Source organism: Camarhynchus parvulus, chromosome 27, assembly GCF_901933205.1.
Source record: "Camarhynchus parvulus chromosome 27, STF_HiC, whole genome shotgun sequence".
NCBI classification, from domain to species: domain Eukaryota; kingdom Metazoa; phylum Chordata; class Aves; order Passeriformes; family Thraupidae; genus Camarhynchus; species Camarhynchus parvulus.
In genome coordinates, this window is record NC_044597.1 from 5,247,813 (window position 1) to 5,348,929 (window position 101,117).

A 101,117-nucleotide genomic window follows, 5' to 3' on the forward strand; every position below is an offset into this window, starting at 1 on the left:
GACCGTGTGGCTGTCGGCGTTTTTAAACACAGAATCCAACATCGGATCGGGGTGGGCCAGGAGCAGCAGCGGCATCCCGCAAAACCGAGCTCTTTCCCCTCAAAAATGGCGCTTTTCGACCGAAAATGGCACTTTTGGACCAAAAACGGCCTCTTTCCCCTCAAAAATGGCACTTTTCGACCAAAAACAGCCTCTTTCCCCTCAAAAATGGCAGTTTTCCACCAAAAATGGCACTTTCCCCTCAAAAATGGCACTTTTTGACCAAAAATGGCACTTTCCCCCCAAAGATGAGAACTTCTTGACCAAAAATGGCACTTTCCCCTCAAAAATGACCTCTTTCCCCTCAAAGATGGGCACTTTCCCCTCAAAAATGGGCACTTTCCCCTCAAAAATGGCACTTTCCCCTCAAAAATGGCACTTTCCCCTCAAAGATGGGCACTTTTCCCTCAAAAATGGCACTTTCCCCTCCAAAATGGTACTTTCCCCTCAAAAATGGGCTCTTTCCCCTCAAAAATGGCACTTTTTGACCAAAAATGGCACTTTTCGACCAAAAATGGCCTCTTTCCCCTCAAAAATGGCCTCTTTCCCCTCAAAAATGGCACTGTCCCCTCAAAGATGGGCACTTTTCCCTCAAAAATGGCACTTTTGGACCAAAAACGGCCTCTTTCCCCTCCAAAATGGCACTTTCCCCTCAAAAATGGCACTTTTCGACCAAAAATGGCCTCTTTCCCCTCAAAGATGGGCACTTTCCCCTCAAAGATGGGCACTTTCCCCTCAAAGATGGGCACTTTTTGACCAAAAATGGCACTTTTGGACCAAAAACGGCCTCTTTCCCCTCAAAAATGACACTTTCCCCTCAAAGATGGCACTTTTCGACCAAAAATGGCACTTTTGGACAAAAAATGGCCTCTTTCCCCTCAAAAATGGCACTTTCCCCTCAAAGATGGGCACTTTTCCCTCAAAAATGGCACTTTTCGACCAAAAATGGCACTTTTCGACCAAAAATGGCACTTTTTGACCAAAACCAGCCTCTTTTCCCTCCAAGATGGGCACTTTCCCCTCAAAGATGGTACTTTCCCCTCAAAAATGGCCTCTTTCCCCTCAAAAATGGCACTTTCTCCTCCAAGATGGGCACTTTTCCCTCAAAAATGGCACTTTTTGACCAAAAATGGCCTCTTTCCCCTCAAAGATGGGCACTTTCCCCTCAAAACTGGACTATTTTCCCCTCAAAACCAGGCGCCTTTCCCCTAAAAATGGGATTTTCCCCACAAAAAAATTGGCTCTTCCCCCCTCAAAACCAGGCCCTTTTCTCCTAAAAATGGGGTTTTCCCCCCAAACCCGGACTATTTTCTCCTCAAAAATGGGCCCTTTTCCCCCTAAAATTTGCTCTTTTCCCACTAAAATCTGGCCTATTTTCCTCTCAAAAACAAGCCCTTTTCTCCCAAAAATGGGGTTTTTCCCCACAAAAATGGGCATTTTTTCCCTCAAAAATGGGCTTTTCCCCCCTCAAAACCAGGCCCTTTTCCCCTCTCAAAACCAGGCCCTTTTCTCCCAAAAATGGGGTTTTTCCCCACAAAAATGGGCATTTTTCCCCCGCCCCGAGCCCCCCGTGCTGACAGCGCAGGAATTACATTTTTTGCCTCTCCTTATTCCCCAAAAATTCCTTATCCCTGACCCCGGACCCACCCAGCCCTGCTGTGGCAGATATTGCATTAATTACATTTTTTTCCCCCTCTGAGATTAAAGCTCCCCCGAACTTCCTCTTCTTTTGTTCTTGGCAGCCTTTTTTTTTTTTTTTTTTTTTTTTTTTTACCCCCCTGTCCCTTATATTTATTCATGAGGAAATTCTTATTCCTTTTTATTATTTTTTTTTATTTCCCCCCCCACCCTTTTCCTTATATTTATTCATGAGGAAATTCTTATTCCTTTTATTATTATTTTTTCTTAATTCCCCCCCCCCCGCCCTTTTCCTTATATTTATTCATGAGGAATTTTTTTTATTCCTTTTATTATTTTTTTTAATTTTATTTTTTTTTTTGCTTCCGAGCAGCTGCCGCGATGGAATCCTGCCAGGCTCCAGGGATGGATTTTCATCCGCACCAGGAGCAGGCAGCTGCTTCCCCGGCCCGGGGAATGCGTCCCCAAAAACCCGGGAATTTTGGATTTTTATGGAATTCTGAGGGAATCCTCATCCCCTCACCAACCAGGATCCCGCTTTTCCACAAGCCAGGCCTGGACTCTGCGGGAATCCCCAACACCCCAAACCCCCCAGATTTGCGCTTCCCTCTCTTACCCCAAAACTCACGGTTTTTGGAGTCGCTTCCGTGCGTGTGAGCCGAATTCTGACGAGCCGGGCCCAGAAAGTGGAACCAGGCTTCGGCTTGAGCAAACTCCTCACGGAATCGCGGAATGTTCCCAGCTGGGCGGGATCGTCCAAATCCCGCTTCTGGCCCCAAAAATCCACGCGGGGAAAAACTCCTCGTGGCAGGAATTCGTGCTGTCGGAAGGAACGGAGCGGGAGTTTTGGGGTGATAAAGGTTTCGCTGGAATTTCACAAAAATTCCCTGGATTGGCCTCGGGGTTGAGGGCTTTCCCAGCTTTCCAAGATTTTCCAGATTTTTCTAGATTTCACAGGTTTTCTAAATTCCTAGCTCTCCCAGCTTTTCTAGACTTTCCAGATTTCCAGATTTCCTAGACTGCACGGGTTTTCTAGATTCCCAGCTTTTCCAGCTTTCCCAGCTATCCCATATTTTCCATATTTCCCAGCTTTCCCAGCTTTTCCAGTTTTATTATCTACATTTTCCATATTTTTCAGCTTTCCCAGTTTTCCCAGCTTTTCCAGTTTTATTATCTACATTTTCCATATTTTTCAGCTTTCCCAGCTTTTCCAGCTTTCCCAGCTATTCCATATTGTCCATATTGTCCATATTTCCCATATTTCCCATATTTCCCATATTTCCCATATTTCCCATATTTCCCATACTTTCCAGCTTTCCCAGCTATTCCATATTTTCCATATTTCCCATATTTTCCAGCTTTCCCAGCTTCATTTTCCATATTTTCCATATTTCCTGTATTTCCCATCTTTCTCATATTTCCCATATTTCCCAGCTATTCCATATTTTCCATATTTCCCAGCTTTCCCAGCTTTTCCAGCTTTACTATCTACATTTTCCATATTTCCCAGCTTTCCCAGCTTTATTTTCCGTATTTTCCGTATTTCCCGTATTTCCCCGCTTTCTCATATTTCCCATACTTTCCGGCTTTCCCAGCCATTCCATATTGTCCATATTTCCCATATTTCCCATCTTTTCCATATTTCCCATACTTCCCAGCTTTCCCATATTGTCCATCTTTCCAATATTTTCCATCTTTCCAATATTTTCCATATTTCCCAGCTTTTCCAGCTTTCCCAGCCTTTCCCCCCTGGCAGGCAGAGGGGTCGATGTCTCACGGTGGGAATGGGGAGAGGAAAAGAGGGAAAATCGGGAATTCTAGACGGTGGGAATGGGGAAAGGCAGGAAAAGAGGGAAAATCGGGAATTCCGGATGGTGGGAGTCGGGAAGGGCAGGAAAAGAGGGAAAATCGGGAATTCCGGATGGTGGGAATGGGGAAAGGCAGGAAAAGAGGGAAAATCGGGAATTCCGGATGGTGGGAGTGGGGAAAGGCAGGAAAAGAGGGAAAATCGGGAATTCCGGATGGTGGGAATGGGAAGAGGCAGGAAAAGAGGGAAAATCGGGAATTCCGGACGGTGGGAATGGGGAAAGGCAGGAAAAGAGGGAAAATCGGGAATTCCGGACAGTGGGAGTGGGAAGAGGCAGGAAAAGAGGGAAAATCGGGAATTCCGGACGGTGGGAATGGGGAGGGGCAGGAAAAGAGGGAAAATCGGGAATTCCGGACGGTGGGAATGGGGAGGGGCAGGAAAAGAGGGAAAATCGGGAATTCTGGACGGTGGACGTGGGGAAAGGCAGGAAAAGAGGGAAAATCGGGAATTCCGGATGGTGGGAGTGGGAAGGGGCAGGAAAAGAGGGAAAATCGGGAATTCCGCAGCTCCAGCGCCAGTAAATCACCGCCGGCGCCACGCGCCGCCATCCATCAGCCCCTAATTAGGCGCGAAGCTTTAACATCCTCATCAAAGTGATTAATTAATTCCTCCAGAGGCTCGGGACAGATGTGGGGGCGCTGGGATAAAGGGAGAGAGGGGATGGAAGTTTCCCTTCATCCCAAACTCTGAGATCCCTGGGATTGTGGCTGGGGTAAGGGGAAAAGGGGTTGGAGGAGAGAGGATGGATCTGGAAGTTTCTCGTCCCTTCATCCCAAAGCTCTCTTGGGAATAAAATAAAATAAAATAAAATAATTTTAAAAATAAAATAAAATAAAATAAAATAATTTTAAAAATAAAATTAAAAAATGAGAATAGAATGGAATAGAATAGAATAGAATAGAATAGAATAGAATAGAATAGAATAGAATAGAATAGAATAGAATAGAATAAAATTAAATTAAATTAAATTAAATAAAAAAATAAATAAATTAAAGTAAAAAAAATAAAATAAAATAAAATAAAATAAAATAAAATAAAATAAAATAAAATAAAATAAAATAAAATAAAATAAAATAAAATAAAATAAAATAAAATAATAAATTAACACTTCCCCCTTCCCAAATCCTGTGGATTTTAAACCCCAATAAATCACCAGGAGCGGCTCCCCCACCCCGCACTCTCCACCCTTCACCTTCCCAATTTCCCTGCCAACATCTGGATCCTGTTCCCGCCGGAGCGATGACAATTCCCAATAAACGCCGCGGGAATTCCCTCCCGATCCCCGCTGCGGGGCCGTCATTCCAGCTGGGGCTGAGCCTGCCCCTGCCCCGGGGCCTTTCCAGCCCGGGAATGGCCCGGGAATGGCCCCGGGAATGTGCCGGGAATGGCCCGGAATGGCCCAGAATGGCCCGGGAATGGCCCCGGGAATGGCCCAGGAATGGCCCCGGGAATGTGCGGGAATGGCCCCGGGAATGGCCCAGGAATGGCCCCGGGAATGTGCCGGGAATGTCCCGGGAATGGCCCCGGGAATGTCCCAGGAATGGCCCGGGAATGGGGAATGGCCCAGGAATGGCCCGGGAATGGCCCAGGAATGGCCCCGGGAATGTCCCGGGAATGGCCCCGGGAAATGTCCCGGGAATGGCCCCGGGAATGTCCCAGGAATGGTCCCGGGAATGGCCCCGGGAATGGCCCGGGAATGTCCCAGGAATGTCCCAGGAATGGCCCCGGGAATGTGCCGGGCCTGGCCCTGCCCGACCCCGGGGCCAGGAACTGGGAATTGCAGAGCAGGGAGTGTAGATTCAGGATTTTGGGATTTCAGGATTTTGGGATTTCAGGATTTCAGGATTTTTGAATTTGGAATTTGGGGATTTTTGGGATTTAGGGATTTAGGGATTTAGGGATTTAGGGATTTTTGGTATTTCAGGATTTGGGGATTTCAGTACTTTGGGATTTGGGGATTTGCGGATTTGGGGATTTCAGAATTTCAGGGTTTCAGCACAGACTGGGGACAGGAATCGCCGTCCTTGGAGCTGCCATGGGAAGATTCCTGGGATCCTGGGAAGCTTCCAGACAGGGAATGGGGCTGAACCGGGCAGGTTTGGGACCGACCGGGGACAGGAATTTCTGTCCCTTGGAGGCAGCCCCGATTAGGGACAATCCCCCCTCAATCCCTGTCCCGGATCCCTCGGGCAATCCCTGCCCTGCCAATTCCAGGCGCAGCAAACCCTGGGACGGGCAGGAGGGGGCTCGGGGCTGGATAAACCCGGGCTGAGCCGGCCTGGAACCGAGCCGGGCTTTGGGAGCGGCGACAAATGGGAGGTGACAGCTCGTTCTGTCCTTGTCACTCTGTCCGTCTCGCTCGCTGCCTCCGCGGCTCCGGCTCCGTGTCCCGCTCAGCAGAGCCCGGCCCGGCCCGGCCCGGCCCCGTCCGTCCCTTCCCGCCTCGGGAAGGGTTTGGAGACCCAGGCGCGGCTAGCCGCGCTCCTCCCGTCCCCCCACCGCCGCTTTTTGGGGGTGAATTTGTCCCAGATGGGAATTCCCGCCCCCAGGCGCGCCCAGAACTTTCCACAGCTCCTCCACCCACAACACCTCCCTGCCCAATCCAGGGATTTCAGGGGCCCTGGTATTCCCCCAGTATTCCCAATATTCCCAACAGGAACAGGGCTCTGCCTCTCCCATTTTTCCCCCTGATATTCCCAAAAGGAACAGGGCTCTGCCTGTCCGATTATTCCCCCAATATTCACAACATTCCCAATAGGAAAAGGGCTCGGCCTGTCCCATTTTTCCCCCAGTATTCCCAACAGGAACAGGGCTCTCCCTGTCCCATTATTCCCCCAATATTCCCAATATTCCCAATAGGAACAGGGCTCTGCCTCTCCTGTTTTCCTCCTGATATTCCCAATAGGAAAAGAGTTGTGCCTCTCCCATTTTCCCCCCAATATTCCCGACAGGAACAGGGGTCTGCCTTTCCCATTTTTCCCCCTGATATTCCCAATAGGAACAGGGCTCTGCCTGTCCCATTATTCCCCAATATTCCCAATATTCCCAACAGGAACAGGGCTCTGCCTCTCCCATTATTCCCCCAATATTCCCAATATTCCCAATAGGAAAAGGGTTCTGCCTCTCCCATTTTCCCCCAATATTCCCGACAGGAACAGGGCTCTGTCTGTCCCATTTTCCCCCCCGATATTCCCGATATTCCAGACTGGAGCCGGGCTCTGCCTCTCCCGTTTTCCCCCAGCTCCGTTTCCATGGTTACGGCCGACCCCGCACTCCGTTTCCCGGGAAATTGGATTTCCCAGGGATGCCGACCTGGGAGGATCGGGCTGGGAGGTTCTCAATCCAGAATCCCCGAAATTTGGGGGCGCTGCGGGATGAGGACGGCGCCAGGCTCCCCCTTCTCCTTCCCAGCTGACCCCAAATCCAAATTTGTGACCAAAAACCCAAAAATCGAAGTGCTGAGAAAAAAAAGGGAAGGGAGAGCAAAAAAACAAAAGTAACTTCTCTGGAAATTGGGGAAATGCCTTTTCCTGAGACCCCACCTGTGATATTTTATTTTATTTTATTTTATTTTATTTTATTTTATTTCCCGGCTTTAATTCCCTAAATCCCAGCTCAGGAGGCCCTACCTGGCCAGGAGATTAGAGGAGCAGGTTTTGACAGGGAAAATTCCACATTTTTCCCCCAAAAAAGGCTCAGAATTCCCCAAATCCTGGTTCAGGAAACCCTACCTGGGTGGCAGATGTAAAGGGAGGCACTGACGGGGAAAAATCCAAAGTTTTCTCTGCAAAAAGGCTCAGAATTCCCTACATCCCAGTCCTACCTGGCCAGGAGATTTGAGGAGCAGGTTTTGACAGGGAAAATCCCACATTTCGCCCCAAAAAAAGGCTCGAGGCCCCAAAAATATCGAGGGGCAGCTCCTGTGACATTTTGATTTTCCATCTCCTGCCCGGGGCCCCCGAGTTGCGTTTCCTGTGCTTTGAGGCCTCAGCATCCGCTGCAAAATCTCCATTTTTGGGGCCGTTTCGGTCCCAAAGCCGAGCTCCTGCTGCGGCTGAGCCGAGCCTAACGCGGCGAAGGGGGAAGGGCAAAACCCGAGCTTAAAATCCGAGCCAGAAACGGCTCAGAAGGGGCGGGAAACGCTGGATGTGGAAGCCCCCGCTTCGGAAATGACGCGGCAGCGACAGCTCCGAGGTTTCGGGTCCCAGATCTGGAGAATCCCCTTGGTGCTCCCCCTGTCCCCGAAGAAAAACCCCAAAATCCCAAAATCCAGCCGGGAATTTTCCGGGAAATTTGCACTTTCTGGTTCCCTTCTCCATAAAATCCCCTTCCTTGAAAAATGGGATTTGTGAGGGGCTGGGCCTGCAAATCCCAACCCAAAACGGCCCCGAAAGGACCCTGGAGCTGCTTTGGGGTTTCTCCTTTGGCTCCATGACCCCAAATCCCGACCCCAAAGAGCTGGAACCCACCTGGCACCTGCTCCTTGCCTGGTTTGGGATGAGAAATGAATAAAAATTGGAATTTTTTCCTTTATTTCTCAGAAAAGGGGGGCCCAAAACACCTGGGAGCAGCAGGGGGGGCAGCTCTGGGTTTCCAGGAGTATTTCCAAATTTCCTCATTTGCAGGAATATTTTCTGTATTTCCACATGGAGATTTCCTCATTTACAGGAATATTTTCCACATTTCCACATGGAGATTTCCTCATTTCCAGGAATATTTTCCACATTTCCACATGGAGATTTCCACATTTGCAGGAATATTTCCCACATTTCCACGTGGAAATTTCTGCATTTCCAGGAATATTTCCCACATTTCCATGTGGAAATTTCTGCGTTTCCAGGAGTTTTCCCATCCTTTCCCCCTCCCAGGTGATGATTTTCCCAACCCAACCTCTTTTCCAAGCAGAAAATGGGAAAAGGGGAAATTTCATCCCAGAACATCCCCGGTTTTCCCCCCATGGGAATTTTTTTTGGGGGGGAAAAAAACCCCAAAAAATCCCAATTTTGGGGGCAGGAACAGCCCTGGGAGGCTCCAGGTGAGCTCGGGGAGGAAACTCCAGCTGGGAATTCCAGGTGGAGCTCCTTGGCCGGAGCTCAGCTTTTCCCACCCAGAATTTTTTTGGGATCGCCCAGGACAGCCGGGAACAATCGCAGGGATCTGCCGGGGTTTCAGAGGAGGAGGAGCCCAAACCCCAAAGGTTCCTCCTCCTCCTCCTCTTCCTCTTCCTCGTTTTTGGGGTGTCCCCACCCTCCTGGCTTCCTCCTCGTCACCCCAATTGCAGCCGTCGCGGCGCCGTGGGAAGGGATCCCGGAGATCCCGTGGATCCATGGATCCCACGGATGCCCCGATCCTGCAGGAGATCCAGAGGTTCCTGGAAGGTACCGGGTGCCTCCTCGCCCCCCCTCCTGCCCCACAAGGGAATTCCTGCTGTGGGGTGGTGCTGGGAAGGGTTTGGGGTGGCTTTTCCGGGGTAGTTTGGGGTCTTCGGGTGTTGTGGGGTTTCCCCGGCCCTGACCCCGAGGAGAATTTGGAACCTCCCCGACCCAAAGGAGAATTTGGGACCTCCTTGTCCCCAAGGAGAATTTGGGGCCTCCCTGTCCCCGAGGAGAATTTGGGACCTCCCCGACCCCGAGGAGAATTTGGGACCTCCCCAATCCCGAGGAGAATTTGGGACCTCCCTGACCCAAAGGAGAATTTGGGACCTCCCTGACCCCAAGGAGAATTTGGGGCCTCCCTGACCCCGAGGAGAATTTGGGGCCTCCCCAACCCAAAGGAGAATTTGGGACCTCCCCAATCCCGAGGAGAATTTGGGACCTCCCCAATCCCGAGGAGAATCTGGGACCTCCACATCCCCAACCCCAAAATTTGGGGGCTCTGAGGCCTCCCTGACCCCAAAGAGAATTTGGGGGGTGGTGGGACCTCCCCGTCCCCGACCCCAACCTTGTGGGGGCTGTGGACCCCACGCTTGGAGGGCGCTGAGGAAGCAGCTGGGACCCTTTTGGTGGTTTTGGGGTTTCAGCTCTCATTTCCCGCTGCAGCAGCGCCGAGCTCATCCCTCTGCCGCCAAAACAGCCTGGAACCGCATCCCTCCTCCCCAAAACACCCCAAAACATTATCCATCCCCCCCAAAACACCCCAAAACTTCATCCCTGCCCGCCAAAACACCCCAAAACCTCATCCTTCCTCCCCAAAACACCCCGATACTTCATCCCTCCTCCCCAAAACACCCCGAAACTTCATCCCTCCCCAAAACACCCCCCCCCTCTCCCAAAAACCTTCATCCCTTCTCCCCAAAACACCCCAAAACTTCATCCCTCCCCCCCAAAACACCCCGAAACGTCATCCCTCCCCAAAACACCCCAAAACCTCATCCTTCCTCCCCAAATCACCCCGGAACCGCATCCTTCTTCCCCAAAACACCCCAAAACATTATCCCTGCCCTCCAAAACACCCTGAAACCTCATCTCTCCTCTCCAAAACACCCATTCCCACATTTCCTGAACCCTTTCCCATTCCCAATTTTGCCAATTTTCCCATTCCCATATTTCCTGATTTACCCATTCCCATTCCCACATTTCCTGATTTACCCATTCCCATTTTTCCCGACTTTCCCATTCCCAAATTTCCCAATTTTCCCTTTCCTATTCCCAGATTTCCGATGTTCCCTTTCCCAGATTTCCTGATTTTCCCATTCCCAGATTTCCCGATTTTCCCATTCCCACATTTCCCGAACCCATTCCCATTCCTTTCCCATTTTCTTTTCCCATTCTTCCCAACCCTTTCCCATTCCCATTTTTCCCAATTTTCCCTTTCCCATTCCCACATTTCCCGATTTTCCCATTCCCATTCCCAATTTCCCAAACCCTTTCCTATTCCCAGATTTCCCAAACCCTTTCCCATTCCCACATTTCCCGAACCCTTTCCCATTCCCATTTTTCCCGATTTTCCCATTCCCGTTTTCCAGAGGCCGAGGATTACCTAGGCCGGGCTTTGCGGGAGGAGCCGCTCAGCGCCCGGGCGCGGGACCAGGGCGCCGCCATCCTGCGCTTCCTGCGGCGCCTGCGGGACAGGTGCGTTCCCCCGCATCCCCGGAATTCCGGAACATTCCGGCCATCCCTCCCGCTGCAGGAATTTTGTGGGCATTCCAGGCTCGGGATAATGGGAGAACTCTGGGGAATTGGTTGGATTTTCTCTGGTTTAGGATGGGGGTTTTTATAGGGAAGGAATTCTGGGATATTCCTGATTTATTCTACAATTTCAGGATTTTTGCCTCTTTTTATTTTTATAAGGAAGGAATTTTTGGATATTCCTGATTTATTCCCTATTTTCAGGATGGGGATTTTCCCCTCTTTTTATAAGGAAGGAATTCTGGGATATTCCTGATTTATTCTGCAATTTCAAGATTTTTCCTCTTTGTATTTTTATAAGGAAGGAATTCTGGGATATTCCTGATTTATTCTGCAATTTCAGGATTTTTGCCTCTTTGTATTTTTATAAGGAAGGGGTTCTGGGATATTCCTGGTTTATTCCCTATTTTCAGTATTTTTGCCTCTTTTTATTATTATAAGCAAGGAGTTCTGGGCTATTCCTGATTTATTCTACAATTTCAGGATATTTGCCTCTTTCTATTTTTATAAGGAAGGAATTCTGGGATATTCCTGATCTGTTCCCTAATTTCAGGAATTTCCCCCACTTCTTTTAAAGAAGGAATTTTTGGATATTCCTGATTTATTCCCTGATTTCAGGATGGGATTTTCCCCCCTCTTTTAAGGAAGGAATTCTCGGATATTCCTGACTTATTCCAAATGGTGATTTTCCCCCCTCTTTTTCTTTTAAGGAAGGAATTTCTCATATTAACCCAAAATTAAATTAATCCCATTTTCACCTCCTTTTATCCCCGAGCTCGCTCCCACCACTAATTCCGTTTGGAGCCTTCTGGGTTGTCCCTTTCCGGAATTTTCCAGCCTTTCCCAGCCCGGCTGATGGAATTATCCCAATTTTCCCATCCATTTCCTCCTGGATCCATCATTAACCTGAAACCTGAGAGCCTCGGCTGAGCTGAAAAATGAATTTCAATCCGTTCCTCCCCTAACGGGAAATTCCCAATCCCATTTTCCTGGCTCCCATTTTTTTTTTTCCCTCCCCTCTTGGAAATCTTGCCCGTCATTGATTTTTTAAAAAATATTTATTTTCCCAGACATTCAAATCCTGGCTCCAAAGGTTCCATTCCGCCCCATCCCTCGGGAACATTTAATTAATTAATGAGGAAAAACCGGGAATTTGATTGGAAGCTACCTGGATTTTATGGATCCTGCTCAGAGGGTTTGGATTTCGGGATTTTTCCAGCTGCTCAAATCCCGTTGAACCCGAATTTGCCCAAATTTTTGCTTTTTTTTTTGGGTGTTGCAGGCCCAAAAATCCAAGAATACATCGGAAAAAATGGGATTTGGGATGAAGTTTTCTGCAGGAAGCGGGGGAGAAACACCAAATTTAGGGAAAATATTGGCAAAATATTGGCAAAACTTGCTGAAAACCCAAAGGCTCCCAAAATGCAGCGTTTATGGATTTATCCAAGATTTCTGTTGGCAGAGGCAGAAATGAACTCGTGACTCTTGCACATCCCCAAAAACCTCTCCTCCCCCATCCCTAATTCCGTTTCATCCCGAATTTTCCTCCCCAGAGCAAAAATGATCCAACCATGGAATTAAACCCAAATCCTTGAGCTGAAATCAGATTTTTTCGCAGTTTTTTGATCCTAAAAATGAGAAAAAAGCAGGAAAATCCAGGCTTTTTTTCTTGTTTTTTTTTTGGCCTTTTCCATCTGCCTCCCCGGAGCTGCTCCGGGAAGGAACGGAACTCAATTTTCCCATTTTTTTTTTAGGCCATTTCCCGGGATTAAAAATGACAGAGGTCGGGAACAAAGCCCCGGCGCTTTCGCGGAGCGGGAATTGCGAGTGACAGAAAATCATTCAGGAAATGTTGGCGCTAAAACGTGGCCGGGAAAAGTTCCTGAGGCAAAAATTCCCGGAAAAAAAAAAAAAAGGGATTTTTCTGCTCTTCTTTGTCCAGGAGGCAGAAATATCCCGAATTTTGGGAATGCAGGAATTTTTGGGATGGGGGGAGTGCAGGGGTCTCTTAGAGATGATGTTTTCCTGCTTAAAGGTTGGAGAATTGGGATTTTCCATGGAAATGTTGGGATTTAAGGATAAAAAAATATGGGGATAAAAAGCTGGAGCTGCTTTCCCAGCTGCCCTCGTGTTGGGCTGGGTTTTTGGGATTTTGGGGTAAAATGGAGCAGCCACGGGATGGAGAAGAAATTCCTTGTGGAATTCGGGAACCAGGCCCAAAGGCATCCTGAAAAATTCCCAATTTTTCCTCCAAAAAACTCTTCCCAACCCAATATCCTGGGAAATTTTCTCCCTGTCCAAGAGCTCATCTTGGAACGGGCGCTTTGTGCTTTATTCCCGACCTTCAATGGGATTCCCAAATTTCCTGGTGCTGTTTCTGGATTTAAATGATTCCCAAGATTTTCCTGAAGCGGGGGAGAGGAAAGAATCCCGATTTTTTTTAATATTAAATCCTTTTTTTATTTTTATTTTTGGGAATGGGCAGAGCGTGGATCACCCTCCACCTGCTGGGAACGAGCTCAGTGAAAATCCTGGAATATTTTCGGATTGGAAGTGACTTTCAAAGGATTTGAGGGGGGAAAAGGTGGCAGGAATTTTTGTGTTTGGAGAAGGATGTGTTCCAAAGGATGGAAATCCCTGGAATTAGGGTTGGGAAGGGCCTTAAATGCCATCCCAATTCCTCCTGGAATTCCCTGTTTTTTTCCCCTTCCCTGCGTTCCCAGATCCTCCCATCCATCCCCATTCATTCAGGCTGGAATAATCCTTGAGGAAATTCTGGGATTTGATGGCTCTTTTTTCCGTTTGGTTTTTCAGGTACCACCTGGAATTCCCACCCCGAGGTGAGTCCAGCTGGGAAGGGTCGGACCGGGGGGACGTTCCGTGCGCCAAATTCCCCAGGAAAAAGAATTTTTATGGATGTGGGGGGGCGGTTCTTGGGGTGGGAGAATTCCGCAGCAGGGATCTCATCCCAGAGAGCAAATCCCGCGATCTCTGTGGCATCGATTCCCGGGCTGGGAAGTTTTCCAGAAACTCCAGGAGTTTGGGAATGGTTGGGATCCATGGGGATCTCCTGGAGTTCCAGCGAGGTGGGAGCTACTGGAAGAAAATCCCTTCCTGGCATTCCAACCCATCCAATCCTTTCTTTCTTCTGGGAATTAAACCCATTCCCAGTATTCCAACTCTTCCAATCCTTTATCCCAGGAATGAAACCCATTCCCAGCATTCCAGCTCCTCCAATCCTTTATTCCAGGAACAAATCCCTTCCTGGCATTCCAGTCTATCCAATCTTTTCCTTCAGGAATTAAACCCATTCCCACCATTCCAACTCCTCCAACCCATTATTCCAGGAACAAATTCCCTTCCTGGCAATCCGACTCCTCCAATCCTTCCTTTCCTCTGGGAATTAAACCCATTCCCAGCATTCCAACCCATCCAACCCTTTACTCCAGGAATAAATCCCTTCCTGGTGCTCCATTCCATCCAATCCTTTACTCTGGGAATTAAACCCATTCCCATCATTCCAACTCTTCCAATCCTTTATTCCAGGAATAAATCTCTTCCCAGCATTCCAACTCCTCCAATCCTTTATTCCAGGAACAAATCCCTTCCTGGCATTCCAGTCTATCCAATCTTTTCCTTCAGGAATCAAACCCATTCCCACCATTCCAGCTCCTCCGATCCCTTATTCAGAAATAAATCCCTTCCTGGCATTCCAACCCATCCAATCCTTTATTCCAGGAACAAATTCCCTTCCTGGCAATCCGACTCCTCCAATCCTTCCTTTCCTCTGGGAATTAAACCCATTCCCAGCATTCCAGCTCCTCCAACCCATTATTCCAGGAATTAAACCCATTCCCAGCATTCCAACCCATCCAACCCTTTACTCCAGGAATAAATCCCTTCCTGGCGCTCCAGTCCATCCAATCCTTTACTCTGGGAATTAAACCCATTCCCAGCATTCCAACTCCTCCAATCCTTTATTCCAGGAAAAAATCCCTTCCTGGCAATCCGACTCCTCCAATCCTTCCTTTCCTCCTGGAATAAATCTCCTTCCCAGCATTCCAGCTCCTCCAACCCATTATTCCAGGAATTAAACCCATTCCCAGCGTTCCAACTCCTCTGATCCTTTACTCCAGGAATAAAATCCCTTTTCACCATTCCAGTCTATCCAATCCTTTATTCCAGGAACAAATTCCCTTCCTGGCATTCCAACCCCTCCAATCTTTCCTTTCCTCTGGGAATTAAATCCATTCCCATCATTCCAACTCTTCCAATCCTTTATTCCAGGAACAAATCTCTTCCCAGCATTCCAACTCCTCCAATCCTTTATCCAGGAATAAATCCCTTCCTGGCATTCCAGTCTATCCAACCTTTTCCTTCAGGAATCAAACCCATTCCCAGCATCCCGGCTCCTGCGATCCCTCCTTCCCCCAGAACAAATTCCAGTGCTTCCCTCCTGGCTCCGGGCTCTTTTCCAGCCCCTCCTGGCGAGGCCGGGGACGCGGCAGCCTCGCAATTCCCGCCGGGAGCGGCGTTATCCCGTTCCAATCAGAGCCTCGGAGCTTTAATTGCTTCCCAAGCATTGTTTCGCCCGTGAATCCAGCAGCTGGCACCCTTTGGAAAAGTCCAGCCGACAGCTGGGCCGAAAATTAACAAAAAAATGGGAGGGAGGGAAGATCCCAGCGCATCAAAGGCTCCAAATGAGGTTTTTAAACGGGGAAAGTTCATGGAATTTCGAGGGCGGAGGAGGAGGGAGGCTTTTGTTCCTTGGAATATTCTTTTGATGGAGTCGGAAGCTGAAGGAAAAGCAGGAAAATCGGGATGTGGGAGCGGGCGGGGATTTGGAAAGGGGTGCCCAGCTCTCTTCCAATTCCTGCTGTGTCCGCTGGGAATTTTAGTGGGAATGAGACCTTGGAGCGCTCAGGGAGTGCCCGGCCAGGCATCCCACGGGAAATTGGGAAAACGGGAAATTCCGGGGCCACATTTCCATCTCGGAGGGTCTGCAGGGAGAGGTCACTCCTGAGCATCAAAAAATCCGGGAATCGCGGAATGGTTTGGGTTGGAAAGAGCTTTTGGAAAGCGATTACTTTCCCCTTTATTTTGTAAAAAAAAAAAACCCAAGTAGATGAACGAACCCAGATTGATTTGCACAGAGCCGATGACGACGCTTTTATTTTTCCGTCCAAAATTCATCCCATATGGTTTTCCCTGAACTGCTGAACAGCAGAATTCCTTAAAATATTCAGAAGTAGTCAAAACATCCAGGAGAGAGAGGATGGCTCTTCCATTTTAATGAAATTTGGGAAAATTGAGGCTCAAAAATGCGCGTTGGCAGGGGTTGGACCCAGAACTCCTGCTTGTCCCAGCTCCGTGCCTTAACCCCAGAAAATTCCCACCTCCTGGAGTCAGGAATAATCAATAGAAATGGGATTAACTATGGTTTAAAAACTGGGAGCTTTGTTAATTAAAAGGATTCATTAATGAAGAGAAAATCGGAGTAGGCCTCAGTAGGCCTCAGTAGGCCTCAGTAGGCCTCACCTCGTAGTAGGCCCGGTTTAGGTGATATTTTTATCACTTTTTTGACTCATTTTTTGGTGTAACTTTTTCGGGATCATTTTGTGGGATCATTTAATCTCCCTTTTACCCATTTTCTGATCCCTTTTTTTCGCTCTGCCTTGGAACACAACTCCATCCTGCTGGAGTCATGGCCGAGCGGCCGCCATGTCCATCCCTGTCCTTTCCCTTCAGGAAAATCCAAAAAAATCCCCCAAAAAGCCCCAAACCCAGATCTTTGAAACCTTTTTTCCCTCTAAAACCCCAAATCCACACAGCTGCAGCTGCCTGGGAGCCGGAACCTCACGTTTCCCCAACCCTCTCCCCACCGACGCCTTTTTGTTCCGTGTGGTTATGACAAGGCCAAGTAGCAAATCATTAAAACAACAACAAAAAAAAAAAAAGCAACCAAAAATTCCCTTTTTTGCTGCAAAGATTCCCTTTGAAGCCGAGCCGGAGTGTCCGGGAATTAATGGAGTGCTGGGTGACTTTAGGAAGTTTTATTTATAAAAAGCCCTTTTTGGCTCATGCCGGGAGGCTCCGGCTTTGCTGAGCTGCGCTCAGGCTCCCAAACCCGGCTCAGATTTATGAAGTGTTTGGGGAAAAGCAGGAAAAAACCTTCGGGATTGACGAGATTTGGAAGGCGTTGTTCAAATCTCCGGCCCTGGACATTCCCCCGTTTATAAACACCGAAACCCCGGCCCGGGAGACGTCAAAACACAGGGGGGGACAGAGAGAAATCAAAATTATTTTTAGAATTATATATATTAGATATATTAGATATATTCTATATTCTATATTCTATAGATATATATTTAAATTAGATGTAAACTATAATCTATAGTTTACATATAATTTATAGTCTATAGTTTACATTATAATCTATTTAAATATATATCTATATGTGTAGATATATATTTAAATTATATGTAATTATATGTATAATATATCTTATGTTATATATAATATAATATATATAATAAAAATATATTATATATAATATAATATATATTTTACAAATATATTATATATATAATATAGAGTATATATATTTTGTATATTATATAGCTATCTATATATATATTTATATATAGCCTTATTTATTCCGTGTAGAATTATTTATTAATTATTGCCCCCTCTGTAGAATTATTAATTAATTATCAGCCTGGAATTCGGCCGAATTACTAATCGGTCATTTCCCAGCTCCGCTTGGAGTTTTATAGGATTATTAATTAGTTATTGCCCAGTTTTGCCTGCAATTCTGCCTAATTATTAATTAGTTATCGCTTCACTCGGAGTTTTATAGAATTATTAATTAATTATTACCCGCTCTGTACGATTATTTTGGTAGGAGGGCTTGTGAAGGCCCCAAATTTGGGAGAAGCAGGAGTTAATTAATTAATTATTTGATCAATCAATTAATCTCACCTGAGATTGTTCCTGATGGGAACAGCCCCTCCTGCTTCCCAAAAAACAGGAAAAATGATTAATAATTTCCAGGTTAATTCCCTGGTTTTTTTGTATCCAGGAACAATTTAACCCCTGAGCTGCTGGATTTCCTTCGGGATTGTTGTCCCCATCCCAAACTTCAGCTTTTCCCGCTCATTCCACCCTAAACTCTGACCCACTATGGAATTGCCAATATTGGAATATTCGAAATTATTCCCCATCTCCACGAGCCCAAAATCCCAAAATCCGCTGGTTTTTCCCTCCCCATCTTTTCCTGGGATTATTCCTCACAGGTTTTGGATATTCCCAAGAAATTCCATTTTTTTTTTTCCCCTCCTGGGATTCCTCGCTGGCTTTGGATATTTCCAAGAAATTCCGTGGGGTTTTTTTTTTCCCTCCCCATCGTTTCCTGGGATTATTCCTCGCAGGTTTTGGATATTCCCAAGAAATTCCTGATTTTTTTTTACCTCCCCATCCTTTCCTGGTATTATTCCTTTCTGGTTTCGGATATTCCCAAGAAATTCCTGATTTTTTTCCCTCCTCGGATTCCTCGCTGGCTTTGGATATATTCCCAAGAAATTCCCGGTTTGTTTTTCTTTTTCCCTCCCCATCCTTTCCTGGGATTATTCCTTGCTGGCTTTGGATATTCCCAAGAAATTCCATTTTTTTTTCCCCTCCTGGGATTCCTTGCTGGCTTTGGACATTCCCAAGGAATTCCATGGGGTTTTCGCTTTTTTTTCTCCCCATCATTTCCTGCGGTTGGCTTTGGATATATTCCCAAGAAATTCCTGATTTCTTTTTTCCCTCCCCATCCTTTCCTGGGATTATTCCTCGCAGGTTTCGGATATTCCCAAGAAATTCCATGATTTTTTTTCCCCGTGCCTGGGGGATGGGGATGGCAGCGAAATTCCAGCGGCGCATTCCCGGCTGCCGCTGCCTTGCAGCCCGACCTGCTGGGCGCCGGCAATCACTGCAAGCTGCATCCCGAAAAAACATCCCCAAAAAAGCCTCAGCCCCAAAGATTTTTCCTTTTTCTCGGATTTTTAGATGCCGTGGATTTTGCTTTATTACATATAATTAACAAAAAAAAAACCAAACCAATAATGGGAATGAGGGGAGAAAATGAGGCTCGGAGTGGATTCCGTGTTCCGGCAGCTCGGGGTGGGGATTTGGGAATTTTTGGGAAATTTGGGAATTTTGGGGAAATTTGGGGAATCGGCCCCTTACAGATATGGGGAGGAATTTCTGGGATTTCTGGGTGGGATCGCTTCCCGAAAATAAACGATTTGGGTTTATACGGGATTTTTTTGGGGGGATGATTGTGGTGGGGTAAGCTGGGGATGGAAGGATGGAATGGAAAAATGGGGTTTGAAGGCAAAAAATCAGGATTTTAACGTAAAAAATTAGAATTTTAAGGTAAAAAATTAGAATTTTAAGGTAAAAAATCAGGGATTTCACTTCCGCTCCTCATAAAATCCCACCCGCAGCTCTCCTGGCATTGATTTTTCCCGGGATTTAAGAGATGTTTAATGAAGCTCTGGGCACCTGATCAAGCCAAGGAAATTTAATTGCAATTCCCATAAAAAGCCGGGGGAAATGAAGGGTTTTTCCTGTCATCCATGGAAATTGTTTGTTTTTTCCTGGGATTCATTAATTCCCTTTTTTTGTTTTTTTTTAAATCCCTCCACGGGAAGCAGCAAATCAGGATTTTTTTAATGGAAAAAAGCGGGAGAAATCCTCGGGATGCCAATCCAAATGGAAAAACGACGGGATTGGGTTTTTACGGAGCAAGAGCTGTGGGGCTTTGGGTTGCTCCTGAAGGAATATTCCGGAATATTCCGGAATATTCCCGGTGTTAAGGAAAACGAAGCATCTCCATTTGCACGGATTTAAGCGACATTTGGAACCACCTCTAAAATGGGAATTATTGGTGTTGAATCTTTTTATGATCCCGCTTATTTTTTTTTAATTATTCCCATTTTTATTTCCCCTAAAAATGGGAATTATTGATGTTGGATCTTTTTATGATCCCGCTTATTTTTTTTTTTAATTATTCCCATTTTTATTTCCCCTAAAAATGGGAATTATTGATGTTGGATCTTTTTATGATCCCGCTTTTTTTTTAATTATTCCCTTATTTTTCCCTAAAAATGGGAATTATTGATGCTGGATCTTTTATGATCCCGCTTATTTTTTAATTATTCTTTTCCATTTTTTTCCCAAAACGGGAATTATTGATGTTGGATCTTTTTATGATCCCGCTTTTTTTTTTTTTTAATTATTCCCTTATTTTTCCCTAAAAATGGGAATTATTGATGCTGGATCTTTTTATGATCCCGCTTTTTTTTAATTATTCCCATTTTTTCCCCCTAAAAATGGGAATTATTGATGTTGGATCTTTTTATGATCCCGCTTTTTTTTTTTTTAATTATTCCCTTATTTTTCCCTAAAAATTATTGATGCTGGGTCACTTTAGAGCCCAGCCTGGTTTGGAGGAGCAGCTGGAAATTCCTTTTTGGGGCTGTTTGGAGGGCGCTGAGTGAGGAGCAGCTGCCCCCGCTCCCTTATCGGCCCCGCTCTGTCCTGAACAAACACCGAATTAAAAACCCTCGAATGTCAAATTAAAAACCCTCTAATGTCGAATTAAAAATCTTTTATCGCCGCTGGGTTTTTGTCAAGAGGGATCTCAGCACCTGGCACTCCAGAAAATCCGAGAGCAGCGGGGAAAATTCCCTGGAAAATTCAATATCAAGTTAATTTCAGGAGTGGAAAGATCCTTTCCACACCCTGGATTGGGTAATTTGTTTGAGGAAATCCAGGTTTTTATCCTTTTCACTGTAAATTCATATGGAAAATCCATGGGTTTATCCTTTTTTTCCTGTAAATTTAAGTAGGAAATTCAGGTTTTTGCCCTTTCTCTGGTAGATTTTGATAGGAAATCCATGTTTTTGTCCTCTCTCCTGAAGGATTTCCAAGCTCTTCTTCCCCAAAATCCCGGGAAATTCCCCGTTTTAGTGTAAATTTTTATTTTCCACGTGGATTTATGGCAAGGTCACGTCCTGAGGACAGGGACAAGGATTTGGGGTTTGCCTCCGGAATTTTGGCATTCCCAAGCTTTTCCAGCAGCAATTCCCCGCCTCGACCCTAAAACCCCACAAAAACCTGGATTTCGGGGGGAGCTGGAAGCAAACTGGGATATTTGGGGTCAGGAATTCCTAAATTCCCCAAGTTTTTCCCCAAAATTCAGCCTCTCCCGGTCGCTCCCGTGCAGGAGGGGACGAGCACGACGGACGCGACGGCTCCGAGGAGAATCCCGGCTGGAATTTCGGCCCTTCCCAGGTCCCTGCGGCCTCGTTCCCCACGGAATTCCCGGACGAGGGTGAGTCGCCGGCTTTTTTTGGGGAATTCTCTTCTAGAAAATTCCTCAGGAATGTCCCCGGAGTCCCTTGGAATTCCTGGGATTTTATCTTCTGGAGAAGATCAGAGATAAACCCGGAATCCTTTGGGTTTTCCATCCATCCATCCCGTAATTCGGGAGGCGATTTTGGGTTTTTTTGAGTGCTCCATCATTCCCACTGAAATCCTGGATTCCCATGGAAATCCTGGATAACGTTCATGGAATTCCAGCTGTCCCTTGCTTACCTTGCCGCTGGTTTCTTTGGGGTTGATTGAGGGGCTTTTTCCCCAAATTCCCAACTTTCTGAAATCCTGATTTTCACTGGAGAAAATTGGATCTGGGACGGCGTCACCCAAAAAAAATCCCCGGGAATTTATTGGGGGCAGGCGGGATTTGGGATGTTACCCCATAAAACCTGGGAATTTCACAGGAACAGGTTGGATTTGGGATGTTTTACCCCAAAAAACCCGGGAATTTCACGGGAACAGGTTGGATTTGGGATGGTGTCTCCCAAAAAACCCGGGAATTTCACGGGAACAGGTTGGATTTGGGATGTTTTACCCCCAAAAACCCAGGAATTTCACGGGAACGGGTTGGATTTGGGATGTTTTACCCCAAAAACCCAGGAATTTCACGGGAACAGGTTGGATCTTGGATAGATGTGTCCTTGGACAGAAAACCTGGGTTGCCTCCTGGGAATCGATCCCTTGGGATATTGATTGATCCCTTAGGATATCGATTGATCCATTTGGATATCGATTGATCCCTCGGGATACCTATTTATCCTGTTTATATTGATCAAGGCCTTTGGATGTTGGTTTATCCTATTGGTTATTGATTGATCCCTTTGGATATCCTTGTTCCCTTTGGATATTGATTGATCCTGTCGGATATGGGTTTATCCCTTTGGTTATTGATCAGTCCCTTTGGGGATTGATTTTTCCCTTGGGATACTGATTGATCCCTTTGGTTATTGATCAGTCCCTTTGGATACTGATCAGTCCCTTTGGGTATTGATTGGTTCCTTTGGATATTGATTTATCCTATTGGATATTTATTTATCCCTTTGGTTATTGATCAGTCCTGTTGGATATTGATCGATCCCTTTGGTTATTGATCAGTCCCTTTGGGGATTGATTGGTTGCTTTGGATATTGATTTATCCTATTGGATATTCATTTATCCCTTTGGATATTGGTTTATCCATTGGGACATTGAATTGATCCCTTTGGTTATTGATCAGTCCCTCGGGATATTGATCAGTCCCTTTGGGGATTGATTGGTTGCTTTGGATATTGATTTATCCTATTGGATATTCATTGATCCCTTTGGATATTGGTTTATCCCTTGGGATATTGATCGATCCCTTTGGTTATTGATCAGTCCCTTTGGATATTGATTGGTTGCTTTGGATATTGATCGATCCCTTTGGTTATTGATCAGTCCCGTTGGGTATTGATTGATCCCTTTGGTTATTGATCAGTCCCTTTGGGTATTGATTGGTTGCTTTGGATATTGATTTATCCTATTGGATATTCATTTATCCTTTTGGATATTGGTTTATCCATTGGCACATTGAATTGATCCCTTTGGTTATTGATCAGTCCTGTTGGATATTGATCGATCCCTTTGGTTATTGATCAATCCCATTGGATATTGATTGATCCCTTGGGATATTTCTTCATTCCCGTCGCTCAGCGCATATTTGGGCGTGTCCATGTTCATTGGGGGAATTTTGGGGTTGCCAGTAAATATTGGGGTGCCTTGGGGGATTTTTGGGGCCGTCCATGGATATTTGGGGGTGCCCAGAGGTGTCACCGGATCTCGGGGGGTGTCTGTGTGTCTTGGGGGGTCATTTGGGGGTGCCAATGGGTTTTGGGGCTGTCAGGGAATATTTGGGGTGTCCCTGTGTCTGTCAGGGGCTCTTTGGGATGATTTGCATGATTTGGGGTTATTTGAATGATTTGGGGTTGTTTGCCCGATTTGGGGTGCCTCAGCGGCTGTCAGGGTCTGTTCGGGTGGATTTGGGGTTTTTGGGATCCACTGGGGTCTATCTGGTGGTTTTAGGGTCTATTTTGGGTTATTTTGATGTATTTAGGGTTTATTTGGGGTTAATTAGTGGTTTTAGGGTCTAATTTGGGTTATTTCCGTGCATTTAGGGTTTATTTAGTGGTTTTGGGGTCTGTTTGGGGTTATTTGGTGTTTTTAGGGTTTATTTGTGGTTATTTGATGTTTTTAGGGTCTGTTTGGGATTATTTGGTGTTTTGGGGATCTGTTTGGGGTTATTTGGTGTTTTTAGGGTTTATTTGTGGTTATTTGGTGTTTTTAGGGTCTGTTTGGGGTTATTTGGTGTTTTGGGGGTCTGTTTGGGATTATTTGGTGTATTTAGGGTCTGTTTGGGGTTATTTTGTGTTTTGGGGGTCTGTTTGTGGCTATTTTGTGTTTTTAGGGTTTATTTAGTGTTATTTTGAGTTTTCGGGGTCTGTTTGGGGTTATTTGGTGTTCTGGGGGTCTGTTTGGGGTTATTTTGTGTATTTAGGGTCTGTTTGGCGTTATTTGGTGTATTTAGGGTCTGTTTGAGGTTATTTTGTGGTTTTGGGGTCTGTTTGTGGCTATTTTGTGTTTTTAGGATCTATTTGGGGTTATTTTGTGTTTTGGGGGTCTGTTTGGGGTTATTTGGTGTATTTAGGGTCCATTCGGAGGTCCCGCGGTCTCTCCGGGCGCGGCGGTGGCTCCGGAATTCTGCAGCGCCCCCGTGTGGGGCCGGCCGGGAACGCGAGGGGTCGGGAGCGCGCATCGGGAACGGGAACGGGCGCGGGCTTTGGGAACGGGCACGCGCATCGGGAACGGTCCTTGGGATCGGGCTTTGGGAACGGGAACACACATAGGGATCGGGCTTTGGGAACGGGAACGCGCATCGGGAACGGTCCTTGGGATCGGGCTTTGGGAACGGGAACACACATAGGGATCGGGCTTTGGGAACGGGCACGCGCATCGGGAACGGTCCTTGTGATCGGGCTTCGGGAACGCGCCCGGCCAGGATCACGCGCAGGCGCCGCTTCAGCCTCTCATTGTATCCTCAAACCCCAAACCCGAACCCAGCCCCCCAAATCCTCCCCAAAACCCCAAATCCTCCCACAAACACACCCCAAACAAATCCCATCCCGCAGACACATCCCAAATAAACCAATCCCACCCCACAGACACGTCCCATCCATCGGGACCGATTTGGGGTCGGGATTGGTGACTTGGGCTCGGGATTGATGATTTGGGCTCAGGATTTATTTGGGCTCGGGATTGATTTGGGGTCAGGATTGATGATTTGGGTTTGGGATTGATGATTTGGGGTCGGGATTTATTTGGGCTCGGGATTGATTTGGGGTCAGGATTGATGATTTGGGTTTGGGATTGATGATTTGGGCTCGGGATTGATGATTTGGGGTCGGGATTGATGATTTGGGGTCGGGATTGATTATTTGGGGTCGGGATTGATGATTTGGGCTTGGGATTGATTTGGGGTCGGGACTGATGATTTGGGTTTGGGATTGATTTGGGCTCAGGATTGATTTGGGGTCGGGACTGATGATTTGGGCTCAGGATTGATTTGGGGTCGGGATTGATTTGGGGTCGGGATTGATTTGGGCTCGGGATTGATTTGGGGTCAGGTTTCTCCCCTCACTCTGGCACCTTCCCAACCAGGAACCCGCTTGGCTTTGGGCAGATTTTTTGGGATTTTCCCTCCTTTTCCTGCCCCGGGTAATCCCAAAACCCTTTGGCAGCCCCAAGAGGTGCAGGAGGGAAGGACTGAGCTGGATTTAGGGAATTTTATCCTTTGGCTCCCATTTATCCCTTGGATGCTGCTGTGGGGTCCGGGTGGTTTGACTCAGAAACCCCAGGACGGTTTAGAGATGGAAAAAACCCTAAAATTCCCCCAATTCCAGCCCCTTGCTGTGGACACGGAAATCTCCCACCGGAGACAACCATCCCAAACCCCCCAAACACCTCCTGATTAATTAATTACTCATTAATCCATTCATTCATTAATCACTCGAAGGGAGCTGCTCCGCAGCAGAGGATCAAAGCCATAAAGACCCCCCCCCAAAAAAAAAAAAAAAAATCCCCTGGAATTTGGGGGAGAAACGGGAAGTTTATTTTAACTGGGAACCGATGGCTTTTGGGATTTTTCCAGCGCTGATTTTTCGGGCCGGGAGGCGCCGGAAGCCAGGGAGGAGCAGATTTAGGGCAGGGGAAGCCCCCGGTGCTCTCTGAACTCCCTCCAAAAGCGGGGAAGGGCTGCGGAATTCCCGATAAACACCTGACGTGATGCATGGGGTGCCACGGGGCCGGTGGCAGCCCTGAAAACCCTGAAAACCCTTCCAAACCCCCAAAAATATCCTTGGAAACGGTTCAGAACTCTCTAAAACCCTTTAAAAACCTTCAAAACTCTTTAAAAACCTTCAAAACCCTTTAAAAACCTTCAAAATAGTTCTGAACTCTTTAAAACCCTTTAAACCCTTCCAAACCCTCAAAATATCCTTGGAAATGGTTCAGAACTCTCTAAAATCCTTCAAAACCTTCTAAAACCCTTTAAAAACCTTCAAAATAGTTCTGAACTCTCTAAAAACCCTTTAAACCCTTCCAAACCCCCCAAAATATCCTTGGAAATGGTTCAGAACTCTCTAAAACTCCTTAAAAACCTTCAAAATCCTTTAAAATCCTTTAAAATAGTTCAAAACTCTCTAAAACCCTTCAAAAACCTTTAAAACACTTTAAAATCCTTTAAAGTAGTTCAAAACTCTCTAAAACCCTTTAAAATCCTTTAAAATAGTTCAAAACTCTCTAAAACCCTTTAAACACTTCCAAACCCCCAAAAATGTCCTTGCAAATGGTTCAAAACTCTCTAAAATCCTTCAAAACCTTCTAAAACCTATTAAACTCCTTCAAATGCCTTTAAAATAGCTCAAAACTCTCCAAAACCCTTCAGAAACCTTCAAAACCCTTTAAAAATCTTTAAAAATTCTTCAAAATCCTCTAAAATCCTCCAAAACCCTTAAAAACCCTTCAAAATCTTTGAAAATCCTCCGAAATCCTGTAAAACATTTGAAAACAAATCCCATTTCCCCCCCCCCGTCCCAATGAAACAAATCCGATTTTTCCCCTCTGCCCCACATAAAACAAATCCCAATTTAATTTTCCGTCCCCTACGAAGGAAATCCCGTTTCTGTTTTCCGTCCCCCATAAAGCAAATCCCATTTTTTCCCCTTTTTCCTTTCCCCTCCGCTGTCCCCTGCCCTTATCCCCCACCCCGATATTTGCATTCCCACCTCATTTAGCCTCGGGATTAATGAGCTGTTTACCCGGCTCAGATAAAACCGGGCCTAAACCCCGGCCTAACCCCAAAGCCCCATTTATCACCCTGGCCTTTGTCTGGGGCCGCTTTGGGGGAATTCCTCGGGAATTTTCGTCCCTCCCCAGGAAATCCCAGGATTTTCCCGAGCCTGGGGTGGATTTGTTCATTTTTAATTCATTTTTGAATTTTTTTAAAGCTCGGTTTTGTTCTTTTATTTGAGGGGTTTTTTGCCTCAAGGTTTCACCCCTCCCTGAGTTTCTGCTCCAGGGAAATCGAGGTCAAATTTGGGAATTTCTTGATGGCAATTCCCGAAAAATTCTGTTTGGTTTGAGGGGGAAAATTTCCCACCTGGGAAAATCTTGGGGGAAAAAAACCCCCGCGGAAAATGGAAGATTTTTATTTGGTTTTTTTGGATTAGATTTGGGATAAACGGATCAAAACCCTGATCCCAATCCCTGACCCCGAGCCTGGGAACAGCAGCCAAGGCCAGAAAAAAAAATCCCAGGGATGGGATCAGGGCTGGGTCAAGTTTAGGATCCGGCTTTTCCTTCCCATCCCCCTTTTCCTGCTTTTCCCCTCCATCATCCCTCAAAAAACAGCCACAAAAATCCCATTTTCCAAGGAATTTTGGGCATCTTTTTTAAAAAAACATTTTTTTATGTAATATCCCAAATTTCCTGCTTTTCCCTTCCATAATCCATTCTTCCGAGGAATTTTTGTTCCCATTTTTTTTCTTTAATGTTGATTAAATAATATCCCAGTTTTTCTGCTTTTCCCTTCCATCATCCCTTAAACACAGACACAAAAATCCCCCTTTCCAGGGAATTTTGGGCATCTTTTTAAAAAAAATATATTTAATATCATATCCCAGATTTTCTGCTTTTCCCTTTAATTATCCCTTCTTCTAAGAAATTTTAGATCCCCTTTTTTAAAAAATACTTTTATATCCCTCCACCATCCCTTTAAAACACAGCCACAAAAATCCCCTTTTCCGGGGAATTTTTAGGCATTTAAAAAACCCCAAAAAATTATATATAATAACCCAAATCTCCTGCTTTTCCCTTCCACCATCCCTTTAAAAAACAGCCACAAAAATCCCATTTTCAGGGGAATTTTTAGGCATTTAAAAAACCCCAAAAAATTATATATAATACCCCAAATTTCCTGCTTTTCCCTTCCACAAAAAAAAAAAAAAAAAGAGGAATTTTTTGGCCGTAAACCCCGGATTTGCTGGGTTGCCTCACCCCACCCCCCGCGCCGCGATTCCCGTTATCCCTTCGGAATATTCCGGACTTTCTTCAAGGGCTCCAGGAGCCACCTCGTGGCCACCTCGTGGCAGCTCCTGCCGAGGTGGGAGCTCCAGGAGATCTTGAGAAGGGCGGAAATTCCAGCCTGGGCTGGGAACCCGGGGAAATCAACGCTGGAAATTCTCATTATCCTCCCTAATTCACCCTGGATCAGGAAAAACACCGAGGGGAAAAAAAAAAAAAACAAACATAAAAAATTCCGGGGGGAGGGCGAGGAATTAAAAGCGAAGGTTTGTAAAGCCGGGTGAAACACCAGGAGGGATTTTCGGGCGGGATTAATCAGATTATTAATAAATATTAATTGAGCCCCCGCCCCCGCTCCTTGCGGACATCTGTTTGCATCCATTGGGCGGCGGCTCCCGGCGGGGCTCAATGGGATTTATCTGGATTTTCTATGCATGGCTTGCTGGGAATGGAAATAAATCGGGAAGCGGCCGCGCCGGGGCCGTATTGGTTTTTCCTGGGATGCCTGAACTTTTCACCCCGGGGGTCGGAGCGGTCGCGCGCTGACCCCGCTGCCCCCGGCTGGTGCGGCCGCGGCTCCGAGGGGGTCACCTCGCAGCCATGGCAACGGCGGCCATGGAACGGCCGTGGATTGGCCATGGAACGGCCATGGATCGGTCATGGATCGGCCATGGAACGGCCATGGAACAGCCATGGATCGGCCATGGAACGGCCATGGAACGGCCATGGAACGGTCATGGATCGGCCATGGATCGGTCATGGAACGGCCATGGAACGGCCATGGATCAGCCATGGAACGGCCATGGATCAGCCATGGATTGGTCATGGATCAGCCATGGAACGGTCATGGATCGGCCATGGAACGGTCATGGATTGGCCATGGATCATCCTTGGATCGGCCATGGAACAGCCATGGATCGGCCATGGAATGGCCATGGATCATCCTTGGATCATCTTTGGATCAGCCATGGATCATCCTTGGATCATCCTTGGATCATCTTTGGATTGGTCATGGATCATCCTTGGATCATCCTTGGAACGGCCATGGATCGGCCATGAATCATCCTTGTATCATCCTTGGATCATCCTTGGATCATCCTTGGATCATCTTTGGATCGGCCAAGGATGGGCCCGGCCGCGCTCGGCGCGGGGTCTGGGCAGACGGGGAGTCGGGGTTGGAAGAACTTCCAACCGGGAAGGGGTTTTGGGGGGCTGGGGGTCGTTCCTGGGGAGGTTTTGGTGGTTTTGGGGTGGTGGTGCTGAGGGTGGGGAGGGGAAAGAGGAATGGGGAAAAGAGGGATGGGGGAAAGGAAAAGAGGGATTGGGGAAAGAGGGATGGGAAAAGGAAGAAAGGGATTGGGAAAGAGGGATGGGGAAAGAGGGATGGGGAAGGAAAAGGGGCATGAGAAAAGAAGGATTCAGAAAAGAGGGATGGGGGAAGGAAAAGAAGGAATGGGGAAAGAGGGATGGGGAAAAGAGGGAATGGGAAAAGGAAAAGAGGGATTGGGGAAAGAGGGAATGGGAAGGAAAGGAGGAATGGGGATGGAAAAGAGGGAATGGGAAAAGAAGGATTCGGAAAAGAGGGAAGGGGAAGAAAAAGAGGGATGGGGAAGGAAAAGAGGGGTGGGAAAAGAGGGAAGGGGAAGGAAAAGAGGGATGGGGAAGGAAAAGAGGGGTGGGGAAGGCAAAGCACTCCCAGTTCTGGACTCGTATCCTTGCTCTCCATTGTGCCTCAGTTTCCCCATCATCCCCCCTCCTTTGGAGCCAATTCCTCGGGGTTTAGCTGGGAACATTCCTGGTTTCCTGGCTGAGATTTTGGATATAAAGCTCTGGGGGCCGTTCCTGCTCTCCCTGCCCCTAGGGAAGGCAAAGTTCCTGAAACTTGGAGCTGGAATCCAGCTCTGAGCCAACCCTGATGGGCCGGAGGGCTCTGAAGGGGGAGATTTGGTGGTTGGGAATTCCGGATCCTGGGGGATTTTGGATCCTGGCGTCCAGCTGCCGGTCGTTGTGCCTGGGAAGGGATTCCTTCCCATCCCAAGACTCCACAGGGGAAGTTGGAGGTTTGGGATGAACTTGGGTGAGGGATTTCTGCCTTAGAGCATCAGGGGAGGTCTGGGAAAGGTCACTTCCCCCTTTCCCTTTCCCCTTTTCCCTTTCCCTTTTCCCTTTCTCATTTCCCTTTCCTTCCTTTTCCCCTTTTTCCCTTTTCACCCCTTTTCCCCTTTTCCCCCCTTTTTCCCTTTCCTTTTTCATTCTTTCCTCTTCCCTTTTCCCCTTTTCCCCTTTTCCCCTTTTCCCTTTTCCCCTTTCCTTTTCCCCTTTTCCCCTTTCCCCTTTTTCCCTTTTCCCCTTTTCCTCTTTCCCTTTCTCTTTCCCCCTTTCCTTTTCCCCTTTCCCCTTTTCCCTTTTCCTTTTCCCCTTTCCCCTTTCCTCTTTCCCTTTTCCTTTTTCCCCTTTCCCCTTTCCCCTTTCCCCTTGGGGTGACCCCAGCTCCCCCGTACCCCAGAACCGGCCTCATTCCCCGTTTTTGACCTTGTGGGATTCCCAGGGGAGTTGCTGGGTTATTTTGGGGCCGGGGCCGTGCCCTGTCCGCGGGAGCACAAAGGGATTTCCCTCGCTCCCACACCTGCTCCATTGTTTCCCCCGGCTTTGGTGTCCAAAGGGCCTGGGTGGAAATTCCAGAGGCCCGGGAGCAGCTGCGGAAGCGCTCAGCCCGCTCCGAACAATGGGAACGCAAATCCGGCCAAAGGCCTCGGGGTGGGCTCCGCATCCCGCCCCGCATCCCAGTCTGGGGCTCGAACTGGGACCTCTGGGGCCTTCGGGGATGGGAGGAGGAGGAGGAAGAGCAGGAGGAGGCTGAGGATCAGGATCAGGGTGAGAATGAGGAGGAGGAGGAGGAGGAGGAGCAGGAAGAGGAGGAGGAGGAGGAGGAGGAGGAAGAGAGGCAGGTGAGGATCAGGATCAGGGTGAGGATCAGGATGAGGTCGAGGATCAAGTTGAGGATGAAGATCAGGATCAAGGTCAGGATGAGGATGAAGATCAGGATCAGGGTGAGGATGAGGAGGAGGAGAAGGAGGTTGAGGATCAGGATCAGGACGAAGATCAGGATGAGGATGAGGAAGAGGATGTTGAGGGTCAGGATCAGGATGAAGATCAGGATCAGGGTGAGGATGAAGATCAGGATGCAGAGGAGGAAGAGGAGGAAGAGGAGGCAGCTGAGGATGAGGATGAGGATGAGGATGAGGATGAGGATGAGGATGAGGATGAGGAGGAGCCAGAGCTGGGCTCCATCTCCACCATCCCCGACCCTGCAGGGATCCAGATCCCTCCCCTGTTCCCGCACATTTCTCCCAACCCTTTCCCTATTTTCCACCAGCTCCTGCCTCACCCCAACGTGAAAATCCCAAATTTCCCCCAAACCCCTCCCAGCTCCGCAGCACCAGGAGCGCGCGGGTGAAACGAGCGTGGGTGAAACGAGCGTGGGTGAAATGAGCACGGGTGAAACGAGAGTGGGTGAAACCAGCACGGGTGAAACGAGAGTGGGTGAAACGAGCACGGGTGAAACCAGCACAGGTGAAACGAGAGCGGGTGAAACCAACACGGGTGAAATGAGCACGGGTGAAATGAGTGTGGGTGAAACCAGCGCGGGTGAAACCAGCGTGGGTGAAACGAGTGCGGGTGAAATGAGCACGGGTGAAACAAGCGTGGGTGAAATGAGCACGGGTGAAACCAGCACGGGTGAAACCAGCACAGGTGAAACCAACACGGGTGAAATGAGCACAGGTGAAACGAGTGTGGGTGAAATGAGCACGGGTGAAACCAGCACGGGTGAAAGCAGCACGGGTGAAAGCAGCACGGGTGAAACCAGCGTGGGTGAAACCAGCACGGGTGAAATGAGCACGGGTGAAACCAGCGTGGGTGAAACCAGCACGGGTGAAAGCAGCACGGGTGAAAGCAGCACGGGTGAAACAACGAGTGCGGCTCCGCCATCCCGGCCGCGTTCGCCGGGCGGGAAGGGGGAGAGGCAGCGGGAGCCCAGCCGCGCTCCCCGAGCTGTTTGCAGAGCCCTCGGAAAAAGGGAAAACAATGCGATTAATTTTCTGCAGCGCAATCATGCAGAGATTTAATAAGCAGCCAAAGGTAGGATCCATCTGTAAGGAACGCGCCGCCTGCTCCATTACTCCTCTCCTGCCATTTTTTTTTTCCTTCCCAAACCTTAATTAATTGAGGGGAAAAAAAAAAAAAAAGAGAGAGAGAGAAAAAAAGAGGGAATTGTTTATTAAAGTGGGAACAGGCTCTCGGCTCTGTCTCTGCGCAGCTCTGGTTCAAAAGTTCACCCAATTCCCCCAAGGCTCGTCCGTGTGTGTGTTTGGAATCGGGGCCGTGCGTGCGCCTCTCCCTCATTCCCAGATTTCCTCGCTTCCCTGCTCCCGCACGCGTTCCCCAAAAAGGTGCCGAGCTTTAAAAAAAAAAAATTTAAAAATTAATTTTGGGATTGTTTTATTCCGTCTGGAACGTTGTGCGGGAGAGATTTTTCTTCTTTCTCTCCCCTGCTCGTCCTTTATCCTGGGTTGGATCGGGAAGGGAAAGGCAATTCTGGAGCAGGGCTGGAACGGGATAAACGGGAAGGGATTGGGGTGGGTTCCGTACAGGTGGGTCCGGGTGGGAAGCACCGACCACAGAGGGGCCGGGAATGTGGGACACCCGTGGGGAATGCGGGAATTTGGGACACCCGTGGGGAATGTGGGAATTTGGGACACCCGTGGGGAATGCGGGAATTTGGGACACCCGTGGTCAGTGTGGGGCCAAGAGAGGATTTCTAGGGAAAGCAGAGGGTTGGGAATGTGGGATACCTGTGGGATACCAGCTCCAGAATTCCCTCTGGGAATTCTCCTGGCTCAGTGTTGCCCTGTCCTTGAATCCCTGGCCCGCTCCGTCCTCCCTCCCTGGATGCTCTTGGAATTCTGCTGTCTCTGCCCAAAATAAATGGGAGTTTTTTGGGCTGTGGCCATGGGGAAATCAGTGTTAACGTGCCAAAATTCCCTGTTTTCACTGCTGGGAAAGTTCCAGGCTGGGATCCGCTGGCTCGGCCCCTCCCAGCCTGGCCGTGTCCATTTGTCCTGGCCAGGTCGCTCTGTCCTGGTCGCTCTGTCCTGGTCGCTCTGTCCTGGTCACTCTGTCCTGGCTGCCCCGCTGCCCTCCCGCTCCTCTTCCCCTCAATTCCATGTTTTTCCTGCTTTTTTTCCCCTCCGATCCCCTGAAGTCAGGCAGGATCACAGCCCGGGAAACCTGGAGCTGGAAAGAGAGGTTTGGTGTGGGTCCGGTGAACATTGCAGAACCCTGGAATGGTTTGGGATGGAAAGGACATCAAACCCCCTCTGGTCCCATCCCGGGGACAATTCCCGTTATCCCAGGCTGCTCCAACCCGGCCTGGGACAATTCCAGGGGTGGGGCAGCCCCGGATCCCCTGGGAATTCCATCCCTGCGGGGAGCGCCACCACGAGGAGCAGCTCGTCCAAGGACACGGATCCGGGAGCGGGAGAAGGAGCTGGGCTTTTCCATGGAATCCCCGATCCCGTTTTTCCCAGGACAGGGAGGATCCGTCCCTCTCCACCCACCGCAGGAAAGCTTGGAAAACTCAGGGCTGGGCGAGGGAAAAACCTTGGAGAACAGGAAGGAGGGGAGGGAAAAAGCCAAAAAATGACACAGGGATGTCCTGAGGGGGATCTGGATCTTCTGTGTCCCCTCGGTGCCACATCTGTGTGGCTGGTGTGGGGACAAACTGGGACCCGTCACCGTGGCCCCACCAGGGCCATTAAATGGATTTAATCAGGATTTCCCAGGTTTGATTTCCTGGATTTCTGTGGGATCGGGGGCTCCTTTAAATGGGAATCGAGGCAGGGCTTGGGGTTGCAGCCAAGGCCTCGCCACAGCTGGCGCTGCCTGGGATTATCCCAAATAAAAATTGCAGCTGGATTTTATCCTCCACCTGGATTTTGGAGCGGGGGAACGGAGGATTTCATTTTCCCAATAAATTTACAAAGGATCTGTGGAATAACTGCCGCCGCTGGAGCGGGATGGGGCCGCGCAGATGTCTGTGCTTAGCTTTATAACCCTCCTCTCCAATTCCCGGAGTTTTCCAAAGATTCCTGCCCTGCCCGCCGTGCCAGGCATTGAGGAACCCGTGAGATTTCCGCTTTTTTAACGGTCTTGCCTCGCTCGGATTCAGGTTTCCTGCTCTTTCCCACAGCCGGGAGGACGAGGAATTTGCCAGGAGCGTGAACTGAAAGCTGAGAGTCTCCTGTGGCTGTGTTGCTCCAGTTGTTGGGATTCCTGGAATATTCGGAATGCAACATCCCCGAAAAGCTCGCGGGAGCTGCCGGGAAGGTCACGCACCCAGCAGCGGCAGGAGCGCGGAGCTTTTCAGGAGAAAACCCCCCGGTTTTCCCTTGGAAACCTCCTCAAAGTCCCTGAGGGTTTCGAGGAGAATTTGAGGGTTGGAGGGGTTGGGGAAGAGAAGAAGTTTGGGATTTGTAGCTGGAGGGAGGAGTGGGGATATCCCAAAACAGACGCCCCCTGTTTCCTGCCCCTGGGGGGATTTAAGGGGTGTGCGGTGTGGCACTTGGGGACATGGCAGGGGTGGCACGGGTGGCTGCCCCTGGATCCCTGGGAGTGCCCCAGGCCAGGCTGGACACTGGGGCTTGGAGCCCCTGGGACAGCGGGAGGTGGCCCTGGGTGAGATTTAGGGTCCCTTCCCACCCAAACCCTTCCACGATTCCGCGGCAGCGCCGGGTTGAAGGTTGGACTTGATCTTGGAGGTCTTTTCCAACCTCAACCACTCTGGGATCCCGTGAGGGGACATCTGGGAGGGACGTGTCCAGTTCCAGAGCTGAGCCTGTACTGGTTCCAGACCCAAGCCCGTGCTGGTTCCAGAACCGAACCCATGGTGGTTCCAGTACTGAACCCATGATGATTTTAGACCTGACTCCTGTCCAGTCCCCAGTCCCTGCTGTGGTTCCAGGACCAAGCTCAAGGTCATTTGAGACCCGACCCTCTGTCCCAGTCCCCACCGCGACCCCGCTGTGGTTCCAGACCCAACCATGGTGATTTCACACCTGACCCTGTCCCAGCCGTGACCCTGGTGCAGTTCCAAATCCAAACCCATGATGGTTTCACACCAGACCCAACCATGGTGATTTCACACCTGTCCCTGTCCCTGTCCCAGCTGTGACCCCGGTGCAGTTCCAAACCCAAACCCAGGATGGTTTCACACCTGACCCTGCCCTTGTCCCAGCCGTGACCCCGCTGTGGTTCCAGACCCAACCATGGTGATTTCACACCTGACCCTGTCCCAGCCATGACCCTGGTGCAGTTCCAAACCCAAACCCATGATGGTTTCACACCTGACCCAACCATGGTGGTTTCACACCTGACCCTGCCCCTGTCCCAGCTGTGACCCCGGTGCCGTTCCAAATCCAAACCCAGGATGGTTTCACACCTGACCCTGTCCCAGCCATGACCCCAGTGCAGATCCAGACCCAACCATGGTGATTTCACACCTGTCCCTGCCCCTGACCCTGCCCCTGTCCCAGCCGTGACCCCAGTGCAGATCCAAACCCAAACCCAGGATGGTTTCACACCTGACCCTGCCCCTGTCCCAGCCATGACCCCAGTGCAGATCCAGACCCAACCATGGTGATTTCACACCTGACCCTGCCCCTGTCCCAGCCGTGACCCCGTGTGTCCAGCCCAGGTGCACATGCCTGCCCCTGTCCCGGGCCCGCTGTGGTTGGGGGACACAGCAGCAGCAGCAGCAGCAGCAGCAGCAGCAGCGGCAGCAGCACAAGAAGGATCTGCGGCCGGTGGCTGCAATCATCCCGCTGCTGTCTGCTCCCAGACTGATGGCAGAGCCCGCCGAGGCGGGGAGTTCAACCAGAGGTTATCTTTCCCAGGTACCATCTCGCCCAACGAGAATTTGATTTTTTTCTTTTTTTTTTTTCCCCTCTCCAGGACTTTACTCCATTAGATTAATGAAATTTCAATGAGAGCCCGGCGCCCCCTGAAGCTTTGTTAACAAAACAAATGGGGGTTCGGGAGGTGTGACAGCTCGCGAGGAGAGTTACGAGAAGGTGAATACATCCTCGCAATCCACTCAGCCCCGCCGCACATTGATCTCTATTTAAAGCCCCAATCGGATTTTTGTTAATTATAAATGATTGATCTGCAGCTCTCTCCCCACTCCCAGCGCCGCCCGCCCTTCTCGTCTTCCATGTGGCTTTTTCCACCCCCTTCTCCTCTTTCCCCAAGCCCCCAAGCCACTCGGAACTTCTTTGCATGCTGCGTGTGGAGCGTTTTTTGTTTTCGGAGACAGCCCTGGAAGGCAAATTGCAGCTGGGCCCGCGGCAGAGCCGGCGCTGTCAGCACTTCCATCGCCGGCTCCGTGTTTTTCATGGCTTATCAGCTCCACGGCCAAATGAACTCCGAGCCCGGCGCCTTTTACAGGTTTAGCACACAAAAAAAAAAAAAAACAACAAAAAACCCACCACCAACGACAAAAAGAAAGGAAATAAATGGAGAAGAAAGGGAGAGAAAGGCAAAGAAAGGGCTCGGAGACAAAGCGAGGCGCGGTGATTAAAGCAGGGAAAATTGGGTTTGGTTTCCAGGAGGGTTGGGAAGCTGGGAAATGGAGGAGCCGTCCTTAAATCATCCTTTAAATGTGGGGTTTTCCAGGGGTCAGGGTGGTCGTGTTCCTGCCCGCTCTGGGGATGGGATCCGGGGGAAGCTGAGGGTCCGGTGCCTCTGGTTCCTCCCCGGATCTTCCTTCGGCTCCGGTTTTATCCCAGATTGGAACTGGGATCGGTCGGAGCTGGGAAACGGAGCCGTCCTTAAACCCCCGTTTACGTGTGGGGTTTTAGCGGGGTCAGGGTGGCCGTGTTCACACTGGGAAGGGGATCCGGGGAAAAAACGAGGATCCAGAGCCTTTGATTCCTGCCTGGAATGGATCCCGAACTCTTGGCTCCGGTTCCATCCCGGTGAAGTCGCGGGAGGTTGGCACCGGAATCTGTCGGAGCTGGGAAGTTGAGGAGCCGAGGTTTTAAACCCGGAATTTTATCGGGGTCAGGGTGGTCGTGTTCCTGCACGCTCCGGGAGTGGGATCCAGGGGAAAAATGGGGATCCAGGAAAAATGGGAATCCAGGAAAAATGGGGATCCAGGGCCTTTGATTTCCTCCTGGGATTGATCCCGAACTCTTCCCTCAGCTCCGGTTTTATCCCGGCGAGGTTGCTCCAGATTTGGGCAGCTCCGATCTCTTTAAAATCCATTTATTGTTGCGTTTGGGGACCTCTGGGGGGCCTGGTTTGGCCAGGACTGCCCGGTCCGGTGGTCACCAGTGGCCCAAGAGTGGCCTGGTCCATCCTGGTGCCTCCATGGAGCTTCTGGAGCTCCGTAAATCCGGCAGCTCCCGGTTCCGCTTCTGAGGCAGGACAGAAATGGGACACTTCAGTCTCCAAATCTTCGGTTATTTGAATTTTTGTGGCTTTCTGGGGTTGCTTGGGTTGGGGAGGGAGGGGATGGTTGGTTCTCCTTGCTCGGGCGGTTCTTCCAAGACCTTTGGCTGATCCCGCTTGGAGTGTCCTGTGAGAAAACTGGAGAATTCCAGATAATCCAGAATTTATTCCGTGCCCGAATTCCCGAGTCATCTTTAGGGTCAGCTGGGTGAATTTTGGGGTTTTTTGGCTCATCTCAACTTCTTCAAACCCCCCACCCACCCAAAATCCCAAAACCAAACAAAAAAAAACCCCAATGAGGAAAAGAGGGCAGATGATGCAGTTTTGGCTTTTTTCCTTGAAAATCCACCCCAAATCCCATTATTTTTCCTCAAATCTTCCCAAAATTTCTCAGTATTCATCCTGTGTGGAGCTCCACCAACCCTGTTGGTTTTTAGTCCAATTTTTGGACTATTTTTTAATCAAAATTCCAGGAAATTCAGGGAAAGCCACAGAAAGTGCTGGGTGCTTTTTCTGGAATTAGGAGCTAAATTCTGCCAAATTCAGCCAAAAAAGGGAGTTCAGTACCCTCTCTCCTTCCAAAGGGGCTTTTCCAAGCGCTCCCAAAATCCAGGAAAAATCGGATATCCTACAAAAAAAAAAAGTTTTGTGATCAGCAGCGAGGTGGGGGGAAAAAAAAGGGAGGTTTTTGGTGAATTATCGAGTCTGTCGGATTCCAAGGATGATAAAAAACCCCACCAAACAGGAGTTGATTTTCCGAGATATTTTAATCCCTTTTCCCGTTGTCTTCGGGAACGGCCCTAACGGATGATTTTCATTAGCGGGGCCGGAATTTATGGGGTCCCAGCGGGTTCTCCTGGGGTTAAATAATTTAAAGGAATAAACCCCTTATCCGATGTAATCGAGCTAATGAAGGATATCGGATATTTCCACGCCGAGGGGAGAGAGGGATAAAAAAAAACACAAAAAAAAACAAAAAAAAAAAAAGGGGATTTGGGAAGCACAAATCTCGGCGTAAACATGGGGGTTTCCAAAGGCGGAATTACGGCGGGATATCGCGGGGCGGCACCGCGGCCATAAATAAAAAATCAATTCTTAATGATGAGGGCGCCTTGTTCGGGAGCATTCCCGGGGTTAAACGGGAGCAGGGAAGGAAGGGGAAAAGCGGGAAAGGCGGGGAGGGGCAGGGGGGCGTTAATTTGATTTACGGGGACGCGATTCCTCAACGGGATCTCCACGGAATAATTGTTATTATATCTCTGCTGCCAGATGGCTCCCGGTGTAAACAGCCAGCGACAACTCCGGCGTCGGCCCCTTCCCTCCCCTCACCCATGGAAAAAATTCCCTTTCTCCCCGTCAATTGATGGGGAAAATAAATAAATCTGATTTTTCCCGCTTATCTTCATCTTCCCCCTGCTTTTCAGCTCCAGCTCGCTCCCCCGTTTTTTTTTTTTTTAATGGTTTTAATTTTTTTTTTTTTAATCAAAACGATTTTTTGAATGGTAAAAATCCGAAAAGAAATCCAGGCTGGGAAGTAAAAATCAAAATGATTTTTTGAATGATAAAAAACCAAAAAGGAATCCAGGGTAATGATAAAAAAAAAACCCAAAAAGAAATCTGGGCCGGGAAATAAAAATCAAAATAAATTTTTTTAAATGATAAAAACCCCAAAACAAATCTGGGCTGGGAAATAAAAATCAAAATGATTTTTTAAATGATCAAAACCCGAAAGGAAATCGGGGCTGGGAAATAAAAACCAAGAGGATTTTTTAAATGGTAAAAAACAACAAAAATAAGAAATCCAGGCTGGGAAACACTTCTGAGGAAAAGTTTCGGAGCGGGAATTTCGGAGCAGGGAATAAAAAGGGAATAAAAGGGAATAAAAAGGGAATAAAAGGGAATAAAGAAGGAATCCGCTGCTGCTCGGGTTGGTTTTACTCTTTTACGGTGACAGATGTTCCCAAAAAGTCCTTTCAGCCCCGGAGCTGAGGAGATTTTCTCCCTTTTGTCAGAGCTGAAAAAGGTTGGAACAGAAAAAGTGGGATTGTAAAAAATCCATGGAAATGGTTGGGAAATGCAGGGTTTAAACCAGGGCTTGGGTGTGGTTGGATATTCCTGGGGTTTAAAACACCCTGGGATTTACAGAAGGCTTTGGGAAGGACTTGTTTTATTTTATTTTCACTTTATTATGTCTTATTTTATTTTATTCTATTCTATTCCATTCTATTCTATTCTATTCTATTCTATTCTATTCTATTCTATTCTATTCTATTCTATTCTATTCTATTCTATTCTAGTCTGACTTTATTTTATTTTATTTTATTTTATTTTATTTTATTTTATTTTATTTTATTGTATTTTATTTTATTTTGATTTTATTTTTACTTTATTTTATCATATTTCACTTTATTCTCTTTTGACTTTATTTTGATTTTATTTTTACTTTATTTTATCATATTTTACTTTATTCTCTTTTGATTTCATTTACTTCATTTCATTTTATTTTATTTTAATCTTTTCCCCTTCCCACCGTTCTTTCCGCGCCCCAAAACATTTCCTTGCTGCTCGGGACCAATTCCCGGCTTTTTTCCCCCATCTCGGGCATCCGGAATAATTCCCATTCCCCGTCTCCCCTTCCACATTCCTGACTCCAGGAATGAATGAATTTAAAATTCCAGTTCTGCTCCGAGGGAGGGAATTCTGGCAGAGCTGAAAAACTTCTCCTTATTCCAAGGGGACACCTGTGGCCGGGAATGATGAGTGCGGAATATTCGATTTTCATGGAATATTTTATTTTCATGGAATATTCAATTTTCATGGAATATCTGATTTCCATGGAGCACTTCATTTTTACTGAATATTTGATTTTCATGGAATATTTGATTTTTATGGAATGGGAATTTTGGGGCTTCCAGGCCAAAGGGATCCATGGAGGATCCTGATGTCCCGGCCCATTGAGAGCTCCTTGTTCCCATCGCTTTTCCCTTTTGGATTTTGTGGGTATTCCAAAGGGTTCGGGGTTGGAGAAGGGCGGGCAGAATTTTGGGAAAGCGCGTGGCGGGTCTGACCCTGAATTCCAGGGATTCCGCGATTCGGGGATTCCAGGGATTCAGGGATTCCAGGGATTCCAGGGATTCCAGGGATTCAGGGATTCTGGGGATTCAGGAATTCTGGGGATTCTGGAATTCCAGGGATTCAGGGATTCAGGGATTCAGGGATTCAGGGACTCCGGGATTCCAGGGATTCAGGGATTCCAGGGACTCAGGGATTCAGGGATTTTGGGATTCCAGGGATTCCGCGATTCAGGGATTCCAGGGATTCAGGGATTCCGGGGATTCTGGGATTCCAGGGATTCTGGGATTTTGGGATTCTGGAATTCCAGGGATTCAGGGATTCTGGGATTCTGGGATTCTGGAATTCCAGGGATTCAGGGATTCTGGAATTCCAGGGATTCAGAGATTCCAGGGATTCAGGGATTCTGGGATTCAGGGATTCTGGAATTCCAGGGATTCAGAGATTCCAGGGATTCAGGGATTCCAGGGATTCTGGGATTCTGGAATTCCAGGGATTCAGGGATTCTGGAATTCCAGGGATTCAGGGACTCAGGGATTCAGGGATTCTGGAATTCCAGGGATTCGGGATTCAGGGATTCTGGGGATTCAGGGATTCCGCGATTCTGGGATTCCAGGGATTCAGGGATTCTGGGATTCAGGGATTCTGGAATTCCAGGGATTCAGGGATTTTGGGATTTCAGGAATTCCAGGGATTCTGGAATTCCAGGGACTCAGGGATTCAGGGATTCTGGGATTCCAGGGATTCAGGGATTCCAGGTGATGGAATTTCTGGTGAGGCCTCTTCCCTCTCCCCGCACAAAACCCGTGAATTTTGTTTTTCCCATTTTCCTCCCTTCTCCCAACAAACCCCGCATTCCCAGGGACCTCCCTCAACCCCGATCCCTCCACTTTCCCGTTTCCCGCGTCCCGGCGACCTTGGAGTGGCAAATTCCGGATGGAGCCGCGGAATTCCGGCTCCTTCCCGGGGTGGCCTCCCAGACAACCCCCGGGGCAGCGGCTCCTGGGGATTTTCCGAGGTTTCCAGGGGAGGGTTTGGTTAAAGATCAACCCCGTCCCCGCATTCCTTGGGCCCTTGGGGTTGTGATGGATTTCGCCCAGGTGCGCCGCGCCCGCCCAGGTGGAACGGGAGCGCCGGGCCGTGGCGGCGTTCCTGGCCCTCTCCGGCGGTCGCTCCATCCCGATTTTCCGTGCTCCCTGCCCCGCTGGAATTTGTTTATCCCCGCGGGGATCTCTGCCTTGGATTCCTGCCCGGAATTCCGGGGTTTTGGCTTTTATCCGGATTTTCGGGGGGGGTTTCGGCGCCGTCGTCACTTTGATTTTTTTCCACCTGCGATTTGGGAGAAATTCCGTAGTTTTTGGCTTTTATCCGGATTTTCAGGGGGGTTTTGGCACCGTCGTCGCTTTGGTTTTTTGCCCTCTTGGCCGGTTTGGGGTGAATTCCATGGAATTTGTTCGCCGGGGATGAATTTCCTTGGGTTTCTGCGCAATTCCAAGAGAAAAGGGAAGGAATAAATCCCTTGGGTGGGCACGGGGATCCTGTGGGATCTCACATATCCCAGCCCTGGGAAAGCTTTGGATTGGGATCCATCCACGGATATCCAATCCCACCTTGGAATTCCAAACATTTGGGATCTGGGGATGCCCCAGCTCCAGGGAAAACCTCTTTGGATTGGATTTTTTTCCCCTTAAAAATCGTCTTTCCAGCAAAAATATCCAGGTTTTTCCGTTCCAAATTCATCCAAAGAAAGCTTTTCCCGAGGAATTGTTGGGATGACCCCAGGTTTTAACCTTTGATCCGGGCCCGTCGCAGGAATTTTGATTTATTGATGGACTTTATTCCAAACCCCACGATTTTTAATTAAAATAAAAAATTCCCAACTATTAAAAAAACTCCATCTTTTTCCGCTTTTGACAGAAAATTCACTTGTCTGTTTGGATTTTTTTTCCCCCTTAAAAATAAGAAGGGAAAATGGATTTTTGTGGCGTGGATTAATGTCGGGAATAAAAGCCGGAGAGGGAAGGGGGCGGATGTTTCATTTCCCGCCGGGTCACAGTGCAGGAGCCGGGAATTCCTTCATCTGGAATATTCCCGGATCAATGGCGAAAGTCCCTTTTTTTGGGGACCTCTGCCTTGATTAACTCCGGAATTGCTTTTCCCGACAAATCCCGGGATTTTATTGCCCATTTTCCCCCCACCTTTGGCATTCCCGGGGCATTCCCACATTTTTCTCCTTTTCCTCAGGGATTCCCGGGGGGTTCTTCCAGAGAATTCCAGAGCTGGGCCAGCTCAAATCCCATCCCTGGAGTGGATTCCTGGCAAAGCCCAGGAATAGGGTTCAGGGGGAATTTTGGGATGGGAGGAAGGATTTAGATTGGGAATTAGGGAAAAATGGGAATTTGGAAAAAAATCCATCCTGGGAATGGGGTTCAAGGGAAATTTTGTGATGGGAGGAAGGAGATTTTAGGCTGGAAAAAAAGGGATTTAGATTGGGAATTAGGGAAAAAATGGGAATTTGGGAAAAATCCCTTCCTGGCAAAGCCCAGGAATGGCCAAGGTGAAAGAGTTTGGGGAATTTGGGAAAAATCCCTTTCCTTGGAGGAAATCCCTGAATGGGGTCCAAGGGAAATTTTGGGATGGGAGAAAAGGGATTCATATTGGGAATTTGGGAAAAATCCCTTTCCTTGGAGGAAATCCCTGGAATGGGGTCCAAGGGAAAATTTTGGGGTGGGAGAAGAGGTTCCAGGCTGGAAAAGGAGGATTTCCATTGGGAATTTGGGAGGAATTCCTCCCTGGGAGGGCGGGGAGGGGCTGGGATGGATTTCCCCGGGGAATTCCAGGATTCCACATCCCTGGAATTGCCCAGGGCCAGTTGGGAGCAATCCGGGATAATGGAGGGGGTGGGAATGGGATGAGCCTCGAGCTCCCTTCATCCCAAACCATCCCAGCGTTTTCTGAGGAGCTTTGGAAGGAGAATCCTAAAACTTCCCAATCCTCGTCCCGGGAGGATGGGATCGGAGCCTTTTCCATGGGAAACTCGGGCCCAGCTCGGCGCCTTTCCCGGCTCCCAAACCCGGAATGAATTCCCTTCTTTCCCCATTCCTCGGAATTCCTTCTCTCCCCCCATTCCCGAGGAAGAGGAGGAAGCTGAGGAAGCCCTTCCCAGATTTCAGGCTTTTCCACGGAACATTCCAGGAGTTTCTGGGGAAGCGGGGCCGGGCCGGATGGGGACGCCGTTAATGGCTCCAAAGAGCTCCGGTGGCTCCGGGCGGGAAGGGAAAATCCATGGAAAAACCGCGGATGGGACCCTCACCGAGCCCGGCCACTAACGGGGATCCCCACGGAGCAATTCCCGGGAATCCGGGCGAGGGAAGGGAATGGGGGCGCGCTGTGGCCTCGGAAACGAAAATTCCCGGAGTCAGCGGGGCTGGGAACGGAACCCGTCCAGGGGGATTCTCCTGCTGATCCCCAAAATCCCGGATTTTTATGGGAATATTTAGGGATATTTAAATCGGGATATTTGGGAATATTTGGGGATATTTAGGGCTATTTAAATCGGGAGATTTGGGAATATTTGGGGACATTTAAAACGGGATATTTGGGGGATATTTAAATTGGGATATTTGGGAATATTTAGGGATAGTTAAATTGGGATATTTGGGAATATTTGGGGATAGTTAAATTGGGATATTTGGGAATATTTAGGGATATTTAGGGCTATTGAAATTGGGAGATTTGGGAATATTTGGGGACATTTAAATCAGGATATTTGAAAATATTTAGGGCTATTTAGGGCTATTTGGAAATTTGGGGATAGTAATTGGGATATTTGGGGATATTTAAAGGGAGATGGGATATTTGGGGTTATTTAAACTGGGATACTTAGGAATATTTTGGGATATTTAAATCAGGATATTTTGTATTTAAGACTTAGGATATTTCGGAATATTTAGGGATAGTTAAATTGGGATATTTGGAAATATTTAGGGCTATTTAAATTGGGATATTTGGGAATATTTGGAGACATTTAAATAGGGGATATTTGGGGATATTTAAACCGGGATACTTAGGAATATTTAAGAATATTTTTAAATGAATATTTTAGGACATTTTATTAAGGGCATTCAGGGATATTTAGGAATATTTAAAATGGGATATTTGGAGATATTTGGGGGCATTAAAATTGGGATATTTAGAGATATTTAGAAATATTTATATAGGAATATTTGGGAATATTTAAGGTCATTTAGGAATATTTGGAGATATTTTGGGATATTTAAGGACATTTATACAGGGATATTAGGGAATATTTGGGAATATTTAAATCAGGACTTTGAGCATTTGCTTGGGAAAACCCCGAATCCAGCAGTGGGAGACAGAAGCAGATCCGAGATTCCCGTCCTCCCTTTTACCCAGAGCTCCGCATCCTTTTTCCCTTTTCATTTCCAGGATTCTCCCGGAATTCTCCCAGGAATCCGGGGGCTGTGTGAAAGAGGAGCCGTCCCTTTTTTTCCCAGGATGAATTCCCGGCGCCCGGGGCAGGGTCAGGGATGCTTTGGGGATCTGCTTTCCAAGGGGAAAAAAATGGGAATGCTGTAAAAAAGGACGGATGGTGCCGGTGTCCGTCGGGCGAGGTCATCCCGCGGTCAAATCCAGGCCATTCCCGCCTGGAGTTCACGGCCTCGGCTTTTATTGGGAATTCTAGGAAGGATTGGGAAGGCTGCAGGTTTTTCCTTGGCAACTGCACGGGGCCGGAGCTCCCAGCGCGGCTTTGGGAATGTTGGGAAGGGTTTTAAGGGAAAATCCGTCAAATTTGTGGAAATAGGAAGGAAACAACAAAAAGGGTTCGGTTTGGGGCAGGGAGAGGGATTTTCCAGCCCTGATCCCACAGGAATGATTAATTCCCGTTAAAAACTAGCAAGGAATAAATCCAGTAAAAAATTGGGAAAATCCAGCTTTTCCTCCTTTTCCTTCCCAGAGGAAGTTTGGAGGGAAAGGGTTTTTATGGGAACGGTGAGCACACAGAGAAATCCCATCCTGGATTTGGGAAAGGAGGTGGATTTGGGGTGGGAAAAATCCAGGATTTTGTTTTCTGGGAAGGGCTGGGGTGGGGTTTTCCTGGAATTCTTTTGTCTTCAGGATTTGGGATTCTAAAGGTGCTGGGGTCCTTGGGAATTCTCGGACCTCTGGGATTCTGAAGTTCCCAAGACCCTCAGGAATTCCTGAACCTTCAGGATCTGGGATTTTCAAGGTCCCGGGATTCCCTGGGAGTTCTTGAACCCTTGGGATTTGGGATTCTCTCTGTAAAAATTCCGTGTATTTGTTACATCCCTGCTTCAGGATCCAGAATTCCCTGCTCATTTTCCCTCTTCCCCATCCCCGCATCCCTCAATCCCCGCGCTATCCCTGTTTTTCCAAGGTCTATCCGAGCAATTTTGATGCTGTTGGATCCCACTCAGGAGTTCTCCTGGAATTCCTGAGCTCCGGATTCTCCTCCCGGCTCATCCCTCTGGATTGGGATTGGGAATAACCAATCCTTGGTCCCGGCTGGATCCTTGGGAACGGCTTTTCCCGGCTTTTCCCTGCCTCTGGAATGGGCAGTGAAAAACCCAAATCGCGAGGATCCAAGCTCACGAGCGGCAGGGATGAATTCCCGGTTTTCCGGCTGAGGGGAGAGAAGGGTCTGGGAATTCTCCTCACGGAACCGGGCCAGGAATCCCAGGCTGGGATCCGGCACCGGGAACACCGGGAAAAGCCCCGGAGAGGGCGAGGAGGCAGCACAGATCCCAAAGGCACGGCAGGAGCAGGGAATGCCATCCCTGGGAATTCCCATTCCCGGGAATGAGGGCCCAAGGAGGGACCAGGGAGTTATTCCCAAGGTTGTTCATTTCCTTGGAATATCGGAGCGGGAATGTCTTTCCCAGCTGGATTTCCCCCCTTGGATCCTTGGATTTATGAGGTTTTCCAATGGGGCCTTTGGAAAAACAGAGGAATTCTTGGAATGGGAGGGAATTGGAGGCTCCACTTGGAATTTTCGAGGTGCAATCCCTGCTCCATCATTTTCTGGGAACGCGATGAAACCCCGGCACATCCACTTCCCATTGCCGGATTTCCTCAGGGATTGGCTCCGTCCCTGCCCCGCTGAGGGATTTTTTGGGGTCAGCGGATCCATGGAGGGGGAGAATTTTGGGGGGGGTTCATTCCCGGCCCTTCTCCTCTTCCCGCTTTGGAGATTTCCAGCTGGGAATGTTCTCCGGGAAATGGCGCCACTGCCCCCTGCCTGCGGAGCCGGGAGGGACCGGGATGCGGGATTTGGGATACGGGATGAGGGATACGGAATTTGGGATACGGGATTTGGGATACGGGATTTAGGATAAGGGATGTGGGATAAGGGATTTAGGATAAGGGATGTGGGATAAGAGATGTGGGATTCGGGATCTGGGATTTTTGGTAGATCCGAACTGGCTGGGAAGGGAATAAGGAAGTGCTCAAATTCCAAGCATGGGATGAGCCAGGAATTTTTCAGCACGTGGAATTTCTTGGATCCTCCAGGCTTTAAAAAAAAAAAAAAAAAGGAATTTCTGGGATAAAGTTTTGCTTCCCTGCTCCAAACCCTCCGGAAAAGGTGGATTTGTGATAATCTCAGGGATCAGTGGGTTATTGGGAATTCAGGGAGCTTGGAATACGATCCAAATAATCCCAAGGAGCATTTGGAGTGGGATCTGATCCTATGGAAAATCCAGGATGGATGGGACGTGGGGGAAAAAAGTGAGAAAAAGCGATTTAAAATCCGGAAAAATCCAAAGTTTCAATATTTGAAATTTTGGAATATTCAGGATGAGGCTGCAATCCCCGGGAGCGTCGGATCCCAGGAATTTGGGGGCTGAGGATGGGCTGGAGATGGAGATCCCGTTTTTCCTTGGAATAAACCGGGATATGCCGGGGAACAGCAGCTCCTGTTGCAACCCCAGGGCCGGAGAATAATTAGGGAATAATGCAAAAAACCCAGGATTTGAAGCGGGAAAACCATCCCGGAACGCTGGTTGATTGATTGATTGATTGATTGATCAATTAATTAATTCTGAGCTCTGCTCCCAGTTAACACCTCCGGAATTAATGGAGTCGCACGGGAGAGGGAATCACCGGGATAATTTTATTAGGAATAACCAGCAATCCATAACATTTGCAACTCCCTATGAACATTCCTGATTTTTTCCACCAGCACCTCCCATTCCAAACCCAAACACGGGAACAGCTCCCTGATTTTTCCGCCATTTTCCCGTAATTTTTCCCACCGTTTTTCCCCCCCATTTCTCCAGGTGGGAAAAGCCACCATTCCCGAAAATCCGGAATTGGTTTTCTGAGCGGGGAAGGATTGCCGTGGAGTGGGACTCAGGAATCCGTAACATTTCCCAATTCCCTATCAACATCCCCAATTTTTCCACCGACACCTCCCATTCCACACCCAAACACGGGAACAACTCCTGGATTTTCCCCGCCGGTTTCCCCCATTTTTTCCCCCCATTTTCCCCCCCATTTTTCCAGGTGGAAAAAACCGCCATTCCCGAAAACCCGGCGCTGTTTTTCCGGGCGGGGGAGGATTTCCACGGAGCCGGGATCGTCGGAGCTAATTAGCGGAATGGCCCCATTATTTATCCAGGGACACGGAGTCCAATAATTGCTATTGCAGCTCGGAAGCGGCTCCGGGATATTAATTCCCGATTTTTCCTGTCAGCTCCGTACAGTAAAACTTCCAAATGGGCCCCCGAAGGTGCAGAAGCTCATTTTAATCCTCCTTTTTCTTTGGAATTGGCAGAATCTCCTTCCATAAAAGCCGGAAAAAAAGTGGGAGAACGGATAATATTTTGCTCCGAAGGAAGCCGTTAGAAAATCTTATTATTTTTCCCGCTCCCTGACCTTTTCCCGGCTTTCCGCTGGAGGAAAAGTTGCCTTGGATTTGGGGGCTGTGCTGTGGTGAGGATTGTTTTGGGAGAATCCAGGGAATGGGTTGGGTCCCTCCCCTCTGGAAGCGGGGAAAGGATGGATTGGCGTCCCATGGAAAGGACTTGGGTGATTCCCATGGCACAGAACATTTTGGGATTTGCTTTTCCCGGGATTTCTCGGGGTTTGTCCCATTTCATTTCCCATCCCAGGATGTCATTCCCACGGCACGGAACATTTTGGGATTTGCTTTTCCTGGGATTTCTCGGGGATTGTCCCATTTCATTTCCCATCCCAGGATGTTATTCCCATGACACAGAAGATTTTGGGATTTGCTTTTCCCAGGGTTTCTCAGGGATTGTCCCATTTCATTTCCCAACCCTGGACCTCATTCCCAAGGCACGGAACATTTTGGGATCTGCTTTTCCTGGGATTTCTCGGGGATCGTCCCATTTCACTTCCCATCCCAGCACTCCAGGAAGATTCCCAAGGGATTCTCCGCTCTTTGGGGCTGGATTTTGGGTGGGAATTCGGGACTTTTCCCAGGGAGTTCCTGAGGGATTCCCCGCTGGCTGTGCCCAGATTTTGGGTGGGAATTCGGGGTTTTCCCCACCCAGATTCCTGAGGGATTCTCCGCTGACTGAGGCCGGATTTTGGGTGGGAACGAGCGACTTTTTCCACCCCCATTCCCAAGGAATTCTCCCCTTTGCTGCACCCAAACTTTGGATTGGAATGAGCTTTGTTTTCCCAACCAGGATTTTCCAGAGAATCCTGGCTGATCCTCGAATGAAAACCCCAGGAACGGCGCCAGGAATTCCCTTAAAATTCTCCTGATTTAAACCAACCCCAAACCCCAGAACTCCCACAGTTCTCCCTGCGATAAAAAAGCAGGAAAAAGGGGATTCCTGGCCGAGCCCCCAATCCCGAGAATTTCTCCGTGGGCAGGGCAGGCTCCGACGGAAGAAATAAAGGCGGGAAGATCCCGTTTTCTCGGGGAAACTCGTAAAGCCGGTCGGAATCCGACATAAACCACAATTTACACCCGGCATTTATCCTGGAAATTGCGGTTCCGTGCGGCTCACGCAGGCGGATAAATCAAATTTTATGGGATTCTGCGGAGTTCTTCCAGGGAAACGGAAATTTAGTGGGATTTGAAGGCTTGGGAAAACAGGGGCCGTTCATCCTGGGAAACATCGGCTCCCACATGGAGAAGGATAAAAACCCATCCCTTGGGATTGGAGCTTTTCCTTTAAAAATGGCTCGGTTAAATATTCAAGGGACGAGTCCGGAAAAATTCCCAGGTTTTTTGGCATGTTCCTGGTTCGGGGTGGGAAAAGTGGGCCTCAGTCCCCTTCAAATAAAGGTATTTAGGGATGATTCCCAAATTCCCATGTTCCTGCGAGCTGGGAAGGAGCTGGAGCATCCCAAATCCTGGGATTCAGCTCAATCCCTCCTCCAAATTCCCTGTTTTTACCCCAGATCCCTCTAAATCCCGGCTAAAACTGCTCCAGGACATCCGTTCCCTGGGCAGGACGGGAAAAACCTTTGGGAAACTCTTGGAAGCAGAGGCTGCTTGTCCTAATTAATGCCGGCCTGTCATTAATTAATTGTTATTAATTAGGGGCCTAAATTAACCCCAGAATTTTGGGGTTAATTTAGGCCCCTCCCTGAGGCAAATATTCTGGAGGTTTTCCCAAGATGGGATCCAGGGGCTGCTCCTGTTTTTTTGGGATGGGAATGGGGTTTTTAGGGGAGGGGCTGCTCCCGTTCCCAAATAAAAACAAGGATGGAGCCAAATTTGCTTCAGGGAAGGAGGAAACATTCCCATCTCCTGAATTTCCATGGGATGGGCCGGGATTTAGGGCCAGAGCCTCTGGTGGCACTTCCTTCCCCTTGGGATGGGATTCCAGGCTGCTCCCAGGGCAGGAAGGAAGGAAGGAAGGAAGGAAGGGAGGAGATCCCGGTGGGATCCGTGGGCACCAGGAATGCCCCCAGATCTGGGACGGCCGGGTCTGGAAAAGTCGGCTCCAGGGTGTTTGTGTGGGATTTTTTTCCGTCTCTTTTTTTTCCCGGTTTTATCCATGGATCAACGGTCTGAGCCCGCTCTGGTGCAAGGGGTTGGAAGGAGATCCCTGAGGATTCTCCGCTCCAGGAATTCTGGGCTTGGGGGCCTCTCCGACCCGATCCCATTCCATGATTCCGTGGGTCACGGATCTCTCCAGAGGAATCCTCCCATGGAGCCAGAGATATTCCCGCTCCCTTTTCCCCAAGGAAAAGCGCTGGATCCGGCTGGTCGAGGATCATTCCCATTTTAATTCCTGGAATACCAGGGAAAAATTCCTGCCCGTTTTCCCCCCGGCGCTCAGGATCATCGGGCCCTTCCCAGGAGAAGCTCTCCGGTGCTATCCCCGTTTTCCAGAAGGAGAAAATCCGTCACTGGAGAGGGAAAATTGGATTTTTCTGGCTTTTCCTGGGATCCAGCACCTGGCAGGGACATTCCCCATCCTTTGGGGTGGTATCCCAGATATTTTCAGCAGGAATTGGGGTGACAGGACACAGGGGGATGTTCCAAGTGGAAAAGGAGGAGTTCGGGTGGGATTTTGGGATTCCCTGGATCCCTGGAATTCTCCCAGGCTGTGTTAGAGCACCCTGGGATAACGGGAATTGTCCATGCCCATGGAATGGGACAGGAACAGGACGGGATTTAAGGCCCTTCCATCCCAAACCACTCCACCATTCCCTACTTGGGATTTTCCCTGTTTTTCCAGAAAAAAAATATCCTGGAGAAAACCACCACGGGTTTCTGGGAGCAGGTGGAGCTCTCCCCCTTTCCCCCTCCCACCCTCAGCTCCAGGACAATATTCCATAAATATTTGCTCGGGGAAATGAGGAGGCGCCGAAAGAGCCCCGGAGAGGCCGGAAAATCTCCGGGAGGAGCAATCCAAACACACCTGGAGCGGGGATGGATCCGCGCCCGTCGCCATGGCGACGATCCGGGACCCTCCGAAGTGGGAAAGGGATAAATCCTGATGGATACTGTGCAGGTCCAGGGCTGGTTTTAGGACCGGTTTTTGGGCTGGTTTTAGGGCTGGTTTTTGGGCTGGTTTTAGGATTTTGGAGACCTTAGAGTCACTGGGTGCTTTTCCAAAGTGAAAAAGGGATAAATCCTGCTGGATACTGGGCAGGTCCAGGGCTGGTTTTAGGGCTGAGGTTTTGGGCTGGTTTTGGGCTGGTTTTAGGATTTTGGAGACTTTGGAGTCACTGGGTGCTTTTCCAAAGTGAAAAAGGGATAAATCCTGCTGCATACTGGGCAGGTCCAGGTTGGCTTTAGGGCAGGTTTTTGGGCTGGTTTTAGGATTTTGGGGACCTTGGAGTCACTGGGATCTTTTCCAAACTGAAAAAGGGATAAATCCTGCTGGATACTGGGCAGGTCCAGGGCTGGTTTTAGGGCTGGTTTTTAGGCTGGTTTTAGGATTTTGGGGACCTTGGAGTCACTGGGTGCTTTTCCAAAGTGGAAAAGGGATAAATCCTGATGGATACTGGGCAGGTTCAGGCTGGTTTCAGGGCTGAGGTTTTGGGCTGGTTTTAGGGCTGATTTTGGGGTTTATGACACCTTGGGGTCACCGGGAGCTTTTCCAAAGTGGAAAAGGGATAAATCCTGATGGATGCTGAGATCCAAGATGGTTTTAGGGCTGGTTTTAAGCCTGATTTTAGGGCTGGTTTTAGGGCTGATTTTGGGGTTTATGACACCTTGGGGTCACCGGGAGCTTTTCCAAAGCAGGAAGTGGATAAATCCTGCTGGGTACTGAGCAGGTCCAGGGCAATTTTAATCCCGGCTTTAGGATCCCGAGCCCATCCCCTCCCCGCGGCCGCGTTCGCGTTCCCCGGCAGCCGCGAATCCTCGGCATAAAAAATGGGAAGCGTTTAAATGGTGAATGGGTTTCATGTTCCTGTCAGCGCCGAGGGTTTGTTCCCGTTTATAAACTCATCCGTTTGGAATGACATCGGTTTTATGGGAGCCATCAGCCCTGGGTGACGGCGTTCCCGTGTTCCACCATTACTGCCCGATTGGATTTGCAGTAAAGAACGGGAATGGGAATCGTAAATCTCCCCGCCAGGAGATTTAGGGCTCCTGGAAGGGGGAATGGAGCCGTTCCCAGCGCTCCTGGAAGGGGGAACGGAGCTGATCCCGGTGTTCCCAATGGATGGAGCTGATCCCGGGGCTCCTGGAAGGGGGAACGGAGCTGATCCCGGTGTTCCTGAGGGATGGAGCCGATCCCGGGGCTCTGGAGCTGATCCCGGTGTTCCCAATGGATGGAGCCGATCCCGGTGTTCCCGAGGGATGGAGGGGTGAGAAGGGGTGGGAGGTGGGTGGAGGGCAGGGAGAGGTTTGATCCCGCTCTGAAATTCCACAAAAAAACCAAAAACGGGGGAAATGGGGAAGAGAAGAAAATTCCAGGAGGGAAGATCATGCCCTGGCTCAGGTGGGGTTGGGATCCCAAACTTTGGATGCATCGGCAAAGGGATGACGGAGCTGGAATCCCACGGGAATGGCCCTGGAATGGCCCTGGAATGGCCAATCCCAGCTTTCCCCTCTCCACATTTCCAAAGGAATTTTAGGAATTCTCCGTGGTCAATTGGTCCTTCCTTGAGTATTCCCAGAAAACTCGGGATGGGTCTCCAGGTGCTTCCAAGCGCTGCTCTTGGCTTTGCCCCGGTTCATTCCCACCAACCCGGGAATTCCTGCTGTGTATTCCCAGAGCTTCCCACACCTCGGGAATGCTGTCCCAATCCCAGGAAATATCATGGATTCATCATCCACCCTTCCCATCCTCCCTCTCCTGTCGCTTTATTGTGGCTCCCGCCCGGATTTCCTCGTGTTTCCCCAGGATTTTTTGGTGATTTGGGGGCACTTGGCTGATTCCCCACTCCTGGAGTTCCCTCAATCCATGAAGGACACTCCCGGTGTGGAATTCTAGCCCCTCTGGAAGCAAATCCGGCATTTTTTAACCCAGGAACAGCACAAAGGCTCCCCCAGCACCGTGGATTTTTTTTCCCCCCTCTTTTTCTTTTCCTTAATTCACTGCCCGGCGAGTTCCTGATTGACTCCGGGACCAATTAAAGGAAAATTTAATGGGAGAATGGATGAACTCCCGGAGCTTTCCCGGCCATCCATCACTTTTTTATAGCAGGAGCCGGGAAGGAGCTCAGAACTTCCCGCTGGGAATGGGATAATGAGGAGGGCACGGAGAGGATTCCCGGGCATTGCCGGGATGCTGCTCCGGGCTGGGATTCACCGCCCCAATCCCGGCATTCCGGGGAGGCTGGGAAAATGTTGGGATTGTGGGATGGATCCTGGAAACCATCCCGGATCCGCCTGGTTCCGGAGCAAGGCGGAGGCGTTGGCTCCGCGTTCCCCCATTCCGTAAATCCCGGGAATCCGCGCGTCCTAAGTGTGCTCCAGGATGGGATTTCCTGCCCCAGCCCCGACCTCCCAGCAGCTGGGGTGGGAGCCGGGATCATGGCACGGATCCCAGGAAACATCCTGGTCCTGAGGTGGGGTCGAGGATTTGGCTCTCCTGGTGTTCCTGCATTCCACAAATCCCGGGGATCCAGGAGCGCCTGGCGGGGAGATGGGGACAGCGACGGTGGCGCCACCAAGGCCCCGGCAGGACATGGGGAATTCTGTCCCGGTGGGAACCTGCTCCCAGCCTGGGATTTTGTGGGAATCGTGTTGGTCTTTCCAAGGGTCAGGAGGGATGTGGGGCTCCCAAAATCCCATCCTGGAGTTTGGATCTCCCAAAATCCCGTCCTGGAACTCTGGGGGTCCCAAAATCCCATCCTGGAACTCTGGGGATTCCAAAATTCCACTCCAGAGCTTTGGGGCTCCCAAAATCCCATCCTGGAGATCTTGGATCTCCCAAAATCCCATCCCGGAACCCCGAGGCTCTCAAAATCACATCCTGGAGATCTGGGACCCCCAAAATCTCCATCTCAGACCTGTGGGAATCCCTGGGATTCCCAAAATCCCATCCTGGAACTCTGGGGCTCCCAAAATCCCATCCTGGAGTTTGGAGCTCCCAAAATCCCATCCTGGAACTCTGGGGATTCCAAAATTCCACTCCAGAGCTTTGGGGCTCCCAGAATCCCATCCTGGAGATTTGGGGCTCCCAGAATCCCATCCTGGAGTTTGGAGCTCCCAAAATCCCATCCCAGAACTCTGGGGCTCCCAAAATCCCATCCCGGAGCAGAGCCAGGCCCTTCCCATCCCCATCCAAATCCTGCTTCCCATCCCGGCAGGATTTGATCCAGAGGCAGCAGAAAAAGGAAAAAACCCCGTAAAAAAACCCGTAAAAAACGCCAAGGAAATGGAAACCACCCCAGGTCCCATTTTTCAGCTGTAACTCCATAATAAAAATAACGGGATAATGATTTTTTTTGGTTTTCTGGGATGATATTAAAGGCCGGGATATCGATCCCACATTTGCCAGGCCTCGGATGGAGCCGCGGGTTTTGACGGAGAGAGCAATAAAATCCTCACTTTCCCAATTTCCCATAAATGTCAGCTCCGCGTTACAATTTCCCGCGATGTTCCCGTCCCTCCCTTCCCAGGGAACGGGGGAAATGAGGGAACGGCCCCGAAGGGAAATTTGGGATCAGATCCGGGCTGGGAAGGGGCTGCGTTCCCATGGGATCCTGCTCAATCCCAAATCCCTGGAATTTAGGGTAAGGGCCCAATGTCCGCCTTAGATCCCAGAGCCCTGATCCCACCTGGAATTTGGTCCCTGGAACCCTGGTCCAACCAGGATTTTGGGATTGGGGCTGAATGCTCCCCCTGGATCCCAAAATCCTGATCCAGCTGGGATTTTTGGGGTCCTGGAGTTCTGATCCCACTTGGATTTAGGGATAAGGTCCCAATGTCACCCCTGGATCCCAAAACCCTGATCCAGTTGGGATTTTGGGATCCCAGAGTTCTGATCCCAGCTGGAATTTGGAGTCCTGGAGTTCTGATCCCACCTGGAATTTGGACCACCCCTGATCCACCTGGTTTTGTGGTCCTCCTCTATCCCACCTTTGGGACATCCACTTTTGGAACCTATCCCACTTTGGGGTGCCTCCCTGGGATAGGGGCTGAATATCCCCCGTGGATCCCAAGCCCTGATCCCGCCTGGAATTTGGGATCCCAGACCCCTGATCCCACCTGGATTTTGTGGTCCTGAACCTCTGATCCCACCTGGATTTTGGGATCCCAGAGCCCTGATCCCACCTGGATTTTGGGATCCCAGACCCCTGATCCCACCTGGAATTTGTGGTCCTGGACCTCTGATCCCACCTGGAATTTGGGGTCCCAGAGCCCTGATCCCACCAGGATTCCTACCCAAAGTTCCCCAAACCCCAAACCCCATGTGGAGCTTTTCTCCCGACCCGCCGCATCCCGGGATTTATGGCTTCGTGGGAACCCGAGCTGCCATAAAAAGCCGTTCCCTGTTTTTCCGGCCCCGCCATCCTTTATCCGCTGTCACTTCCCAGCGCTCCCAGAGGCGGATGCGGCCGCAGCGATCGATGTTTTGTTTTATCTCCCTTTTTTTTCCCAATAATTTTTTAATCATTTCTCCCGCGGATAAATAATCCCCGGGAAAGCCTGGCTCAGCACTTTTGGAGAGGGGGGAAAAAGTGATGAGGTCAGGGGAGGGAGAGGGAGGGAGCGGGGCTGGAGCTTCCCGCAGAGTTCCCAGCGGGAATGGGGCACGGAGGGGGCGCCCCAAAAATGGGAAAAGGGGACTGGGGGGACTGGGATGGGATCGGTGGGATGGGATGGGATGGATGGGATGGGATGGGATCAATGGGATGGGATCAATTGGATAGGATGGGATCAATGGGATGGGATGGGATGGGATGGGATGGACTGGGATCAATGGGATAGGATGGGATGGGATCAATGGGATGGGACGGGATGGGATAGGCTCAATGGGATGGGATGGGATCAATGGGATGGGATGGGATGGGAACAGTGGGATGGGATGGGATGGGATGGACTGGGATCAATGGGATAGGATGGGATGGGATCAATGGGATGGGATGGGATGGGATGGGATCAATGGGATGGGATGGGATCAATGGGATGGGATGGGATGGGATGGGATGGGATGGGATGGGATGGGATGGGATGGGATGGGATGGGATGGGATGGGATGGGATGGGATCGACGGGATAGGATGGGATGGGATGGGATGGGAAAAGGGACAGAAGAGGGGACAGGAACCTGCCAAGCCCCATCCGCTTTCTTTGGAATTCCTAACGGGAACGGGGCTTGGAGTTGGCACCCTAAAACTGGGGAAAAGAGGTTTGGAGGGACTGGGATGGGGACCGGGATAGAGATGGGAAAAGGGACAAGGACAGGGACAGGCACCTGCCAACCTCCTCTCTGCTTCTTTTAGAATTCCCAGTGGGAATGGGGACACGGAGCAATTTGGGAATTGGAATCCCAGCCGGGGTTCCCAGCCCCTTTTTGGGGATGGGAAATTTAGGATTTGGGATCCCAGCCGGGATTCCCAGCCCCTTTTTGGGGTGGGAAATTTGGGATTTGGGATCCCAGCCCCCCGCTGCCGCTCCCACCGGGGCCGCTCCCTCTCCCGGCTCCAATCCTGAGCTTCTGCTGCTTCCTTGTGGCAAAATCCTGGAATGACACGGCCTTTCCCTGAGTTCCTGGCCCGGGACGCGACCCTAAACCCTCGGGAGCAGCTCCAGGGTTGGGATCTCCCGGCCCTGGAATCTCAGGAGGGAAATCCTTCACCCGCGTCCATCCCTGCGCTGACCTTTGCCGGCTCCTGGAGAATTCCAAGTGGGAATTCTGCTGGCCAGCCCTTCCCAGAGGCCGTAAATATTCCCGGGAAGGTGATGGAGGTGCTTGATTTTCTTGGGATACGTTTTTAAAGAGCCGGGATGTGACCCCGGAGTGCCGGTGGGAATTCCCGGGATATTTATGGCAGGAAGGTTCTTTCATTCCCTTCCTTTTAGTCCTGAATTTAAGCTCGGGATTAAAGGCGGAATTCCTGCTCTGTGGCACCCTCAGCTCCCCAAAATTTGGGGTTTTCCCTGGGATTGTTGCCCCTGTTGGGAATAAGGAAAAGGGGGTGGGCGAGCAGGACAATCCCACTGGGATTTGGGATTTATTCCCAAGGCTCAGCATCCCAAATCCTGTTTATCCATAGCTGGGGGAGCTTCATCCCTCTGGGACTGACCCAGACAGAAAAAAGGGATGGGATGGATGAGGGCTGAGACTGGAGAAAAACGGGAAAGCTCTGGAAAACCAGGAACGAGCGGCTCCAGTTTGATCTCCGGGTGCCCCAGATCAGCTTTTCCATGGGGAGATTGGGAATAAATCCCTGCGGGAATGGGGCTCATCCCTCCCATTCCCTCTCTCCCTCCTCCGCTGGTTCCATTTGGGGCCGCAGGGTCCTTGGAGGGGCTCAGGACCCCTCTGGAAAACTGGGAATGGGTGGGAAGAGCGGGACCAGTTTGATCTGCAGGTGTCCCATATCAGCTTTTCCGACGGGGAATTAAGGAACAAATCCCGGCAGGAATTGAGGTCGCTCCCCCCTCCCTCCTCCTTTGGGGCTGAGAGGTCCTCGGAGGGTCTTGGGACCCTCTGGAAAACCGGGAATGCCGGGGAAAAGCAGCGCTGGGAGTTGGATCTCCAGCTGCCCCGTATCAGCTTTTCCAAGGGGAAATCAGGGAACAAATTCCAGCGGGAATGGGGGTGGGGTCTCCCACCGGAGCCGCGGGGTGAAAGCTGAAAGTTGAAGAGTCCAAAGCCGTCAATCCCGACTCTCAGGCGGCGCTGGGAAAGGGAAATATTTGGATAAGGCGCGATCCGGAGCTGCCGCTGTTTACAAATCCCGATCCCACATCAAACGCGGCTCCCTTTGGGAAGCGCTTCCCGCTCTCCCGGCTCCTTTTGGGAGCTGTCACGGGGATTATTTGATGTTTCCCTCTCTCCTTTGTTTGTTTACGTTCATTAGAGTCGGGAGAATCCATCAAATCCTTGGCCCCGGTCACCGCGGAGCGCGGCGGCGGCCGCAGGTGCGGAGCGGCCGGCGATGATGGAGGATCCATTTATCCCGCGGGGCGTGTGGAGGGAATGACACATTCCCGATAAATCCGGCCCCGTTCCCGCCCTTCTGCCTTCCCCCAGTCCTGATGGATGAGCTCCTTATCGGGAACACGGAAAAGCCGCGGTCGAGCTCCGGCCGCGCTTCCCGGCCGGATGCGGGGGCTGATCCCGGCGTTCCCGTGACGAGCCGGGATTTATGGAATCCATTCCCCAGCCCTGCCAAGTGTCATCTTGGACAGAATCCCAAAAAAATGCTGGATCCCCCCTGGATTTGCCCCGCTGCAGGGACTCATCCCAAGTTTCTTGCCTCTGGAATTCCCAAATTTGTTGCCTCCGGAATTGCAGAGTTTGTTGCCCCTGGAATTCCTGAGTTTGCCGCGTCTAAAATTCCCAAGTTTGTTGCCTCCAGAATCCCCGGGTTTTCCCAGAATTCCAGAACTTTTCCCCAGGTTTGCTGCCTGCAGAATTCCCAAGTTTGCCGCGTACAGAACGAGGCCTTCAAGGCCATTCACAGAAAACGAGGCCTCCAAGGCCATTCCCGGAAAAACGAGGCCTCTAAGGCCATTCCCGGGAAAATGGGGCCTCCAAGGCCTCACCATTCCCAGGAAAACAAGGCCTTCAAGGCCATTCCCGGAAAAACGAGGGCTCCATCCAAGGCCATTCCCGGGAAAATGAGGCCATCGGGCTAACGAGGAATGGTCGGAGCACACCTGAACGCTCCGGTGGAGCCGGAGCAAAAGTCGGGATTTACGGAGTCCCCGCGCGGACAGGAAAGGACGGGAAGTTTATCATGGATTAGGAAATTAATGGGGATGAATTCCCGCCCTCTGATGGATGGGGTGGACGCTCCATTAGGGAATGATTTAGGATTTTCCAGCTCATTGTGGATCAGGGAGGGCTCGGCTGGGGCAGGGCTGGGGTCGGAATGTTGGGATTGGGGAAGAACTGGGGAAGAGGGGAGGAATTCCAGGGATTTTCAAGTTATGGATCCATATTTTTATATTTTTATATTTTTATATTTTTATCTCCATGTTTTTCACTTTTATGTGGATTCATTAGGAGATAATTTAGGATGGAAAGGATCCTAAAGCTCGTCCAGGGTCACCTCCCACTATCCCAGGATTCCCAGGTTTTTAGGATGAGCTGGGAATGGCAGAGCCCTTCCAGGCCCCAGGATGAGAATCCATGGGCAGATCCACAGTGGGAATTGGGTATTCCATGGGAATTGGGTTTTCCATGGGAATTGGGTTTTCCACATCCATAACCCGACCAGATTCCAGGGAGAGAGGGCAGCTCCAGCCTCATCCCGCTGAATCCCGGAATTCCAAGACCCTGCTCCCTATTCCCAGTCCTGGGAATATCAGCGGGGTCGGGATAAACTGGGATTTCCACCCCCAATGCCGCTTCCCCAAAGGAAGGGGCAGGAAACCTTGGAATGTGGGAATGGGAATGGCGAATTCCAAGGTTTTCCTTTGCTCTGCTCCCTGCAGGCCTGGAGGAGATCCCACGGCCCATCCAGGATTCCGGGAATATTTTGAAGCAAGGATACCTGGAGAAGAGATCCCGAGGTAAAACCTGGCATTCCAGGAGAAGATCTGGGGCTGCCACCTGAAAATTTGGGAAAATCCCAAATTTCCGGCCCCAAAAACCCAGGAAAAAATCAGGAAATCCACGGATTTCCACCAGCAGGAGCTTCCAGGTTTTTCCGACGCCTTGCCAGGCTCATTCCCTTTTCCAGAGCATCCAAATTAAATCCTGGAATTAAATTAAGCCTGGCCCAGGCCTGGAGGGCAAAACTAATGAGGAGAAAAAGCCGGGAAAAGCTCCAGGGATTCGGGATCATCCCACATTTAATGCGGAGATAAGAGCCGGGCTCGGAATCAGCCTCGGCCTTATCTCCCTTTTCCCGTGAAAGCCACAAATTATTCCCTTCCCTAATGGGATTTTCTTGGGAATTATTGATGGGGAGAGGCAGAAACAGCTCCTGGCTTTTCCCTGAGCTCAGCTCGGAGTTAGGCCTGGCTTAACTCCCGCTAATTTCTGATTTAACAACATTTCCCAGAGATGTAACCCCAAACGCGTTCCCTGGCCGCGTCGAATCCGTGAGAAACGCATCCCAAAGGAATAAAACGGGGTCCTTTTTCCTGCTTTTCCTGGTTTTTCCTGACTTTTCCCATTTTTCCCCATTTTTTCCCCATTTTTTCCCTGTTTCCCAGAGCCCAGCTTTTTCGGCTCCGAGTGGCACAAGCGCTGGTGCGTCCTCACCCAACGGGATTTCCTCTACTACGCCAACGAGAAAAGTGAGTGGGAAGAGAATTCCCAACTTTTGGGTGGAAAAGCGGGATCTGACCACGGAAAACCACAATTCCCAGCTCCCAGAAGGGGAAATCCCAGCTGGATTTGGGGTTTTTTTTCCCATTGGAGCAAAGGGATTTTTTGGGTCATTCACCTTTCCCAGAATTTTCCATCTGGTTCCCTTTCCCGGGTTTTCCGGACATTCCCCTTTCCTGGAATTTTCCAGACACGTGCCTCGGTTTCCCTCCGTGGATAAACCCTCCTAAGCCGCATCCGGGGGTGGAAAAAAAAGCTGGAAAATCCCAATTTTCGCCCAATTCCCTTTTCCCAGGCAAGCAGCCCAAAGGCTCCTTTCCCATCGAGCACTACCAGGCCCACCTGGATCCCCAGCTCCGGAAAGATTCCCGGAAAAAATGCTGCTTCCAGCTGCTCTGTCCCGGAGAACGCTCCTACGAGGTGGGAAACGGCAGGAAAATGGGAATTTCGTGGGGGGAAAATTGGAATTTCAGGGAAAAAAATTGAAATTTTTGGGGGGCGAAACGGGAGTTTTCGGGGAGGGGAATGGGAATTTTGTGGGGGGAATGGGAATTTTGTGGGGGAATTTTGGTGGAAAAATAGGAATTTGAGACATTAAACAGGAATAGTTTAATAGTTTTCCCACGGAAAAATGGGAATGGCTTTCCATAGATTTCCATGGATTAGACTGGACAGTTTTCCTCGGATAGCCTGGCTAGGGTTTCCATTGATTTCCATGGATTTCTGGATTTCCATGGATTAGACCGGACAGTTTTCCTGGGATAGCCTGGCTAGGGTTTCCATGGATTTCCATGGATTTCCATGGATTTCCATGGATTAGAGCTGACAGCTTTCCTGGGATAGCCTGGCTAGAGTTTCCATGGATTTCCATGGATTTCCATGGATTTCCATGGATTAGACCTGACAGCTTTCCTGGGATAGCCTGGCTAGGGTTTCCATTTATTTCCATGGATTTGCATGGTTTTCCATGGTTTTCCATGGATTTCCCTGGATTTCCACGGATTAGGTTTTCCACCTTTCCCGGGATATCCTGGCCGTGCTCCGCTCCCGCTTGGAGCCGGGAGATGATAAACCCCAGGAACGGCTTTTCCCGGTGCCCCCGGGGTTGGGAACGGCGGATCCCCGTCCCCTCACCCCAAAGCCCAGAACCCAGACCCTGGCGTGACGGATTCTCCCGGCAGTTCACAGCCCCGAGCCCGGCCGAGGCCCAGGATTGGGTGGAGCAGATCCAGTTCCTCCTCAGGGGTGAGTCCGGGGCGGCTCCCGGTTTTTTTGGGATCTTTGGGAAGCGTTTTCCCACCTGGGTCGGGGCTTTCCGTCCACCCGCGCCTGGATTTGTGGGGAGTTGCTCCAGCTGGAGGCAGAGAAAATTCCAGAAACCCTCTGGAGCCCTCCGGAATTTTCCAGAACCTCTGGAACCGCCCCCAGCCGTGTCCCTTCAGGATTCATCCCTGAATTTGGGGTCATTTCCTGGGATTTCCATCTTTCCTTGGGTTTTTCCATCTTTCCTTGGTTTTTTTCAATCTTTCCTTGGTTTTTTTTCCATCTTTCCTTGGGTTTTTTCCATCTTTCCTTGGTTTTTTTTCCATCTTTCCTTGGGTTTTTTCCATCTTTCCTTGGGTTTTTTCCATCTTTCCTTGGGTTTTTTTCCATCTTTCCTTGGGTTTTTCCTTAGTTTTTTTTGCCCGTTCTCAGGTGCAGGATTTGAATCTCGATCCCATTGCTCTGGAACCGCGAGAATTCCCACTTTTCCGTCCCCTTTTTCCCTGTTTCCCGGCAGACCTCAGCTCCCTGACCATTCCCTGCGACGAGGATGAGGAGGAGGAGGAGGAGCAGGAGGAAGAGCTCTCCAAGGACCGGGACAGCTCCGATTCCATGAACAATTCCCAAAATTCCGCCCTGAATCCCGAGGAGCTGGAGCTGGAAGGCGAAGACATCTACGAGGTGATGCCAGGTGAGCTCCCAGATTCCCAAATTTTCCTCGGAAAACCGTGAGGAAACCTTGGCCCTTCCCGCACCGGCGCCATTCCCACATCTCCACTTCTAACCCACCCAAAATCCCAAGGTTTTATCCCATTTCTTTATTCTGAGCTTTTGATGGACCTCCCAAATCCAAACCTTGTTTTTCTGGGAATTTCCGATCCGGGGATTCTGCTGGAGGAGCCCTCAGAGTTTTCATGGATTTCCACGGGGTTTCATAGATTTCCATGGATTTCCATGAATTTCCGTGGGTTTTCATGGTTTTCCCATGGATTTCCATGAATTTCCATGGGTTTTCATGATTTTCCCATGGATTTCCATGAATTTCCATGGGTTTTCATGGTTTTCCATGGATTTCCATGGGTTTTCATTGTTTTCCATGGATTTCCATAGGTTTTCATGAATTTTCATGGATTCCCACGGATTAGGTTTTCCAGCTTTCCTGAGGTAGTCTGGCGAGGGTTTCCATGGATTTCCATGCATTTCCATGGATTTCCATGCATTTCCATGGACTTCCATGGGTTTCCATGGATTTCCATGGACTTCCATGGGTTTCCATGCATTTCCATGGGTTTCCATGGGTTTCCATGCATTTCCATGGACTTCCATGGGTTTCCATGGGTTTCCATGCATTTCCATGGGTTTCCATGGGTTTCCATGCATTTCCATGGGTTTCCATGCATTTCCATGGGTTTCCATGGATTTCCATGGATTTCATGGGTTTCCATGGATTTCCATGGGTTTCCATGCATTTCCATGGGTTTCCATGCATTTCCATGGGTTTCCATGGGTTTCCATGCATTTCCATGGATTTCCATGGGTTTCCATGCATTTCCATGGACTTCCATGGGTTTCCATGGATTTCCATGGACTTCCATGGGTTTCCATGCATTCCCATGGGTTTCCATGCATTTCCATGGGTTTCCATGGGTTTCCATGGATTTCCATGGACTTCCATGGGTTTCCATGGGTTTCCATGCATTTCCATGGGTTTCCATGCATTTCCATGGGTTTCCATGGATTTCCATGGATTTCATGGGTTTCCATGGATTTCCATGGACTTCCATGCATTTCCATGGGTTTCCATGGATTTCCATGCATTTCCATGCATTTCCATGGGTTTTCATGGATTTCCATGAAATCCAACTCATCTTGGGAAGTTTTGGGATCTCCCTCCATCCCAAACCCCCAAAAACCCCTGGAACAGCCCCAATCCCATCCTCCCTCCGCCCCCTTCTCCCTCCTTTACCTCCCGACCAAAAACCACCGGAAAAAAAAAAACAAAAACCCGGGAGACGGGAATTAAAAAAAAGAAAAGAAAAAAAACGGGAAAAGCCATGGAGAGATAATTTCCTCGGCGTTAATGAAGTTTTACAAAAACAGACGCGGCCGAGGCCAAATAAAATTTCACAGGTGATAAATTTTTCCAATTTCCCGGGAAGGATTCGATGGGAATGTTAAATCAGGAGTGAAGGTGTCCGTTCGGAAGCGCCGAGCGCTGCCGGGGAATTTTATCGACTGGAAAATTGAATCAAATTGCTCCATTAAAAACTCGGCTCCGCAGAGATTCCGAAGCTCCCCGGGACGCGCCGGCGGCTCCGGACCCCCGGGATGAGGATCCCAAAAGTGGGGTGGGAGGGAGAAGCGGAATTTTCCAAAGTTTTCCGGCTTTTCCCTTTGATTCCGTCCTGGAGAATCCAAGTGTTGGGTGGGATGGGGAAGGCAGAGCTTCACTTCCAGGCCTGATGCCAGGAAAACCCTTGGATCCATTGGATTTAATTCCAGGAAAAACTCCTGGATCCATCGGATTTGATTCCAGGAAAACGCCTGGATGGTGGGGAGGGGCTGCTCCTGTCCCCATGGATCCCATTCCTGGATTTCCCAGCTCCAAATCCTCCAGGAATGTGCCTGGGAACGGGACAAGGAGCAGGCAGGGGTGTCCTCGGGATGGGAAATGGGATTTCCTTGGATGGGAAATGGGATTTCCTTGGATGGGAAATGGGATTTCCGTGGATGGGGAATGGGATTTCCCTGGATGGGAAATGGGATTTCCATGGATGGGGAATGGGATTTCCCTGGATGGGAAATAGGATTTCCATGGACGGGGACGGAAATTTGGGATGCTCCACCCAGCTCCTCTCCCTTCCCATTTTTTCCAAGCCTTCCCAGCCCCTCTGGGATCCGCCTTTTCCCCGGGATCATTCCTCCCATCCCGTCCTCCTCCTCTTCCCAAATCTCCCTAATTCCCCCTTCCTCCCTCGCATTCCCACCCCGGAATTTCCCCTCTGGAATTTCCTTTTCCTCTCTTCCCACGGGGACACCCGGAATTCGTGGATTTGTTTTTCCCGGTGCCCACAGCAATTCTAAAATCTTCCCCAGTACTTCCTCTCCCCACCATCAGTCCGGGAATTTTTTTATTCCCAGGATTCTCTCGGAGCCCTGAGCCTGCCGGAGCTGCGGCATTCCCAGATTTTCCCTGATTTTTCCTCTGTTTTTCCCAGATTTTTCCACCGTTTTTCCCGGATTTTTCCACCGTTTTTCCCAGATTTTTCCACTGTTTTTTCCCTCTCCAGATGAGGAGATGGAGCCGCAATTCCCGGAGGGTGAGGAGGATCTCGGGCACGAGGAGGGTAAGATCCCAATCCAAAGGATTCCCAGGATATGGATGGGGGGAATATTTTTGGGATTTTGGCCACTTTGGAGCATCCTGGGCTGTGGGAAATGTGGAGAACGGGAGAATTCCTGGGATTTGACTCCTCGCACTGGTGGAATTCCACTTGGGAAGGTGGGATGAGGGGGCATCTCCCAAAATTCCTGGGATAAAGGAGGTGCTCCGGGTTTTTTAAAGCGGGATTTTTATCCCTGAAAAGCCAGGGAGGGATCCCGCAGGAATTTTGGGATCCAACACCCCAGGATATTCCCGGGATGCTTCCAGCACCCTCCGGTCCCTCTGGGGAGCAGGAAAGGAGCTGGGGTGAGAATTCCTGGGAAAGGAATCCCGGGAAAACTGGGACCCAAACCTGGGGAGCCCCAATCCCCGGCCAGCGATGGAATTCCATGGAATTCCCGGCTTTTCCCAGCCTCAACATTCAACATTCCCGATGGATTTGGGGCCTTTCCCCATCCCCGGAGAAGCTCCAGGAGAACTTTCGGCTCTGGAATCGCCTCCATGATCCTGCACCTGTAAATCCCTCACCAACCTGACCCCTCTTTTTTCCACCTTTTTCCCCAGAAATTTCCGACTGGGATTATGCCAATTACTACCAGGGATTGTGGGATTGCCACGCGGACCATCCCGACGAGCTCTCCTTCCGACGGGGAGACCTCATCCACATCCTCAGCAAGGTAGGAGACAGAATTTTTGGGGAATTTCTGGGATTTTTTGGGGGGGGAATTTGGCTCATTTTCCATTTTATTTCCCATTTCCAATGGGACGACTTCATCTGTCCTCAGTGAGATAGGAGCGGGAATTTTTTGGGATTCAGGTTGGTTTTCGAGGTGAAAAGGTGCTAAAATCACCCAAAATTAAGATTTAAAAGTAAATTGATGACGTCAGGAGGGGGATTTTATTGGACTTACCTGGGTTTTACTGCGTTTTTATTGGTTTTTATTGGTTTTTACTGGTTTTTACTGGAATTGGAGCCTCTTAGGGCTTTGCTTTGGGGTCGGAAGAGCGGCTCCCCCTCCCGATCCTGCACCCCGCTCTGGAAACCTGCGAATTCCCCATTTTTGGGGGATTCCCGATTTGGGGAATTTGGGGAATTGCCTGTGCTGGGGTCCCCCCAGGCCGTGCCCACCCAGGGGTGACACTGGGATCAGCTCGGGGCCGCACCCCGCGATCCCAGCGGGAATTCCGGCGGCCGACGGATCCTGGGGGCTTTTCCCCATAAATTCAGGATGTGGGAAGAGGAGAGGGAGGCAGTGATGGGAGGAGGAGGAGGAGGAGGAGGAGGAGGAGGAGGAGGAGGAGGAGGAGGAGGAGGAGGAGGAGGGGAAAAGGTTGGGAATGTTCACTCAGCTGCGCCTTAATTTCCTTTTCAATCTTGTCCCAATTAATTTCGCGGAATTAATCTCGCGGCGCCCGCTGGCTCCGGCCGCGGAGCAGCAGCTCCTATAAAATCCCATCTGGCGCCTCCCCGGCCTGGCATTCCCAGGAAAACCGGGCACCGGGAGCGGGATGGGCTCAGGGGATGGTGGAATTGGCGAGGCCGGATCTGGGCGTGATCCCCGATGCGGAAACCGACCCTGCCCCGGTGTTCCTTGGGCGCTTCCAGGGAAATCGGGCCCAGTTTGGAGCCAGGAGTCCCGGGAATGCTGATCCCGAGGGATCCTGGGTCTGGGAGGTGCAGGGTGACAACCCCAGAGGTGCCAAAGGCTCGTCCCGAAAACCCCTGCCAGGAGAAAACGCTGGGAATTCACGTGGGAAAAGGGAAGACTCATTCTGTCCCTAATTCCCATCCCAAATTAATTCCCATCCCGAATTCCCATCTCTGGAAGCGCCCAAGGCCAGGCTGGACTGGGATAGCAGGAGGGATCCCTGCCCATGGCAGGGCGGGGAATGGGATGGGGTTTGAGCTCCTTCCCTCCCACCCCATCCCGAAATTCCACAATCCCAACAAAACCCTGTTCCCATATCCCCTTCCCGGCCCTGCTCCCTTTTTCCCATCCCAGCGGTTCCTCTTCTGGGATAATTGTGGGAATGCGGGATCCGCTCATTCCCTCCATCCCTGCCCTAAAACCGGCTCCCCCCCTCCCAAAGCCGGGCTGCTCATTCCCTCCTCCCTGCCTGGGAACACTGGACGCCTCCCTCCCCCGCCCAAAACCGGGGCTCATTCCTCCATCCGCCGGGAACCCGGACGCCCCCTCCACCCTGGGAACGGGATCGCTCATTCCCTCCATCCGTTGCCCAAAACCGGGATCCGCTCATTCCCTCCATCCCTGCCCCAAACCCGGGATCCGCTCATTCCCTCCATCCCTGCCCCAAAACGGGATCCGCTCATTCCCTCCATCCCTGCCCCAAAACCGGGATCCGCTCATTCCCTCCATCCCTGCCTGGGAACACCGGGATCCGCTCATTCCCTCCATCCCTGCCCGGGAACACCGGGATCCGCTCATTCCTCCATCGTCCCCAAACGGATCGCCCCCTCCACCCCCCCAAACGACCGCCATTCCCTCCATCCCTGCCCCAAAACCGGGGCCATTTCACTCCCGGGAACACCGGGATCTGCTCATTCCCCCCATCCCTGCCCAGGAACACCGGGGTCCGCTCATTCCCTCCATCCCTGCCCGGTAAAACCGGGGCAGGGAAGCGCCGGGAGAGAATTCCCGCATCCCCCGCGGCAGCCGAAGGCGCGGGGTGACACCTAGTGGCATTTTCCATGGGTTTGGGGACGCGGACCAGCCCTGGGCTGCTCCCCGCCTCCATCCCCGCAGGCGGCGCGGGATGAGCTCGGTCCGGGCTCAGCTGCGCCCGGTGCCCGCAATGGTCCCGCTGGGAACGGCGGCAGCGCCGCCACGGCGGCAGCTGGAAGGCAGCGGTCACCCTCCGGTCACCCCGCGGTCACCCCGCGGTCACCTTCTGGTCACCCCTCGGTCACCTCCCGGTCACCCCCCAGTCACCTCTCTGTCACCCCTTGGTCACCCCCTGGTCACCCCGCTGGTTACCCCTTGATCATCCCTGGTCATCCCTCGGTCACCTCTGGTCATCCCCAGACACGCCCTGGTCACCAGTGATCCCCTGGTCACACTTGGTCATCCCTGGTCACCCCTGGTCACCCCTGGTCACCCCGTTGGTTACCCCTTGATCATCCCTGGTCACCCCTCAATCACCCCTTGGTCATTCCATGGTCATCCCTCGGTCAACTCTGGTCACCTCCGACACCCCCTGGTCACCAATGATCCCCTGGTCACACTTGGTCGTCCCTGGTCACCCCTCAATCACCCCTTGGTCACCCCCTGGTCACTCCCTGGTCACCCCCAGTCACCTTTGGTCACCTCTGGTCACTTCCAGCCACCCCCGGTGACAGGGACAGGGATGGGGACAAGGACAAGGGACAGGGACAGGGACAGGGACAGGGACAGGGACAGGGACAGGGACAGGGATGGGACAGGGACAGAGATGGGGACAGGGACAGGGACAGGAATGGGACAGGGACAGGGAGGACAAGGACAAGGACAGGGACAGGGACAGGGACAGGGAGGGACAGGGACAGGGACAGGGACAGGGACGGGGATGGGACAGGGATGGGACAGGGAAGCGGCTGATCCCAAACTGTCCCCAACCCCCAGGGCCTCACCTGCACAACCCCAAACCTGCATCCCGAATTTTCCCCATCCTCAGGAATGAACCCTGCGCGTTCCCGATCCCGAATCCCGAACTCTCCTCACTCAGGGCCTCACCTGCGCATTCCCGAACCCCGAATTTGCCCCCCGTCCACCCTCACCTGCCCATCCCAAATTTTCCCCCATCCGCAGGGATTCACCTGCACGTTCCCGGTGCCCCATCCCAAATTTCGGTACTCCATCCCAAATCCCAGATTTTCCATCCCAAATCCCAGATTCTCCATCCCAAATCCCAGATTTTCCATCCCAAATTGCGGATGCTCCATCCCAAATCCCAGATTCTCCATCCCAAATCCCGAATTCTCCATCCCAAATCCCAGATTTTCCATCCCAAATCCCGGATTCTCCATCCCAAATCCCGGATGCTCCATCCCAAATTTCCTCCCTCCGCGGGGATTCACCCGCCCATTCCCAGGATAAAATTTCCAGGAAAAGCCGGAATTCCGTCCCCGCTACCGGGAATTCCAGGATAAACTCGGGTCCGTTGCTCATCCCGAAAATCCCGGGAATGCAGAGGCCGTCAGGGCTGGAATTCCCGGGAATTCCGGGATATTCCCACATTTCCTCGGGAATTCATCGCTGGGAATCCCAAAGGATCCTGGAAAACCGGGAGGGATTTTGGGATCAGCGCCTTGGGATGAGCCCGAGGCGGCAAAATGAATTCATTTAATAAATGTCATAAATTAAATTATTAATTAATGGAACAAAAGGATTAATTGGTAAATAGGGGCATTAATAAATTCTAAATTAATTCTTAATCATTAAATTTAAAAGGTGGTTTAATGATAAATGAATAATAACTCAGGGAAAGAAATTAATTATCAATTAATAAATACACAGATGAATTAGTGTTAATCAATTAATAAATAATCAGGTAAAATAATGGTAATCAATTAATAAAAATGGAAATAAATAGATTATAAGTTAATAAATTAACAAGGAAACAAACAGGTAAGTTAATGTTAATTAATTAATAAATAGATCTTTAAATCCATTATAAATTAATAAATAAGCAGGTAAACAAACAGATAAATAAATGTTCATTAATTCATTATCAATTAGTGAATAAACAGGTAAATATACAGGTACAAGAACCCATTAATTAATCATTAATTCATTATAAATTAGCAAATAAATGTGTAAACAAAAAGGTAAATAAATGTTAATTAATTCATTATCAATTACTAAACAAACAGGTAAACAAAGAGGTAAATTCATCTTCATCAATAATAAAAAATAATTTAAGAATAATAAATAATAATAATAAAATTAAAAAGTAATACAATGACAATTAAAAGAATGATAAATAATAATTTAATTTAATAAATGGTAGGATTAATAAATAAACAGGCAAATAAAACAAATTCATGGATCCCGGCATTAAAACTGGGATTTTTCTCTGGGATTTGTTCCGGGGCTGAGGAGAAATTCGGGGTTTGGGAACGGGGGAGGCTCCGGGGGCCCGGAAATTCCCGAATTTTCCAGAATCCCGGGAATTCCATTCACTCCTGGATTCTCCATAGAACGGGAGATTTTCCATTGCTTTTCTATTTTTGATTTTATAGTTTATATTTAATACTTTGTATTTTGTACTTTATAATTCCTACTTAATATTTTAAAATTGAAATTTTCCATTTTTCAATTTTTACTTTTTTATATTTTACATTTTACTTTTTATATTTTGCATTTTAAATTTTAATTTTTATTTCTTTTTTTGCTTTTATATTTTACATTTTAATTTTCATATTTTATATTTTAAAAACATATTTATTCTTTATATTTTAAAGCTTATATTTTATTTTTAAATTTTTTTATAGTTTATACTTTGTATGTTATATTTTGTATGTTATATTTTTATATATTATATTTTACTCTTTTTTTTGCATTTTATATATATTTTTTAATATTTTACGTTTTATACTTTATATTTATATTTTAATATTTTTTTTAATTTATATATTACATTGTCATTTTTACACTTTCTGTTTTCGATTTTCTATTTTCCGTTCTGTATTCTATCTCCCTCCGCACCCACCCCTGCCGGCAGATTCGGGAATTTTTCCATGGAAAACCGCGGGAAAAACAGAGAAACTGCGGGGAAAAAACCAATCCCAAAACAAACATCCCAGAAATCCCAAAAATCCCGGAATTTACAGAAACCCCAGAGCCCCCGGGACTCCCAGGGCTCCTTTGCCCGGAGCCGACCCCAAATCCCGGCGGGAATTCCGCGCATTCCAGAGATTCCCGTTCCCCCTGGAATCCGTGGAATTCCCGGAATTCCCGAGCCCTTCCCGCGGATCCCGAACAAATCCCGAGTTTAAAACGATCCCAAAAACCCCAAAAAAACCCAAAAAACCCAAAACAAAACAAAAAAGGAGTGGTGGGAAAATCCGGGATGGGGGGAGCCTGGATTTGGGGGAAAATGGGAATTTCCCAGCTCAAAATCCCGCTGATCCCGCTGGCTCCGTCCTTTATTCCCGGCTTTTTAATTCCCTTCTCCAAGCTGTAAATGAGGGAAAATCCCGGTTTTGTGGAAGGCAGAAAAGGGAATTCGGGATCCCTAAAAAAGGCTGGAATTGCCGGGAATTGTCCCCCAAATAAATGCGGGATTTAATGAAAATCCGGGGAATTCATCCCGAGGGATTCCGGGAGGAGGGAATCCATGGATCGGGGGCAAGGATGGGATTCCCGCCCTTTTGGGGATTCCCGCCCTTTTGGGATTCCCGCCCTTTTGGGGGATTCCTGCCCTTTTGGGGGATTCCCGCCCTTTTGGAATTCCCACCCTTTTGGGATTCCCGCCTTTTGGGGATTCCCGCCCTTTTCCCGTGGCGCTCCCCGGTGGATTTGGGATTCCGGGATGGGGCCGGGAATGGGATCCTTGGGATTCCCCAGTTTGGGGCAGGGAGGAAAACCCGATCCCAGTAACTCCCAGTTTGGGATCAGAGTGAGGAGCCCAGTCCCAGTAACGCCCAGTTCCAGATCCAAGAGAAAAACCCATTCCCAGTTCTCCCAGTTCCCCCAGTCCCAGTTCCCCCAATCCCAGTTCCCCCAATCCCAGTTCTCCCAGTTCCTCCATTCCCAGTTCGTCCATTCCCAGTTCTCCCAGTTCGTCCATTCCCAGTTCCCCAATCCCAGTTCTCCCAGTTCGTCCATTCCCAGTTCTCCCAGTTCCTCCATTCCCAGTTCGTCCATTCCCAGTTCTCCCAGTTCCCCAATCCCAGTTCTCCCAGTTCTCCCAGTCCAGGCCCCTCTCCCAGCTCCGCCCCCATGGATTCCTCCCCCCCAGGGTCCCTCCCCTTTTCCCGGCATCCCAAAAATTCCCAATCCCGAGGGGAAAATCCCCAAAATTCCCAGTCCTAAAGGAAAAATCCCCAAAATTCCCAATCCCAGGGGATTTGGGATCACCAAATAAAAGGGATCCGGAATCCTGCTGGAAAAGGGATTGGGATTGGGATTGGGGTTGGGATTGGGATTGGGGTTGGGATTGGGATTGGGATTGGGATTGGGATTGGGGTTGGGGTTGGGATTGGATTGAAAACCTGGGAAGAAAAGGGGCGGTTCTGCCAATTCCCTCTAAAGCTGTGACGTGCCCGTGTCCCCTTCCCCAATCCCCAAATCCCCTTTCCCTGCCCCAAATCCCGGGAATTTTCGGGAATAATCGCCGTGACTTTTGGAGGGGGAAGCGACCCCTGGGTTTTGTCTGGAAAGCGATTTTGGATGGGATTTTAATGGGATTTTAATGGGATCTTTGATCGGATTTTTTAAAATGGGATCTTTAATCTGATTTTTAACTCGTATTTCGCATCAGTTTTTTGATCCGACTTCTTGATCCGATTTGATTTCGGATCCCTGCCAGAAGCAGCACTTGCTGCTCCCGAATCCCCACCCCGCTCCCTTCCCCCGGGATTTGGGGTTCGGGGTTCGGGATGGACGCAGAATTATCCCGAACCCTCCCGCAGCCCCGACCTCCTCCGGCCGCTCCTCTCCGTCAGGCGCGCCTTTAAACCAAAAATAATCGGCCTCAGAGCAAATTTCGGAACCACAAACCAAATAAAAATCACTCCCGCTTTTTTATTTCATTTCATTTCATTTTTTTCCCCCTTTTTTTTCTCCCCCCGCTGGGATAGGAGGGAAAGGTTCATTTTTTTCCCTCTCTCCCTCACAACTCTGCCATTAACTGGAGCCGGGAAGTTTTTCCCCGTGAAAAACGGCCAATTTTGGTGTTGTTCTCCCCGCTCGGCAGCGGCGTTATTAAAATGCTAATTTAAGAGTGAGGGGGAAAAAAATAAAACAAAAAAAAAAAAGAAAAGGAGGAAAAAAAAAAACCCACGTAGCTAAATATCTGGCGGTGCCGCAGCCTAATTGCAGCCCATAATGAGCTCTGGAAATGCGAGTGCCCCCGACACACGGAGAGCATCAACAGCCGCCGACACCTCATTAGCGCCCGCCTTCATTAATTCTGCCGACCCCGCGCTGACCCCGCCGGGGGCCGCGGGGCGCAGGTGGAGCCGCCCGAGCGGCCCCCGGGGATGCGGCGGCGGGGCCGGCTCCGGTTGCCGCGGCAACGCGCGGGATGCGCCGGAGCCCGAGCGCTGCCGCCTCGGGGCGCGCGGGATGCGCGGCGGAGCCCCGGGCGCGGCGCCGGCGCTCGCGGAGGGGCGAGAGCGGAGATCCTGGGGTGTTTCACCCCGATTTGAGTGTTTCATCCCCATTTCGGGAGTGTTTCACCCCGATCCTGGGGTGTTTCATCCCCATTTCGGGAGAGGCGAGAGCGGAGGTTGTGGGGTGTTTCACCCCGATTCGGGAGAGGCGAGAGCGGAGATCCTGGGGTGTTTCACCCCGATCCTGGGGTGTTTCACCCGAATTCGGGAGTGTTTCACCCCGATTGTGGGGTGTTTCACCCCCATTTGAGTGTTTCATCCCCATTTCGGGAGAGGCGAGAGTGGAGATTGTGGGGTGTTTCACCCCGATCCTGGGGTGTTTCACCCCGATTCTGGAGCGGCGAGACCCCCGGTTGTGGGGTGTTTCACCCCAATTTGGGAGTGTTTCACCCCGATCCTGGGGTGTTTACCCCGATCCTGGGGTGTTTCACCCCAATTTGGGAGAGGTGAGAGCCCCGGTTGTGGGGTGTTTCACCCCGATCCTGGGGTCTTTCACCCCAATTCGGGAGTGTTTCATCCCGATTCCGGCACGCTCCACCCCAATTCTGGCACGTTTCACCCCGATTCTGGAGTGCTCCACCCCGATTCTGGGGTGTTTCACCCCGATTCCGGCACGTTTCACCCCAATTCCTGCATCCCTGAACCTCCAAATCCCACGGATCCCGCACATCCCCCTGCTCTCGCTCATCCCTGCACCCCCAAACCCTCCCGTACCTCCCCCCCCCCCCCCCCACCCCCCAAACCCCGCACCCCCAAATCCTCTCTGCACTCCCGGGATCCTCCTGGACCCCAAAAATTCCTGAATCCCGAGCATCTCCCAATCCCTGCACCCCCAAATCCTCTCTGCACCCCCGGACCCCAAAAATTCCTGAATCCTGAGCATCCCCCCATCCCCGCACCCCCGAACCCCCAAATCCAACATCCCTGCACCCCCAAACCCGCCCAGCCACTCCCTGCAGATTTTTATTTCGTTTTTTTTTCCGCGCCCCCTCCCTCCCCGCGCAGTCCCAGGCGCTCGGGACCCCGAATCCCCGGGACCCCCGGCCGCACCCCGGCCCTGCCCTCCCGCTGCCCTCGCCGTGCCCCCCGTTCCGCCGTGCACTCCAGATGAACCGGCGCGGCGGCGGCAATGGCCCTTGAAGCGCGCCGGGGAGGTGATTTAGGAGCATATTAAAGGCGATGCGGAGCTGCGGCGGCGCCTCTCTCGGGGCGAGCGGCAGGAGCGCGCGGCGCAGATGGGCCCGGCAGATGAAACATTTCCGTCACATCGTCCCCCAGCCGCGCTCGTTCGCCGCCTCGGGCTGCGCCGCGCTCAGCCGCGCCATAAAGAGCAGCCCCGCAATTCCCGGGCCTTGGCCGGGGATCCGGGATGGAGCCTGGGCCTGGTGTCACCCCGGTGTCACCCCAATGTCACCCCGGTGTCACCCCGATGTCACCCCGGTGTCACCCTGGGGTCCCTCAGGCAGGGTGGGGTGGTGGCTGGGCTGTGGTTGGGTGTTTTTATGGGGAAACGTTAACTGGATAAATCCTGGGGCTGTGGTTGGGTGTTTTTATGGGGAATGGTTAACTGGATAAATCCTGGATCTTTGGGACGTGTGGATTCTGATGGGTTGGGATGGGACACGCGGATCCGGGTGGGATCGGACGTGGAGACCCCAATGGGATGGGACAGATCCTGGTGGGATGGGACACATGGACCCTGTTGGGATTGTACGTGGAGACCCCAACGAGATGGGACATGGAGACCCCACTGGGATGGGACACGTGGATCCTGTTCGGATGGGACAGAGAGACCCCGTTGGGATGGGATGGATCCTGGTGGGATGGGATTCCCAGTTTGGGGATTCCTGCGATGGGGAGGACACAGTCGGGCTGACCTCAAATCCCATTCCCAGCGACCCCAAACCCAATTCCCAGGAATTCCAGTGACCCCCAAATCCACTCCCAGCCTTGAAAGGGTGCCACATTCCCAATTTCCCGATTCCCGGGGATGGGGAGGATGCCGCTCCACTTCCCAGTTGTTCCCAGTGCCCCCCACACCACTCCCAGCATCCCTTCTCCCACCCATCCCCTCCTTTCCAACCCTTCCCGTAAAACCCCCCAAAATTCCCATAAAACCCCCCAAAATTCCCATAAAAATCCCCCCAAAATTCCCATTAAACCCCCCAAAATTCCCATAAAACTCCCCCAAAATTCCCATTAAATCCCCCCAAAATTCCCATAAAATCCCCCAAAATTCCCATAAAATCCCCCCAAAATTCCCATAAAAATCCCCCAAAATTCCCATAAAATCCCCCCAAAATTCCCATAAAAATCCCCCAAAATTCCCATAAAATCCCCCCAAAATTCCCATTAAAATCCCCCCAAAATTCCCTCCCCGCCCAGCACAGCAGAGCCCTCATTAAGCACTAATTAACTAAACCCCAACAAAACCCCATCCTCCTCCTCCTCTTCCTCCTCCTCCTCCTCCTCCTCCTGTTCCCCCCGAACGCAGGAATTCCAGCGGGCCGCGAAGCAGCGGAGCAGAGTTCAGGCGGCTCCGCCGTGCCGGGGCTCGGCGTTAATGATTTAATAAAAATTAGCATAATTAACGAACATCTGCGCGAGGCGGCGCCGGGCGATTTGGCAGCGCCAGCCGCGCGGTTTTTAATGCGCTTTTAATTCTTCCTGCGCCGCGCGGGGGGAGCGCTGCAGCTGGGCTGGTGAGGATTCGGGGGCCGCGCGCCCCGAGAATCCCGGGATTCGGGGAAATTTGGGGAAATTCGGGGAAATTCGGGTTTTAGGGAAATTCGGGGTTTAGGGAAATTCGGGGTTTAGCCCCAGATTCGGCAGAGAAGGAATTGGATTGTCTTAAAATTGGGATTGCGGAATGGCCCAGCCTGCGGGGTTTTGGGGATAAATTTGGATTGTAGGGATAAATTCGGGGTTTAGGGGATAAATTCAGGGTTTAGGGATAAATTCGGATCAATTTGGGGTTCTTTTCCATCCCCTCAGATGCTGGAAAATCCCAGGATTTAACCTGAGGTTTATCCCAAGATTCAGCAGAGAAGGAATTGGTTTAAAATTGGTTAAAATCGGTTTAAAGTTGGTTAAAATCGGTTTAAAGTTGGTTAAAATCGGTTTATAGTTGGTTAAAATTGGTTTAAAATTGGTTTAAAATTGGTTAAAGTTGGTTAAAATTGGGATTGTGGAGTGGCTGAGACACAGCTCAGCCTGCGGGGTTTTAGGGGTAAATTCGGATTTTAGGATTAAATTTGGGGTTTTTCCCCTTCCTGGCGCAAACCCCAAACTGTGACCCAGGGGATTTGGGGTAGTTTTGCAGGATTTGGGGTATTTCTGTGAAATTTGTAGTATTTTTGGTAGGATTTGGGTTTCTTGGTGGGATTTGGGGTATTTCTGTGAGATTTGCAGTATTTTTTGTAGGATTTGGGTTTTTTGGTGGGATTTGGGCTATTTGTGTGGGATTTGGGTTTTTTGGTGGGATTTGGGGTATTTTCTGTGGGATTTGGGGTATTTCTGTGGGATTTGGAGTATTTTTGGTAAGATTTGGGATTTTTGGTGGGATTTGGGGTATTTTCTGTGGGATTTGGGGTATTTCTGTGGGATTTGGAGTATTTTTTGTAAGATTTGGGGTATTTCTTTGGGGTTTGGGGTATTTTCTGTGGGATTTGGGGTATTTTTGCGGGATTTTGACCGTTTTTGGTAGGATTTGGGGTGTTTCTGTGGGGTTTGGGGTCGGACCCCAAAGGAAGGGGCTGAGCCCGGTCCCGGCCCCACAGGAGTACCCCGGGGGCGGCTGGTGGGTCGGGGAGCTCGGCCGGGACATCGGGTTCGTGCCCAGGGAATACCTGGAGCCCGCCTTCGAGCTCGAGCAGTGACCGGCACAGGTGAGGGGTCGGCTCTGGGGTGTGGGGTTTGGGTTTGGGGTGTGGGGTTTGGGTTTGGGGTCGGCTGTGGGGTTTGGGGTTTGAGATTTGGGGTGTGGGGGTTTGGGTTTGGGGTGTGGGGTTTGGGTTTGGGGTCAGGTTTGGGGTCTGGGGTCAGGTTTGGGGTTTGGGGTCAGGTTTTGGGTTTGGGTTTGGGGTCAGGTTTGGGGTTTGGGGTTTGAGATTTGGGGTGTGGGGTTTGGGGTTTGGGGTCAGGTTTGGGGTTTGGGGTCAGGTTTGGGGTTTGGGGTCAGGTTTGGGGTTTGGGTTTGGGGTCAGGTTTGGGGTTTGGGGTTTGAGATTTGGGGTGTGGGGTTTGGGTTTGGGGTCAGGTTTGGGGTTTGGGGTCAGGTTTGGGGTTTGGGGTTTGAGATTTGGGGTGTGGGGTTTGGGTTTGGGGTGTGGGGTTTGGGTTTGGGGTCGGCTGTGGGGTTTGGGTTTGGGGTCAGGTTTTGGGTTTGGGTTTGGGGTCAGGTTTGGGGTTTGGGGTCAGGTTTGGGGTGTGGGGTTTGGGGTGTGAGATATGGGGTTTGAGATATGGGGTTTGGGGTCGGGGTCAGGTTTGGGGTTTGGGGTTTGGGGTTTGGGGTGGGTTGGGGTTGGTGTTGGTTGAGTGTTGTTTGGTGGATCATTGGGGTGGGGTGTTGGGGTTTGGGTTTGGGATCAGGTTTGGGGTGTGGGGTGCGCGGTTTGGGGTTTGGGTTTGGGGTCTGGGGTCAGGTTTGGGGCACAGGGTCAGGTTTGGGGTTTGGGGTTTGGGTTTGAGGTCAAGTTTTGGGTTTGGGTTTGGGGTTAGGTTTGGGGTTTGGGGTTTGAGATTTGGGGTGTGGGGTTTGGGTTTGGGGTCAGGTTTGGGGTTTGGGGTCAGGTTTGGGGTTTGGGGTTTGAGATTTGGGGTGTGGGGTTTGGGTTTGGGGTCAGGTTTTGGGTGCGGGTTTGGGGTCAGGTTTGGGGTCAGCTGTGGGGTTTGGGGTCTGGGGTCAGGTTTGGGGTTTGGGGTGTGGGGTTTGGGTTTGGGGTGTGGGGTTTGGGTTTGGGGTCAAGTTTTGGCTTTGGGTTTGGGTTTGGGGCCAGGTTTGGGGTTTGGGGTTTGAGATTTGGGGTGTGAGGTTGGGGTCAGGTTTTGGGTGCGGCTTTGGGGTGTGGGGTTTGAGATTTGGGGTGTGGGGTTTGGGGTGTGGGGTTTTGATTTGGGGTCAGGTTTGGGGTTTGGGGTTTGGGTTTGGGGTCAGGTTTTGGGTTTGTGGCCAGGTTTGGGAGTTTGGGATGCGGGATTTGGGATGCAAGGTGTGGGTTTGGAGTTTGGGATTTGGGGTTTGGGCTGCAGGGTTTTGGGTTTGGGATTTGAGGTGTTTGTGGTGTCCTCGTCTCCATCCCCGATTTTCCCTGGCCCAGGCGGGACCGGGAACGGCAGCGCGGGGACAACGCCAGCCTGGGGCACGGCATTGCCTGGATCCCAAACCCCACAAACCCCACAAACCCCACAGACCCCACAGACCCCACGGCATTGCCTGGATCCCAAACCCCCAAACCCCACAGACCCCACAGACCCCACGGCATTGCCTGGATCCCAAACCGCACAGACCCCACAGACCCCACAGACCCCACAAACCCCACAGACCCCACAGACCCCACAAACCCCACAGACCCCACAAACCCCACAAACCCCACAGACCCCACAAACCCCACAGACCCCACAGACCCCACGGCATTGCCTGGATCCCAAACCCCACAGACCCCACAGACCCCACGGCATTGCCTGGATCCCAAACCCCCAAACCCCCACAGACCCCACAAACCCCACAAACCCCACAGACCCCACAAACCCCACAAACCCCACAGACCCCACAAACCCCACAAACCCCACAGACCCCACAAACCCCACAGACCCCACAGACCCCACAGACCCCACAAACCCCACAAACCCCACAGACCCCACAGACCCCACAAACCCCACAGACCCCACAGACCCCACAAAGCCCACGGGATTCCCGCAGCACAGCCACGCACGGAGGCCCCAGCGCTGGCACCGAGCGGATTTATCCCAAAAACCCCTCCTGGAGCCATTCCACGGGGAAACTGAGGCACGCGTCCCGCTTTTCCCAAAAACCCCAAATCCCCTGGAGATCTCCTGCTCTCGTTATCCCTGGGTCCGTCCCAAATGCCCTGGAGATCCCAAATCCAGGTGTTCCCCAATCCCAAATCCAGGGGTTCCCCAATCCCAAATGCCCTGGAGATCCCCAATCCCAAATCCAGGTGTTCCCCAATCCCCGATCCAGATGTTCCTCAATCCCCGATCCAGGTGTTCCCCAATCCCAAATCCAGGTGTTCCCCAATCCCAAATCCAGGTGTTCCCCAATCCCAAATCCAGATGTTTTCCCTCAATAAATCCCTTTTTCCTCTCCAAGTTCGGCTGCTCTGGCAATGACCGGGAATGATCTGGAATGGTCTGGAATGATCTGGAATGGTCTGGAATTATCTAGAATGATCTAGAATGATCTGGAATGGTCTGGAATGGTCTGGAATGGCCCCTTTGCTGCGAGGGTGATCCCCAAATTCCCAAACCCCGAAATTCCCGGTGCTGCTCCACCCCCGAGCACAGAAAATCTCCTCCACCTCCGTTTGAGCTTTGTTTATTTATTTTTATTTTTTTACGTTTTTACTTCCTGCCCACACCAAGTGCCGAGGGAGGGGAAGACACCAAAACCACCCGAGCCGCTCCCGCTTTCCCCAAAATCCCTGGAACAGCCCCAGAGGGAAGGGGACACAAATTCCAGCCCCGTCCCTCCCTTCTCCCGGAGGGGAGCTCGGCTCAGATTGTCCCGGGTTGGGGATTCCAGAGGGATCCGAGCCCAGTTTGGGGATTCCAGGATCCGAGCCCAGTTTGGGAATTCCAGAGGGATCTGAGCCCAGTTTGGGGATTCCAGGATCCGAGCCCAGTTTGGGGATTCCAGGATTTGAGCCCAGTTTGGGAATTCCAGAGGGATCTGAGCCCAGTTTGGGGATTCCAGAGGGATCTGAGCCCAGTTTGGGGATTCCAGAGGGATCTGAGCAGGAGCAGAGTGAGGAAAACGCTGCCGGGAATATCAGGGAATATCAGGAATGTGCTGGGGAAGAGCTCGGCCACGGCTGGGGCCGCATTCCCAGTGCTCCCAGTGCTCCCAGTGCTCCCAGTCCGGCCATCCCAGCGGCGCTGACCCCTCTCCCAGCGAGGGCTGCGGGGCCTGGGGGTGTCCAGAGGGGTCACTCAGTGTCCAGCTGGGAATCCCAGGCTCTCCAGAGGGGTCACTCAGTGTCCGGCTGGGAATTCCGGGAGTCCCAGGCTCTCCTTAGGGGTCACTCCGTGTCCAGTTGGACGCTCTGGGCTGTCCAGAGGGGTCACCGGGTGTCCGGCCGGACGCTCGGGGCTCTCCGGCCGCGCCTCATCCATGCCGAAGTCACCCCAGTAGGGGAAGCTCTCCAGGCTGGCACAGCTGGAAAGCAGAGCAGGAGAAGGGAATGACCCGGGAACGTCGGGAATTCCTGGGCACAGCTCTGGAGCAGGAGAAGGGAATGACCCGGGAACGTCGGGAATTGCTGGGCACAGCTCTGGAGCGGAAGTACCGGGGGTTGTGGGACAGCTCTGGAGCAGGAGAAAGGAATGACCCAGGGAACGTTCTGGGCACAGCTCTGGAGCAGGAGAAGGGAATGACCCAGGGAACGTTCTGGGCACAGCTCCATCCCAGCTGGAGCAGGGGGATGGATGTTCCCATGCCAGGGACGCTCCTGTCCCCCTGCCTGGGCTCCTCTGCCCTGGGGTGCACAGGGAGGAGCTGGGGGTGCCCTGGGATCCTCACCGGGGTCCCGGGGCTGTCCCAGGCTGCTCCCCCTGTCCCGTGTCCATTTCCCACCACAATCCCAGCCCGGAGCACTCCCTCCCCTGCCCTCCCCTGCGCTCACCTGGCCGCGGGCAGCCCCGCGCTGTCGCTGTCCCCGCGCCGCGCCCAGGCCAGCCCCGCGCTGTCCCCGCGCTGTCCCCAGGCCGGCCCGGCCATGGCGTAGTGCAGGATGGCCTCGGTGACCGAGTGCGGGCCCCGGCCCTGCACGCAGGCCTCGATGGCGGGCACGGGCAGCTGGCTCTGCAGGAACAGGTGCAGGCGGCTGTCGGACAGCAGCACCGCGCTCTGCACCACCCTGGGGACACAACAGGGACACCGACGCGTCACCTCTGCTGGCACCTGGCACCCTGGGCACACAGGCAGGAAGGAGAGCACCCTGGACACACAGGGAGGAAGGAGAGCACGGACAGCAGGTGGCACAGCAGGGACAGCAGGGACAGGAGTGGCACAGCAGGCACAGCAGGGACAGCAGGGCCGGTCACCAGGGTGACCCAGCCCTCCCTGCTGCCACCTGCTGGCCACCCCTGGGCACTGCACCCTCCCCAAATCCCGAGCCCCAAATCCCATCCCCTAAACCCCAAATAGCCCAAATCCCAAATAATCCCGAATCCCAAATATCTCAAACCCCAAACCCCAAACCATCCCACACATCCCAAACCCCAAATCCCCAAATATCCCAAACCCCAAATCCCCCAAACCCCAAACCATCCCAAACCCCAAATCCCCCAAACCATCCCCCCAAACCATCCCAACCATCCCAACGGCTGCTCCCACCTCTCCAGGAAGTGCTGCAGCCCCTGCCGGCGCCTCTCGATGAACTCATCCGTGCTGCCCACGAAGAACGCGGATTTCCCCGGCAGCTCCGGCACCGGCCTGGAGAAATCGGGGTGCAACTGTGGGCCGGGCCCCGCGGGGAGCGGAGCGCGCGGGTTGGGGGCGGCACCGCGGAGCCCTTACACCAGGCCGGCGTTGCGCTGCAGCTGCCGCCGCAGCCACACGAACTCCCGGTAGCGGCGCCGCACGCACGACGTCTTGGCGGTGAAGGCCTTGCTGTTGGTCTGGGAGCGGCAGGCTCAGGGACGCGACAGAACCCAGAGAAATAGGAAGGAGGATCTCAGGGAACGGGGATCATCGGGATCACAGGGATCCTCAGGGATCACTGGGAAATCACTGGGAAATCACTGGGACAGGAGGGATCCTCAGGGACCACCGGAGGGATCCTCAGGGATCCGCAGGGATCCTCGGGGATCACCAGAGGGATCCTCAGGGATCACGGAGGGATCCCCAGGGATCACCGGAGGGATCCTCAGGGATCACTGGAGGGATCCTCAAGGATCACTGGAGGGATCCCCAGGGATCACCGGAGGGATCCTCAAGGATCACTGGAGGGATCCTCAGGGATCACCGGAGGGATCCTCAGGGATCACTGGAGGGATCTGCAGGGATCCTCAAGGATCACAGGAGGGATCCCCGGGGATCACTGGGAAATCACTGGGAATCATCCCTGGGAGAGATCACTGCGAGGGATCCATGAGGGATCACTGGGAAATCACCGGGACAGGAGGGATCCTCAGGGATCACTCGGAATCATCCCTGGGAGGGATCCTCAGGGAGAGATCACTGAGAGAGATCCCTGGGAATGATCCCTGAGGGATCCCTGGGAATGGTTCCTGGGAATTGAGGGCTGAGGGATCCAGGATGGCAGCGATCCCTGGCATTGATCTCTGGGAATTGAGGGCTGGATCTGAGGATCCAGGATGGGAATCACCCACGGGAATGATCCGTGGGATCAAGGGGCTGGATCTGGCCGGGGCAGAGGATCCAGGATGGGAATCACCCACGGGATCTCAGTCCCTGCAGGATCCCCCCGCTGCCGGATCCGGGAGCCAAGCCAGGACAGGATCCCGAGGATTCCCCTGCATTCCCCTCGGGACAGCCCAGAGCCGCCCCCGGGGCTCTCCCCGATCCCAGCTCACGTGCAGGAAGATCTTGTAATCCACGTAGGAGTTCCAGGAGCCCTCGTTCTGCACGCGCGGATCCTGCACCCGCACTGTGGTCAGCTCCTCCGGGAAACCGGGATCGGGATCAGGGATCCACCCGGGCCTGCTTCCCTGGGATCAGGGATCCACCGGGGCCTGCTTCCCTGGGATGGGATCAGGGATCCACCGGGGCCTGCTTCACTGAGATGGGATCGGGATCAGGGATCCACCCGGCCCTGCTTCCCTGGGATCGGGATCAGGGATCCACCCCATGACATTTCCAGCTTCCTGGGAATGGCACAGACACCTCCAGACATTCCCATTCCCACCTTTCCAGGCATTCCCATCCCTGCTTTCCCAGACATTCCCATCCCCATTCCCATCCCTGCTTTCCCAGACATTCCCATCCCCATTCCCGTTCCCATTCCCGCTTTCCCAGACATTCCCATCCCCATTCCCATCCCCATTCCCGTTCCCATCCCCATTCCCATTCCCATCCCCACTTTCCCATTCCCATCCCCATCCCCATTCCCGTTCCCATTCCCATCCCCATTCCCCATCCCCATTCCCATCCCCATTCCCCATCCCCATTCCCCATTCCCATCCCCACTTTCCCATCCCCATTCCCATCCCCATTCCCCATCCCCCATTCCCATCCCCATTCCCATTCCCATCCCCACTTTCCCATTCCCATCCCCATCCCCATTCCCGTTCCCATTCCCATCCACATCCCCATTCCCGTTCCCATTCCCATCCCAATCCCCATTCCCGTTCCCATTCCCATTCCCACTTTCCCATCCCCATTCCCGTCCCCATTCCCATCCCCATCCCCATCCCCATCCCCATTCCCTTTCCCATTCCCATTCCATCCCCGGTCCCATTCCCTTTCCCATTCCCATCCCCATCCCCATTCCCATTCCCTTTCCCATTCCCATTCCCCATCCCCATCCCCATTCCCATTCCCATCCCCACTTTCCCATTCCCATTCCCATTCCCATTCCCGTCCCCATTCCCATTCCCGTCCCCATTCCCACTTTCCCATTCCCATTCCCACTTTCCCATCCCCGTCCCCATTCCCGCTTTCCCGTTCATCCCCATTCCCAGCCACCCCAGCACCCAGCCCCGCGCTCTCCCAGGAATTATCCACGGAATTCCCAAGAACTCCTCCCGCCCCAATTCCGGGATCTGCGGATAAACCGCGGCCGCCCCTCACTTCCTCCCGGTTCTCCAGCATCCTAGAGCCAGAGCCCAGCGGGAAACATCTGGGAAAGGAAAGAAAAGAAAGGGATTGGGAGAAATCCTTTCTGTGGGTTTTGCACGGATCCTGCGTCCCCCAGAGCTCCGGGGTCCCGCAGGTTTGGGGAAGACCGGAGTTTAGAGAAAGCCTCCATTGAAGGTGCTCCGGGATTCCCAGTTTGGGGTTGTTTTCCTCAGATTCGGGATTTTCCAAAGGCTCTGCTGCCTCTCACCTGTCCGCGATTGGGGTTCAAGGAGAGAACTCCAGGGAAATTCCTCATTTCCAGGGAAATGCCTGCCAGGGAAAGCGCTCATCGTTATCTCGGGCTCCTTATCTTCCATCCTGATCCAGCCCCGAAAACCTTTCCCAAGCCTCTGGAGCCGCAGGAATCCTCATTCCCATCCAGAGCCAGAAAAACGGGAACGGATCCCAGTTGTTCCTGACTTTCCCTGCGCTGGGTGAATTCCCGAGGACGTTCATAAACCCCGTTTATTCCCGGTTTTCCTTGGACACGCCAGAACATCGGGAGCGGGTTTTTCCAGGATTTTTTTTCAGGATCTTCTGACTTCCAGGGAAGGAGAGGATTCCTCATCCCGCCCCATACCCCCTCCGGGGATGTCCCAAAACCCCGGGAAAAGCCGGAAAAACGGGAATGAATCCCGATTATCCCCTTCCCACGCTTGTAAAACACCGCGGGGAGAATTCCCGGGGCTGTTTCGCCTTTCCAGGGAAGGAAAAGATTCCTCGGCACAGGGACCGGAGCCGGGCCCGGCCCCGAGCCGGGAGAGGCCGCGCACCGGGACCGGCCCCGAGCCCCAAAACCCCGGGAAAAGCCGGGAAACGGGAATTAACCCCATTTATTCCCTCCCCGCGCTGCCTGGGAAACGCCGCGGGGGGAATTTCCGAGGCTGTTTGGGAATTCTCGGGACGGGATCGGAGCCGAGCCCCGAGCCGGACCCGAGCCCGGGCCGGCCCCGCCGGGAGAGGCCGCGGAACGGGGGTGAGGCCCAGCCCAGCGCCGCCGCCTCCTCCCGGGGGTTTGGGGACACCGGGATCCCCGAGGGGACACCGGGATCCCCGAGGGGACACCGGGACCCCCCAAATCTGCGCCCTCCCCTCACGGCCCCCTCACCTCGCACCGCCCGCGGCCCCTTTAAGCGGCGGCGGCCGCGCGCGGGTTTATAGCGCGGGCGGTGCCGGAACTTCCGGTGCGGGGCATGCTGGGAGTTGTAGTCCGGACGCGCCTGTGGTGGCGGGCGCCGCCCCCGCCCTGGCACAAGGAGGGGCTGGAGCTGCTGAGGGAGGTGGGAATGTTTATCCTGGAGAAAAGAGGGACCAGGAGGGACCTGCTGGCTCCCCACAAGTCCCTGGCAGATGGGGCAGCCGTGGGCTCAGGCTCTGCTTCCAGGGGACGGGACAGGAGGAAGGGGACTGGCCTCAGGTTGGGCATCAGCAGGAATTTCTCCGTGCAAATGGGGATGCAGCCCTGGCACAGCTGCCCAGGGCGGCGCTGGACTCCCCATCGCCAAAGGAATGGCTGGACTTGCCGATCTCAGAGGGCTTTTCCAGCCTGAGCGATTCCAAGATTCCCTAAATAAGATTTTTTATGGAGCCCATAAACGGGACCTTCCCTGGGCGCTGGCACGGGTTGGGCACAGCACACTGGAGGTGGCACTCGGGGCTCTGACCTGAGGGACAAGGCGCTTTTGGGTCACGGCTTGAACCCAGAGACTTTCTCACCGTTAATGACAAATTATCTAATTAACAACGGGCAGAACAGAGAGGCCTGACCATCCCGGACTACACCTCCCATCAAGCCCCGCGAGAGCGGCGGACTACACCTCCCATGCCACCTCGCGCGCACGCAGCGCCGCCGCTCTCCACGGACTACACCTCCCATCACACCCCGCGCCCCACAGCGGAACGCACTGCGGCTCGGCGGCGGCGCGGACTACAGCTCCCGGCGTGCCGCGCGCGGGCTCGGCGCAGGCGCGGTGCGCGCGGCGGGCAGCGGCGCTGGCCGGGCTCTTTGTTCAGGGCGGCGGACGGAGCGCGGCCAGGCCCGGGCCCCCCCCCGACCCCCGAGCGCGCCCCCCGCGCCCCTTCCCTCGGACACCGGCGGCGGGGCTGTGCAAGGTCAGCGGGGAACCGGCACCGGCCGCGGGGGGGGCCGGGGGTGAGGGGGGCGAGGGGGGGCGGGGCGGCCGTGGGGGTGGGGGAGGGGAGGGGGGAAAGGGGGCCTGGGGGGGGAGGGGTGAGGGGAGAGGGGATGGGGACAGTGAGGGGGTTCGGGGAGGGGGTCAGTGTGGGGAGGGGTTTGGGGCTGGGGTCGGTGTAGGGATGGATTTTGGGGTGATGGAGGCAGTGCAGGGATGGATTTGGGGTGATGGAGAGGGGATTTGGGGCTGGGGTCGGTGTAGGGATGGATTTTGGGGTGATGAGGAGGGGATTTAGGGCTGGGGTCAGTCTAGGGAGAGATTTGGGGCTGGGGTCGGTGTAGGGACGGATTTTGGGGTGATGGAGGCAGTGCAGGGATGGATTTGGGGTGATGGAGAGGGGATTTGGGGCTGGGGTCGGTGTAGGGATGGATTTGGGGCTGGGGTGAGTGTAGGGATGGATTTGGGGTGATGGAGGCAGTGCAGGGATGGATTTGGGGTGATGGAGAGGGGATTTGGGGCTGGGGTCGGTGTAGGGAGAGATTTGGGGCTGGGGTCAGTGTAGGGATGGATTTTGGGGTGATGGGGTCAGTGTAGGGATGGATTTGGGATGATGGGGTCAGTGTAAGGAGGGATTTGGGGTGATGAGGAGAGGATTTGGGGCTGGGGTCGGTGTCGGGACGGATTTGGGGCTGGGGTCAGCGTAAGGAGGGATTTGGGGTGATGGAGAGGGGATTTGGGGCTGGGGTCGGTGTAGGGATGGATTTTGGGGTGATGAGGAGAGGATTTGGGGCTGGGGTCAGTGTAGGGATGGATTTTGGGGTGATGGGGTCAGTGTAAGGAGGGATTTGGGGTGATGGGGTCAGTGTAAGGAGGGATTTGGGGTGATGAGGAGAGGATTTGGGGCTGGGGTCGGTGTCGGGACGGATTTGGGGCTGGGGTCAGCGTAAGGAGGGATTTGGGGTGATGGAGAGGGGATTTGGGGCTGGGGTCGGTGTAGGGATGGATTTGGGATGATGGGGTCAGTGTAGGGATGGATTTGGGGTGATGGAGGCAGTGCAGGGATGGATTTGGGGCTGGGGTCGGTGTAGGCAGGGATTTGGGGCGCAGGGATGGTCAAGAAAAGGGATAGGAGAAGCATTAGGGGGGTTTTGGGGATCAGTGTAGGGTGGTGGGGAAGGGGTCGGCGATGGGTTTTGTTTCGTGAGGGGAAAAAACTGGGATTTGTGGAGAAAAAAGGGGATTTGTGAGGGGGGGAAAAGTGGGATTTGTGAGGGTAAAACTGGGATTTGTGGAGGAAAAAGGGGAATTGTGAGGGGAAAAGTGGGATTTGTGAGGGTAAAACTGGGATTTGTGGAGGAAAAAGGGGAATTGTGAGGGGAAAAGTGCGATTGTGAGGGGAAAAAAGGGGAATTTGTGGAGGAAAAATGGGAAGCGTGTGGGGAAAAGTGGGATTGTGAGGGGAAAAGTGGGGTTTGTGAGGGGAAAAGTGGGATTTGTGGAGAAAAAGGGGAATTGTGAGGGGAAAAGTGGGATTTGTGAGGGTAAAACTGGGATTTGTGGAGGAAAAAGGGAATTTGTGAGGGGAAAAGTGGGATTGTGAGGGGAAAGTGGGATTTGTGAGGGTAAAACTGGGATTTGTGGAGGAAAAAAGGGAATTGTGAGGGGAAAAGTGCGATTGTGAGGGGAAAAAAGTGGAATTTGTGGAGGAAAAACGGGAAGCGTGTGGGGAAAAGTGGGATTGTGAGGGGAAAAGTGGGGTTTGTGAGGGGAAAGTGGGATTTGTGAGGGTAAAACCTGGGATTTGTGGAGAAAAAGGGGAATTGTGAGGGGAAAAGTGGGATTTGTGGAGGAAAAAGGGAATTTGTGAGGGGAAAAGTGGGATTTGTGAGGGTAAAACTGGGATTTGTGGAGGAAAAAAGGGAATTGTGAGGGGAAAAGTGGGATTATGAGGGAAAAAAGTGGGATTTGTGGAGGAAAAAGGGGAATTTGTGAGGGTAAAACTGGGATTTGTGGAGGAAAAAAGGGAATTTGTGAGGGGAAAAGTGGGGTTTGTGAGGGGAAAGTGGGATTTGTGAGGGTAAAACCTGGGTTTTGTGGAGGAAAAAAGGGATTTGTGAGGGTAAAACTGGGATTTGTGGAGGAAAAAGGGGATTTGTGAGGGGAAAAGTGGGATTTGTGAGGGGAAAAGTGGGATTTGTGAGGGTAAAACTGGGATTTGTGGAGGAAAAAGGGGAAGCGTGTGGGGAAAAGTGGGATTATGAGGGGAAAAACTTGGGATTTGTGGAGGAAAAGGGAATTTGTGAGGGGAAAAGTGGGATTGTGAGGGGAAAGTGGGATTTGTGAGGGTAAAACCTGGGATTTGTGGAGGAAAAAAGGGAATTGTGAGGGTAAAGTGGGATTGTGAGGGGAAAAAAGTGGGATTTGTGAAGGAAAAAAGGGGAGTTGTGAGGGGAAAAGTGGGATTTGTGAAGGAAAAAATGGGAAGCGTGTGGGGAAAAGTGGGGTTTGTGAGGGTAAAACTGGGATTTGTGGAGGAAAAAAGGGAATTTGTAAGGGGGAAAGTGGGATTGTGAGGGGAAAGTGGGATTTGTGGAGGAAAAAGGGGAATTTGTGAGGGGCAAAGTGGGATTTGTGGAGGAAAAAAGGGAATTTGTGAGGGGCAAAGGGGGATTGTGAGGGGAAAGTGGGATTTGTGGAGGAAAAAGGGAATTTGTGGGGGGAAAAGTGGGATTTTGGGGCCCGGGGCTGTAAAAGCCCCGCGCTGTGAGGGGAAGGGGTCCGGATGGGAAAAGCGGGGCCGGGCAGGGACGAGCGGCGGCTTTTGGCGGGAAACGGGAAAAATCCCGGGAATTGGGGAATTGGGGGCGGAGCTGGGGCCGGGAGTGCGCTGGGAGCTGTTCGGGGGGAAATCCGCCGGGATCTGGGCAGCCGGGAGCCGCTTTCGGGTTCTGTGCGTTTTCCCAGGAAAAAGCGGGTTTGGAGCCGGGGTTATCCCGGGGATCTCCCCCCGTGTCCCTTTGGGGGGAAAAAAGGGGATTTTGGGGCCGGGGAAAAGGGGATTCCCCCTGGAATGGGGATGGGTTTGCGGGCAGCTCCGTGTTGGTATAAAACCAAGGGGGTCCCTGGATAAAAATTGGGATTGTGACAGGAAAACTCTGGGATTTGCTGCTAAAGAGGCTGGAAGTGTGGGAGAGGAGCAGGGATAAACCCCGAAATTCCTCTGGAGGTTGAGAGGGGAGGCTCCTGGAATGCGCGGGATTCTGCTGGGAAATGCCCCAAAAAAAAAAAAACAAACCCTGGGAATGGGCTTGGGGTGCAGCCCTTGGGAATTCCTCATGGGAATCTGGGAAAAATGGGTCCCCAAGATGTCCGGAATCCAGGCTTTTCCCATCTGTGGATGCAGAGGTTTTCCCAGCTCGGAATCCAGGGGTTTCCTGGCTCTGAATCCCAGAGTTTTCCAAGCCAGCACTGGATAGAATTTGAGGAATTTTTGATTCCCTAAACAGCCCTGGGATGAAGGGCTGCATGAATACCCCGGAGCAGCCACGATCCAGCAAGGGAGTGTCCATGGAGAGGTTGGGATTTGGGAATGTGGCCCCGGGATGAATTGGGATTAACAGCTGATGGGCTTGGAGCTCGCAGAAATCCCACTTTTCCCGAGAATTTCCCATCCCAGGCAAGGCAGGGAGAGAAAACCCCGGATGGGATTATCCCACTTTTCCCAAAGGGCTGGAGGGAACAAGCTGGGAAAATTCAGGAAAGACTGGGGAAAAAAACCAAAAAAAACCCCAAAAAAACCCAGAGCAGTTTTTAGGGAAAACAAAAAAAGGTTTGCGTGGAATTGCTGAAATTAAAGAGCGGGAAGGCAGAAATCTAAATCTTTGTGTCAGAATCCACTGGGATTGCTCTGGGCATTCCCACCTGGGTTCCTGCCCTGATCCCAGCTTTTTTTGCTGTTTCTGGTGGGAATTACCCCAGTGTTCCCAAGGAGCTCCAGCAGGGCAAGAAGAGAGGAAAATGGGTGGAAAAATCCCAAACAGAATCCCAGTGTTCCCAAGGGAAATCCCAGTGTTCCCAGGCAAAATCCCAGTGTTCCCAAGGGAAATCCCAATGTTCCCAAACAGAATCCCAGTCTTCAAAAAAAATCCCAGTGTTCCTGGGCAAAATCCCAGTGTTCCCAGGGAAAATCCCAGTGTTCCCAGGCAAAATCCCAGTGTTCCCAGGGAAAATCCTAGTGTTTCCAAACAGAATCCCAGTGTTCCTGGGCAAAATCCCAGTGTTCCCAGGCAAAATCCTAGTGTTTCCAAACAGAATCCCAGTGTTCCCAGGGAAAATCCCAGTGTTCCCAAGGGAAATCCCAGTGTGCCAGGGTGGGAAATCCCAGTGTTCCCAGGGAAAATCCCAGCATTCCCAAACAGAATCCCAGTGTTCCCAAACAGAATCCTAGTGTTCCCAAACAGAATCCCAGTGTTCCTGGGCAAAATCCCAGTGTTCCCAAACAAAATCCCAGTGTTCCCAAGGGAAATCCCAGTGTTCCCAGGCAAAATCCCAGTGTTCCCAAGGGAAATCCCAGTGTTCCCAAGGGAAATCCCAGTGTTCCCAGACACAATCCCGGTGTGCCAGGGTGGGAGACGGCATTCCCGCCTGGCAGCAGATCCCCCCTCAGTCCCAGGGTGGGATCCCAGCAGTTCCCCGCTGACGGGCACCCCAGTGTCCCCCGGCTCACCCCAAACTGCGTCCCCCATTCCCCCATCCCGGCTGACTGGGTGCCCCGGTTCCCCAGCAGCAGCCCGGGACAGCGGAGAAGCTGGCCAGCACAATGGGGAAGAAGCAGAACAAGAAGAAGGTGGAGGAGGTGCTGGAGGAGGAGGAGGAGGAGTACGTGGTGGAGAAGGTGCTGGACCGGCGCGTGGTCAAGGGCAAGGTGGAATACCTGCTCAAGTGGAAGGGCTTCTCCGAGTGAGTCGTTCCCCGCGCATCGCAGCGGGCAGGGGGGGATCCAGGGGGGTCCTGGGGGCTCCTCCTGCCGGGGGGGGGCGGGAAAAGGGGAAAATCCCGGTGGTGCCAAGGGGGATCCTGGTGTTCCCGAAAAATCCTGTTATTCCAAAGGATTTCCCATGCCAGGGAGAGAAAATCCTGGAAAGTCTCCTGGTGTTCCCAAGGGAAATCCCGGTGTTCCCAAGGGAAATCCTGGTGTCCCCGAGGATTTCCCATCCCAGGGAGAGCAGGGAGAAAAAAACATGGAAAATCCCGGTGTTCCCACAAAAATGATGCTGCTCCCAAGGATTTCCCATCCCAGGGAGAGAAAATCCTGGAAAATCTCCTGGTGTTCCCGAGGAAAATCCTGGTGTTCCCAGAAAAATCGTGTTATTCCAAAGGATTTCCCATGCCAGGGAGAAAAATTCCTGGAAAGTCTCCTGGTGTTCCCAAGGAAAATCCCGGTGTTCCCACAAAAATCATGTTGTTTCAAAGGATTTCCCATCCCAGGGAGAACAGGGAGAAAAAAACATGGAAAATCCCAGTGTTCCCACAAAAATGATGCTGCTCCCAAGGATTTCCTATCCCGGGGAGAGCAAGGAGAAAAAATCATGGAAAATCCTGGTGTTCCCAAGGAAAATCCCAGTGTTCCCACAAGAATCATGTTCTTCCCAAGGAGAGAAATTCCTGGAAAGTCTCCTGGTGTTCCCAAGGGAAATCCTGGTGTCCCCGAGGATTTCCCGTCCCAGGGAGAGCAGGGAGAAAAATTCCTGGAAAATCCCAATGTTCCCAAGGAAAATCCCAGTGTTCCCACAAAAATAATGTTGTTTCAAAGGATTTCCCATCCCAGGGAGAGCAAGGAGAAAAAATCCCTGGAAAATCCCAATGTTCCCAGAAAAATCAAATATCCCGGAGCGTCCATGATCCAGCAAGGGGAATGTCCATGGGAATGTCGGGATCTGGGAATTGGATGCACCGGGATCAGTGCAAGCATCCCAGCCGTGCCGCGTCCGGGATTTTCTGGGCTGGGAAGAATGAGGGATTTGTGTTTGCTGGCAGCGAGGACAACACCTGGGAGCCCGAGGAGAACCTGGACTGCCCGGATCTGATCGCGGAGTTCCTGCAGTCCCAGAAAACCGCCCACGAGAGCGAGAAGTCCGAGGGCAGCAAGCGCAAGGCCGAGTCGGACACGGAGGACAAAGGGGAGGAGAGCAAACCAAAGAAAAAGAAGGAGGAGGTGAGGCTGGAATGGGGCGCAAGGAAAATCCCTGGAAAAGCCATTCCAGGGGGGGTTTCAAGGAATGGGAGGCTGGAGGTTTGGGAAGGAGGAAGGAGGGGATGGCTGAGCTTGGCTTGGCGAGTTTGCCAGTCTGGGTTCCCAGTCTGATCCCAGTCTGATCCCAGTTTGGGTTCCCAGTTTGGGTTCCCAGTCTGATCCCAGTTTGGTTTCCCAATCTGTTCCCAGTCTGTTCCCAGTCTGTTCCCAGTCTGGGTTCCCAGTCTGATCCCAGTTTTGGTTCCCAGTCTGGTTTCCCAGTCTGTTCCCGGTTTGGGTTCCCAGTCTGGTTTCCCAGTTTGGTTTCCCAGTTTGGTTTCCCAGTTTTGGTTCCCAGTCTGTTCCCGGTTTGGGTTCCCAGTCTGGTTTCCCAGTCTGGTTTCCCAGTTTGGGTTCCCAGTCTGGGTTCCCAGTCTGGTTTCCCAGCCTGATCCCGGTTTGGGTTCCCAGTCTGTTCCCAGTTTGATTTCCCAGTTTTGGTTCCCAGTTTGGTTTCCCAGTTTGGGTTCCCAGTCTGTTCCCAGTTTGATTTCCCAGTTTTGGTTCCCAGTTTGATTTCCCAGTTTGGGTTCCCAGTCTGGTTTCCCAGCCTGATCCCAGTTTAACCAGTTCCCTGTGTCCTGTCCCTCCCTTACCCCAGTCCCTCTCCAGCTCTCCCGGAGCCCTGCAATCCCGGCGCGATCCGCCCTGCCCGTCCCAGAGCCGGCAGTGTCCCTCGGGGATTCACAAATGGAATTTTCTCCTTTTTCCCCTTTCCCAGTCGGAGAAGCCGCGAGGCTTCGCGCGAGGCTTCGAGCCGGAGCGGATCATCGGCGCCACGGACTCCAGCGGGGAGCTGATGTTCCTCATGAAGTGGTGAGGGCTCCAGGGGATCGGGAATTGTGTGGGGTCGGGGGCTGCCCCTGCCTCTGTGCCGTGGCCAGGGAGCGGTTTGGAGCTCCGGGAGTGGGAACGTTCGTCCTGGAGCACAGAGGGATCGGGAGGGACCTGCTGAGGTCCCTGACAGGAGGGGACAGGAGGTTCTGATCCCAGGGAGGGTCAGGGGTCAGGGTTTGGGGTCAGGGGTTAGGGTGTGGGGCATCCTGAGCCCCTCAGGAATTCCATTCTCCTTCTGGGCCTGGATTTTTCCCATTCCTCCTTTTCTCCCCTCCCTGACTTCCCTCTCCTTTTGCATCCCAAGAACTGGGACAAGGCCGACCTGGTGCCCGCCAAGGGTCAGGGTTTAGGGTCAGGGTCAGGGTTTAGGGTCAGGGTCACCGTTTAGGGTCAGGGTTAGGGGTCAGTTTAGTAAGTGGTGTAGTAGGGTCAGAGAGATCAGGGTTTAGGGTCAGGGTCAGGGGTCTGTGGGACACCAGACATTCCATTTCTCTTTAGGGTTTGGGTCGGGGCGGGACAAGAACTCTCTCGGGAAAGCCGAGGCCGACCTGGTGCCCGCCAAGGAGGCCAACATCAAGTGCCCGCAGGTGGTGATCTCGTTCTACGAGGAGAGGTTGACATGGCACTCGTACCCCTCAGAGGACGATGACAAGAAAGAGGACAAGAACTAAGCCCCGCTGGCCCCGCTCCGGGCAGCTCTGGGGGTTTTTTTGGGGAAGAAGATCCGACCTTTGGTGGGCTGTGAGCAGAGGAGGGGTTTGGAGGTGCCCTGGCCGAGCCCCCGGCCGGGCCCCAGCCCTGCAGCCGCTCCTCTGCTCCGGCCGTGCCCGAAGCGCCGCCGGGAGCCGCAGCTCCGCGGGGCTGGGGGCTCCGGGCAGGGCGAGCGAGGCAAAGCCCCTCCATGGAGGACTCGGCGGGCTGGGGATGCACGTGGAGCCTGCAGAGCCCGTCCCACAGCCCCAGCCCTGCTCCCTGTAGTGCTCGCTCCGCGTTTCTAAGGCGTAGCATGCGTGTAGGTCTTTTGATTCGGATTCTTATTTTCCTTGTTTATTATTTTCCTTTTTTATTTTCCTTTTTTATTACTTTTCCTTTTTTATTTTCCTTTTTATTTTCCTTTTTATTTTCCTTTTTATTTTCCTTTTTTTGGGTTTTTTTTTTGGCTGTTTCCTGGTGTTATCCTTTGGGGGGAAGGAAGGGAGGGATTTTGGGGGGAATTCAATCACTTTTCATCAAGGAGGGAAATGAGGTCTGGTGATGGCATTCCCAGATCGTTTCCATATTTTTGGGGTTGTGTTTTTTTTTTTTTTAAAAAAGAACCTGAATTCAGTTTGGTTTTTTTTTCCTAAAAAAGAACCTGAATTCAGTTTGGTTTTTTTTTCCTAAAAAAGAACCTGAATTCAGTTTTGGGGTTTTTTTTTCTTCTATAAAAGAACCTGAATTCAGCAAAGAAAATCAATGTACTAAAGAAAAAATTAAGGGAGAAAGGGAGGAGATCCCAGCATTGCTGCCAGAACTGGGGACAGAGACGCTGAAACTGTGAATGTCCAGAATCTCCGGCGCTGATCCTCGAGCGATTTTTAGGGGGAACTTTTGGGGAAAAAGGGGGAGGGAATTTTTGGGGGGGGAGGGGACGAAGGGGAGACTTTGTGAAAACGCAACTTTGTGATTCTGTATCGTCCTGCAGCACAACTGCCGCTCCTGACACGTGCATTGTATGGGGGGGATGGACTTTAACCCTTTCATTGCCTTTTTAACCCTTTTTTTTTTTATTTTTTTCCATTCTAAGGTGCTATTTCTCCAAATTGGGGAGGGGGGGGAAATCCCAAAAACAAAAAAAGAGATTTCCTGAATTTCTGACCACTCCTTCTTTTTCCCACTCTGGATTTTCCTGCGCAGCCAGCAGGGAGGGGATGAGGGAGAGGAGCCAACAATCCAATCAATCCCAATTCTCCCCAGGCGGGGCTGGGAGCTGCTTTCCCAGAACCTCGGGGGTGGGTTTTGATTTCTGAAATCATTTCTTTCCCAAATCCTGAACTATTTAAGTGACTCCAGGGGTGGGATCTCGACGTGCATTGTACAAACCTTTTTTATGAGCATGTGTTTGGGTTCCTGTGCAAAAATCCGTGTGCAAATGTAGAAGTTCGTGTTTGGATTTTAACTTCATACCGAGCTCTGTCCAGTTTTTATTTTGGTTTTTTGTTTTGTTTTGTTTTGATTTTTTTTTTTTTGGTCTCAATAAAATTTTAGATTTATAATCCTGATTTTAAATTTTTTTTTATAATTTTTTTTATTTTTAAAAAAAAAAAGTAACGATTTCTTGACCTTGCTGCCTTTGGGGACGGCGGGATCCAGGGGGCTCCTGAGGGCTGGAGGAGGAGGAGGAAGGTTCCTGGGGGAGGAAGAGGAAGGTTCTTGGAGGAGGAGGATGAATGTTCTTGAACAAGGACGGTGCTGGAGGAGGATGGGGGCTCTTGGGAAGGATGGTGGCTCCTGGAGGAGGAGGAGGAAGGTTCCTGGAGGAAGATGATGGTTCCTGGAGGAAGATGATGGTTCCCGGAGGAAGATGATGGTTCCCGGAGGAAGATGATGGTTCCTGGAGGAAGATGGTGGCTCCTGGAGGAGGAAGATTCTTGGAGGAGGAGGAAGGTTCTTGGAGGACAAGGAAGGGAGTGGTTCTTGGATAATGGCTCCTGGAGGAGGAGGAGGAGGAAGGTTCTTGGAGGATGATGATGGTTCCTGGATGAGGATGGTGGCTCCTGGAGGAGGACGGATGTTCTTGGAGATGGATGGTTCTGGAGGAGGATGGGGGCTCTTGGAGGAAGATGGTTCCTGGAGGAAGATGATGATGCCTGGAGGAAGATGGTGGCTCCTGGAGGAGGAGGGTTCTTGGAGGAGGTTGGGGGTTCTGAGAGGAAGATGATGGTTCCTGGAGGAGGATGATGGTTCCTGGAGGAAGATGATGGTTCCTGGAGGAGGATGATGGTGCCTGGAGGATGATGATGGTTCCTGGAGGAGGATGATGGTGCCTGGAGGATGATGATGGCTCCTGGAGGAAGATGATGGTTCCTGGAGGAAGATGATGGTTCCTGGAGGAAGATGATGGTTCCTGGAGGATGATGATGGTTCCTGGAGGAGGATGATGGTTCCTGGAGGAAGATGATGGTTCCTGGAGGAGGATGATGGTTCCTGGAGGAGGATGATGGTTCCTGGAGGAGGATGATGATGCCTGGAGGATGATGATGGTTCCTGGAGGAAGATGACGGCTCCCGGAGGAAGAGGATGGATCCCAGGAGGAGCAGTGGTTCCTGGAGGAGGAGATCATGCCTGGGGAAGATGATGGATCCCTGGAGGACCACGACCGTCCTTGGAGGAAGATGACCGGGGCCACCTGCAGGAGGAATGATGCCTGGAGGATGATGATGGTTCCTGGAGGCAGATGGAGGCCTCCGAGGAAGAGGATGGATCCCTTGCGCTTCTCCTCCTCCTCCTCCTCCTTTTCCTTCTTCTTCTTCTCCTCCTCCTCCTTTTCCTTCTTCTTCTTCTCCTCCTCCTCCTTTTCCTGCTCCTCCTCCTCCTCCTTTTCCTTCTTCTTTTTCTCCTCCTCCTCCTTTTCCTTCTCCTCCTTCTCCTCCTTTTCCTTCTCCTCCTCCTTCTCCTTTTCCTTCTTCTCCTTTTCCTTCTTCTCCTTTTCCTTCTTCTCCTCCTTCTCCTTCTTTTCCTTCTTCTCCTTTTCCTTCTTCTCCTTTTCCTTCTTCTTCTCCTCTTCCTTCTTCTTCTCCTTTTTTTCTCCTTTTCCTTTTTTCTTCTTCTCCTTCTTCTTCTCCTTTTCCTTCTTCACCTTTTCCTTCTTCTTTTTTTCTCCTTTTCCTTTCTTCTCCTTTTCCTCTTTCTCCTTTTCCTTCTTCTCCTTTTTTTCTCCTTTTCCTTTTTTCTCCTTTTCTTCTCCTTTTCCTTCTTCTCCTTTTCCTCCTTCTCCTTTTTCTCCTTCTCCTTTTCCTTCTTCTTTTTTTCTCCTTTTCCTTTTTTCTTCTTTTCCTTCTTCTTCTCCTTTTTTTCTCCTTTTCCTTTTTTCTTCTTTTCCTTCTCCTTCTCCTTTTCCTTCTTCTCCTTTTTTTCTCCTTTTCCTTTTTTCTTCTTTTCTTCTTCTTCTCCTTTTTTTCTCCTTTTCCTTTCTTCCCCTTTCTCTTCCTCCTCCTCCTCCATCCCCCGCAGGGCAGGAACAGCTCCCTCTCACCCAAGCTGCAGTGACGGCAGAAAATCCCCAAATTCCCAAATTCCACCCCGAACCCCCTCAAATCCCAAACAAAACCCCTGGAGCCGAGGCTGGTACAGTGAATAAGCCGTTTTTATTTTTTTGTCCTGTGCTCACAACAATCTCTCTTCTCTCCCTGACAGGTCACAGATCATTCAAATCAAAAAAAAGTTTCTAAGAGGAAACAAAAAGAAATAATTTAGCCACACGCACAGGGCTCTCTCTCCATTCCAACCTCCCCACATCCCAACTTGTGCTTCATTCCCGGGAGGCCGCAGGGGCTCGGGGCTCCCGCCGGCCCATCCCAGCTCCAAGCATTCCCAAAAGATCCCGGAAAACATTCCCACAAACCCACACACATCTTGCCAGCCTTCCCTGCTGCTTTCCCGGGTGGCAGCACCACCCTGGGATCCTCCCCGGATCCCGTGCACAGGACTGGCTCGGAAAAGCCGTTATTTTTATTTTATTTATTATTTTTTTAAGCATTTTTTTTTTTTTTTTTTTTTTTTTTTAATTTCTATTTTTTTTTTTGGTTGCTGGTAAAGTCAGAACACTCCCAGCTGTGCTATATGGAAATACAGCTCTAGGATGGTCTCCGAGGTGTGGAGACCTGACAGTGATCAAGGCACTACCCCCACCCCCCTCCTGAAAAACAAAGGAAGTCAGACCAACACCTCTAGGGACAGAAGAGAATCCTATAATGTGATCACACGGTTACACGGAATCTTTATGGCAAAGAGAACATTGAGCAGCTTTGAACGTTCGGGCTTCTCCTTTTTTTTTTTTTTGGCTTTTTTTTTACTTTTTTTTTTTTGTAATTTTTTTTTAGGTTTTTTTGTTTGTTTGTTTGTTTGTTTGGGTTTTTTTTACTCAACACAAGCACTTCTAGACCCTAAAAGGGGCAGGAAAAAGTCAAGGCTGGAACGCCCAGAAACCCAAGCGTGGTTATGGGACGGGGACCTGCAGCTGTTGAATGCTCGAGGGGACAGCCCAAGGCCGGGGCTGAGGTTGGCATCGGGGTCCCAGCGCTCCCCTTGTGCTGTTCCTGACCCAAAATTCCTTCCCAGGAGAAGCTCGGGAAGGGATCCCGCTGCTCCCTCCTTCCCCGCCCCAAAGCTCTGCGGGATCCTCCCGGCGTGGATTCCTTGCCCTTTCCCCCGGCTCTGAGCGTCCTCAGGTGGGAAAGGGTTAACGGGAGTCGGCCCCGGCTCTGCTCCTCCTCGGGCTGGAAAGGGTTAATGGAAGTCACGCCGCTTTTTGTGTCTCTCCACGTGCGCCCTGGTCTGATCTCCATCGAGGAAGGAGAAATCTGGAATATCTCACACACACCGATGGCAAAAACGGGGTCGGGATGAAAGGAAAAAAGGGAAAAAAAAACCAAAAAAGAACCAAAAGAAAAAAAAAAAAAAGAGGGGAAAAAAAATAAAAAACAACCAACTACCTGAAATCACAGAACTTTGGAAGTTCAGAAAAACATCTCTCCTATAACTTGGTTTGAAGTCCATTCTCTTAAATCTCTTTTTTTTTCTTTTTTTTTGTTTTTTTTTTTTCTCTTACTTAAAGCCAGTTCCTAACAGTAGTTTTGTTTTTGTTTTTTTTGTGGGATTTTTTTTTTTGTGGTTTTTTTTTTTTGTTTTATCCACCTCGTGCCAACCTCCCCAGCAGCGATGCCAGCTCGGCCCTGCTCTCCCAGCACCCGGGGGTGGCCGGTGGCAGCTGGGCTGGGCTGGGCGCCGTGCCCCGCTCGGGGCCGGCCGCTGCCGCAGAGTCCCCGGCGCCGCCCGGCGCGCGCGGCTCCAGGAGACAGAGTCGGATAAGAAGGCATCAAAGTTCCCTCCGCAGCGCTTCCAGGCTCGGCCCTCACGCCAGCTCTCCCTTCCGCCGCCACCGTCACTTCCTCCTGTCCTTCTGCTTGCGCTCCGGGCGGCGCTGGCTGCGGCTTCGGCGCGCTGGCGCGCAGCGGGATCAGCAGCACGCTGCCGTCGCTGCCGTACTGCAGCGCGTAGCGGCTCGGCGAGTAGGGCCGGCCCTGCTCGTCCCGCAGCCGCCCGAACACCTCCTGGTACAGGCTCTGCACCTTCTGCTTCATCTGCCGGATGGACTTGAGGAACTCCACCTTCTCCCTGAGCAGTTTGGACTTGTCGCGCTGCAGCTCCTCCACGTCGCGCTCCAGGTTGAGGATGGTGTCCAGCTTCCTCTTGCGGCAGTTCTGCGCGGCCATCTTGTTCTTGCCGCGCCGGCGGATGTCGCGGATGAGGCTGAGCTGGGCCTCGCTCAGCTGGTACTTGGACAGGAGCTCGTTGAACTCCTCCACGGGCAGGTTGATGATCTTGTCGTTGGTGAAGGGGATCTTCATGGCCCTGGCGCGGTGCTCGTCGCGGCTCAGCTGCTTGTCCAGCAGCTCGGACGGTTTCTCCTTGCCGCTCTTCTTGCCGGCGCCGGGCGCTTTGGGCTCCTCGGGGTCGAGGGCGCCCGGGGCCATGTTGTAGGTGTGGTTGTGGCCCACGTGCTCCAGGTAAGGCAGGTAATGGAGCTGCGCCGGGTCCTGGTAGCTCATGCGGCAGAACTTGCTGTACTCTGGCTGGTAGCCAACCGCCCCTTCCGCTTCCTCAAAGTCCACGTTCTCCGAGTCCGAGCTGTAGCCCACGGCGCCTTCCTCGGAAAACGAGGAGGAGGAGGAGGACGAAGAGGAAGAGGACGACGAGGACGAGGCTTCGGAGCTGCTCAGGGACGCGGGGCTGTGGCCAGAATCCAGGGAAAGACCTGAGTCGGAATCGAACTCCTCCTCCAGCTGCGAGGCCTGCACGGGGTTGAAGCCCTCCTCGATGGCCAAGTCCATCAGGCTGATCTCATCCAGCATGGCCTCGTCCAGCAGCCCTCCCAGGGGGTCGGGCAGCTCGGGCCCGGCCGTCTCGTTGG

General features: G+C 51.4%; 4 protein-coding genes across 5 annotated transcripts in view; 2 read left to right on the top strand and 2 right to left on the bottom strand.

Moving 5' to 3' along the window:
- The first annotated feature begins 8,814 nt into the window (after positions 1-8,814).
- Positions 8,815-79,029, top strand: SKAP1 (src kinase associated phosphoprotein 1). The gene is made up of 13 exons (XM_030966062.1): positions 8,815-8,922; positions 10,509-10,614; positions 13,486-13,511; positions 20,945-21,052; positions 59,815-59,892; positions 60,541-60,624; positions 60,951-61,075; positions 61,837-61,900; positions 62,436-62,609; positions 65,209-65,265; positions 65,868-65,980; positions 77,418-77,525; positions 78,960-79,029. Exons 1-12 carry the CDS (start codon positions 8,871-8,873, stop codon positions 77,514-77,516), a joined length of 1,086 nt encoding a protein of 361 aa, XP_030821922.1. The 5' UTR covers positions 8,815-8,870; the 3' UTR covers positions 77,517-77,525; positions 78,960-79,029.
- Positions 79,030-80,190: 1,161 nt separating this feature from the next.
- On the bottom strand, positions 80,191-85,848 carry SNX11 (sorting nexin 11). Of its 2 annotated transcripts, XM_030966064.1 has the most exons (9): positions 85,791-85,848; positions 84,891-84,952; positions 84,635-84,683; positions 83,419-83,505; positions 82,400-82,500; positions 82,217-82,315; positions 81,504-81,737; positions 80,861-81,037; positions 80,191-80,818 (listed from the first exon to the last, which is right to left on the bottom strand). In XM_030966064.1, exons 3-9 carry the CDS (start codon positions 84,653-84,655, stop codon positions 80,812-80,814), a joined length of 726 nt encoding a protein of 241 aa, XP_030821924.1. In that variant the 5' UTR covers positions 84,656-84,683; positions 84,891-84,952; positions 85,791-85,848; the 3' UTR covers positions 80,191-80,811. The 2 variants fall into 2 exon arrangements, with proteins under 2 accessions (XP_030821924.1, XP_030821926.1); XM_030966066.1 differs by lacking the exon at positions 80,191-80,818 and having other exon boundaries at positions 80,872-81,037; positions 81,504-81,789.
- An 819-nt stretch (positions 85,849-86,667) lies between these two features.
- CBX1 (chromobox 1) lies at positions 86,668-95,078 on the top strand. The gene is given in 5 exon segments (XM_030966070.1): positions 86,668-86,794; positions 91,604-91,776; positions 92,854-93,031; positions 93,831-93,951; positions 94,484-95,078. Coding segments are annotated over 4 exon segments (573 nt in total). The 5' UTR covers positions 86,668-86,794; positions 91,604-91,636; the 3' UTR covers positions 94,618-95,078.
- Positions 95,079-99,943: 4,865 nt separating this feature from the next.
- The window catches only part of NFE2L1 (nuclear factor, erythroid 2 like 1), a 9,308-nt gene continuing 8,134 nt past the window's right edge, over positions 99,944-101,117 (bottom strand). Inside the window, 2 exon segments of the mRNA XM_030966061.1 lie at positions 99,944-100,139; positions 100,141-101,117. The exon segment at positions 100,141-101,117 is cut by the window's right edge and continues 304 nt beyond it. Of these exon segments, the coding sequence (XP_030821921.1) occupies positions 100,089-100,139; positions 100,141-101,117 (1,028 nt within the window). The 3' untranslated portion in view covers positions 99,944-100,088.

What these genes read in the sequence shown, in the direction of transcription:
- SKAP1 (XM_030966062.1), top strand. Translation starts at nt 8,871, where the DNA reads ATGGATCCCACGGATGCCCCGATCCTGCAGGAGATCCAGAGGTTCCTG. An exon ending in GATCCAGAGGTTCCTGGAAG is followed by an intron (nt 8,923 to 10,508) that starts GTACCGGGTGCC and finishes CCCGTTTTCCAG; the next exon opens with AGGCCGAGGATTACCTAGGC. An exon ending in CCTGGAGAAGAGATCCCGAG is followed by an intron (nt 59,893 to 60,540) that starts GTAAAACCTGGC and finishes CCTGTTTCCCAG; the next exon opens with AGCCCAGCTTTTTCGGCTCC.
- SNX11 (XM_030966064.1), bottom strand. Translation starts at nt 84,655, where the DNA reads ATGCTGGAGAACCGGGAGGAA. An exon ending in CTGCAGCACTTCCTGGAGAG is followed by an intron (nt 81,738 to 82,216) that starts GTGGGAGCAGCC and finishes TTGTGTCCCCAG; the next exon opens with GGTGGTGCAGAGCGCGGTGC. An exon ending in GCGGGGCTGCCCGCGGCCAG is followed by an intron (nt 81,038 to 81,503) that starts GTGAGCGCAGGG and finishes TCTGCTTTCCAG; the next exon opens with CTGTGCCAGCCTGGAGAGCT.